The sequence below is a fragment of the Rhinopithecus roxellana genome, chromosome 20 (assembly GCF_007565055.1).
Source record: "Rhinopithecus roxellana isolate Shanxi Qingling chromosome 20, ASM756505v1, whole genome shotgun sequence".
Classification (NCBI taxonomy): domain Eukaryota; kingdom Metazoa; phylum Chordata; class Mammalia; order Primates; family Cercopithecidae; genus Rhinopithecus; species Rhinopithecus roxellana.
Genome location: NC_044568.1, coordinates 70,259,285 through 70,391,985, shown reverse-complemented (window position 1 = coordinate 70,391,985; position 132,701 = coordinate 70,259,285). Strand labels below are relative to the sequence as shown.

The window sequence follows — 132,701 nt, the reverse complement described above, 5'->3', positions numbered from 1 at the left end:
GCTCGGCTCTCTAAGACCCTGAGCCCCCCTCCCTCCTTTCCTTGCCTTTTGTCGCCCTCCTGCAGGCAAGGCCTCTGCTAATGCTGCTTTTTCTCTCCTGTAGCCATCCATGGGAGGGAGCTGTGAGACGGCCTGGCAGGACTGGCTCTCACACCCCACAGAGTGAGAAGCTCACCCTGCGCAGGAACATCCTGGGGCAGCAGGCTCAGCACATTTTACATTTTGAATATGAACAAAGTAAACTTCAGGGTAAAGAAAAAACACAAAAATTTGCTGAGCACACAATGATTGAGTGTCTGTGGTATACGTGATGCTTTGCCAGAACCAGTCTTCAAACCTCAGGGTTCTGGGTCCTTGGAGGCCCAGCTACAACCCCAACTCACCCAAGCACCCTCCACCCCCATCACGTACCCCTCACCAGGGCTTCCCAGCTTGGGCCATCTCAGACCACTTGGACTTCCTCCCGAGGCCTCCAGCCCCTCAGGCCTCACACCCTGAGCCCCTCAACCTGGAAACCAGCCACTGGCCTGTACACTATGGGGGCCCCTGAGGTTTCTACCTCCTGCTACCCTTGGCCTGAAAGGGGTCGGTGGGACCCTGCCCTGGGCCTCTGGGAGGCTGTACCCTTGCTTCTGCCTCATCCTGTTCTCCAGGGCCCTGTCCCTTTCTTGCTGGGCCCTCCCAGAATGCCCCCCACCCCCAGTCACTGCCCTCACTGGCCTAAGTCACCTCCTCCAGGAAGCCTTCCAGACTGATGGCTCCCAGGCACTGAGCATCCCCCAACCTTGCTGAGAATGGTGGATGCCCACCATGGGCCCTCGGAAGCCAGAGAACCCTGGGCCTCCCTGCAGGGGCCGCCACAGAGTTTTCCTGCCACTGCAATTTCACCCAGGTCAATCCCTTTCCTGCTTGTGTTTCCCAAGAATAACTGTGGAACATGCTGGAAATGCAACATCCTGAGATAGGGAGAACAGCCTGAAGCAGCGAGGGCCTAGTTCCTGTCGCTCCAAGGGAAGGGAACATCATGAGTTAGAGAGTGGCCCCCGAAGAAGAAAGCGAGGCAAAAATCCCTGTAAGTAGAGCTCACCTGGGCCAAGGTGAAGACAACCACTGGGGAGACTCAGAATTGGAATATGAGCTCCCTTCAGCCTTTGTAACAGGCGTTTCTTTGAGACGGAGTCTCCCTCTGTCTCCCAGGCTGCACTACAATGGTGGGATCTGGGCTCACTGCAACCTCCACCTCCCAGGTTCAAGCGATTCTCCTGTCTCAGCCTCCTGAGTAGCTGGGATTACAGGCTCACACCAGCATGTCTGGCTAATTTTTTTGTATTTTTAGTAGAGACGGGGTTTCACCGTGTTGGCCAGGCTGGTCTGGAATTCCTGACTTCAAGTAATCTGCCTGCCTCAGCCTCCCAAGGTGCTACGATTACAGGCGTGAGCCACCATGCCTGGCTACAAGCAGGCTTTTAAAGGCAAGCGGGCCAGGTGCAATGGCTCGTATCTGTAGTCCCAGCATTTCGGGAGGCTGAAGCAGGTGTATCATTTGAGCTCAGGAGTTTGAGACCAGCCTGGCCAACATGGTGAAACCCCATGTCTACCAAAAATACAAAAAATTAGCTGGGCATGGTGGTGCATGCCTGTAGACCCAGCTACTCAGGAGGATGAGGCAGGAGGATCACTTGGGCCTGGGAGGCAGAGGTTGCAGTGAGCCAAGATCACACCACTGCACTCCAGCCTGGGCAACAGAGCAAGACGCCATCTCAAAAAAAAAAAAAAAAAAAAAACAAAAAAACGTTTATTTGAAAAAATTTAAAAAATAAAAAAGTTTATTTGAGGCCAGGTGTGGTGGCTCGGACCTGTAATCCTAGCACTTTGGAAGGCTGACGTGAGAGGATCACTTGAGCTTCAGAGTTTGGGATCAGCGTGGGCAACATAGTGAGACCTCAACTCTATTTATTAAAAATTTTAAAGAAAGAAAAAAAGTTTATTTGAGCATTTATTGCTCAGTGAACCTTCCTATCACAAGACTGTGGGTGACTGGCACTCCCCGGGAAAGCCAGGGGGACAGTTATCAAGCCTTTGCAGAAGCAAACCCAGGAAGACAACTCGCCAGTTAGAGTGGAAAGTCTCTCGTTAGGGCTGGGGGTTTCAGGCTGGTGCCATTTCTGGATTAAATGTGAGGTTCCCATAGGGCAAGGTTTCTTCATGGAGAAATTGAAGGACCGGAGCCACCCCAGCCCAATGGCTTCCCAAAGAGAATTTTTACAAACAACGTTGTCCTTCCAGTCAGCCTATCCGTGATGAGAGATTGGCCAAAACATAGGCATGAGCGCCACTCTCTCACCATCATGGGTGGGCGGTAGTTGTCTCATTCAGGGACTTGAGGTCACAGCGTGAGGCTCTTTTAGGAGAGATTTCTTTAGTTGTTCATCTCATTGTGGTTTCTTCTTTTTTTGAGACAGAATTTTGCTTTTGTTGCCCAGGCTGGAGTGCAATGGCACAATCTCAGCTCACCGCAACCTCCGCCTCCAGGATTCAAGCGATTCTCCTGCCTCAGCCTCCTGAGTAGTTGGGAATATAGGCATGTGCCACCAGGACCAGCTAATTTTTGTATTTTTAGTAGAGACGGGGTTTCACCATGTTGGTCAGGCTGGTCTCGAACTCCTCACCTCATGATCTGCCCACCTTAGCCTCCCAAAGTGCTGTGATTACAGGCGTGAGCCACCATGCCCGGCCTCATTGTGGTTCTAATCACACGCGATTTTGGCTCACTGCAACCTCCGCCTCCTGGGTTCCAGCAATTCTCCTGTCCCAGACTCCTGAGTAGCTGGGATTATAGGCACTCGCCACCACACTTGGCTACTAGTTTCTTTATTTTTAGTAGAGATGGGGTTTCTCTTTGTTAGCCAGAATGGTCTTGAACTCCTGACCTCAGGTGACCCGCCCCCCTTGGCCTCCCAAAGTCCTGGGATTACAGGCGTGAGTCACTGCACCCAGCCAAGAAACAACTTTTGAAAGTAGATGTTATCAACTGCTTTTAGAAAAGGATCCAAATATGGCCAGGTGTGGTAATCTCAGCACTTTGGGAGGCTGAGGTGGGCACATCACATGAGGTCAGAGAGTTCGAGACCAGCCTGGCCAACATGGGAAAACCCTATCTCTACTACAAATACAAAAATTAGCCTGGTGTGGTGTGGTGCACACCTGTAATCCCAGCTGTTTAAGAGGCTGAGGCATGAGAATCTCTTAAACTCGGGAGGCGGAGATTGCAGTGAGTCGAGATTGCACCACTGCACTCCGTCTAGCCTGGGTGACAGAGTGAGATTTTGCCTCGAAAAATAAATAAATAGGGTTGCACGGTGGCTCACACCTGTAATCCCAGCACTTAGGGAGGCTGAGGCGGTGGATCTCGAGGTCAGGAATTCAAGACCAGCCTGGTCAAGATGGTGAAACCGTCTCTAAAAAAAATACAAAAATTAGCCAGGCGTGGTGGCACATGCTTGTAATCCCAGTTACTCGGGAGGCTGAAGCAGAGAATTGCTTGAACCCGGGAAATGGGTTGCAGTGAGCAGACATCTGGCCACTGCACTCCAGCCTGGGCAACAGAGTGAGACTCCATTTCATAAATAAATAAATAAATAAATGGGAGAAAACCAACTTCTAGTTTTACACCAATGTACTTTTGACAATAGGGCTCTTCTATAAAACTGTTATAATAAATTCATTCAGTTGTAGCCAGTTTGACAAAACATAAGCTCCTCATTTAAATTTACTCTTTCATGACCTTCTACAATTTTTTTTTTTTTTCAGATGGAGTCTTGCTCTGTTGCTCAGGCTAGAGTGCAGTGGCTCAATCTCGGCTCACCGCAACTTACGTCTCCCGGGTTCAAGCAATTCTCCTGCCTCAGCCTCCCAAGTAGCTGGGATTACAGGCATCTGCCACCACGCCCAGCTAATTTTTGTATTTTTAGTAGAAATGGGGTTTCACTATGTTAGCCAGGCTGGTCTCAAACTCCTGACCTCCTGATGTGCCCGCCTCGGCCTCCCAAAGTGCTGGGATTACAGGCATGAGCCACTGCGCCCAGACATTTTTTTTTTTTTTTAATTAAGAGACAGGGTGTCATTCTGCCACCCGGGCTGGATTACAGTGCTGCGGTCATAACTCACTACATTATGGTATGGAACTCCTAGGCTCAAGCGACTCTCCCACTTTAGCCTGTAGAGTAGCTGAGACTATAGGTGCATGCCACCACACCTGGCTGTTTTTTCATTTTTTAATTTTTGTAGAGACAGGGTCTCACTCTTTTGCCCAGGCTGGTCTCAAACTCCTGACTTCAAATGATACTCCCACCTCTGCCTCCCAAAGTGCTGGGATTATAGACATGAGCCACCATGGTCAGCCAACTTTCTCATATCCATTTAATTTGTCTTGTACTTTTTCCTCTTTCCTAATGTGTAATAGTCACTCTATGTTAGGACAAAAATGATTATCCTTCTTTAATCAAAATTCATCAATGCAACTTCCTTTATAAAACATGCCTTCCCTTGCATACAGAGTTGCTTTCCCTGTTATTTCTATGTGTGTGTGTATATATATGTATATATGTATGTATATGTATGTGTGTATATATGTGTGTGTATATATATGTGTGTATATATATATATTTTTTGGAGATGGAGTTTTGCTCTTGTCCAGGCTGGAGTGCAGTGGCGCCATCTTGGCTCACCACAACCTCCGCCTTCCAGGTTTAAAAGATTCTCCTGCCTCGGCCTCCTGAGTAGCTGGGATTACATGCATGTGCCACCATGCCCGGCTAATTTTGTACTTTTAGTAGAAACGAGGTTTCTCCATGTTGATCAGGCTGGTCTTGAACTCCTGACGTCAGGTGATCCGGCCCACCTCATCCTCCCAGAGTGCTGGGATTACAGGCATGAGCTTAATAAACATCTAATAATCCTGGCTTATTTCTAGATGTTTTAATTACATATATTGATTAGAATTTTTAACTCTTACTAACCTTAATTTCTTTTCTTTTCTATTTTTTTTTTTAGAAACAGAGTCTCACTCTGTTGCCAGGGTGGAGTGCTGTGGCATGATCTCAGCTCAGTGCAACCTCTGCCTCCCAGGTTCAAGCGATTCTCCTGCTTCAGCCTCCCAAGTAGCTGGGACTACAGGCACGCACCACCATGCCCAGCTAATTTTTGTATTTTTAGTAGAGACAGGGTTTCACCATGTTGGCCAGGATGGTCTTGATCTCTTGACCTCATGATCCACCTTCCTTAGCCTCCCAAAGTGCTGGGATTACAGATGTGAGCCACCACACCTGGCCTGTAACTTTAATTTCCAGTGAAAACCAGTAAGCATTGTGAAGTGTTTTTTGTTTGCTTGTTTGGTTGATTGGTTGGTTTTCTTTTGAGACAGTCTTTTTTTTTTTCTAGACGGAGTCTCACTGTCACCCAGACTGGAGTGCAGTGATAAGATCTCAGCTCACCGCACCTCCGCCTCCCAGGTTCAAGCAATTCTCCTGCCTTAGCTTCCCCAGTAACTGGGATTACAGGTGCGTGCCACCATGTCTGGCTAATTTTTGTATTTTTGGTAGAGATGTGGTTTCACCATGTTGGCCAGGCTGGTCTTGAACTCCTAACCTTGTGATTCACCCACCTGGATCTCCCAAAGTACTGGGATTACAGGCATGAGCCACTGTACCTGGCCATGAAGTGTTTTATGTTAGCTTTTTGCAGATGAACTCCAACTCATAATAGAATTTTTCATCTCTTTAATTACCAGGGCCAAATATATTTAGCTTTGCTAAACTCTATAAAAATAAGACACCAGAGTATATATGTTTTAAATTTATGTTCAGCAATTAGTGCTTCAGTAACTTGACTTACTGTGAAATGACTCAGACATTTAATGAATATCTATTAGTTAACTTAATATAACATACCTTTAAGATTTCAATTTGGCTGGGCATGGTGGCTCACACCTGTAATCCCAGCACTTTGGGAGGCCCAGGTGGGTGGATCACCTGAGGTCAAAATTTCGAGACCATCCTCAACATGGAGAAACTCCATCTCTACTAAAAATACAAAATTAGCTGGGCGTGGTGGTGCATGCCAGTAATCCCAGCTACTCGAGAGGCTGAGGCAGGAGAATTGCTTGAACTTGGGAGTCAGAGGTTGCGGTGAGCCGAGATCGCGCCATTGTACTCCAGCCTGGGCAGCAAGAGTGAAACTCCGTCTCAAAAAAAAAAAAAAAAAAAAGATTTCAATTTACCAAAAAGTGTTTTGTTTTTATTTTTATTTATTTGTTTATGTATTTATTTCTGAGATGGAGTGTTACTTTGTCACCCAGGGTGGAGTGCAGTTGAGTGATCTAGGCTCACCAAAACCTCTGCCTCCCAGGTTCAAGTGATTCTCCTGTCTCAGCCTCCGCAGTAACTGAGACTACAGGCGTGCGCTATCACGTGCGGCTAATTTTTGTACTTTTAGTAGAGACGGGGTTTCGCCGTGTTGGCCAGGCTAGTCTGAAACTCCTGACCTCAGCTGATCCGCTGGCCTCAGCCTCCCCAAGTGTTGGGATTATGGGTGTGAGTCACTGCACCTGGCAAAAATATATATATATTTTTTTGAGACGGAGTTTCACTCTTGTTGCCCAGGCTGGAGTGCAATGGCACGATCTTGGCTCACCGCACGCAACCTCCACCTCCCAGGTTCAAGCAATTCTCCTGCCTCAGCCTCCCTAGTAGCTGGGATTATAGGCATGTGCCACCACGCCCAGCTAATTTTGTATTTTTAGTAGAGAAGGGGTTTCTCCATGTTGGTCAGGCTGATCTTGAACTCCCGACCTCAGGTGATCCGCCCGCCTCGGCCTCCCAAAGTGCTGGGATTACAGGCGTGAGCCACCACGCCTGGCGCAAAAATGTTTTTAAACTACTTTTATGTAGACATACTTTGTAAAATATAACTATTTTGAAAGGTGTATTTATAAAGGTTTTTTTTTTTTTTTTTTTTTTTTTTTTTTTTTTTTTTTTTTTGAGACAGGGTCTTACTCTGTCACCCAGGCTGGAGTGCAGTGGCACAGTCATGGTTTACTGCCACTTCAACATCCCGCGCTCAAGCAGTCCTCACACCTCAGCCTCCCAAGTAGCTAGGACACAGATGCACACCACCACACCCAGTTAATTTCATCATTTGCAAAGACTGGATCTTGCTATGTTGCCCAGGCTGGTCTTGGACTTCTGGGTTCAGGTGATCCTCCTGCCTCAGCCTCCAAAAGTGCTGGGATTATAGGCATGAACCACCACAACTGGCCCTATTTATAAACCTTTATTTCGTTCACATTTACCTGATTCACTTGTTCTTCATAATTTTGCATGGATTGCCCAGGAAAAATTTCATGAGACATTAACCAAAGGTAGCCATTTGATGGATTTCAGGAACTGCCACCCCATATCACCCAAAGATATGATGCTTTGGTACACTGATTATTTCTCGCTAAAAGCACTTGGAAAAATAACAGATGCAGAGAGAGGCTTTCTCTGCCTAAAATCACATCCTCCATAGGAATTCAGTCTCCTGCCCAACACCATCAACTAACGCTATTTTATTTTTTTTTGATACATCAGGCAAGTTTCAAAAATATCACAGAAGCAGAGTAATTTAAAAGTTACCCATGATTCTTCCCAAAGTGTTTTTGGCTTACCTTCCATGACTCATGCACCAAATGATTCATTTTACTGCTTTTTTTTTTCTTTTTTTTTTTGAGACATCTCATTCTGTTGCCCAGGCTGGAGTGTAGTGTCGTGATCTAAGCTCACTGCAACCTCTGCCGCCTGGGTTCAAGCAATTCTTCTGCCTCAGCCTCCCGAGTAGCTGGGATTACAGGTGCCTGCTACCACCCCTGGCTAATTTTTGTAGTCTTAGTAGAGACAGGGTTTCACCATCTTGGTCAGGCTGGTCTTGAACTCCTGACCTCATGATCCACCTGTCTCGACCTCCCAAAGTGCTGGGATTACAGGCGTGAGCCACCACGCCCGGCATTTACTGCTCATTTTTTTACTCTTAGGTTGGATTTATGGTTGAATAGTCATAAACATCTAGCAGAGACAGCACAAACCTGTCTCACCCCAACCTAGGAAAAACTAGCAATTCTGAAAACACTCCTATTTTTATTTCACCAACAATTTTAAAACTGTATTGACCAGAGATCTCCTTCATGTGAACTTAGAAAAAAACTCCACATTTTGGATTAGTTTCAACATTTCTGTGCATTTTCAGAGTGACTTATAAGAGTGCTCATTTACCCCCAAGCCAGTTTGAATACAAGTCCCTTAAAGGACTGTATAAATTGGTTTAGTAACGCCATCCAAAAATATCATGTAAATTAACATATAAACATACATACATTCACAGAAAGACACTCAAACATGCAGACGGAAGCTGACAAACGCTGATTCAGGAATTACTTATTAGGAGAAATCCAAAGGTCATTCTAGGCTGTTGGTTGCCCTGACATTGCTATCACTCTGCAAGACTGTCCATTTAGAAGCATTTTTGTTTTGTATCTTGTGCTAAGTTCCTTTGAAACTGTTCAGCTAACATAGATGAGTCTGTAGCTTCCCTCCCTATCTTTTCTCTTTCTTTTATGTGTCTACTAACGTGCAGGCAGAGTTCATTTGCAAAGAGAGCAGCGAGGGCTGACTGAATTGACCCAAATGCTGGAAGAAAAGTGAAATCTCCAAGAGGGCTTTGACATCAGTTACGGGTTCATCCTTCTTTCATCTGCAGGTCTGGTTCACTGAGCAGTCAGCACAGGTAGGAAACAGTAGAAACTGCCTTCAAAAGTTTGCCATTTTTGGCCAGGCGTGGTGGCTCACACCTGTAATCTCAGCACTTTGGGAGGCCGAGGCGGGCAGATTACTTGAGGTCAGGAGTTTGAGACCAGCCCAGACGATATGAGGAAACACCATCTCTACTAAAAATACAAAATTAGTGGGGCGTGGTGGCTGGTGCCTGTAATCCCAGCTACTTGAGAGACTGAGGCAGGAGAATCACTTGAACAAGGGAGGCGGAGGTTGCAGTGAGCCCAGATCACACCATTGCACTCCAGCCTGGGCGATGGAGTGAGACTGTGTCTCAAAAGAAAAAAAAAAGTTTGCCATTTTTGGGGCTTTTTTCTGGTCTATAAATTGACCATATGGTGTCTCATGACTACAGATATTATCACTTGATCTTAGCCAAAAGGCCGAGAAGCGATGACTACAGATATTATCTTCAGAAGTGATACTTCTGAAGTGCCTCGTACGTCCATCTTGGAGCATCTCCAGATTCTATGAACATGTGTTTATATTACTAAATTCATGATATAACCCTTTAACAAATAGGGCAGATGAAGCATTCCTATGCCATGCAGGATACCCTTCACTATGGCTGTGACCTCAAGATTTTGACCAAGGCACAGGGTGTTTAAAAAGCCCACTTTGGCCAGGCGTCATGGCTCATGCTGTCAATCCCAGCTTTGGGAGGCCAAGGCAGGAGGATTGCTTAAGATTAGGAGTTCAGGACCACCCTGGACAACATAGTGAGACCAACTTTACAAAAAAAATAAAAAAATTAGCTGGATGTGGTGGTGCATGCCTGTAGTCTCAGCTACTGAAGAGGCTGGGAGATTGAGGCTGCAGTGAGCCATGATTGTGCTGCTGCACTTGAGCCTGGGTGACAGAGCAAGACACTGTCTCAGTCAGTCAATCAATAGCAGACCTGATTGATCTGAAGGCCTAACTTTTATAAAAACTTATCTAAGAGCAAGTGCTGTGGCTCATGTTTGTAATCCCGGCACTTTGGGAGGCCAAGGCAGCATAATTACTTGAACCCGGGAGTTCCAGATCAGCCCGGGCAACATAGGGAGACCCTGTCTCTACAAAAAATTTAAAAATTAGCCAGGAGCCGGGCACGGTGGCTCAAGCCTGTAATCCCAGCACTTTGGGAGGCCGAGACGGGCGGATCACGAGGTCAGGAGATCGAGACCATCCTGGCTAATACGGTGAAACCCCGTCTCTACTTAAAAATACAAAAAACTAGCCGGGCGACGAGGCGGGCGCCTGTAGTCCCAGCTACTCCGGAGGCTGAGGCAGGAGAATGGCGTAAACCCGGGAGGCGGAGCTTGCAGTGAGCTGAGATCCGGCCGCTGCACTTCAGCCTGGGTGGCAGAGCTAGACTCCGTCTCAAAAAAAAAAAAAAAAAAAAATTAGCCAGGCATGGTGGCAGATGTCTGTAGTCCCAGCTATTTGGGAAGCTGAAGCAAGAGAATCTCTTGAACCCAGGAGTTAGAGACTGCAGTGAGCTATGATCATGTGACTGCCCTCCACCATTGGCAACAAAGTAAAACGCCAACAAAACTTACCTAGTGATTTCTTCCCCTCAGTGTGGGCAGGTAAGCAAGCAAAAAAGGAGATGCAGAGTAACAGAGAAGGAAAGACAATTAGAATCCCCTACCTGCCAATCAAAACTACAACCTTTGTTTCTGAAGTGTTTGGGATCACTTTGTGTGTGTGTGTCCCATCAATGAGCAATTTGGTTTGAGTTAAAACATCCCTATTTTGGGCCGGGCGTGGTGGCTCAAGCCTGTAATCCCAGCACTTTGGGAGGCCGAGACGGGCGGATCACAAGGTCAGGAGATCGAGACCATCCTGACTAACATGGTGAAACCCCGTCTCTACTAAAAATACAAAAAAAACTAGCCGGGCGAGGTGGTGGGCGCCTGTAGTCCCAGCTACTCGGGAGGCTGCGGCAGGAGTATTGGCATAAACCCGGGAGGCGGAGCTTGCAGTGAGCTGAGATCCGGCCACTGCACTCCAGTCCGGGTGACAGAGCGAGACTCCGCCTCAAAAAAAAAAAAAAATCCCTATTTTGGTCACCAAGTGCCAAGACCAGCTTGGTCGGGGAGACCCTAACCCAGCGACGTTAGAGTAATCAAAGACACACACACAGAAATATAGAGGTGTGAAGTGGGAAATCGGGGGTCTCACAGCCTTCAGAGCTGAGAGCCCCAACAGAGATTTACCCTCATATTTGTTAACAGCAAGCCAGTCATTAGCATTGTTTCTGTAGATATTAGATTAACTAAAAGTATCCCTTATGGGAAACAAAGGAACAGGCTGAAATGAAAGGATGGGTTTGGCTCGGTATCTGCAGCAGGAACATGTCCTTAAGGCACAGCTCACTCATGCTATTGTTTGTGGTTTAAGAACACCTTTAAGCGGTTTTCCGCGCTGGGTGGGCCAGGTGTTCCTTGCCCTCATTCCTGAAAACCCACAACCTTCCAGCGTGGGCGTCATGGCCATCATGAACATGTCATAGTGCTGCAGAGATTTTGTTTATGGCCAGTTTTGGGGCCAGTTTATGGCCAGATTTTGGGGGACCTGTTCCCGACAACCAAGGTTCTAAATTATTTCTGGTAAGGTTTACTAATTCCACTAGAAAGATTCAGTTTCCAAGATGGAGACCCAGACTCTCTGGATTGATTGATTGATTGATTGATTTTTTTGAGACAGAGTCTCACTCGGTCACACAGGCTGGAGTGCAGTGGTGCAATCACATCTCACTGCAACCTCGACCTCCCCAGACTCAAGCATTCCTCCCACCTCAGCCTCCTGGGTTGCTGGTACTATAGATGCACACCACCATACCCAACCTGTTTTTTTTTTTTTGAGAAAGAGTTTTGCTCTTGTTGTCCAGGCTGGATTGCAATGGTGCGATCTCGGGTCACCGCAGCCTCTGCCTCCCAGGTTCAAGCAATTCTCCTGCCTCAGCCTCCCAAGTAACTGGGATTATAGGCAAGTGCCACCACACCCACCTAATTTTGTATTTTTAGTAGAGATGGGGTTTCACCATGTTAGTCAGGCTGCTCTTGAACCCCCTGTCCTCAAGTGATCTGCCTGCCTCAGGCTCCCAAAGTGCTGGGATTACAGGTGTGAGCCACTGCACCGGGCCTCTTTTTCTGCATTTTTTTTTTTTTTTTTTTTTTGAGACAGTTTCACTCATCACCCAGGCTGGAGTGCAATGGTGCCACCTTGGCTCACTGCAACGTCAGCCTCCCAAGTTCAAGAGATTCTCCTGCCTCAGCCTTCCAAGTAGCTAGGATTAGAGGCATGCGCCACCATGCCTGGCTAATTTTGTACTTTTAGTAGAGATGGGGTTTCACGGTGTTGGTCAGGCTAGTCTCGAACTCCTGACCTCAGGTGATCTGCCCGCCTCGGCCTCCCAAAGTGCTGGGATTATAGGCGTGAGCCACTGCACCCAGCCTCTTTTTCTGTTCTTTGTTTTTGTTTTTTGAAGCAGAGTTTCACTCGTCGCCCAGGCTGGAGTGCAATGGCGTGATCTCGGCTCACTGAAACCTCCGCCTCCCAGGTTCAAGCGGTTCTCTGCCTAAGCCTCCAGAGTAGTTAGGATTATAGGCGCCCACCAGCACATCCGGCTAATTTTTGTATTTTTAGTAGACAGGTTTTCACCATGTTGGCCAGGCTGGTCTCAAACTCCTGGCCTCAGGTGGTATGCCCCCCTCAGCCTTGCGGTCTTTCAAAGTGCTGGGATTACAGGCGTAAGCCACTGCAGCCAGCCTTTTTCTGTATTTTTTAGAGACAGGGTTTCACCATGCTGCCCAAGCTGATGTGGATTTCAATAAACCATTATTTTCTGTCGTCCTGGAAACTTTTTTTTTGAGACAGTGTCTTGTTCTGTCACCCAGGCTGGAGTGCAGTGGCACAATCTCGGCTCACTGCAAGCTCCGCCTCCCAGGTACAAATGATTCTCATGCCTCAGCCTCCCAAGTAGCTGGGGGTACAGGCATGCACCACCACACTTGACTAATTTTGTATTTTTAGTAGAGATGGGGTTTCACCATGTTGGCCAGGGTGGTCTCAAACTCCTGACTTCAAGTGATCTGCCCACCTCGGCCTCCCAAAGTGCTGGGATTACAGGTATGAGCTACCACGTCCCCAGCCTCCTGGAAACTTTTTAACCAAAGGTGTTTAACCCTAGTTAAGTTTCTGTATGCCTCAGAAACAAGAAACCTTTCTACAGGACAGAGTCTCGTTTATGTCATGATTTTCAAACCCAGTCCAAGTTTTAAAATGTTTAAATAAACTCAGAGATATCAACACAAATTATTAAGTTCATGTATCCAAGTGGGCTTTCCTGGTATGGCCTCCAAATGCATCGTGAGAAGCAGTGAACAAAAAGGGCTCAGTGAGGTATCTGCACTTGTTTGCTCATTGCTCCTGGAGGCCGGTATTGGGTGCACTCCTGTGGCTCCCACTTCAGACACCTGAGCTGATAAAAGAAAACCTTACAAATTTGGCAGGCACAATGGTGCTCACCTGTACTCTCAGCTATTCAGGAGGCAGAGGCAAGAGGATCATTTGAGCTCAGGAGTTTGAATTTAGCCTTGGTAATGTAGTAAGACGCTATCTCTAAAAAGAAAGAAAGAGGCCGGGAGTGGTGGCTGATGCCTGTAATCCCAGCACTTTGGGAGGCCGAGATGGGCAGATCACAAGGTCAAGAGATCAAGACCGGCCGGGCGCGGTGGCTCAAGCCTGTAATCCCAGCACTTTGGGAGGCCGAGACAGGCGGATCACGAGGTCACGAGATCGAGACCATCCTGGCTAACACGGTGAAACCCCGTCTCTACTAAAAAATACAAAAAAACTAGCCGGGCGAGGTGGCGGGTGCCTGTAGTCCCAGCTACTCCGGAGGCTGAGGCAGGAGAATAGCGTGAATCTGGGAGGCGGAGCTTTCAGTGAACTGAGATCCGGCCACTGCGCTCCAGCCTGGGCGACAGAGCCAGACTCCATCTCAAAAAAAAAAAGAAAAAAAAAAAAGAGATCGAGACCATCCTGGCCAGTATGATGAAACCCCATCTCTACTAAAAATACAAAAAATTAACCAGGGTGGTGCTGTGTGCCTGTAGTCCCAGCTACTCAGGAGTCTGAGGCAGGAAAATTGCTTGAACCCAGGAGGCAGAGGTTATGGTGAGCCAGGATTATACCACTGCACTCCAGGCTGGCGACAGAGCAAGACTTCATTTAAAAAAAGAAAGAAAGAAAGAAGGAAAGAAGGAAGGAAGGAAAGAAATAAAGAGAAAGACTTAGGCACATTTATGTTTTCAAGAGTTTATTTCATGGTGAGACCCTGTCTCTACCAAAAAATGTAAAAATTAGCTGGGCACAGTGGCGTGCACCTGTAGTCCCAGCTACTCAGGAGGCTGAGGCAAGAGAATCGCTTGAACCTGGTAGGCAGAGGTTGCAGTGACCTCAAATTGTACCAGTGCACACTAGCCTGAGCAACTCAAAAAAAAAAAAAAAAAAAAAAAGAGAGTTTCTTTCTTTGACCTCTCAGTGATTTATGGCTCAGGGTAGCACCACAACTTAAGTGGCTAGCACTCCACTGGGAGGGCAAAGAAGGAACACTTGTACAAGTATTTACAGAAGCAAAACAGAGCAATTTGATTGGCTGAAGTGAGTATTTCTTAGTTAGAGGTTGACTAGAGCAGTTTTTCGTTTCAACTTACTGTTTATATTGGGCTTTGGTTTGTTCATGAAGCAATTTAAAGTGCCAGAGCCACCCCAGTCGAATGGCCTCACAATGAGATTTTTCTAAACAAGGCCATATGTTTTAAACACATTTTTTTAGTATTAAGCAACATTGACTCCCTCTGAAAAATCAGAGCATAATCAGGACATTTCAGCATTTCTTGTATTAATCTCTCTCTGTCTCTCTGACAGAGTCTCACTCTGTCACCAGGCTGGAGTGCAGTGGTGCAGTCTTGGCTCACTGCAATTCTTCTGCCTCGGCCTCTCCAGTAGCTGGAATTACAGGCACCCACCACCACACCTGGCTAATTTTTGTATTTTTATTTATTTATTTATTTATTTTTGAGATGGAGTCTCGCTCTGTCACCCAGGCTGGAGTATAGTGGCCGGATCTCAGCTCACTGCAAGCTCCGCCTCCCGGGTTTACGCCATTCTCCTGCCTCAGCCTCCGGAGTAGCTGGGACTACAGGCGCCCGCCACCTCGCCCGGCTAGTTTTTTGTATTTTTTTTAGTAGAGACGGGGTTTTACCATGTTGGCCATGGCTGGTCTCAAACTCTAGACCTCAGGTGATCCGCCTACCACAGCCTCCCAAAGGGCTAGGATTTCAGGCATGAGCCACCGCACCCAGCTGCACTAACCTTTTAGATTCCAGTTTTGTCCCTCCTCTCTGGAAAGCACCTCGGGATGAGTAACTGCCCTGTCTCCTGGGAGTATAAATAACAGGCCACCCAAATGAGGACAAGCAGGGGCTGTTTATTCAGGGCTTGCTACAGCAACTTGTGCTTATTGCTATAGCAATAAGTATAGCACCAGTACTTGAATTCTACAGAACTCAAAGACAGGCAGAGAAGCAAGAAACTTCACAGAGGAAAAAAGGGAGGGCTCAGTTATATCCTGAGGCCACAGCTCCCTAGAAGCAGGGTTCCCTATGTGATTGGTTTGGGGAACACATTTGGCTTTCTCTGGTTGGTCTCAAGTTGGAAGTGGAGAGAAAAATAGGGAAGCTAGCTGGGCACGGTGGCTCACACTTGTAATCCCAGCAGTTTGGGAAGCCTAGCAGGGTAGTTCGCTTGAGCTGAGGAGTTTGAGACCAGCCTGGACAACATGGTGAAACCCCATCTCTACCAAAAATACAAAAAATTAGCCGGGCATGGTGGTGCGTGCCTATGGTCCCAGCTACTTGGGAGGCTGAGGTAGGAGGATCGCTTGAGCTCAGGGAGGCAGAGGCTGCAGTGAGCCAAGATGGTGCCACACTCCAACCTGGGTGACAGAATGAGATCCCATCTCATTAAAAAAAAAAAAAAAAAAAAAGGCCAGGTGCAGTGGCTTACACCTGTAATCCCAGGACTTTAGGAGTTGGAGGTAGGCAGATCATGAAGTCAGGAGATAGAGACTATCCTGGCCAACATGGTGAAACCCCGTCTCTACCAACAATACAAAAATTAGCTGGACATGGTGGTGTGCGCCTGGAGCTACTGGAGAGGCTGAAACAGGACAATCGCTTGAACCTGGGAGGCAGAGGTTGCAGTGAGCTGAGATCGAGCCACAGCCTGGCAACAGAGCTAGACTCCTTCTCAAAAAAAAAAAAAAAAAAGAGAAGAAAAGAAAAGGTCAAGCATGGTGCCTCACGCCTGTAATCCCAGCACTTTGGGAGGCCAGGGTGGGTGGATCACCTGAGGTCAGAAGTTCAAGACCAGCCTGGTCAACATGGTGAAACCCCGTCTCCACTAAATACATAAAAATTAGCCAGGTGTGGTGGTGGGCGCCTGTAATCCCAGCTACTTAGGAGGCTGAGGTAGGAGAATCGCTTGAACCCGGGAGGCAGAGGTTGCAGTAAGCCGAGATCGTGCCATTGAGCTCCAGCCTGGGCAACAAGAGTGAAACTTCATTCCAAAAAAGAAAAGAAAAATAGGGACACCACAGTCATCCACCCACTCCTGACTTCCTGACTGTTCTGAGCCAGTAACTGCAGAGGCTGGGGTTCGGCTGCCTAGGCTGATGATCTCAGAGATTGAGTCAGAATTCTCTTGCAGGCCGAGCATGGTGCCTCACGTCTGGATCCGTTTTGGGAGGTTAATGGGGAAGGACCACTTGAGCCCAGGAGTTTGAGACCAGCCTGGCTTAACATAGTGAGACTGTCTCCCTCTCTCTCTCTTTTTTTTTTTTAGACAGAGTCTCACTCCCTTCACCCAGGCTGGTGTGCAGTGGTGCCATCAAGGCTCGCTGCAGCCCCAACTTCCTGGGTTCAGGTGATCTCAGACTCCTGAGTTACTGCGACTACAGGTGTGCGCCACTATGCCTGGCTAATTTTTTGTATTTTTAGTGGAGACACAGTTTCACCATGTTGCCCAGGTTGGAAGACTGTCTCTTAGAAGAAAAAAAAAAAAAAATCCGGTGGTCTGACCGCTGTCCGTTTATAGATTTGGTCTTTTCCAGACGACGGCCCTCCTTGTTCCTTTGCCTTCCCTCCCATCCAATCATAACAGTGGACATTAACTGGTGTCTTGATGTCCAAGCCCCTTCCCTTGCCTGCTGCCGTCTGCCCAGTGGCCAGGACAGGCCCACGCACATGGCAGGGCTCACAGGGACTGGTGGGTAAAGCAGGAACCAGATGACCTCCAAGGAGAGACGGCTGCTAACTCACCTCCAGGCTCTGCCCCAGCAGCCAGGGCTGCCTGGCTTTCTAGAACACTTGACTCTGCAGCAGCAATCATCTGAAAGCCTGAAAAGGAGAAGAAACATGGCCAGGCACGGTGGCTCACACCTGTAATTTCTGCACTTTGGGCGGCCAAGGCAGGAGGATCGCTTGAGCTCAGGAGTTTGAGACCAGCCTGGGCAATATAGGGAGACCCCATCTCTACAGAAAATTTAAAAATTAGCCAGGAATGGGGGTGCATACCTGTAGTACCAGCTACTCCAGAGACTGAGGTGGGAGGACTGCTTGAGCCCGGGAGGTTGAGGCTGCAGTGAGCCATAGTGGTGCCACTGCACTCCAGCCTGGGTGACAGAGCAAGACCCTATCTCAATAAAAAAGAAGGAAGGAGAGAAGGGAAGGGGAAGCAGAAGGAAAGTTAGGTTCAAACTATATTTATCCCATGATTGAAACCAAAGACTTTAGGAATGAGTGTGCCTGGGCTTTGTGCCTTGGTAATTTGATTCTGAGCTGACATCCACTGAAATAAACATTCCTTCCTCACCTATAAAGGCCAGGACTTTTTCAACACTTAAAACATCTGACTGAAGGCCGGGCGCGGTGGCTCAAGCCTGTAATCCCAGCACTTTGGGAGGCCGAGACGGGTGGATCATGAGGTCAGGAGATCGAGACAATCCTGGCTAATACGGTGAAACCCCGTCTCTACTAAAAAATACAAAAAACTAGCCGGGCGACGAGGCGGGCGCCTGTAGTCCCAGCTACTCGGGAGGCTGAGACAGGAGAATGGTGTGAACCCGGGAGGCGGAGCTTGCAGTGAGCTGAGAGCCGGCCACTGTACTCCAGCCTGGGCAGCAGAGCAAGACTCCGTCTCAAAAAAAAAAAAAATCTGACTGATAAAAGACAATGGAGCCACAGAATGAGGAAAGTATCAATATAAAATACACCAGTGAATGTTTTCAACAGTGTAACAATTAGCTTAATAATTGACATGCAGTTTAAACAAGTAGTAATTTTAGTGTAAAAAGGTTAGCAAAATATGAGAAAATACACGTCTAGAGTCAAGAAGCAAAAGATATTTTAGGGCCAGGCACTGTGGCTCATGCTTGTAATCCCAGCACTTTGCGAGGCCGAGGCGGGTGGATCATTTGAGGTCATTCTGGCCAACATGGTGAAACGCTGTCTCTGCTAAAAATACTAAAATTAGCCAGATGTGGTGGTGCATGCCAGTAATCCCAGCTACTCGAGAGGCTGAGGCAGGAGAATCACTTGAACCCCGGGAGGTGGAGGTTACAGTGAGCCGAGATCACACCACTGCACTCCAGTCTAGGCGACAGAGCGAGATTCCGTCTCAAAACAAAAAAGACATCTTAGTTTTACTTTCTGGTATTTAAGATGAATTATGTGGAAAAAGTGAAATTACTGATGTTCAAACCATTTTTGAGGGGCAATTTTAATAGATCTGCCACTGTCTTGACCATTCCTTTCTTCTTTTTAAATTGAGATTTAATTCACATGCCATAAAATTGACCATTTTATTTTATTTTGAGACAGGGTCTCATTCTGTCACCCAGGCTGGAGTGCAGTGGTGTGATCTCAGCTCACTGCAGCTTCGACCTCTCTGGCTCAAGCGATCCTCCCGCCTCAGCCTCCTGAGTAGCTGGGACGACAGGCGCATGCCACCACACCCACTCTATTTTTAGTAGAGATGAGGTCTCGATATGTTGCCCAGGATAATCTCAGACTCCTGATCTCAAGTGATCCTCCTACCTCAAGCCTTCCAAAGTACTAGGATTACAGGCATGGGTCACTGAGCCCAGCCAGAAAATTGACCATTTTAAAGTGTACAATTCCATGGCTTTTGGTCTGTTCACAAGGTTGGGCATCGATAATCATTAATTTCAAAATTTTTTCATCACCCCTAAAAAGAAAACTAGTACCCAGCAGCAGTCACTTCCCCAAGCCCCTGGCAACCACTGATCCACCTTCTGTCTCTGAATTTGCCTGTTCCAGACATTTCACATAAATGAACTCACGTAGCCTCTTGTGTGTGGCTTCTCTCACTTGGCATCATGTTTCAAGGTTCATGCACGTCGTAGCATGTATTGTATTTCCATTGCAGGGATAAATAGACCACGTTTCATTTGTTCATCATTTAAATGATTAAATGGACATTTGCATCACTTCATATTTGTTTCACTGTCATAATTCAAAAATCCATGTGGCTAAATCCCTGTCACTTGTGGAATCCAAAGCAGTCAAATTGCCATGAAACCACCAAGTTGAAGGGATCAACAGGAACCCACCCACCACGTGGGTGCCTTCAGCAGCCTGCACCCCGGCAAAGCTAAGGTGTTTAGATTAAGAAATGCAGGAGGGCCGGTCGCTGTGGCCCACGCATGTAATCCCAGCACTTTGGGAGGCCAAAGCAGGCGGATCTCTTGAGGTCAGGGGTTCAAAAACAGCCTGGCCAACATGCTGAAACACCATCTCTACTAAAAATACAAAAAAATTAGCGGGACGTGGTGGTGCACACCAGTAATCGGTAGGCTACTCAGGAGGCTGAGGCAGGAGAATCGCTTGAACCCAGGAGGTAGAGGTTGCAGTGAGCCGAGATTGCGCCACTGCACTCCAGCCTGGGCGACGGACAGACTCCATCTGGAAAAAAAAAGAAAAAGAAAAAAGGGAGAGGGGTGTACAGACAAACAAAAGGCTGCCCTCTCCTGTGCATGCAATCTCTGCAGTTTTCCTTGGGCTGCACAGAGCGCTGGGCAGGGCCTCATCCGGGTCAGAGCTGGAACGTGGGGACATTCTGGCCGATGCTCCTGGCGGCCAGGAGAGGGCGCGCGCGGACTCAGCGGTCGCCCGACTGCCTCCCCAGGATCTAGGCCCTGCAGGCCGCCGGGAGTGCGGTTCTGCTCCGCATCCTCAGTCCCTTCTCAGAATGGGGAGAACTTGCTGATAAATTTTTTAAACACAAAAGACCGTTATCAACTGTATAAACAAACACACTTATGATGATCTGTGTCCCCCAATATTCATGTGTTGAAACTTTTTTTTTTGAGACGAAGTCTGGCTCTGTCGCCCAAGGTGGAGTGCAGTGGCCGGATCTCAGCTCACTGCAAGCTCCGCCTCCCGGGTTTACGCCATTCTCCTGCCTCAGCCTCCCGAGTAGCTGGGACTACAGGCGCACGCCACCTCCCCCGGCCCATTTTTTTTTGAGATGGAGTCTCGCGGAGGCCAGGGGATCATTTGACGTCAAAAGTTCAAGACCGCCGGGCGCGGTGGCTCAAGCCTGTAATCCCAGCACTTTGGGAGGCCGAGACGGGCGGATCACAAGGTCAGGAGATCGAGACCATCCTGGCGAACACAGTGAAACCCCGTCTCTACTAAAAATACAAAAAACTAGCCGGGTGACGAGGTGGGCGCCTGTAGTCCCAGCTACTTGGAAGGCTGAGGCAGGAGAATGGCGGGAACCCGGGAGGCGGAGCTTGCAGTGAGCTGAGATCTGGCCACTGCACTCCAGCCTGGGCGACAGAGCAAGACTCCGCCTCAAAAAAAAAAAAAAAAAAAAAAAAAAAAAAAAAAAAAAAAGTTCAAGACCGGCCGGGCGCCAGCCTGGGCAACATGGCGAAACCCCGTCTCTACTAAAAATACATAAATTTAGCCAGGCATGGTGGCGGACACCTGTAATCCCAGCTACTCAGCAGGGTGAGGCAGGAGAATTGCTTGAACCCGGAAGGCAGAGGTTGCAGTGAGCCGAGATAACGCCATTGCACTCCAGCCTGAGCAACAGAATGAGACTTTGTCTCAAAAAAAAAAAAAAAAAAGTTTGAAAACTTGTATTTGGCCAGGGGCGGTGGCTCACGCCTGTAATCCCAGCACTTTGGGAGGCCGAGGTGGGCAGATCACGAGGTCAGGAGATCGAACATGGTGAAACCCTGTCTCTACTAAACACACAAAAAATTAGCTGGGCGTGGTGGCGGGTGACTGTAGTCCCAGCTACTCCGGAGGCTGAGGCAGGAGAATGGCGTGAATCCGGGAGCCGGAGCTTGCAGTGAGCTGAGATGGTGCCACTGCACTCCAGCCTGGACAACAGAGTGAGACTCCATCTCAAAAAAAAAAAAAAGAAAGAAAACTTGTATTTGACACCATTCATTTCACAACCTCCCACTACTTCAAGACTTTTTCAGTGAGATTGGTGGCAAAGAGAATGAATGTTGTATTTTTATATTACATAATAAAATATGTCAACATTCATAAGATGTGCATTATTCAATGAACCAATATTTTCTGAAAAGTCAGTGCATGATGTTATGAGACTACACGTGGGTACAAGATCCTTCCAAAGTGCTAAAAGACCAATGGATTATTATTATTATTATTTTGAATCAGGGTCTCACTTTGTCACCCAGGCTGGAGTGCAGGGCGCAATCTTGGCTCACTGCTGCCTCAAACTCCTGGGCTCAAGGGATCCTCCCACCTCAGCCTCCCGAGTAGCTGGGAATAGAGGCATGCACCACTGCACCTGACTAATTTTCTTTTTTTCTTTTTTTTTTTTTTTGAGATGGAGTCTTGTTCTGTGGCCCAGGCTGGAATGCAATAGCATGATCTTGGCTCACTGCAAACTCTGCCTTCCGGGTTCAAGTGATTCTCATGCCTCAACCTCCTGAGTAGCTGGGATTACAGGCACGTGCCGCCATGCCTGGCTAATTTTTGTATTTTTGGTAGAAACGGAGTTTCACCACATTGGTCAGGCTGGTCTCAAACTCCTGACCTTGTGATCCACCCGCCTCAGCCTCCCGAAGTGCTGGGAATGCAGGTGTGAGACACTGCACCCGACCGCACCCGACTAATTTTTAGATATTTTGTAGAGATGAGTTTTTGCTGTGTTGTCCAGGCTGGTCTCAAACTTCTGAACTCAAGCAATCCACCCTCCTTAACCTCCCAAAGTACTGGGATTATAGGCATAAGCCACCTCTCCCGGCTGACCAATGGATTTTAATGTAATCGAATACAAAAAAATGTACTGATGCCACTTTAGATTCCACACTGCAACTAACCTTTATGAACCACCACTTAAGGCCGGGCGCGGTGGCTCATGCCTGTAATCCCAGCACTTTGGGAGGCTGAGGCGGGCAGATCATGAGGTCAGCAGATCGAGACCATCCTGGCTAACACAGTGAAACCCCGTGTCTACTAAAAAATACAAAAAATTAGCCGGGCGTGATGGCTGGCGCCTGTAGTCCCAGCTACTTGGGAGGCTGAGACAGGAGAGTGGCGTGAACCCAGGAGGCAGAGCTTGCAGTGAGTGGAGATCGCGCCACTGCATTCCAGCCTGGGTGACAGAGCAAGACTCCGTCTCAAAAAAAAAAAAAAAAAAAAAGAACCACCACTTGAGTTTTGATGTAGTATCAAGGAAGAATATCCACAATTATCTGAAAAGGCTATTAAAATATTCCTCCCTTTTCCAAGTATTTATCTGTGTGGGCTGGATTTTTTTTGTGTGTTCAACATGAACAACATATCACAGAAGAGTGAATGCAGAGGCAGCTATGACGATGCAGCTGTAGTCTCTTAAGCCAGACACTAAAGTGATTTTTTTTTTTTTTTTTTTTTTGAGACAGAGTCTTGTCCTGTCGCCCAGGCTGGAGTGCAGTGACGTGATCTCAGCTCACTGCAACCTCTGCCTCCCGCGTTCAAGCGATTCTCCTGCCTCAGCCTCTTGAGTAGCTGGGATTACAGACTCATGCCACTACGCCCAGCTAATTTTTGTATTTTTAGTAGAGACGGGGTTTCACCGTGTTGGCCAGGTCTTGAACTCCTGACCTCATGATCTGCCCACCTTGGCCTCCTAAAGTGCTGGGATTACAGGTGTGAGCCACCGCACCTGGCCAGTGATTTTTATTATTTATTTATTTACTTGAGACAGAGTCTTGCTCTGTCACCTAGGCTGGAGTGCAGTGGCACGCTCTTGGCTCACTGCAACCTCCGCCTTGTGGGCTCAAGCAATTATCATGCCTCAGCTTCCCGAGTAGCTGGGATTATAGGTGCACACTGCCACGTCTGCCTAATTTTTGTATTTTTGATAGAGACGGGGTTTCACCATGTTGGCCAGGCTGGTCTCAAACTCATGACCTCAGGTGATCCATCTGCCTTGGCCTCCTAAAATGCTTAGATTACAGGCGTGAGCCACCGCTCCTAACCACTAAAGTGATTTTTAAAACTGTAAATACTGCCAGTCACTGTTTCCTTTGGTTTGAAGATATAGGTATGCAGTGGGTTAATTACTGCTATTTTTAACAAATCCGTTTTTAAATTTATCAGTTTAAGTTTTTTGTTTTCCAAGACAGAGTCTTACTCTGTCGCCCAGGCTGAAGTGCAGTGGTGCAATCTTGGCTTACTGCAACCTTCCACTGCCACCCCCCACCGGGATTTAAGCAATTCTCCTGCCTCAGCCTCTGGAGTAGCTGGGATTACAAGTACACGCCACCATATGCAGCTAATTTTTTTGTATTTTTGGTAGAGATGGGGTTTCACCACGTTGGCCAGGCTAGTCTCGAACTCCTGACCTCATGATCTGCCTGCTTCAGCCTCCCAAAGTGTTGGGATTACAGGCGTGATCCACCGCACCCAGCCATCTTTTTTTTTTTTTTTTCCCTCACTCTGTTGCCCAGGCTGGAATGCAGTGGCATGATTTTGTCTCATTGCAACCTCTGCTTCCCGGGTTCTGCTTCAGCCTCCCAGGTAGCTGGGATTACAGTCGCCCACGACCACGCCCTGCTAACTTGTATTTTTAGTAGAAATCGGTTTTCACCATGTTGGCCAGGCTGGTCTCCAGCTCCTGACCTTAGGTAATCCACCTGCCTTGGCCTCTCAAAGTGGTGGGATTACAGGCATGAGCCACTGCACCCAGCCTAAATTTCTGTATAGTAAATACTGATAGATGTAATCCACATAACTAAAATTTCTCTGAGCTCCTCAATAACTAACAGTGTAATGATGGTGGCAGGAGGCAGACAAATCCCCAGGCAGACAGAGACAGATCCCATCCCTGGTGAAACCAGCCTTCAAACCAAAGACATTTTAAAAGCATGAAAACCAAGCTACAAGTCTCTGATAAATCCACGGACCAGACTGAGAAACTCTTTTCCTGTGTGGTCCACTTTCCTCTGACTTATCCCCACCCTTCACCTATTTTACATTCACCTACCCTTCCCTAACTGTTTTTTCACACTGTCATGCCCAATTTTGAGTGCCTTTTTACCCTTTTTTGCATACTCAGAAACCAATCAGCATGTACTCCCCCATTCTGAGCCAATAAAAGCCCCGGACTCAGCCTCACTTGGGGTCTACACACCCTGGCGGGGGGAAATAACCGACTTGAGAGGGTCCCCTCTCTGCTGGGAGCTGTTTGTCTCGCAATAAAACTCTTCACCCTGCTCACCCACTGGCTGTCAGCATAACCTCATCCTTCTTGGATGTGGGACATGAACTCCGGAGGGCCTACCGCTGGTAGGAAAAACGCTGTAACACTGTAATTCTCCACCTACTCCCAGAACCCACCCAGGCAAGAGGAAATAGCAGTGGGCTGGGCCAGCCCTGAAGCTGAGGACCCAAGGGGGCAACAGGATTGAAAGACATGTAACACAAACAGCCAAATGGGTGGGGTGTCTCTTGCACCGAGCCCAGGCCAAGGGAGGCCTGAGCAGTGGTGCTGCTGGCCACGGAGGTCTCTGGCTGGCTAAGCAGCACTGAAGAATCCTGTGTCATAACGGGTTCTGAGACCAAACAGCTTGAGAATTGCTGGACTAAGGAATATAAATTTTAAAACCAAGACTTGGCCGGGCGCGGTGGCTCAAGCCTGTAATCCCAGCACTTTGGGAGGCCGAGACGGGCGGATCACGAGGTCAGGAGATCGAGACCATCCTGGCTAACACTGTGAAACCCCGTCTCTACTAAAAAATACAAAAACTAGCCGGGCGAGGTGGCGGGCGCCTGTAGTCCCAGCTACTCGGGAGGCTGAGGCAGGAGAATGGTGTGAACCCGGGAGGCGGAGTTTGCAGTGAGCTGAGATCCAGCCACTGCATTCCAGCCTGGGCAACAGAGTGAGACTCCGTCTCAAAAAAAAATAAAAAATAAATAAATAAATGAATAAAACCAAGACTTGCTGGGTACGGTGGCTCATGCCTGTAATCCCAACACTTTGGGAGGCCGAGGTGGGTGGATCACAAGGTCAGGTGTTCAAGACCAACCTGTACAACACAGTGAAACCCCGTCTCTACTCAAAATACAAAAAAAATTAGCCAGGGTTAGTGGCGGGCACCTGTAATCCCAGCTACTTGGGAGGCTGAGGCAGGAGAATCGCTTGAACCCGGGAGATGGAGGTTGCAGTGAGGTGAGACCACACCACTGCACTCCAGCCTGGGCGACAAGAGGGAAACTCCGTTTCAAACAAAAACAAAAACAAAAAACAACCAAGACTCTTATCAGCCCACATGACAATACTCTGTGAATTGTCACAATGGCTCTAGGAGGTGGGTGCCTTATCACCCCCGTTTACCAGGTGAAGACACTGAGGCACAGAGAGGGGATGTAATTGCTCAGTCACACAGCTGGCAATTGACACAGCAGGAACTTGAACCCAAGCATCTGACCCCAAGTTTGTGCACTTCCTTGGGGACAATTTGGCTACACGTTTAAAAAGCTTTTAAAAATATTTGCCTCGGCCGGGCGTGGTGGCTCAAGCCTGTAATCCCAGCACTTTGGGAGGCTGAGACTGGCGGATCACGAGGTCAGGAGATCGAGACCATCCTGGCTAACACGGTGAAACCCTGTCTCTACTAAAAAATACAAAAAATCAGCCGGGCGTGGTGGTGGGCGCCTGTAGTCCCAGTCACTTAGGAGGCTGAGGCAGGAGAATGGTGTAAACCCGGGAGGCAGAGGTTGCAGTGAGCTGAGATCCGGCCACTGCACTCCAGCCTGGGCGACAGAGCAAGACTCCGTCTCAAAAAAAAAAAAAAAAAAAAAAAAAAAATTGCCTCCTTTGACCTCTTTCAAGACTCTCAAGAAATCTTTGGCTGGGCACAGTGGCTCACGCCTGTAATCCCAGCACTTTGGGAGGCTGAGGCAGGTGGATCACAAGGTCAGGAGTTCAAGACCAGTCCAGCCAAGATGGTAAAACCCCATCTCTACTAAAAATACAAAGAAAATTAGCTGGGCACAGTGGCAGGCACCTGTAATCCCAGCTACTCGGGAGGCTGAGGCAGGAGAACCGCTTGAACCCAGGAGGCAGAGGTTGCAGTGAGCTGAGATCGTGCCACTGCACTCCAGTCTTGGCAACAGGGCAAGACTCTGTCTCAAAAAAAAAAAAAAAAAAAAATTGACTTCTCACCAGGCAAGGTGGCTCACATGTCTAATCCCAGCACTTTGGGAGGCTGAGGTGGGCGGATCACCTGAGGTCAGGAGTTTGATACCAGCCTGGCCAACATGGTGAAATCCCATCTCTACAAAAATATAAAAATTGGCCGGGCGCGGTGGCTCAAGCCTGTAATCCCAGCACTTTGGGAGGCCGAGGTGGGTGGATCACAAGGTCAGGAGATCAAGACCCTCCTGGCTAACACGGTGAAACCCCGTCTCTACTAAAAAATACAAAAAAGTAGCCGGGCGAGGTGGCGGGCGCCTGTAGTCCCAGCTACTCGGAGGCTGAGGCGGGAGAATGGCGGGAACCCGGGAGGCGGAGCTTGCAGTGAGCCGAGATCGCGCCACTGCACTCCAGCCTGGGCGACACAGCGAGACTCTGTCTCAAAAAAAAAAAAAAAAAAAAAAAAAAAAATATGTATATATATATATATATATATATATATATAAAAATTAGGCATGATCACCGGTGCCTGTAATCCCAGCTACTCAGGAGGCTGAGGCGGGAAAATCGCTTGAACCCGGGAGGCAGTAGTAGTCGCAATAAGTAGAGATCACGACACTACACTCCAGCCTGGGCGACAGAGCAGGACTCTATCTCAAAAAAAAAAAAAAAAAGATAAGAAAAGAAAGAAACTTTGACATTATAGATTCATATACAAAGACATGTATAAGTCATCAAGTTAAAAACAACCAGTAGGCCGGGCGCGGTGGCTCAAGCCTGTAATCCCAGCACTTTGGGAGGCCGAGACGGGCGGATCACGAGGTCAGGAGATCGAGACCATCCCGGCGAACACGGTGAAACCCCGTCTCTACTAAAAAAATACAAAAAACTAGCCGGGCGAGGTGGCGGGCGCCTGTAGTCCCAGCTACTCGGGAGGCTGAGGCAGGAGAATGGCGTAAACCCGGGAGGCAGAGCTTGCAGTGGGCTGAGATCCGGCCACTGCACTCCAGCCTGGGCGACAGAGTGAGACTCCGTCTCAAAAAAAAAAAAAAAAAACCAACCAGTAGTCTGTGAATGATTAATAGATAACAGCAAATAAATGAACAAAGGTGGCTGGGCGCGGTGGCTCACGCCTGTAATTTCAGCACTTTGGGAGGCCGAGGCGGGTGCATTACCTGAGGTCAGGAGTTTGATACCAGCCTGGCCAACATGGCGAAACCCGTCTCTACCAAAAGCACAAAAATTAGCCGGGCATGGTGGCAGGCGCCTGTAATCCCGGCTACTCAGTAGGCTGAGGCATGAGAATTGCTTGAACCCGGGAAGCAGAGGTTGCAGTGAGCCGAGATCAGGACACTGCAGTCCAGTCTAGGCGACAGAGCGCAATTCCCGTTTCTAAAAAAAAAAAAAAAAAAAAAAAAAAAGTGCACAAGACAATGTCCAGGGAGATAGGATAGTGGGATGGGGGCAGCGGGAGCCTTGGTAGCGGAGTTCAGGGTGGGATTCAGAGACCTGCAGAGCCAGGGCCGGGAGAGGCAGGGCAGAGGACGGCCGTGCAGCGCCGCTGGCACTCGAACGTGAGAAGGCGGAAGGTGCGGGAGGCCCCAGAGGACCTCGACCAGGACCCTGGAGCCCTGGCGCGGTGGCACATTCAGCGGCCGCTTTAGAGCGAGGGGGGCGGGGGACGGGACGAGGAGCCAGGCTTGGGGGGGCCAAGGGGGCGGGCGGAGTGGGGGCGACCCTGCGGGCCTGGGAGAGCCGCGGTGAGCCTAGGGGGCCGTGCCGGGGCCGCTCTGGCGGCTGCAGCCAAGTGTCCCAGGAAAGCAGCGCCCAGGGCCCCGCATCTCCCTGTGCCCGGAGCCAGCCCAGTCCCACCGCACTGGGTGGCTGGAAGATGGCGAGTGTCCCGAGCACCCCTTGGGCCGGGTGAACGTGGTTGGGCATGGAGAGGGCGGGGCCCGTGGGCACGGGTGGGCCCAATGGGCCAGGGCTGAACCAATAACGAGAAAGGATGAATGGACAGGGGCCGAACTACAGAGCGAGGGCGGGACTAATGGGTGAGGGCTAGACCAATGGGCAGGGGCTAAACTAATAGAGGAAGGCAGGACCAATGGCGCGGAGGAGGCTGCTGCGTCGTCAAGGACGCAGAGATGAAAGCAAGGCGGTGGCTTCCATGAGCCTAAAGACCTTCCCTCCTCATGCTCGGTATCGCGACGGGGGAGAGCAAAACCTTTTAAAAAAAGCTCCAGTTTCCCTCGCAGGGAGCCGGAGTCAAATACGTGAGGAAGCCCGGGGGTCGCAGTGAAGCCCACCCACTGGTGCTGGGAGAACCCCGCCCGGGACCCGGATCCAGGCCGCAGGTCCTCCGAGGCTCCGCCCCTGACGATGACACCCATTCCCGGGTCTCCCCGCCCCCTTACTGAATTTTGGCCCCGCCTCCTCCCTCCGATTGGCTGGACGTCCAGCTATACACCTCACGGGCAAGACCCGGAGGAGCTAAGACAAGGCCGCTGTGACCTTGCTGCGCATGCGCCTTCAGTGACCCCGGCTTAAGGTGACGGCGCGAGCTGAGGCGGGGACCCTTGGCGCGGAGGCTGAGGGACCCGCCGCGGCGCTGTCGCCGGAGAGGGAGGGCACCGCTGCCGTCGGTGAGGACGGGCCCCGGCGGGCGGGGAGGGTCGCGCGTCCTCGACGTGGACGCGTCCCTGGCCTGGCTCTCCCTGGGGTCCCCAGGGTTGCGGGTGCTGAGGAGGGGTCCGCGTCCCGGCGCTCAGGCCGCCTCCTGTGGGGTCTCCCGCGATTCCCTCCTTGCCTCTCGCCCTTCCTCCCCCACCCTCCCGTCCCCTGGCCAGAGCCTCAACACCCCCACATGAAGGAGCTCCGCACTCGCCCGCCGGCCCCTGGCGGTGTCCGCGGCGCCCAGCGCTGCCTTCCTGGCGCCCCCCAACCCCTCCGGCCCCGTCCCCCGCTTGCAGCTCTGGAGGTCCCTGCAGGGACGGCAGCTATTTGGAGGCGTGAGATACTGGGGCGGGGGAGATACTTGGGACCTCGGGGTGTGGGTATTCTTGGGAGAGGAGAGAGCCGGGAAGCTGGGACCATTTGGGCGCAGCACAGCCCGCGTTTGATGCCGATTGCATCGGGTAAAGGAGGAGTAAAAGAAAGATTCTGAGCCCTGGTGATTAGGGGAAGGAGCTGCCACGACTGAAATTCCCATCGTCGGGAAGGTCTGCACTGCACACCATAGAGTAGCAGTTCTTGGCCTTCTTGGGGCGGGGGTCACGGCTGGTTTTTAAAATCCCCCTGTAAGGATGTGTACTGCAGACCTTAGTGTCCCGTCATCCTGTCAGGGGGTCAATCACAGCCCCCCACCGTGGACTGCGTGGAGCAGTGATTATTGGGGAGCGGCTGTCCATATCGCCTGGGAACTTTTGCAATGACTTCACCCTTGCCTATCAGCTATTAACATCCCCTGATAAATTCACCATGTTTCCGTTACGCGGATGAAACCTGCCGGGAGGGCAAGGGATTTGTCCTCTGGCTGAGGATGCCGGTGGTAGTGGACATTGATGTTTCTCTCCCTTTCGTATGAAGATGATTCTGTGGGTCCACCATGAGGCACCAGGCAGGGGTCCTGTCTTCCAGAACCTCATCAGTAAGGGACTGAAACTTGTATTAGTTTCCTGTTGCTGTCCTAATAAGTATGGTGGCTTAAAGCAACTCAGGTCGGGTGTGGTGCCTCACGCCTGTAATCCCAGCACTTTGGAAGGCCGAGGCGGGCAGATCGCAAGGTCAGGAGATGTAGACCATTCTGACTAACACGGTGAAACCCCGTCTCTACTAAAAAAAAATACAAGGCCAGGCGCGGTGGCTCAAGCCTGTAATCCCAGCACTTTGGGAGGCCAAGGCGGGTGGATCACGAGGTCAGGAGTTCGAGACCAGCCTGCCCAACATAGTGAAACCCCATCGCTCTAAAAATACAAAAATTGCCGGGCGTGGTGGTGGGCGCCTGTAATCCCAGCTACTCCGGAGGCTGAGGCAGAATAATCACTTGAATCCGGGAGGCAGAGGTTGCACCACTGCACTCCAGCCTGGGCGGCAGAGAGACTCCATCTCAAAACAAACAAACAAACAAAAAATTAGCCAGGGCCGGGCGCGGTGACTCACTCCTGTAATCCCAACACTTTGGGAGGCTGAGGAGGGCGGATCACCTGAAGTTGGCAGTTCGAGACCAGCCTGACCAACATGGAAAAACCCTGTCTCTGCAAAAAATACAAAATTAGCCAGGCATGGTGGCGCATGCCTGTAATCCCAGCTACTCAGGAGGCTGAGGCGTGAGAATGGCTTGAACCCCGGAGGCAGAGGTTGCAGTGACCCAAGGTTGCACCATTGCACTCCAGCCTGGGCAACAAGAGCGAAACTCCGTCTCAAAAAAAAAAAAGAAAAGAAAAAAGGGGTAATTCTTAGGGATAGTGACGTTGTAGAACTGCTGTTCATATGTTAATAGACTCAGTTTACTTTTTTTCTGAATATTTAAAAACTTTATTGAGATAATTCACATACTGTGCAATTTACCCATTTAAAGTATACAGTTTGGCCGGGTGCGGTGGCTCACGCCTGTAATCCCAGCACTTTGGGAGGCCGAGGCTGGCGGATCACGAGGTCAGGAGATCAAGACCATCCTGGCTAACACGGTCAAACCCCGTCTCTACTAAAAATACAAAAAATTAGCTGGGCGTGGTGGCAGGCGCCTGTAGTCCCAGCTACTCGGGAGGCTGAGTTAGGAGAATGGCGTGAACCCGGGAGGCAGAGCTTGCAGTGAGCTGAGATCCAGCCACTGCACTCCAACTTGGGCGACAGAGCGAGACTCTGTCTCAAAAAAAAAAAAAAAAAAAAGTATACAGTTCGGTGGCTTTAGTGTGATCACAAAGTTGTGCACCCTCATGAAAATTCCTTTTAGGACATTTTCATCACCCCAGAAAGCACACCCCACCAGCAGTCACTCCTCATTCTCCTCTTGCCCACTCCAACCCCGAGATAACCACAAATCTACTTTCTCTGTCCACAGATTTTCCTACTCTGTAGATTCTTTAGACTCTAAGTAATTTCATGTAAATGGAATCATATAATACGTGGTCTTTTGGGTCTGGCTTCTTTTACCCAGCATAATTTCTTCAAGGTTCATTCATGTTGTAGCATAGATTTTTTTTACTGCCAAATAATATTCCATTTTATACATGCACCACATTGTACTTATTCATTCATCCATTGATTGACATTTGGGCTGTTTCCACGTTTTGGCTTTCATGAATAATGCAACTATGAACATTCATGTACACATTTTTGTGTGGGCATGTGTTTTAATTTCTTCCCGGCATATACCTAGTAGTGGAATTGCTGGGTAATAGGGTAACCCTACATGTAACCTTTTGAGGAACTGCCAGGCTGGTGTCCAAAAATGGTTGCACCATTTTACATTCCCCTCAGCAGTGTATGAGGGTTCCAGTTTCTCCTCATCCTCACCAACTTGCTATTGTCTGTTTTTTTGTGTATTTTATCATGTCCATCCTAGTGGTGTGAAGTGGTATCTCATTGTGGTTTTGATTTGCATTTCCCTGTGACTAATGATGTTGAGCATCTTCTCATATATTAGCCGTTTATATATCTTCTTTAGAGAAAGGCCTATTTGGAGCCTTTGCCCATTTTTATTATTATTGTTATTATTTTTGAGACGGAGTCTCACTTTGTTGCCCAGGTTGCAGTGCAGTACAGTGCAGTGGCATGATCTCGGCTCACTGAAACCGCCGCCTCCCGGGTTCACGCATTTCTCGTGCCGCGCAGCCTCCTGAGTAGCTGGGATTACAGGCATGTGCCACCATGCCAAGCTAATTTTTGTATTTTTAGTAGAGACAGGGTTTCACTATGTTGTCTAGGCTGATCTCAAACTCCTGACCTCAGGTGATCCTCCTGCCTCAGACTCCCTAAGTGCTGGGATTACAGGTATGAGCCACTGTGCCCTGCCCCTTTGCCCTTTTTTTTTTTTTTTTTTTTTTTTTTTGAGGCGAATTTCGCTCTTGTTGTCCAGGCTGGAGTGCAATGGCGCAATCTCAGCTTACTGCAACCTCCGCCTCCCAGGTTCAAGTAATTCTCCCCTCTCACCTCTTGAATAGCTGGGATTACAGGCATGTGCCACCATGCCTGGCTAATTTTGTATTTTTAGTAGACACAGGGTTTCTCCATCTTGGTCAGGCTGGTCTCGAATCCCAACCTCAGGTGATCCGCCCGCCTCAGCCTCTCAAAGTTCTGGGATTATAGGTGTGAGCCACCATGCCTGGCCGTCCATTTTTAAGTTGTTTGTTTGTTTGTTTGCTTGTTTATTACTGAGTTGTAAGAGTTCTTTATAAATTCCAGATACAAGTCCCTTATCATATATATGATTTGCAAACTTTTTTTTCCATTCTATGGGTTAACTCTTAACTTTCAAAAGTTTTTTTTTTTTTTTGAGACGGAGTCTCGCTTTGTCGCCCAGGCTGGAGTGCAGTGGCACCATCTCGGCTCACTGCAAGCTCTGCTCCCGGGTTCACACCATTCTCCTGCCTCAGCCTCCCGAGTAGCTGGGACTACAGGTGCCTGCCACCGTGCCGGGCTAATTTTTTGTGTTTTTAGTAGAGATGGGGTTTCACCGTGTTAGCCAAGATGGTCTCGATCTCCTGACCTCATGATCCACCCACCTCGGCCTCCCAAAGTGCTGGGATTACAGGCGTGAGCCACCGCGCCGGGCCAACTTTCAAAATTTGTTGGCTAAAACACAAAACTCTTAAACTTTGGTGAAGTCCAGTTTATTTCTTCATTGGTTGTGCCTTTCATTATATTGAAGAAAGCTTTACCTAATCCAAGGTTATGAGAATTTAGTTTTTCTTTTAAAGAAGAGTTTTATTACTGTAGCTCTTATAATAAACTATAATTTTTTGTTTTTTGTTTTTTCATTGTTGTTTTGAGACAGGTTTCACTGTGTTACCCAACCTTGAGTGCAGTGGTGCAATCTTGGCTCACTGCAACCTTATGATGGTTTTTCTGTGATAAGATAGTTAATATGTTGGGTCATATTAATGCAGCTAGCTACTTACCTTTAAAAAAAACTTTTTATTTTGGAATTATTTTAACTTTATAGATAAGTCTCAGAGGCAGTACAGAGTTCCCATAGATCCTCCCCATCCCCAGCTTCCCCTCATGTTAACATCTCATGTAATAAAATATTGTTGGTACAAAACTACAGAGCAGGGCACAGTGGCTCACACCTGTAATACAGAATTTTGGGAGGCCAAAGTGGGCAGATCACTTGAAGTCAGGAGTTTGAAACCAGTCTGTCCAACATAGTGAAACCCTGTCCCTACTAAAAATACAAAAATTAGCCGGTCGTGGTGGTGCGTACCTGTAATCCCAGCTACTCAGGAAGTTGAGGAGGGAGGATCACTTTGAGCCCAGGCGTGTGAGGCTACAGTGAGCCGTGGTTGTATCACTGCACTCCAAGCAATACACTAAGACCCTGTCTCTCAGAAAAAGAAAAAAGAAAACTAACCTATAGACTTTATTTGGATTTCATCAGTGTTTTCATTGATGCCCTTTTTTTGTTTGGGGGTCTAATCTGGGATCTGATCCCACATTCGTTTTTGTGTGTGCTTGTGTGTTTTTGTTTTTTTTTGAGATGCAGTCTTGCTCTGTTGCCCAGGCTGGAGTGCAGTGGTGAGATCTTGCCTCACTGCAACCTCTGCCTCCCAGGTTCAAAAGGTTCTCCTGTGTCTGCCTCCTAAGTAGCTGGGATTACTAGGTGTGCAGCACCACGCCTGACTAATTTTTTTTTTTTTTTTTTTTTTTTTTTTTTGAGACGGTGTTTTGCTCTTGTTGCCCAGGCTGTAGTGCAGTGGCACAATCTCGGCTCACTGCAACCTCCGCCTTCCGATTTCAAGCGATTCTCCTGCCTCAGCCTTCTGAGTAGCTGGTATTACAGGCGCCTGCCACCACGCCTGGCTAATTTTTTTTTGTGTTTTTAGTAGAGATGAGGTTTCACCATGTTGGCCAGGTTGTCTTGAACTCCTGACCTTGTGATCTGCCCGCCTCAGCCTCCCAAAGTGCTGGGATTACAGTCGTGAGCCACCGCTCCCAGTCACACCTGACTAATTTTTATATTTTTAGTGGAGACAGAGTTTCTCCATGTTAGCCAGGCTGATCTTGAACTCTTGACCTCAAGTAATCCACCCACCTCCACCCCCCAGAGTTCTGGAATTACAAAATGTGAGCCACCTCGCCCAGCCCAGATTGTCATCTTTGGAAATGAGGCACTAAACCCAGCCGACAATCAAGGGAGGGGATTTAAGCTCCACTTCCTAAGGGGGAAGTGTCTGCACATACCGTTTAGAACTTCTCTTAAGGCAGTGGCTCAAGCCTGTAATCCCAGCACTTTGGGAGGCCGAGACAGGCAGATCACAAGGTCAGGAGATTGAGACCATCCTGGCTAACACGGTGAAACCCCGTCTCTACTAAAAAAAATACAAAAAACTAGCCAGGCACGGTAGCGGGCGCCTGTAGTCCCAGCTACTTGAGAGGCTGAGGCAGGAGAATGGCGTGAACCCAGGAGGCGGAGCTTGCAGTGAGCTGAGGTCCGGCCACTGCACTCCATCCTTGGGCGACAGAGCGAGACTCTGTCTCAAAAAAAAAAAAAAAAAAAGCCTCCTAAGGAAGATTTGTCCCTTCTTCAACGGTTATTTATATCAGCTTGGACTCATGGATATTTATTTTATTATCTGGGTTATAATCCCAACCACTGGCTTCCAAGGCAGGGCCTCAGCTCTGAGGATCAGTTTTCTTTGTAACTGGCATTTCTGACTTCAAGCATCTGCTGCCCAAGGCCATTGGCTCTGGACCAGGCCTCCATCTCCCCAGGGACAGAGTAGAGTGATGGGGATACTGGGAAGGGAGATTGTTGGGTGGCAGTAATAGAGGTCAGGGTTGACATAATTTTTCCTGACTCAGGTCCCAGGTCAAGGACCAAGGACGTGGCTCTGGACAGGTCACTTCTGTGCTAGGTGCAGGCAGGAGGACCAGAGTGGCAGGGTTTTCTCTCTCTCTTTTATTTTATTTAATTAATTAATTTATTTTTTTATAGTGACGAGGTCTCGCTATGTTGCCAGGCTGGTCTCGAACTCCTGGGCTTAAGTGATCCTCCCGCCTTGCTCATGCTTCTGACTGGCCAGCTACGATCTCAGGTTGCTATGACCCCTTCCTTGGGTTAAATCATTTGCTAGAGTGGCTCGAAGAACTCAAGGAAACAGTGCCAGGCACGGTGGCTCATGCCTGTAATCCCAGCACTTTGGGAGGCTGAGGCAGGTGGATCACTTGAGGTTGGGAGTTTGAGACCAGCCTGGCCAATATGGTAAAAACCCAACTCAACTAAAAATACAAAAGTTAGCTTGGTGTAGTGGCTGACGCTTGTAATCCCAGCTACTCGGGAGGCTGAGGCAGGAGAATTGCTTGAACCTGGGAAGTGGAGGTTGCGGTAAGCTGAGATTGCTCCATTGCACTCCAGCCTGGGTGACAAGAACGAGACTCCATCTCAAAAAAACAAACTTTTTTTTTTTTTTTTTGAGACGGAATCTCGCTCTGTCGCCCAGGCTGGAGTGCAGTGGCCAGATCTCAGCTCACTGCAAGCTCTGCCTCCCGGGTTTACGCCATTCTCCTGCCTCAGCCTCCCGAGTAGCTGAGACTACAGGCGCCCACCACCTCGCCTGGCTAGTGTTTTTTTTTTTAGTAGAGACGGGGTTTCACTGTGTTAGCTACGATGGACTCGATCTCCTGACCTTGTGATCCGCCCGTCTTGGCCTCCCAAAGTGCTGGGATTACAGGCTTGAGCCACCGCACCCGGCCCAAAAAACAAACTATTTACAGGCCAGGTGTGGTAGCTCACGCCTGTAATCTCAGCACTTTGGGAGGCCGAGGCAGGTGGATCACCTGAGGTCAGGAGTTCGAGACCAGCTTGGCCAACATGGTGAAACCCCATCTCTACTAAAAATACAAAAAATTAGCTGGGCATGGTGGTGTGCACCAGTAATCCCAGCTACTTGGGAGACTTAGACAGAAGAATATCTTGAACCCAGGAGGCAGAAGTTGCAGTGAGCCAAGATCACAACACTGCACTCCAGACTGGGAGACAGAACAAGACTCCATCTCAAAAAAAAAAAAAACTTATTTACGTTTACCATTTTATTATAAAGTATAAAGGACACAGATGAAAATATAAATGCAGCCAGGCACGGAGGCTGAGGCAGGTGGATCACGAGTTCAAGAGATCAAGACCATCCTGGCCAACATGGTGAAACCCCATCTCTACTAAAAATATAAAAATTAGGTGGGTGTGGTGGCGCACACCTGTAATCCCAGCTACGTGGGAGGCTGTGGCAGGAGGATCACTTGAACCCAGGAGATGGAGGTTGCAGTGAGCCGAGATTGCACCACTGCACTCCAGCCTGGCGACAGAGCAAGATTCTGTCTCATAAAATGAAATAACTAAAATACATATATATTTAAATATATATTATATATGTCATATATACATATATATTATGTATATAAATGCAGCAGCATGTGTGGGAGGGGCTCAGTTTCCATTCCCATCCCACTCCCAACTCCCACACACCCCTCCAAGGACTCCATGTGTTCCTGGAAGCTCTGGGAACCCTCTCCTTTTGGGTTTTTATGGAGGCTTCATTACATAGGCATGATTGATTGAACCATAGGCCATTGGTGAACAACTTAACCTTCAGGCCCTCTCCCCTTCCTGGAGGTTGGAAGTGGGGCTGAAAGTCCCAACCCTGTAACCCTGCCTTGGTCTTTTGGGTGACCAGCCCCACTGAAGCAGCCCGGGGGCTACCAGCCATCAGTCAGTACCTAAGCATACAAAAAGACATCATTTTGCAGATTCCAGGAATTTTAGGAATTACATACTAGGAGAGAGGGTCACAGACCAAATATATATTTCACAATATGAAAGAACACAATTTACGTATTTCAGGATTCCCTTCTTGTTACAGCTTAATGAGATTTTTTTATTTTCCTGACTTTTCTCTTTGGTTAATTAGTAGTTTAGGTCTGTCTTGTTCCTTTACTATGGGATTTGAATTTGAGATGGGGCTGACGGCCCTTTTTTCTGGGGGGTGGGGGGGAACAGAGTCTCGCTCTGTCGCCCAGGCTGGAGTGCAGTGGCGTGATCTCGGCTCACTGCAAGCTCCGCCTCCTGGATTCACGCCATCCTCCTGTTTCATCCTCCTGAGTAGCTGGGACTACAGGCGTCGCCACCAAGCCCGGCTAATTTTTTGTATTTTTAGTAGAGACAGGGTTTCACCGTGTTAGCCATGATGGTCTAGATCTCCCGACCTTGTGATATGCCCACCTCGGACTCCCAAAGTGCTGGGGCATTACAGGCGTGAACCGCCGCACCCGGCCTCTTTGGGGCCCTTTTCTGCAGCTTAGAGTTGGCCTGGCTGCAGGGCTGGGCCTATGTATGGAATGGCAAGGAGGTGCCTCTGGTTCCAAATATTAGGTTGGTGAAAATTAATTGCGGTTTTGTCATTGAAAGCAATGGCAAAACCGCAATTACTTTTGCACTAACCTAATATAAGGAGGCATGCAGTCTGGGGGTCAGAGTGAGTGTGGAGGTCTCGGGGAAGGGCCGCCGGCCTGGAGCAGGCTGCTAGGTCTGGGTGCCTGCCAGCCTTGCGGGGACGAACTGCTGTATCTTGCAGGAATTTACACGCTGGGTATGCAAGAGGCTGCATGTTTTTCGGACACTAGGAGAGCTGCGGTCGCACAGCCTACACGGCGGGAGGCGCTAGAGGACCCGGGGTGGACTCGGACGTGGGGTCAGGGATCCTGGCATTTATTCCTGTCCGGACCTCCAGTTCATGCTGCGGAGCGTGGCAGGCATGGGGAGATCGGCCGCCAGAGGGACGTGCGCCGGAGCCAATCAGCGTGTGAAGCAGGGCGCTATGTGGTTGGGGCCTCCGGTAACCTGTTTCCGCCCCGGAGTGGCTGGCCGGGTCATTGCCACCGCGGGTTCCCAGGGCTCCCCAGGTCTCTGGCATCCTCACATAGCCCTGTGAGTCAGATGAGCAGAGTCGGAAGGGCCGCACGGGAGGAACAGGGGTTGGCTTGTCCGGAGGCGGATGGATAACGCGACCCCGATCCCTGCGGTACTCTACAGTCATGTGACTTGCTGCCTGGCGCATTTCTTCGAGTGCGCACCCCCTCCAGAAGGTGCCCCTGGAGTGGGGGCTTCACATCTGCTTTTGTTTAGTGGTCAGAGGACTACAGAGGGGAGCTCTCAGGACAAGGCCCGCAACCCCCTCCTCCAGCCCTGCATCCTCAGGCGCCTCTCATGGACAGTAGGGTCCTAGAAAACGCCAGGGTGCTGGGCATGGACCCCTCAGACCAGACGCATTGGGAGGGGTCCAAGGAGACCATGAGAACCTCAAGACCAGGTTGGGGAATTGGCCCCGAGGGAAAAGTGGGCATCCCTGGGCCTTGTCCTGCCTGGGTCCTGGCCAGGGGGCTAGGTGGCTGCCCAGGCTGCAGTCTTGTGTCTAGGCTAAAACTGTAGGCTGGGAAAGTCCCCATCATCGGCCCACCACCCAATCGCCCCCCAAAAGACAGAAAGGCCACCCCACACTGGTGCTACAGCACCTCAGGACCGGGTCTCCAGGCCAACCAGAGCCCGGCGCTTGCCCCTACAAGGTGATAACCCATCCTTTCTGCTTCTCCAGGCCAGAAGCCAAGGAGCGTGACTGTGGGATCCACGACATCACATCGCTGTCCCCACTGAGCCAGGGCAGCGCCAACACCAGCTCAGACAAGGTTGGTGTGAGAACCAGCGGGTCGGGGAGACTGTAGGCCTCCAGACGGGGTTGCAACTGGATCTGGTTGTCCCACCTTCCAGGGCCAGCTGCAGTGCTGTGGTCTGCAAAGTGCTGGCAGGTGCCTGGCCCATGCTCCCTGTGACAACACAAACTGAGCTCATGTCCCCAAAGTGCTTAGCTCTGATGCTTGGTGCCCAGGGACACCGGTGTCAGTTAACATGGATGAAGTACATCAGATGCTGTGTGGTCATGGGCTCTGAGTCCACTCTAGCTCTGCCACTCTGGCTGTGAGGATCACCCTAGCATGCCTCAGTGTCCTCAATTGTGACTGGGTCCATAAGCACAGCCTGTTGTCATAACAGGGGTGGGAGGGGGGACTGGAAACAGTCCACAGGGTGGAAACCCTTTGTGCTCAGCACGTGGGAGGCCCATCGGTAGTGGCTGAGCTCTTAGTCCGTTAGTCACTCTGATGGCCCCTTGTGGAGAGTGTTTACTGCGCACATTTTCCAGATGGGGAAAGTGGGGTTAGATGGGGGTGACATACCCAAGGCTGCCAGGAGAGGAACTGGCAGAACAGAAGCCTAGTTCCATCAGGGCCCCCGCCAGCCTTGGCTCCAGCGAGCAGTGAGGCAGCCCCATCTGCCCACCTCCCTCCCAGAGCCGCGTCTGGAACCCCCCAAGGGCTTTCTCCACTGACGGAAATTTGCATCCTTCCTTAGGACGGAACCGCTGGACTCCAGGTTGCTTGCCTGGGAGTAGGAGAAATCCACCTGCTGGGGGCTGAGCGTGGCCTGAGGGACAGGCCCTGGGTCCAGGGATGCCCCTGCCTGAGCCCAGCGAGCAGGAGGGCGAGAGTGTGAAGGCCGGCCAGGAGCCATCCCCCGAGCCAGGCACAGAAGTCGTCCCGGCAGCCCCCAGGAAGCCCAGAAAGTTCTCCAAACTGGTCCTGCTCACAGCCTCCAAAGACAGCACCAAGGTGGCGGGGGCCAAACGCAAGGGCGTGCACTGTGTCATGTCCTTGGGGGTGCCCGGCCCCGCCACCCTTGCCAAGGCCCTCCTCCAGATCCACCCCGAGGCCCAGCGAGCCATTGAGGCAGCCCCTCAAGAGCCTGAGCAGAAACGCAGGAGGCAGGACCCAGGTGAGGCTCCACAGCGGCCCCCCAGGACAGCTTGGCACCTCCCAGGGTGGCCCCCACAGCCATGCTGGCTCCATCAGGCCCTTCTCCCTGTCGTGCAGGTCCTCGTTCCCTGACTTTGACCACGTGTGGGGAGCAGTGGCACAGGGGTTAGGGCACAGGCCTGGGCATCCCCCAACCTCCAACCCTGCCTCTGAGTGGTCTTGCCTCTCTGCGTCTGTTCCCCACTCTGGAATGCGCTGCCCACTGACTCCTTCACGCGGGAGCATCTGAGGGTGTGGTGGGGCCCACAGGCAGCTGCTGGCAGCTTCAAGGTCTTGGCTTGCAGCTGCTCAGTGAGGGTCTCTAAGGCCAGGAGCTTGATGGGTCACCTTTCTATATGTTCTAGAAAGCTCCTGTTGTCTCACTCACTGTTCAGTCACTTAGCAACATCCACTGAACAGCAGCTGTGTGCAGGCTGGGCTCTGGAGACTTGAGGCATGCAGGATGAGACCCCTCAGCAGACCAAGGCGGTGACCTCAGCCTGGCTCTCCGGGACTGCCCCTGCCCTTCTTACCTCCTCTGCCCAAGCAATCACCCCCCGACAAGCCTCCAGGGAGAAAGAGCTCGGGGCTCACAGGTCCCGTGGGGGAGTGGGGCTGGGGGTGTGGCCCTAGCTGCTGCAGGCTGGCTGGAGGTGATGGGTCAGGTTCATTCCCTCTGCTTTACTGTGGGAGTGATGCGATGGATGGAGGCACTGAGCGTCTTCAGTCCCTGCTTCCACTCCCCAGGGCCCTTGGCTCTGCCCCTGCTGTGTAGTAGACCTTTCTGTCATCTAGACTTGGATACAGCCAGGTGGGGCATGGTAGCAGAGATGGGATGAGAGCAGGGCTGCCCCTTTCCCTGCACCCAGCTCTCCCTGAGGTGGCCCAGGCCCTGCCCCGCTGTCCCTTGCAGGAGGACAGGTCCCCTCCTGGCCCCACAGCAGGTCCTCAGGTCCACAGGTCCTGCCTCTGGGGTCTACCAGGGCAGGCAGTGGTGGGGGCAGGGCCCTAGGCAGCAGAGGAAATGGTCTGGGTACACCTTTTGAGCTGGAAGTTCCAGAGAGATAGGGCAGGGGGCTGCCCAGTGGGTGGGAAGAAGATGAGTTGGGGTTTCTTCCCGACTAGGAGTGTGTTCTGCCATCCCCTGAGAAGAAGAAAAGTCGTAGCAGGTGGCCTTGGCTTGTGACCTCTGAACAGGTGGCCCCTGGGGTCAGCCAGGATACTCAGACTGGCAGCCCATTGTAAGAAAAAGGGGTGCTCTTAGGGTTCCTTCAGTTTGCTGGCAGTGCAGGGACCCTGTCTCACTAATGAAAATTGAGGGGTGAGTGGCCTGAGGTCACAGAGGGTCACAGCCCCATAGCCTCCCCGGGGCTGAGACCCCAGAATGCCTGAGATGGTGGTGTCCAAAGCCACAGGCTTGGAGCTCTCAGGGAACCTAATGGACCCCTCGGCCTCCATTCCTTTGCTGGAGTTTCAGTCCTGGTGTGAGCAGTACTATGGAACTCAGAGGGACCCCGTCCTCCCAGAGCTGGTGGGAGTGCCTGGCTCTCACTGCGAAGCCCCCACCATCCAGTCCTGGATGACACAGAGAGCCTCTGTGTGTCTCCCTGGCTTCTCCCGCCAACCTTGGGCAGAGGGTGCAGTCCCCACAGCCTGTGGGAGGCAGGGCTCAGAGGAGTGAAGTCACCACCCTGAGGCTACCAGGAGGTCCCTGCAGAGAGCAGAGGGGGTTGGAGTTTGGCTCAGGGTCTGTTAGCTCTGTGGAATGAGACCATCTCAAGGTCCTCTCAGCCCCTTTGAGACTCCTGCTTACTGCTGGGATCCATCTAGGCCCTTTGTGAGAATTGGAACACAGCTATCTCCTCCAGATGAAAGGCAGAGCAGGGCTTCATCAGGCCCCAGGGGTCCCGCCGGCAGTCACCCTCGAGCATCGACCACCCCTACCTGCCAACTCCTCCGTCCTTCCATCCCCGCCCTAGCTCCAGCAGAGGCGATGGCTGCGGCTTCCCAGTGCTCAGCACAAACTTGGCCTCGCGTTTCCTGGAAATGATTTTAGCAGCTTTTGTGGCCCTGGGCTGGTGGCCTTGGGAGCAGTATCCCTGAGTGGCAGTCACTTCTCAGTCAGGCAGAGGCTTCTGGCCCTGGAACATCCACTGGTTGGGGTGAGAGTGAGGCCTGATAGACCCCCAACACCCAAGCTCAGCCCTCCCTTCTCCATTGACACCAGCCTGATCAACCCTCTTCTCTTGCAGGCGCAGACAGAACAGAAGACAGTGGATTAGCAGCGGGGCCTCCTGAGGCTGCTGGGGAGAACTCCGCCCCCTGCCCTGTGGCACCTGGCAAGTCCCTGTAACCTTGACAACAGTGCATCCTCCCAGGCCACCAATCCAGCCATAGGCTCTTCTCTGTCCGCAGGGCTTCTGGGGCCCAATCGGTGAATCTTTGCGTTCAACATTGTGTAATTTCTTTCTTTCTTTTCTTTTTAGAACAAGTATAAGTTACTTTTGTAAGCAGAAAAGTACTTTCAAACAAGAATAAAATAAGCTGTTTGCTAGACCCCATAATGGGCAGGTTTTAAATATTCCAGTCTTCTAGGTCCTTTGAGGCTCAGCTCTGATGCCACCACCCCTGGGTCTCCCCACCCCAGCCCTTACCGGGCCTTTCCAGAGTGCCCCTTAATCACTGCCCTCCCTGACCCAAGTCTCGCTTCCTCCATGAAGGCTCCCAGACTGACAGCTCCCAGGCACTAAGGGAGCTCAGCCTTGCTGAGAATGGTAGCTCCAGGATTCTGCTGAGGGAGAGGTAGGCCTGCAGCTCATGGGTGGGTTCAGGGAGGAAACTGACAAAAGCACATGCGGCCTGCCTGTCATGTTCTTTTCAGGGGGTTTGTGGACTGAGGGAACCGGAGTTCCTGCCCTGGCCCCCTGGGTGCCACCCCTGCTGGAGGGGAGATGAAGGAAGCACAGCCACCCTACTTGAGCTCTCAAGTCAGCGAGCCTCCGAGAGGCTTCCCATGCAGTCCTTATTCTTTCAAAACTGCCTCTGGGCTCAAGGCAATGTTAGGGTTTTGTTTGTTTGTTTGTTTTGAGGTGGAATTTTCACTCTTGTCGCTCAGGCTGGAGTGCAGTGGCACAATCTGGACTCACTGCAACCACCACTTCCCGGGTTCAAGCGATTCTCTTGACTCAGCCTCCCGAGTAGCTGGGATTACAGGCGCCCGCCACCATGCCTGGCTAATTTTTATATATTTAGTAGAGATGGGTTTTCACCATGTTGGCCAGGCTGGTCGTGAACTCCTGACCTCAGGTAATCTGCCTACCTCAGCCTCCCAAAGTGCTGGGATTACAGGCATGAGCCACCATGCCAGGCCCTGATTCTGTATTCAAATGGCTTCTGTGTTCTCCACCATGCTTTCTCCTTTCCCAAGTGTTTCTTTTGTTTGTTTGTTTTGTTTTGTTTTTTGAGATGGGGTCTCACTCTGTTGCCAAGGCTGGAGTGCAGCCGTGCGATCTCGGCTCACTGCAACTGCCGCCTCCCAGGTTCAAGCGATTCTCCTGCTTCAGCCTCCCAAGTAGCTGGGATCACAGGTGCGCACCACCATGCCTGGCTAAGTTTTTGTATTTTTAGTAGAGATGGGGTTTCACCATGTTAGCCAGGCTGGTCTGGAACTCTTGACCTCAAGTAATTTGCCCGCCTCGGCCTCCCAAAGTGCTGGGATTACAGGTGTGAGCCACTGCTGGAGGCCTGTTCCCAAGTACTCTTGGCTATCTGTTCTTGTCAGATGTTAAGGACGCCTGAGGATGTCAGGGCAGGACGTGTCGGGTGCAACCTCAAGAAGTGGGAGTGAGGAAGAGGAGGCTGGGGTGGGTCAGAGGGCAGGGTGACTGTGGGGCGCCCCTGCCCTGTACTCGGTGTGGCACCATCGGGCCCCTCCTGCTGTTGCCTGGGAAGCCTTACCTGGCAGTGAGAGGTGACTGTGCAGCAGCAGGGCCAGGAGCGGGGGAGCATTTTTGGTGCCCCCTTAAGTGGAGTTGGGGGAACAGCAAGGGTGCACCTGGGCCTGAGTCTTTCAGTGGCGTTGGCAGTCGGCCAGGAGGGAGATGTATACTAGGGAGCTGGAGCCTGCACACTGGGCCTGGCCACACCACTGTTTTCCTCACCCTCTGGTTTTGTTTTTAAACATTTGGAGCATAAAAGTTGCAGGAGCACGCAGGGCATACTGCATAGCCCCCTGGCTCTCCTTCCCTCTCTCTCTCCTCTTTTTTCTCTCTCCCTCCCTCTGTCTCTCCTCCACACACTTCTCTTTTGCCAAACCATTTGGAGAATGCAGGCAGCAGACTCCAAAACCATTCTGCCTCTGCCTCTGAGCACAACCTTCCCAGTCATAGCCATGTTAACGTGAGTCTGCCTGAGAGGATCACCGCTGGTTCCATGACATCACCCAGCGTCATCCACATGACATCCCAGTGAGCAGTGAGGACAAAAATGGCCAGGTTAGGACCCCATGTTGCCTTTTTTTGCCACCCATATCCTGGAGCCCCTCTCCTTCTGTTCTTTATTATTTTTTTATTTTTTTGAGACAGGGACCGGGATCTGCTCTGTTGCCCAGGCTGGAGTGCAGCAGACCTTCCAGGCTCAAGCAATCATCCTCCCACCTCAGCCTCCTGAGCAGCTGAGACTACAGGCAGGCTTGGCTACTTTTTTGAGTTTTTGAGGATATGGGGTCTCGCTGTGTTGGCCAGGCTGGTCTCAAACTCTTGGGCTCAAGCGATCTTCCCATCTCGGCCTGCCAAAGTGCTGGGATTACAGGTGCAAGCCCGGTGCCCTGGGATATATGACAGAGGCCAACCCAGTGGGGACCAGCCTGGGCAACATAGTGAGACCCTGACTCTACAAAACAAATACAAAAATTAGCCAGGTGTGGTGGTGTGTGCCTGTAGTCCCAGCTACTGGGGAAGCTGAGCCAGGAGGATCACCTGAGCTCACCTACAATGCAGCTACTCAAGAGGCTGAGGCTGGAGGATCGCTTGAGCCCAGGAAGTCAAGGCTGCAGTGAGCCATGATGGCACCACTGAGCTCCAGCTTGGGTGACATGGTGAGACCCCGTCTAAAAAAATGTATATAAAGTGGATTTTTGGAGCAGGGGATTGCAGTAAGAGCTTACTCAGTTCACTCCACGCATTGACCTGGTATTGCAGTAGCTCCAAGAACGGTGCACCCCTCCCATATGTGTGGTTGCTGAGTGTAGATGTCATTAATTTTAATTTTAAAAGAGAGAAAAATTACAAATTACCTCCAGTAATTCCACTACTTAGAGGTAAATTTTTAAAAAATATATGTGTGTGTGTGTGTATATATATATAAACATTTTTTTTTTTTTTAGCTAGAGTTTCACTCTTGTTGCCCAGGCTGGAGTGCAGTGGTGCGATCTTGGCTCACGGCAACCTCTGCCTTCTGGGTCCAAGTGATTGTCCTGCCTGAGTCTCTCAAGTACATACATGCGTGCACCACCACACCCGGCTAATTTTGCATTTTTAGTAGAGACAGGGTTTCTCCATGTTGGTCAGGCTGGTCTCGAACTCCCGACCTCAGGTGATCCGCCTGCCTCAGCCTCCCAAAGTGCTAAGATTACAGGCATGAGCCACTGTGCCCGGCCAGAAAATATATATTTTTTCAATTTTTCTATTTTCAGAAAATCAAGGTGATGCCACACTTGTTGTTGAGACAGTCTCGCTCTGTCGCCCAGGCTGGAGTGCAGTGGGGAGATCTCAGCTCACTGCAACCTCTGCCTCCCGGGTTCAAGTGATTCTCCTGCCTCAGCCTCCCGAGTAACTGAGACTACAGGGGCACGCCACCATGCCTGGGTAATTTTTGTGTTTTTAGTAGAGACGGGGTTTCGCCATGTTGGCCAGGCTGGTCTTGAACTCCTGACCTCAAGTGATCTGCCCGCCTCGACCACCCAAAGTGCTGGGATTACAGGTATGAGCCACCACGCCCGACCCACACATTTTTTCATAATGAGTTACAAATGTCTTCCCTCGTATGAATGCTGCACATCCTTTTTGCTGCTTGATGCCCACTGCAGGGATGCGTGAAATCCACCAGCTCCTATGGCCAGACACATCCCAGTTGCTTCCAGGTTGTAAGCAATCCTGAAATAGCCTTGTTATGTTCCTAGGACAGAGTTCTAGAAGTGAGATTGCTGCACTGGAAGGATGCAAGTTACATTCAACCCACGGCCTGTGAATGCCGAACTCTCCGGCAATTTGTCAACACCCGGTTTTATCATCAAGAAGAAAACAGTAATAACGCATCCTCCGCTTGGCCCTTGCGTGCACAGCCTCTGCGCTTTTCACCTCGAGGTCTCATTTTCCTTGGACAGCAGTGAGCGCCGGGCAGGGCCTCATCCGGGTTCAGGGCCGAACGTGGAGACATTCTGGCCGATGCTCCTGGCGGCCAGGGGAGGATGCGCGCGGACTCAGCGGCCGCCCAGCAGCCTCCCCAGGACCCAGGCAGTGCCGGCAGCCAAGACTGCCGTTCCTCCCCGCAGCCTCCGTCCCGCTCAGCCCACTCGCCTGACCCCCACCCGGGCTCCTTAAGGCCCAGACACCGGCTCTAAGGTGCCTTCTGCAGGGATAGGAGGTGGGCGACTGGGAGGGATGGAGGGGACCTGTGTGTTGACACTGCGGGTGGCAGCCATTGGAGAATTACCACGGGGTCCACACTGTCGCGGCCCAGGGCACAAGCCGCAGCCCCTCCTCCCGTCCCGCCTCCGCCGAAAGGCGCCCGACTCGGACACACGGCGTCCCCGTGCTCGACACCAGGAAAGGCATCTTGGACGATTTTGGTCCCTGAAGGTCCCAGTGCGGAGGGCAGGGAGAGAGGGAGCGGTGTGATGCAGGGGGATACAGAACGCGGAGGACAACTGGGGGCTGGGGAGGCGGGGACGAAGAGCGCGCGGAAGAGCCGAGGTTCCGGAATTGGGGGGCGCGGATTTGAGAGGAACCGCAGGGGATGTGGACAGACTCAGGGAAGGAAGGGCTCCCAGAGAGGACGCGGGCGGCTGCAGGACACAAGAGGTGCGGGACGCAGGAGGCCGTGGGTCGTGCGGGAGCCCAGGGCACCTCGACATGGACCTGCCAGACCTGGGGCTCTTCCAGCGGCTGCTTTAGAGCGAGAGGAGGCGGGCAGGCCGTGAGGCGGGGGCGCGGGGTCTCCCAGGGTGGAGCAGCGGCCTCCGTGAGCCAGCCGATGACGCGCAGCCAGAGGGAGGCTCGGGTGGGGAGAAGGGTGTGGGCGGATCGGGACGACCCCGGGATGATAGGAGAACCGCAGTGAGCCCAGGGAGCGGTGCTGGGGCCGCTCTGGCCGCCGCCGCCAAGCATCACAGGAAAACAGCAACCAGGACCCCGCGGCTTCTAGCGCTTGGAGTCAATCCGGTACCGCACCGCGTTGCTGGAGAATGCCAAGTGTATTCTTATTGCTGGAGAATGGCGCACGGTGGGCCAGGGAGGGGCAGTGGGGAGGGCGGGGCCCGTGGGTGGGGGTGGGACCAATGGGCGGGGACCGAATCAATGGGCAAGGGGTGAGCCTATGGTGCAGGGCCTGGACCAATGGGAGAGTGCTGGACATCAATGGATGGGGGCTGAACCAATGGGCGGGGTGGGGCCAAAGGGGGGTTGAGCCAATAGAAGAGAGCGGAACCAATGGGTGTAGGGCGGGGCTGAACCAATGGGCGGGGCTGGACCAATGGGAAAAGGAAGCTTTCACCTCGTGGAGTGCTCAGGGGATGAAGGGAGTATTTCCTTTGTCCAGCTTCTACTTTGACATAATTTCTCACCTACAGAAAAGTTGCAAGAATCCCAAAAGGAGGCTGACTGGGGTGTCTCACGTCTGTTTCCCAGTGCTTCGGGAGGCCAAGGCGAGAGAATGGCTTGAGCTCAGGAGTTTGAGACCAGCCTGGGGAATAGGGAGACTACGTCTCTAGTAAAAATTGAAATTAAAATTAAGACCGGGTGGGGTGGCTTACGCCTGTAATCTCAGTACTTTGGGAGGCCAAGGCGGGCGGATCACTTGAGGTCGGAAGTTCAAGAACAGCCTGACCAACATGGAGAAACCCCGTCTCTGCTAAAAATACAAAACTAGCCGGGCATGGTGGCGCATGCCTGTAATCCCAGCAACTCGGGAGGCTGAGGCAGGAGAATCGCTTGAATCCAGGAGGCGGAGGTTGCAGTGAGCCGAGATCACGCCATTGCACTCCAGCCTAGGCAAGAAGAGCGAAACTTCGTCTCACAAAAAATAAAAAATAAAAATAAATAAATAAATAAATTAGCCGTGGCGGTGGTGCACACCTGTAATCCCAGCTACTTGGGAGCCTAAGGCGGAAGAATCGCTTGAACCCGGAGGCAGAGTTTGCAGTGTGCCGAGATCGCACCATTGCCCTCCAGCCTGGGCAACAAAGCGAGACTCCGCCTCAAAATAATTACAATAATAATAATTGCAGTGGTCTCAATGATGTAAAATTAAAGGTAGTGATTCATTTTCACAAAGATTGACAAGAAAGATGACAACTGGAAACTCAAGAGGCCCAGAGGTGGCAAAAGAATATTGAAAAGGAGTAACAGGCAGATCGCAGTGGTTCATGCCTTGTAATCCTAGCACTTTGGGAGGTCGAGGCAGGTGGATCACCTGAGGTCAGGAGACCATCCTGGCCAACGTGGTGAAACCCCATCTCTACTAAAAATACAAAAATTAGCTGGGCGTGGTGGCACGTACCTTTAAGCCCAGCTACTTGGGAGGCTGAGCCAGGATAATTGCTTGAACCAGGGAGTCGGAGGTTGCAGTGAGCCGAGATCGCACCACTGCACTCCAGCCTGATGACAGAGCAAGATTCTATTAAAAAAAAAAAAAAACTTTGGGAGGCCAAGACGGGCGGATCACGAGGTCAGGAGTTCGAGACCATCCTGGCTAATACAGTGAAACCCCGTCTCTACTTAAAAATACAAAAAACTAGCCGGGCGACGAGGCGGGCGCCTGTAGTCCCAGCTACTCCGGAGGCTGAGGCAGGAGAATGGCGTAAACCCGGGAGGCGGAGCTTGCAGTGAGCTGAGATCCGGCCACTGCACTCCAGCCTGGGTGGCAGAGCAAGACTCCGTCTCAAAAAAAAAAAAAAAAAAGGCCGGGCGCGGTGGCTCAAGCCTGTAATCCCAGCACTTTGGGAGGCCGAGACGGGCGGATCACGAGGTCTGGAGATCGAGACCATCCTGGCTAACACGGTGAAACCCCGTCTCTACTAAAAAATACAAAAAAACTAGCCGGGCGAGGTGACGGGCGCCTGTAGTCCCAGCTACTCGGGAGGCTGAGGCAGGAGAATGGCATAAACCCGGGAGGCAGAGCTTGCAGTGAGCTGAGATCCGGCCACTGCACTCCAGCCTGGGCGACAGAGCGAGACTCCGTCTCAAAAAAAAAAAAAAGAAGAACAAAGTTGGAGGACTCACACTCTCGGATTTCAAAACTTACAAAGCAACAACAATCAAGACAGTGTGGTACTAGCATAATAATAGATACATCTGGCCTGACACGGTGGCTCACGCCTATGATACCAGCACTTTGGGAAGCCAAGCGGGCAGATCACTTGAGGTCAGGAGTTCGAGAGCAGCCTGCCCAACATGAAACCCCGTCTCTATTAAAAATACAAAAATTAGCCGGGCGTGATGGTGTGCAGCTGTAATCCCAGCTACCGGGGAGGGTGAGGCAGGAAAATCCGGGAGGCAGAGGTTGCAGTGAGCCGAGATCCCGCCACTGCACTCCAGCCTGGGCGACAGAGCAAGACTCTGACTCAAAAAGTAAATAATAATAATAATAATAGATACATGGCAGGGCGTGGTGGCTCACGCCTGTAATCCCAGCACTTTGGGAGGCCCAGAGGGCAGATCATCTGAGGTCAGGAGTTCGAGACCAGCCTGGCCAACATGGCGAAACCCTGTCTTTACTAAAAATACAAAAATTTAGCTGGGCCTGGTGGCGGGTGCCTGTAATCCCAGCTACTTGGGATGCTGGGGCAGGAGAATCACTTGAACCCAGGAGGTGGAGATTGCAGTGAGCCAAGATCGTACCATTGCACTCTAACCTGGGCAAGAAGAGCAAGACTTCGTTTCTAAATAAATAATAGATACATCAATGGAATAGAATCAAGAACCTAGAAACAAACCACATTTATGATCAATTGGTTGTCAACAAGGGTGCCAAAGGTAGGGCGCACTTGCTAGCACTTTGGGAGGCTGCGGTGGGTGAATAACTTGAGCCTAGGAGTGTAACACCAGCCTGGGCAGGATAAAGAAACCCCGTTTCTACAAAAAAATACAAAAATTAGCAGGGTGCTGTGTTGTGTACCTGTAGTGCCAGCTACTTTGGAGGCTGAGGCAAGAGGATCAATGGAACCCAAGAGTTTGATTGAGGCTGCAGTGAACTGTGATCTCACCACTGCCCTCCAACCTGGACGACAGAGGGAGATTCTGTCTCAAAAACAAAACAAAGAAACAAAAACAGCATCCCGGCCAGGCATGGCGGCTCATGCCTGTAATCCCAGCACTTTGGAAGACCAAGTCGGGCAGATCACCTGAGGTCAGGAGTTCGAGACCAGCCTGGACAACATGGTTGAACCCCGTCTCTCCTAAAAATACAAAAATCAGCCAGGCATGGTGGCGCAGGCATGTAGTCCCAGCTACTGGGGAAGCTGAGGCAGGAGAATCGCTTGAACCTGGAAAGCAAAAGTTGCAGTTAGCCGACATAGCACCATTGTACTCCAGCCTGGGTGTGGCAGTCACACTCCTCTCAAAAAAAGCTGGGCGTAGTGGCAAGTGCCTGTAATCCCAGTTGCACAGGAGACTGAGGCAGGAGAATCGCTTGAACCCGGGAGGTGGAGGTTGTAGTGAGCTGAGATTATGCCACCGCACTCCAGCCTGGGCGACAGAGCAAGACTCCATCTCAAGAAGAAAAAAAAAAAGTAATTAAGTTCTGCTACTTTTTTTTTTTTTTTTTTAAACAGGGTCTTGCTCAGTCGCCCAGCCTGGAGTGCAGTAGCATGAGCGCAGCTCACTGCATCCTCAAACTCCGAAGCTCAAGTGATCCTTCCACCTCAGCCTCCTGAGTAGCTAGGACTACAGCACATCACCACATCCAGTTAATTTTTTCTTGTTCCTCTTTTTTTTTTTTTTTTTTTTTTTCTGTAGAGAAAGAGTCTCACTATGTTGCCTAGGCTGGTCTCAAACTCCTGGTCTCAAACAATGCTCCTGTCTCAGCTTCCCAAGTTGCTGGGATTACAAGCACGAGTCATTGTACCTGGCCAACATGGATGAACTTTGAAGGTGCTATGCTAAGGCTAGGTGAAAGAAGTCAATCACAAGAGACCACATATTTGTTGCATGATTTCATTTATACGAAATACGCAGAATACGCAAATCTATAAAGACAAAAAATAGATCATATTACTTAGGGCTGGGGTGATTAGCAAATTGGAGGGTGATGGCTAAAGGTTTCTTCTTGGAGTGATCAATGGTTTTAAAACTGACTATGGTGCTGCTTGCACAACTCTGTGATTATACTAAATATCATTTAAGTGTACACTTTAAATGGGAGAAATGTATGGTATGTGAATTATATTTCAATAAAGCTCTTACTTAAAAAAAAAAACAACAGTAAACTGATTGTTAACATAGTTTTATGGGAAACTACAATATTTTTCCAAAGAAATTTAGAGAGAACAGTGACATAGTTTTTACATTTTTGCAAATATCTTTGTTGCTGGCTTAAAAGAAGACTACTGGCTGTCATACCTGCTTCTACATTCAATGTGTTACATCACACGTCATGCAGCCTTTGTAATACTATGTAATATTTTTCTGCTTTTTGATTTTTTTTTTTTTGACACAGTCTCACTGTCGCCCAGGCTGGAGTGCAGTGGCGCCATCTCAGCTCACTGCAACCTCCGCCTCCCGGCTTCAAGTGATTCTCGTGCCTCAGCCTCCCGAGTAGCTGGGATTACAGGCGCCTGCCAACACACCCGGCTAATGTTTGTATTTTTAGTAGAAACGGGGTTTCACCATGTTGACCAGGCTGCTCTTGAACTACTGACCTCAGGTGATCCACCCGCCTCGGCCTCCCAAAGTGCTGGGATTACAGGCGTGAGCCACCGCCCCCGGCCCAGGTTTTTTTGTTGTTGTTGGCTTTCTGATGTAAGAAAGAACTGTCCCTTCTCCCCCATTGACTTATTTCCTTCGGTTTGGACTCGTATCTTAGTCAAGGTTATAATCCGTTGCTATCGCTGTTTATTTGAATATCACACTGGCTCCACTCTGGGGTAGGGTCACTGGGGGGGTCGATGAGATGCATGAGAATCGCCTTTCCACGGGCTCAGGAAACTGACAGACCCAAGGGTGCATCTCATCAAGCGCTCCGCTTCCTGCGGGCAGCCTCAGATCCTGGGGACCGTCCTGGGGTCTCAATTAAGCGCCCCCTACTCCAGCCCCTTTATGCCAAGAGCGTCCCCTCCAGCACCGCCATCCTAGCTCCGCCCCTGGACGCCGCCGTCAAATCTCGGGATGGCCCCGCCTTTTCAGTGAGTTATGTCCCCGCCCCCATGCGCTGATAGGTCAGGCCTGCGGCTCGGCGACGCGCAGGGAAGACCCGGAGGAGCGGGTTTACCTGAGGAACGGGCCGTGCGTTCTTGCTGCGCATGCTCGGAAGGAGCCCGCCTGGGCGTTCCGCAAGGCCGGCTCCCCGGCGGGGTCGCGCGCGCGGTCACGGGGCTCGCTCCTGAGGGGCAGGTCGGGGCTGGGAGCGGGCGCCGGGGTCGGGGTGGCGGCGACTGCCTGGGCCGCGAGGTCGACCCCCGCTGCTGCAGCGGCAGAGGCTGAGGGACCCGCCGCGGCGCTGTCGCCGGAGAGGGAGGGCCCCGCTGCCGTCGGTGAGGACGGGCCCCTGCGGGCCGGGAGAGTCCCGCGTCCCCGGCGTGGACGCGCCCCCGGCCCGGCTCTCCCAGGGGTCCCGAGGGCTGCGGGTGCTGGGGAGGGGTCTGCGTCTCGGCGCTCAGCCGCCTCCTGTGGGGTGTCCAGCGATTCCCTTCTTGCTCCTCGTCCCTCCTTCCTCACCCCACCCCCGTCCCCTGGCCTAAGCCCGACACCCCCACATCAAGGACCCCAGCACTCGCCCTCCGTTCCCTGGCGGTGTCCGCCCCGCCCAGCACTGCCTTCCTGAACCCGCAGCACCAGCCCCGTCCCACGGTTGCAGCTCGGGCGGTCCCAGTGACCTTGCACTTTTGCGGGTCTGGACGCACCCCGCTCCGGCTTCTGACTCTATAGATCTGCGGTGACGGCTTTCGAACTTTGCTGACCCACAGCCGACACTGAGAAATGCCTTTTACGCGTGTACTCTGCGCCTGTGGGTCTGGATGACTGAAGCACAAGTTTAAAGGGAGACGCTTGTTTAAGCTCACATGACGCAGCTGGATCTGTTCGGATTCAATTCCGTTCCATTTTCTTCCACCCGGTTCCAAAAGGCCGCGGCTAACCCATGGAGCCTGCACATAACGGGTCTGACGTAGTTGAAACCCTCGCTCTAAATCCTGCCCGTTGTTCCCTTTATTCCTTGTACTGGGAGGAAATTGAACTTCCATAGTCAGATAATCATGTGCAAACTCCAATTCCAAAGAAACGGCTTATTTTTATTTTCATATTTCTGCTTTCCAGGGCCAATATGATTTCCAGGGCTTGATCTAGATTTTCTCGTGTGATTCTATCATGTTTCTCTTGTTCCTCTCCCAAATGCTACTGGCGGGACGTGTGGAAGGAACAAGGCTGAGGTTGGGGCTACATTGCGGAGCGTTTATGACACCCACCTGATGATGCACTAAAGCTGGAGATGGAGATGATTTCACTCGGGAGAGACAGTCTGAAAGTTAAGCTTTAGGAAGAGTGGCCTGTCAGCACCCTATATGGAGAATTGGAGTGGCTGCTTGCCACAGCTGGCAAGATCGTTCAGAGGCTTTGGCTTGGGCTAAAGAGGTTGATGATGTCCTGAGGTGGTGGGAATGGAAAGGAGAGGGAAGATAGGTATATCAGCCATAAAGGGAGAGAGATTTGAGGACGGATTAAGCTATGGGAAGGAGTAAATAAACTTAGCTAAGATTATGACGGAGGGTGATTGGGGAATACCCGGCTGGGGGGGGGTCTCATTGGCCAAGCTCTCCCTTTCTGTGCCCTCTGATTTCTAAGTTGCTTTGGAGCTGTGGCTTTCGGGCAATTTTGCACCCCAGGAAACATTCTGCAATGTTGATGGTCACAATGTGTGGTAGGGCATGACACTAGGATCTGGCAGGTAGGGACTGGGGATGCTGCTGAACACCCCACGCTGAACAGTACAGCCTCCCACAGCCTAATCATCCGGCCCAAAATGCCGACAGTGCTGAGATTGTGAAGCTCATTTTGAGTAAATTTTACTTATCTGGGCATCTCTGCCACCTTCATCCTCTCCAGGAGGAAGGTCTGTGTGCACCCACTGAGTGTGTGCTATCACCATAGGGGTTCATGTCCAAGGAAAGTGCACCTCCAATGCTCATGGCTCAGTTGTGGGTAGGTGGGAGGTGGGTAGACATTGGAGTCATCTAGGAGCGCTTTTTTTTTTTTAATTTTGTAGAAATGGTGTGTGGAGGGGTGGTCTCGAAATCCTGGTCTCAAACAATTCTCTCACCTGAGCCTTTCAAACCACTGAGATGACAGGTGTGAGCCACCTTGCCACCAGCCCATTCAGAAGCTTTTTAAACAAAGCGCCTTCCCCCTTCCCACTCCTATCCCTCAGCACCCCTGCTGCACCTGGATACAGAATGCCTTGTTCTTGTGTAACACTCGACAGTTCATGGAATAATTTCGCTTGCGGTATTTCATTTGCCACTTTTCTTTCTTCACAGGTGAAACCAGCCCAGAGAAGTTACGGGATTTCCCCCGGGGTCTCCTGCCCAGCAAGCCAGCGCCGTGACCCAGGTGTGGGAGATGATGGTGGCGTCTCTCACTCACGTGTAAAGGTAATTCTGTTGTTCCTTCAGCTGCCAACAGAGGCTTCTGGTTTTCCAGCCTTACTGATTAGAGTTTGGACCTGTTGGTGTCTGAGAGACACCTGACAGTTGCTGACATGTGACCCTTAGGTCTACACTGAGCCCTTGGGGCCACCGGCAGGACCACAGTGTCCCAGCAGGCCATCTGGCATTGCACACAAATTGCTCCGCACCCACATTTCTGGGAGATGGGGAAAGAGGATGAGAGTGATACACCGTAAACTGAGACTTTGGAGCTTTCCGTGCACATCTGCCGGCCCGTGCTCCATTCGCTTAAGAAATCTGTACTGAGTGCGGCCAGGCATGGTGGTTCACATCTGTAATCCCAGCACTTTGGGAGGCTAAGGTGGGCAGATCACCAGAGGTCAGGAGTTTGAGACCAGTCTGGCTAACATGGTGAAACCCTGTCTCTACTAAAAATACAAAAAATGTAGTTGGGCGTGGTGGTGGGTGCCTGTAATCCCAGCTACGCAGGAGCCTGAGGAGCAGAATTGCTTGAACTCAGAAAGCAGAGGTTGCAGTGAGCCGAGATCGAGCCACTTCACTCCAGCCTGGGTGACAGAGTGAGACTGTATAAAAAAAAAAAAAATTTGTACTGAATGAAGATTGAACATCACAAAAGAAACACATTAGGGCCCCTGTATCTACCGCAAAACAACGAGTATCCACTATAAAAAAAAATAAAATGCACTTACAGTAACAAAAGTTTCATAAAATATACTCATTTTTTGTTACATGCACTGAAAATTTCTTTTTTTTTTTTTTTTCCTGAGACAGAGTCTCATTTTGTTGCCTAGGCTGGAGTGCAGTGGTACGATCTTGGCTCACTGCAACCTCCATCTCCCAGGTAGGTTCAATCAATTCTGCCTCAGCCTCCTGAGCAGCTGGGATTACAGGCACGCACCACGCCCAGCTAATTTTTTTGTATTTTTAGTAGAGATAGGGTTTCACCATGTTGGCCAGGCTAGTCTCGAACTCCCGAGCTCCAGCTTACTGGCTCTTTAACAATAAGTGAAATCTTTAACATGTGTTTGTTTTATATGAGTATAAAAGAGTTTTATTTCCTTTGTTTTGGTCTAGGGCACTGTTTTTCAAACTGCTTAGTCATTGGTATTAAAATCATTAGGTTCCAGTCAGCAATTTTTAAAATTACATGGGCTGATTGTGGTGGCTCACGCTTGTAATCCCAGCACTTTGAGAAGCCAAGGTGGGCAGATCACGGGAGGCACAGGCAAGAGAATGACTTGAGCCCAGAAATTGGAGGTTGCAGTGAGCTGAGATCTAGCCACTGCTCTCCAGCCTGGGAGACAGAAGAAGACTTTGTGATGGGGAAAAAAAAAAAAAGAGAGAGAATCCAAAGAATAATCTGGAAGATTCTAGATCAGGAATGTTGAAGTGAATGTGCAAACGGAGGCAAAACTGGCCTCTTCCACAATGGGGGAATTTATTTACATGTCTGTATTTATTTTATTTATTTGTTGAGACAGAGTCTTGCTCTGTTGCCCAGTGCAGTGCAGTGGCGCGATCTCAGCTCACTGCAAGCTCTGCCTCCCAAGGTCACGCCATTCTCCTGCCTCAGCCTCCCAAGTAGCTGGGACTACAGGTGTCCACCACCATGGCCGGCTAATTTTTTTGTATTTGTAGTAGAGACGGGGTTTCACCGTGTTCACCAAGATGGTCTCGATCTCCTGACCTCGGGATCTGCCCACTTTGGCCCCCCAAAGTGTTGGGATTACAGGTGTGAGCCACTGCGCCTGGCCGTATTTATTTAAATAGAAAAAGAGAGGCCGGGCGTGGTGGCTCAACCCTGTAATCCCAGCACTTTGGGAGGCCGAGATGGGCGCATCACGAGGTCAGGAGATCGAGACCATCCTGGCTAACATGGTGAAACCCCCGTCTCTAGTAAAAACTACAAAAAACTAGCCGGGCGAGGTGGCGGCGCCTGTAGTCCCAGCTACTCAGGAGGCTGAGGCAGTAGAATGGCGTGAACCCGGGAGGCGGAGCTTGCAGTGAGCTGAGATCCGGCCACAGCACTCCAGCCTGGGTGACAGAGGGAGACTCCGTCTCAAAAAAAAAAAAAAAGAAAAAGAAAAGGAGAAGCCAGGCCTGGTGGCTCACACCTGTAGTCTCAGCACTTTAGGAGGTCGAGGTGGGAGGATCGCTTGAGCCTGGGTGTTTGAGTCTGTAGTGAGCCATGATTGCACCACTGCACTCCCGCCTGGGCAACAGAGCTAGACCCTGTCTCCTATATACTAGAATTACTTTGCATTTTTCTCAGCTGTTCAAAATTTACAGAGTTGTACAAATAGCTCAAAGAGGAGAATAAGATAATCTGGAAAGATGTGTTCTAAACAATGTGTCATTTTCCACTGAAGCACACATTTTTCTTTTGATCTCATAATCAAGGAAATTTTTTTTTTTTTTTTTTTTTGGAGACGGAGTCTCACTCTGTCACCTAAGCTGGAGTGTGGTTGTGTGATCTTAGCTCACTGCAACCTCCGCCTCCCGGGTTCAAGCAATTCTCCTGCCTCAGCCTCCCAAGTAGTTGGGATTACAGGCACACACCACCACACTCAGCTAATTTTTGTATTTTTTTTTTTTAGTTCTAATTTTTGTATTTTTAGTGGAGAAGGGGTTTCACCAAGTTAGCCAGGCTGGTCTCAAACTCCTGACCTCAAGTGATCCTCCTGCCTCAGCCTCCCAAAGTCCTGGGATTATGTGAGCCACTGTGCCTGGCCAAGGAAACGTATTTTTGATTATAAGGCTGATCTCATTAGATTTGGCCTGATTATGTAGTACTCATTTACCAGATAAGCCCACCTGAGTTTGCCTTGCTGGAAGTCTCCATAAGGAACCTTAGACTTTTGAAAGTCTGTTGTTTCGGCCAGGTGCCGTGGCTCACACCTGTAATCTCAGCATTTTGGGAGGCGAAGACGGGCCAGTCACTTGAGGTCAGAAGTTCGAGACCAGCCTGGCCAACATGGTGAAACCTCGTCTCTACTAAAAACAAAAATTAGCTGGGCGTGGTGGTGCGTGCCTGTAATCCCAGCTACTCAGGAGGCTGAGGCAGGAGAATTACTTAACCTGGGAGGTGGAGGTTGCAGTGAGCTGAGATCATGCCACTGTACTCCAGCCTGGGCAACAGAGTGGGACTCCATCTCAAAATGAGAAAAGAGGCTGGGCGCGGTGGCTCACGCCTGTAATCCCAGCACTTTGGGAGGCCAAGGCGGGCAGATCACGAGGTCAGGAGATCGAGACCATCCTGGCTAACGTGGTGAAACCCCATCTCTACTAACAAAATACAAAACATTAGCCAGACGTTGTGGCGGGCGCCTGTAGTCCCAGCTACTGGAGAGGCTGAGGCAGGAGAATGACGTGAACCCGGGAGGCGGAGCTTGCAGTGAGCCAAGGTCGTGCCACTGCACTGCAGTCTGGGGGACAGAGCAAGACTCTGTCTCAAAAAAATAAATAAATAATCTGTTGTTTGATGTCCTGAGACACAGAAGGCAAGCCGAAGATGCCTTCTCCATGAGATTTTACCTGTAGTACTTAAAATTTGGGCAAATTCCTCTCTTCTTAAGGTTCCCCACAATACCCCTGAGATTCCTGAAACTTGTTAAATTGCTGATACTTTCAAAAAAGAGGAAATCAGCCAGGCGTGGTGGCTCACGCCTGTAATCGCAGCACTTTGGGAGGCTGAGATGGGTGGATCATGAGGTCGGGAGTTCGAGACCAGCCTGGACAACATGGTGAAACCCTGTCTCTACTGAAAAAATACAAAAATTAGCCAGGCGTGGTAGCGCACACCTGTAATCCCAGCTACTTGGGAAGCTGAGGCAGGAGAATCGCTTGAAACCAGAAAGTGGAGGTTGCAGTGAGCTGAGATCATGCCACTGCATTCCAGCCTGGGTGAAAGAGTGAAACTCTGTCTCAAAAAAAAGAAAAAAAAAAAGAAAAAGGAAAAAAGGAAGCCATGACTTTCCCAATGATACAAAGTAAGCATGTTAAAATTTTTTTTTTTTTTTTGCAACAGAGTTTGGCTCTTGTTACCCAGACTGGAGTGCAGTGGTGGGATCTCCACTCACTGTAACTTCTACCTCCCGGGTACAAGCGATTTTTCTCCCTCAGCCTCCTGAGTAGCTGGGGTTATAGGCATGTGCCACCATGCCCAGCTAGTTTTTTTTTTTTTCTTTTTTTTTTTTTTTTTTGGAAACAGAGTCTCGTTCTGTTGCCCAGGTTGGAGTGCAGTGGCATGATCTCTGCTCACTGCAGCCTCGGCCTCCCGAGTAGCAGGGATTACAAGCGCCCACCACCACGCCCAGCTAATGTTTTTGTATTTTTAGTAGAGACGGGGTTTCACCACGTTGGCCAGGCTGGTCTTGAACTTCTGACCTCGTGATCCACCTGCCTTGGCCTCCCAAAGTGCTGGGATTACAGGTGTGAGCCACCGCACCCGGCTAGTTTTTGTTTTTTCAGTAGAGATGGGGTTTTGCCATATTGGCCTGACTGGTCTCCAGCTCCTGGCCTCAGGTGATCCACCTGCCTCGGCCTTCCAAAGTGCAAGGATTACATGTCCAAATTTTTTTTTTTTTGAGACGGAGTTCCACTTTTGTTGCCCAGGCTGAAGTGAAATGGTGGGATCTCGGCTTACTGCAACCTCTGTCTCACAGGTACAAGCGATTCTCCTGCCTCAGCCTCCCGAGTAGCCGGGATTACAGGCACTCACCACGACGCCCAGCTAATTTTGTATTTTTAGTAGAGACAGGGTTTTGCCATGTTAGTCAGGCTGGTCTCGAACTCCTGACCTCAGGTGATCCACCCACCTCAGCCTCCCAAAGTGCTGGGATTACAGGTGTGAGCCACCGTGCCCGGCCGTTAACGATTTTATGCAACATTAATGAGGAAACCTGTATGATATTAAAGATTAAATGAGATGATGTAGATAAAATACTTGAGGTGTTTTAGTGCCCAGGACAAAGCAAACCTCATGCGTGTCTTAGGCTCGTCACTTTAGCCACAATCTTCTTTTTCTCGAGGGCATCTATTCTAGTGTTTGTCAAAGTCTGGTTCATAGTCTATCAGTATCAGGAGTATTTGCTAAAAATCTGGATTCTTGTTCTTCCCTCTTCCCCGATCCTCTTCCCACCCCCCAAAATCTGGAGTCTTTTTTCCTTTCCCCCCCGGCGAGACGGAGTCTCACTCTGTCGCCCAGGCTGGAGTGCAGTGGCGCGATCTTGGCCCACTGCAACCTCCACTTCCCGGGTTCAAGCAATTCTCCCTGCCTCACCCTCTGGAGTAGCTGGGATTACAGGTGCCCACCCCCATGCCCAGCTAATTTTTGTATTTTTTTTTTAGAAGAGATGGGGTTTTGCCATGTTGGCCAAACTTGTCTTGAACTCTTGACCTCAAGTGATCCACCCACCTCGGCCTCCCAAAGTGCTGGAATTAGAGGCATGTGCCACCATGCCTGGCCTTGGATTCTTCTTGAATCCCTCTCTAGAACCTCAGCGAGAATTATAGATGTGAAATCCTGGAATCTACATTTTTATCAAATGTTCCACGTAATTCTTATATAGACTAGAATTATACGTAAAAATAATTGAAATAAAAGCTTCATGGACCAGTCGTGGTGAGATCTTGGCTCACTGTAGCCTCAACCTCCCCGGCTCAAGCAATCCTCCCATCTCAGCCTCCTGAGTAGCTGGACCGCAGGCACCCGCCATCATGCCAGACTTTTTGTCGAGACAGTGTCTCACAGTGTTGCCCAAGTTGGTCTCAAACTCCTGGCCTCAAGAGATCCTCCTGCCTCACCGTCCCAAAATGCTAGGATTACAGGCATGAGCCATCACACCTAGCCCCTACAATAGGGATTTTAATATCCTCAGTTTAATTAATTCCTCTGTTCTACTTGATATTACTCTTTTTTTTTTTTTTTTTTTTTTTTTTGAGACGGAGTCTTGCTCTGTCACCCAGGCTGGAGTGCGGTGGCCAGATCTCAGCTCACTGCAAGCTCCGCCCCGGGTTCACGCCATTCTCCTGCCTCAGCCTCCCGAGTAGCTAGGACTACAGGCGCCCGCCACCTCGCCCGGCTAGTTTTTTTTTTTTGTATTTTTTAGTAGAGACGGGGTTTCACCGTATTAGCCAGGATGGTCTCGATCTCCTGACCTCGTGATCCGCCCGTCTCGGCCTCCCAAAGTGCTGGGATTACAGGCTTGAGCCACCACGCCCGGCCTACTTGATATTACTCTTGATCCTCCTGCATAACATTAAATTACTCCTCAGGAGATGCGGCCTATCTTGAACGTGTTTAATATTTTCCCACTGTAAAAAGAGTTTGTGCACATGGGAAACCGTTTTGAGAACAAGAAATTCAAGAAAAAAATCAATATTCTTACTACTTTTAACATTCTGATATCTCTCTTAATAGTTATTTAACTTTTTTTGGTTTTTGTTTTTGAGACGGAGTTTCTCTCTTGTTGCCCAGGCTGGAGTGCAATAGTGCAATCTCGGCTTACCCCAAACTCTACCTCCTGGCTTCTAGTGATTCTCCTGCCTCAGCGTCCTGAGTAGCTGGGATTACAGGCATGCACCACCATACCCAGCTAATTTTTGTATTTTTAGTAGAGACAGGGTTTCTCCATGTTGGTCAGGTGGGTCTCAAAGTCCTGACCTCAGGTGATCCTCCTGCCTCGGCCTCCCAAAGTGCTGGGATTAGAGGCGTGAGCCACCGTGCCTGGCCTTAAATGTTTTTAAGTTATAAACATGTAAAATAAAATTCACCAATGAATAACAAATATGATCAGAGTAGAAAGGAAATAAGAAGGACCAGTGGATTGAGGGCTAGAAGGTAGTGTCTTCTCTAAGTAATATGTTGGTCTTTTTTGAAGAAAAAAAAAAAAACTTGTTTAGAAAGATAATCTTTACTGAATTTGTTAATTGGATTTTGCTTTCTTTTTTCTTTCTTTCTTTTTTTTTTTTTTTTTGAGGCATTCTCCCTCTTTTGCCCAGGCTGGAGTGCAGTGGCATGATCTCGGTTCACTGCAACCTCCAACTTCCTGGTTTAAGCGATTCTTCTGCCTCAGCCTCCCAAATAGCTGGGATTACAGGCACACACCACCACTCCTGACTAATTTTTTGTGTTTTAGTAGATGTTAGCCAGGATGGTCTCGATCTCTTGACCTTGTGATCCACCTGCCTCGGCCTCCCAAAGTGCTGGGATTACAGGTGTGAGCCACTGCGCCCAGCCGCTGTAACTCTTACGTATGTGTATATATTTATTCATTTGTTTTAATTTTTTTTTTCTTTTTTTTTTTTTTTTTGAGACGGAGTATCGCTGTCTCCCAGGCTGGAGTGCAGTGGTGTGGTCTCTGCTCTTTGCAACCTCTGCCCCCTGGGTTCAAGCGATTCTCCTGCCTCAGCCTCCCGAGTAGCTGGGACCACAGGCACCCGCCACCATGCCCAGCTAATTTTTGTATTTTTAGTAGAGACTGGGTTTCACCATGTTGGCTGGGATGGTCTCGATCTCTTGACCTCGTGATCCGCCCACCTCGGCCTCCCAAAGTGCTGGGATGACAGGCGTGAGCCACCGCGCCCCGTCTTTTTTTTGTTTCTTGAGATGGGGTGTTGTGATGTTGCCTCGGTTGGCTTCAAACTCCTGGGCTCAAGCAATTTTCCTGAGGCAACCTCCCAAGTAGCTGGGACTACAGACACGCACCACCATGCCCAGTTCTAAGTAATACTTTTTGTAAATACAACATTTTGGAAATCCTCTTGAATTTTTTTTCCAACTTGGAAAAATTTCCAAATTCTTGTTTGAAAACATTGCCACCTGTGTGACTTTACCACGGCAATAGGAACATTTCAGGAGCAACACCACCATCTTGTGGCCATGTCGAGTATTGCTGCTGAGGATTTAAATTTGCGCTTTGCCATTAAGGGTGGTTCTGCCTCATGTAATGGTCCTGTAGAAAGATTCCAGGTGGCCCCGGGTGGGGGCTTCCTACTCTCGAGAGGGATACAGTAGCAGACATGATTGAACGCAGTGTGTGCTACAGAAAAGGAAGTGTGTTAAAGGCATTAATTCAACAATGGAAGTAGTTGTGCATTTGAGTGGCAGGATTGGGATAATTTAGTATTATAGTCTTAACATTCTGAAATGGTTTCTATATATTTTTAGAGTATGATATTAGAAGTTAGAAAATTTCACAACATATAGTGCAAGCCACCCCTTCTTTGATGAGTAAACCAAACCCAAGAACAAGAAGCTTCTGCTGTTCAGTAGAGCGCCTGTAATCCCAGCATTTTGAGAGGCAGGTAGGTAACTAGAGGCCAGGAGTTCGAGACCAGCCTGGCCAAAATGAGGAAACCCCGTCTCTACTAAAAATACACAACAAAATTTAGCCATGTGTGGTTGCGGGTGCCTATAATCCCAGCTACTCAGGAGGCTGAGGCTTAAGAATCGCTTGACCCCAGGAGGCGGAGGTTGCAGTGAGCTAAGATCGCACCACTGCACTCCAGCCTGGGTGACAGACTCTGTCTTAAAAAAAAAAAAAAAAAAAGCTTTTTCACCACTTGACCCTTGGGATGTGAGTCATTCCGACCATTGTTTTTTTGTTTGCTTTGTTGTTGTTGTTGTTGTTGTTTGAGATGGAGTTTTGCCCTTGTTGCCCAGGCTGGAGTGCAATGGTGCGATCTCCTGCCTCAGCCTCCCAAGTAGCTGGGGTTACAGGCATGCGCCACCACGCCCAGCTAATTTTGTATTTTTAGTAGAGACCAGGTTTCTCCGTGTTGGTCAGGCTGGACTCAAACTCCCGACCTCTGGTGATCTGCCCACCTTCGCCTCCCAAAGTGCTAGGATTACAGGCGTAAGCCACCATGCCCGGCCCTGTTTTTTTTTTTTTGTTTTGTTTTGTTTGTTTTTTTTTTTTTTTTTGAGACAGCCTCTCTCTGTCGCCCGGGCTGGAGTGCAGGGGCGCCATCTCAGTTCACTGCAACCTCTGCCCCTGGGTTCAAGCGATTCTTCTGTCTTAGCCTTCCGAGTAGCTGGGACTACAGGCACCCGCCACCATGCCCAGCTAATTTTTGTATTTTTAGTAGTGATGAGGTTTCGCCATATTGGCCAGGCAGGTCTCGAACTCCTGACGTCATGATCCATCTGCCTCAGCCTCCCAAAGTGCTGGAATTACAGGCGTGAGGCACTGTGCCCAGCCAGGCTGCTTTTCAATAACCTTGCTGAGATATAACTTACATACCATACCATACAATTTTTCCATCCGAAGTCTACAATTCACTGCTTTTAATATATTCAGAAAGTTGTACAAGCATCACTACCATCAGTGTTAGGACTTTGATGAGTAAACCAAACTCAAGAACAAGAAGCTTCTGCTGTTCAGTAGAGCGCCTGTAATCCCAGCATTTTGAGAGGCAGGTAGGTAACTAGAGGCCAGGAGTCCTGCTCTGTCTCCCAGGCTGGAGTGCAGTGACGCGATCTCGGCTCACTGCAAGCTCCACCTCCTGGGTTCAGGCCATTGTCCTGCCTCAGCCTCCCGAGTAGCTGGGACTACAGGCGCCCGCCACCACGCCCGGCTAATTTTCTGTATTTTTAGTAGAGACGGGGTTTCAACTGTGTTAGCCACGATGGTCTCCATCTCCTGACCTTGTGATCCGCCCGCCTCAGCCTCCCAAGGTGCTGGGATTACAGGCGTGAGCCACCGCGCCCGGCCAATTTTAGGACATTTTTATCACCCTAGAAAGGAACCCCACACCCCTCAGCCATCACTCTCAATCTCTCGGTCCCTCCCAACCCTAAGCATCTATCCATCAGCTTTCTGTCTCCATAGATTGGCCCATTCTGGACACTTCATGTCAGTGCGTGTAACGTGTATCAGAACTTCATTTCTTTTTAATTTGCTGAGTAATATCCCACTGTTTGAATAGACTACATTTTGGGTTGTATCGCCTCACACAGAGGACTCTCTTCCCTGAAGGCCAGCCCCAGGTTGGAGCAAGTGTGTGTGAGGGAGATTGTGACTGGTGGAATGACCAAGCTGGTCCCACCTGCACGGTGGCCTCAGAGGAGGGTGATGTCAGTAGAGCTGGGGGGCAGCCCGAAGGCGGCCAAGGTGAGAAGGAAGCGGGGCACTGCAAATTTGGGTGGTTGAGGGAGGGAGGAGTTTTTGTCAGATCTCCTGTGTCCTAAAAAGAATAACCTAAGTACCTTGACAAGCCCAGTGGAAATAAAAGAGCAGAGGTGCAATAGCTCTGGAGACAGGGAAGCAGAACAGGGAGGGGTGCATCGGGGAGCTGGTAGAGACGCTTCTAAAGCCAGAGGGAGGACGGATGCTCCCTTTCCCTGGACAGGGAAGAGGATGAGAAGAGCTTATAGAGGCATCCATCCTGTGCTTGGGAGGCTGAGGTGGGAGGATCGCTTGAGCCCAGGAGTTCAAGACCAACCTGGAAACATAGCAAGACCCTGTTGCTACCAAATTTTTTTTTTAAATTTAATTTAAAAAACCAGGCTGGGGCCGGGCGCGGTGGCTCAAGCCTGTAATCCCAGCACTTTGGGAGGCCGAGACGGGCGGATCACGAGGTCAGGAGATCGAGACCATCCTGGCTAACACGGTGAAACCCCATCTCTACTAAAAACTACAAAAAACTAGCCGGGCGAGGTGGCGGGCGCCTGTAGTCCCAGCTACTTGGGAGGCTGAGGCAGGAGAATGGCGTAAACCCGGGGGGCGGAGCTTGCAGTGAGCTGAGATCTGGCCACTGTACTCCAGCCTGGGCGGCAGAGCCAGACTCCATCTCAAAAAAAAAAAAAAAAAAAAAACCCAGGCTGGGCAACATGGTAAAACCCCATCTCTACAAAGAATACAAAAATTAGCCAGGCATGGTAGTGTGCGCCAGTAGTCCCAGCTACTCTGGACGTGGAGGTAGGAAGATGGCTTGAATCTGGGAGGCAGAGGCTGCAGTGATGGCGCCACCACACTCCAGTTTGGGCCATAGTGAAATCCTGCCACTAAAATAAAAAGCAAAAGGTATCCATTCTGGCTGGGCGTGGTGGCTCACACCTGTAATCCCAGCACTTTGGGAGGCCAAGGTGGGCAGATCATGAGGTTAGAAGTTCGAGACCAGACTGGCCAATATGGTGAAACCCCATCTCTACTAAAAAATACAAAAATTAGCTGGGCGTGGTGACACTCGTATGTAGTCCCAGCTACTCAGGAGGCTGAGGCAGGAGAATCGCTTGAACCCGGGAGGCAGAGGTTGCAATGAACTGAGATGGTGCCACTGCACTCCCGCCTGGGCGACTGGGCAACAGAGTTAAAAAAAAAAAAAAAAAAAAATCCATCCTAAATGGGTACATTTTGAATCAGATAAAAATCATATGATTCTGAATCATAGAGGGATAACTTTAGTTACTAGAAAATCTACCTTGTATGGAGAACCTTGTTCACTGATAACGTTAGGGAAATGGGGTGTTTTGCGTATAGTTTGTTACAGATGGCTCGTGTGTGTGGTAAAATATACATGACGTAAAATGTACCATATTGGTCACTCATGTAAATTGCATCCTACAAGCCTTGGTCTTTGTGAGCAGCTGCTGTCACTGAGCTCGATGTAGAAGTGTTCAGGTCAGTGGCGTACATTCATTGTGCAGCCGTCACCACTGTTCGTCTCCAGAACCTTTTCATCTTCCCCAACTGCTGCTTTGTCCTCGTGAAACATTCACTCCTCATTCCCCGGCCCCTGGCACCCCCATTCTATTTTCTGTCCCCATGAGTTTGACCGCAATGGGGACCTCATGCAAGTAGAATTAGACAGTGTTTGTCCCCTTGTGGCTGGCATGTCATATGTTGCAGTTTTTTTTTAATGGTGAAAAGATATACATATATTTAGAATTAGCTGGCTAGACTCCGTTTAGATTATCTCAATTTTGTTGGCAACACCCAAAGCAACGTAATCAGGAGCCAGTTGAACACATGCCTTCTCTCCATCAGGCCGAATCGGGGTGTTGCCCGTGGCCACATCCATGTCCCAGAGCTGCTTCACAGCCTGTGTGATCTAGCACTTGTGAACTTTAACATCCACAGTGAACACAGTGTGTTGTTATCTTCTGTCTTCTTCACGGCGGACTCAGTGGTCAGTGGAAAATTGATCGCAGAGTGGTCAAGCTTGTTTCTCCCAGGGGCGCTCTTCCGGGGGTATCTGGGCTGCCTCTGGAGTCGCATTGTCTTGGGCTGCCAGAAGGGGGATGATCTTGTCTTTGTGGCTGTGGACACCTTTCAACCCTGCCTTCTTGGTCTTTAAAGCCTTCACGTTGACTTTGGCTTTACGAGGGGCAGAGCTTCCTTCTTTGCTTTTGGCGCCATCTTGTGAAAAGACTGCTTTGTTTTTATTTTTATTTTTGAGATGGAGTCTCGCTCTGTTGCCCAGCCTGGAGTGCCAGGGGTGTGATCTCTGCTCACTGCAACCTCCGCCTTCTGGTTCAAGTGATTCTCCTGCCTCAGCCTCTCGAGTAACTGGGATTAGAGGTGCCCACCACCACACCCGGCTAATTTTTGTATTTTTAGTAGAGACGGGCTTCTCCATGTTGGCCAGGCTGGTCTTGAACTTCTGACCTCAGGTGATCTGCCCACCTCGGTCTCCCAAAGTGCTGGGATTACAGGGGTGAGCCACCACGCCTGGCCAATGCAGATGTTTTAAAATGCATAATTCTCCTTTGCTGTCCCTTCTACTTCATATTTTTGTTTCCTTTGTTACTAGCCCTTTATATGCACCTATCTGGGGGATGTGGCATTTGTGTAGCGTAGCATGGCATTTGAGCTCACAAATGGTTTTATGTCAGATATTTCATAACCGTTTGTATTATTCCATCTATCAAAAAGCCAGAATTGGCCGGGTGTAGTGGCTCACATCTGTAACCCCCGCACTTTGGGAGGCTGAGGCTGGTGGATCACTTGAGGTCACGAGTTCGAGACCAGCGTGGCCAACATGGTGAAACCCCATGTCTACCAAAAAATACAAAAATTAGCCAAGCATGTTGGCGGGCACCTGTAATCGCAGCTACTTGGGAGTCTGAGGCAGCAGAATAGCTTAAAACCCAGGAGGTGGAGGTTGCAGTGAGCTGAGATGGTGCTACTGCACTTAGCCTGGGCAACAGAGCGAGACCCTGTCTCAAAAAAGTAAAAAGCTGGAACCCACTAGAGTCACTTGCCAAGCGTATCTGCTATTATTGTGTAGCATACGACCTATGATCTTACTGGCTTAAAATAATAGGAGTTCCTCGGTGATCAGGTTCTGTGGGGTCCCCAGGTTCCTTCATGTCTGCAGGCAGTTAAGAGACTGCTGGGCTGGAGGGTACAAGGTGGTCTCCCCAAATGTGGCGGTGCCCTGCACATGGCCTCTCCTACAGCTGCCTTCCCTGCAGACTCAGGGCCCTGGCCCCTGAAGTGTGGGAACGTGTACCCTGCGCTCCTGCCACACTGTTGGTCAGGCAAGCCCCCCCAGGCCAGTCAAGGTTCAGGCAGGTGGAGACAAAGCCCGGTTGCCAAGGGGCCTGTGGACTTTAATGGGCGGAGTGGTGCTGGGTCAGCATCTAACACCCAAGAGCTTAGAAAGGGCAAGAGTGGGGAGGGGTCTTCAACCTTCCACAAGCCGGTGGCCAAGGCCTTTCCTTGTATTGGAACTTTTTCCAGATCTGTTGAAGCACGTGGGTCTTGGAAGCCCTGTAAACAGAAGTGGGAAGTGTTCGCCCGAGGATTACGCTGTGTCCTGTCACCTCCCCTGACTCGGGTACAGCTCCCTGGGAATGTGGGGTTTTCCTTGTCAGGCCAAGCTTGAGGCAGTCCCCACCTTCACTCTGCCGGCCTGGGACGCGGCCCCTGCCTGCCTGTGCCCCCCACTCCCGCGGCGCTGCTGCATCCTGCAGGACCGGCTGGCGGCGTGAACAGTGTGCGAGTGAGTCACTGTGCCGGCCTGCATAGTCTGGGATGCCTCGGTCAAGAGCGGCCTGGCGTCCCCATGCCTCGCCCTGGCTGGGAGGGAGGCCGGGAAGCACAGCAGTTCTCAGGGAGGTGCCTGACCTCCCGGGGAACAACGGGGACTTTCTCCAGAGGGCGGGGGCTTCGCGGGACCTGGGCTGGGGGGACCCGGGGAGGGTGCAGGGTCAGGGAACCGCCACGTCCATCGTCCATCCATTCCCATACATCCCCGTTCATCCTGTCCTGCCTCGTCCTGCCCTCATTCTCATCCTTCCCGGTTTAGCCTCATCCGGTCCCACCCAGTGCCATTCATCCCCATTCATCCCCAGAGCTCAGAGCGAGGGAGCGGGAGGGGCGGGTTGCCGGTAGAGGGACTTGCCCTGAGGCCAATCAGCGCGGGCGGGCGGGCGGGGAGGGGGCGGGGCTTCCCGCCGTAACCCTTTCCTTTCCTGCCTGGGAGCGGTTCTGCTCAGGAGACGCCTGCGAGGTCAGCTGGGGTTGCCCCCCAGTCCGCTGCACCTCGTGTCACCCTGTGGGGAGGGATGAGCAGGCCCAGAAGGATGGCATGGAGGAACAGGCTGGGCCGGGGCTGGGGGAGATGTGGTGGGATTGGCCCTCCTGGTACCTGTGATTTCCTGGGGACGGAGACTTAATGGAGTTAAGGAGCCACTCCCCTCTATGTTGTCCCTGGAACCGACCAGGCCTTCCAGAGTGGAATGTGGGGCCCCAGGCCAGGAAACTTTGGAGCAAAGTGGGAGACCCGTGGGAATTGGAACTGCAACATGTGAGGTGGGGGTGAGGACACTAAAATTGTCAGGGACTGCAGTCTTAATTCGAGGCTGAGGTGGGAAAGACCCCACCATCTGCCCACACTCGGTTGCCCCAAAAAGCCCACCCCACACCACGACTGCCACTGACTGCCCCCAGGCCCCCACTCCAGCCCTGCCCGGTTCCTCATTATCTGTCCTTTCTGCCTCTCCAGGCTGGAACCCATGGTGACCTCGGGGTTCAGTTAGAGCCGCTGCAGAAAATCTAATTATGCTATTTCGAACAATAGAAGAATTCTGCCCATGGTTTCCAGAACAAGGAAATTTAGATCTAAAAGATTGGGAAAAAATTGGCAAAGAATTAAAACAAGCAAATAGGAAAGGTAAAATAACCCCACTTATAGTATGGAATGATTGGGCTATTATTAAAGCAGCTTTAGAACCGTTTCAAACAGGAGAAGACAGCATTTCAGTTTCTGATGCCTCTGAAAGCTGTGTAATAGATTGTGAAGAAGAGGCAGGGACAGAATTCGAGAAAGGAATGGAAAGTTCACATTGTAAATATGCAGCAGAGTCTGTAATGACTTGGTGAAAGCAAAATGTTGACTTAAACAAGTAAGGGTGATTTGCCTCAGGGCCTGGGAAAAAAAACCAGGAACCACCTGCCCATCTTTTAATTCAATTAGACAAGGCTCTAAAGAGCCCTATCCTGGCAAGATTCCAAGATACCGCTCAAAAATCTATTACAGATGATAATGCCTAAAAAGTTATTGTAAAATTAATGACCTATAAAAATGCAAATCCGGAATGTCAATTGGCCATAAAGCCATGTTGACTACAATCAATTACAGGAGGTAATATATCCTGAATCATCAAAATTGGGGGGAAAGCTCCAGAATCACTGGAGCCATCAGAGTCTAAACCACGATGGCCAGCTCTTCCTCCCGTGGTTCAGATGCCTGTAACATTACAACCTCAAATTCAGGTTAGACAAGTACAAACCCCAAGAGAAAATCAAGTAGAAAAGGATAGAGTCTCTATCTCAGCAAAGCCAATCCAGACGCGGTATCCACAATATCAGCCAGTAGAAAATAAAAACCACTGCTAGCTTATGAATACTGGCAGTCAGCCGAGCTTCAGTATTGGCCGCCTCCAGAGCTTCAATACAGACCTCAAGCGGTGTGTCCCACGCCAAACAGCACGGCATCATCCAAGCAACCCACGGCGGTGGTGGTTTATCCATCAGCACCACAGGGCGCGGCGCTGTATCCTCAGCCGCCCACTATGAGACTGAATCCACCAGCACCACCTAGTGGACACGGTAGCACACTGCATGCGGTCTTTGATGAAGTTAGAAAACGGAGATCTTGAGGCATGGCAGTTCCTGGTAATTTTACAATCGGTACTGGCCGGGAAAGGGGCTCCAGCAGGAGCACCTGCGGTGGCTAATGCTAGATATGAACTTTTCACCATGAAAATGTTAAAAGACATGAAGGAAGGAGTTAAACAATATGGACCCACCTCCCTTTATATGAGAGCATTATGAGATTCCATTGCTCAGCAGGAGTTGATGTAATTACAGAATAGGTGAAGGCTTGTAATAGGACTGGAGGAGCCATGCATAAAGGCTATGCTAATGGCTCAAGCAATGACTGGAGTCACTTTAGGAGGACAAGTTAGAACATTTGGGGGAAAATGTTATAATTGTGGGCAAATTGGTCATCTAAAAAAGAATTGCCCGGCTAGCTCAGTAGAGTATGCGACTCTTAATCTCAGGGTCGTGGGTTCGTGCCCCACATTGGGCGCCAGGTGAAGGAGGCCTGCCCCTCCACACTTGTGAGTATTTCTCATCAGGTGGAGATGAGAGACTGAGAAAAGAAATAAGATACAGAGACAAAGTATAGAGAAAGAACAGTGGGCCCAGGAGATGGGCATTCAACGTGCGAGGACCCACACCAGCACTGGTCTCTGAGTTCCCTCAGTATTTATGGATCACTATTTTTACTGTCTTGGTGAGGGGAGTGTGGCGGGGCAACAGGATGATGGTGGGGAGAAGGTCAGCAGGGAAACATGTGAGCAAAGGAATCTGTATCATGAATAAGTTCAAGGAAAGGTACTGTGTCTGGATGCGCACCTAGGCCAGATTTATGTTTCGCTTTACACGAACATCCCAGTGTAGCAAAGAGTAACAGAGCAGTATTACGGCCAGCATATCTCGCTTCCAGCCACAGGGCGGTTTTCTCCTATATCAGAATAGAACGAATGGTCGGCTTTACACCGAGACATTCCATTCCCAGGGATGAGCAGGAGACAGAAACGTTCCTTTTATCTCAACTGCAAAGAAGTCTCCCTCTTTCACTATTCCTCCTCAGCACAGACCCTTCACAGGTGTTGGGCTGGGGGAATGTAAAGTCTTTCTTTTCCCACTAGGCCATATCTCAGGCTGTCTCAGTGCGGGGAAACCTTGGACAATACGTAGGCTTTCTTGGGCAGAGGTTCCTGCGGCTTTCCACAGAGCATTGTGTCCCTGGTTAATCGAGAATGGAGAATGATGATGACTTTTACCAGGCACACTGCCTGCAAACTGCAAACATATTGTTAACAAGGCACATCCTGCACAGCCCTAAATCCCTTAAACCTTGATTCAATACAGCACATGTTTCTGTAAGCCCAGGGTTGGGGTTAAAGTTACAGATTAATGGCATCTAAAAGCAGAACAATTTTTCTTAGTACAGATCAAAATGGAGTTTCTGTCTTCCTTTTCTGCATAGACACAGTAACAATCTGATCCCTCTTTTCCCCACACAAAAAGCCCCACCCCACACCATGACTGCCACTGACTACCCCCAGGACCCTGCCCCAGCCCTGCCCGGTTCCACATTATCTGCCCTTTCTGCCTCTCCAGACTGGAACCCGTGGTGACCTCGGGATTCTCCAGACACCACCGCAGCCCCGTCCCCGACCAGCCGAGGCAGCAGCAGCAACATCTTGGGCACAAGGTGGCTGCCACATTGGGGCCCTGGTATCTCCCGAAGCACGGGTGACCTGGGACCTCCCGGACAGGATAGGGACTGGGTCTTCCTGAGCCCAGAAAGGGCCTTCTGCCTCCCAGGCCAAGATGCAGCACTGTCCTCTGGAAGGGCTCTGTGTACCAGGCCCACGCTTCGGAGACAGGTGCCCGGCGTCCTGGTGAAGCGCGTGGTTTCCAAAAAGGTCCTAGCAAGTCCCTGGGCATCTGAGCAGAAACGGGTCTCAGCTTTCCGCCTCCCACAGTTGTCTGTGCCTCACTGTCCTCATCTATAACTGGGTCAATAAGAATGTCCTGCCATCATAATGTGGGGGCTGGAGGGGGGACTGGAAATGCAGGTGGAAACCCTTCTTCTATGCTCAGCATGTGGGAGGCCCATCGGTAGTGGCTGAGCTCTTAGTCCGTTAGTCACTCTGATGGCCCCTTGTGGAGAGTGTTTACTGTGCACATTTTCCAGATGGGGAAAGTGGGGTTAGATGGGGGTGACATACCCAAGGCTGCCAGGAGAGGAACTGGCAGAACAGAAGCCTAGTTCCATCAGGGCCCCCGCCAGCCTTGGCCCCAGCGAGCAGTGAGGCAGCCCCATCTGCCCACCTCCCTCCCAGAGCCGCATCTAGAGCCCCCCAAGGGCTTCCTCCACTGACGGGATTTTGCTTCTTTCATTAGGACGGAACCGCTGGACTCCAGGTTCCTTGCTGGGGGCTGAGTGTGGCCTGAGGGACAGGCCCTGGGTCCCGGGATGCCCTTGCCCGAGCCCAGCGAGCAGGAGGGAGAGAGCATGAAGGCTGGCCAGGAGCCGTGCCCCGAGCCAGCTACGGACGTCGTCCCGGCAGCCCCCAGGAAGTTCTCCAAACTGGTCCTGCTCACAGCCTCCAACCAAGATGAGGATGGGGTGGGCTCCAAGCCCCAGGAAGTGCACTGCGTCCTTTCCCTGGAGATGGCTGGCCCTGCCACCCTTGCCAGCACCTTGCAGATCCTGCCAGTTGAGGAGCAGGGAAGGGTGGTCCAGCCAGCCCTGCAGATGCCTGAACAGAAGTGCAGCAAGCTGGACACAGGTGAAGTGTGGCCTGCTGCCCTTGCCCAGCCACCCTGTGGGTTCCAGTGCTCACAACAGGCCCTGCACACCCCACTTCTAGCACAGTGTCTTGTCCTTGCTCCCAGCTGAGCCTCCTGGTCTCTGATGCTGAGCCTGTCCCAGGCTGGTGTGATGACCACACTCAGGTAGCAGGGCCTCCTGGAGCTCATGGGAGCTGCAGTGATGTGCAGAATTCCTTCAGCTCCCTAAAAACATCCACTGCTACCCCCAAAATAAAAACCAGCCCTGAGAGTCTGGGCTTCTTGCTTGGGAGCAGGAGAAGGCACCTGCCACACTCAGGACCCCCACGTCCTCCCTGGCTCTCCTCTGTGCCTGCGACCTGGAGCTTGGCTCTAGGTTAGCTAACCCAGCCCTCCCCTTCCCCCAGCAGCCCCTCAGTCCCTGGAGTTCCTGAGGACACCATTCGGGGGCCGCCTCCTGGTGCTGGAGTCCTTCCTGTACAAGCAGGAGAAGGCTGTGGGGGACAAGGTGTACTGGAAGTGCCGCCAGCATGCTGAGCTGGGCTGCCGGGGCCGGGCCATCACCCGAGGCCTGCGGGCCACAGTGATGCGGGGCCACTGCCACGTGCCCGATGAGCAAGGCCTGGAGGCCCGGCGCCAGAGAGAGAAGCTGCCCAGCCTGGCCCTGCCAGAGGGCTTAGGAGAGCCCCAGGGTCCTGAGGGCCCTGGAGGCCCAGTGGAGGAGCCACTGGAGGGGGTGGGCCCGTGGCAGTGCCCTGAGGAGCCAGGGCCAGAGCCCACTCCTGGGCTGGTGCTGAGCAAGCCAGCCCCGGAGGATGAGGGACCCCGAGCCCTGTCACTGCTGAGCCTGCCGCCCAAGAAGCGTTCGATCCTGGGGCTGGGTGAGTACAGTCCACCCCCTGCCATGTCCACTTGGGACAGGGGGTCCAAGGGCCCTTCCTGAGCCCAGATAGAAATGCGGGGGTACCACGAGGTCTTTAAAATGTGCTTGAAGCTAAAATGACTTCTAAAAATATAAATGTGGCCGGCGCAGTGGCTCATGCCTGTAATCCCAGCACTTTGGGAGGCCAAGGCGGATGGATCATGAGGTCAGGAGTTCGAGACCAGCCTGATCAACATGGTGAAACCCTGTCTCTACTAAAAATACCAAACTTAGCTGGGTGTGGTGGTGCACGCCTGTAATCCCAGCTACTCAGGAGGCTGAGGCAGGAGACTTACTTGGACTCGGGAGGCAGAGGTTGCGGTGAGCCCAGATCGCTCCACTGCACTCCAGCCTGGGCGACAGAGCCAGACTCCATCCTAAAAAAAAATTTATGTATGTATATAAAAATGTGACTGGGTGCAGTGGCTCACGCCTGTAATCTTAGCACTTTGGGAGGCCCAGGCAGGTGGATCACCTGAGGTCAGGAATTCGAGACCAGCCTGACCAACATGGTCCACCATGACCACCTCTACTAAAAATAAAAAATTAGCCAGGCGTGGTGGCAGATGCCTGTAATCCCAGCTATTCGGGATGCTGAGGCAAGAGAATCGGTTGGACCCGAGAGGCAGAGGTTGCAGTGAGCCAAGATTGTGCCACTGCACTCCAGACTAGGCGACAGAGCAAGACTCCGTCTCAGAAAAAAAAAAGAAAAAATAGATATATGTAAATGTGGGCTGGGCACAGTGGTCATGCCTATAATCCTAGCACTTTGGGAGGCTGGGGGCAGGAGGATTGCTTGAGCCCAGGAGTTCAAGACCAGCCTGGCCAATACAGTGAGACCCCATATGTACAAAAAATCAGCCAGCTGTCGTGGTGCACCTGTGGTCCCAGCCACTTGTGAGACTGAGGTGGGAGGATCACTTAAGCCAGGGAGATTGAGGCTGCAGTGAGCCAGAATCACACCACTGCCCTCCAGCCTGGACAAGAGAGTGAGACCCTGTCTCAAAAAAAAAAAAATCAGAATTTTATCTGGTTCTTGGGCGATTCTGGTGTCCATTAAGTTCAGGAAAAACACCAAAACACCTAGGCCGGGTGCAGTGGCTCACGCCTGTAATCCCAGCACTTTGGGAGGCTGAGGTGGGCATATCACGAGGTGAGGAGATTGAGACCATCCTGGCTAACACGGTGAAATCCCGTCCCTACTAAAAAATATAAAAAAATTAACCGGGCGTGGTGGCGGGCGCCTGTAGTCCCAGCTACTCGGGAGGCTGAGGCAGGAGAATGGTGTGAACCCGGGAGGCAGAGCTTGCAGTGAGCCAAGATCGTACCACTGCACTCCAGCCTGGGGGACAGAGTGAGACTGTCTCAAGAAAAAAAAAAAAAGAAATTAACCGAGCATGGTGGCGGGCGCCTGTAATCCTAGTTACTTGGGAGGCCAAGGCAGACGAATCGCTTGAACCCGGGAGGCAGAGGTTACAGTGAGCCAAGATCACACCATTGTACTCCAGCCTAGGTGGCGGCGCGAGACTCTGTCTCAAAAAAAAAAAAAAAAAAAAAAAAGTGTCTGGTGGGAGGGTCTTGGGTTTTGGGTCATAGGTTCAAATTCCAGCCCCGCCTGATGGTAGCTCTGTAGCCTTAGAAAATTGACCTCATTTCTGGAGTTTCAGGAGTTTTATCTTAAGCTGGCTGTGATAACCTGGATTGTTGTGTAAATTGCACATTTGGGGCTTAGCAAGTTGCAAATGGGAGTTCTGGCTGTTTTATTACCAGTAATTAGGAGATGGGCTTGGGTTCAAGGAGGCCAGGTGCCTCCTGACACAGCTTTAAGGACCTGAGGTGGCCCCTGCCCTGGGCACCTGGGGCAGGAAGGGAGGGCCAGGGAACAGGGAGCCTTATTTTTCACTGTGATCTTTTGGAGCCATTTGAGTGTATTATAACTTGTGTGTTTTATTCAAAAATGGGTAGATTATTTAAACAAACCCTAAAAAAATATGTATGAGCAGGAGTGACAGACAACAGAGGCCACTGAGTCTGAGTCCAGGTTGGCCCCTCCAGGTGTGATCTTGATGCAACATTGAACAGGCCTGAGCTGGGGCGGCCTCACTGGCTGCTAGGAGAGGAATGAGACTCCCCTCTGGGTTGCTTGGTGTAGGGGTTCCGTGGGAATGGGCTTGGGGGCTCTGGCATATCTGGCTCAGGAAGCCAGGGTAACTTTCAGCCTTAAAGGAGAAAGGCCCATGTCAGCCCCCAGAGTCTGCAGTGGCTGCCCCTCCTGGGCTCCTCCCCACCCCTGGTGGCTGTGACCACTTGGGTCCCTCCTCCAGGACAGGCCCAGCCCCTCGAGTTCCTGAGGACATGCTACGGGGGCAGCTTCCTGGTACACGAGTCGTTCCTCTACAAGCGGGAGAAGGCTGTCGGGGACAAGGTGTATTGGACCTGCCGGGACCACGCACTGCACAGCTGCCGGAGCCGGGCCATCACCCAGGGACAGCGGGTGACCGTGATGCGTGGCCACTGCCACCCGCCCGATATGGAGGGCCTGGAAGCCCGGCGGCAGCAGGAGAAGGCCATGGAGACACTGCAGGCTGGGCAGGACGGCCCTGGGAGCCAAGTGGACACGCTGCTCCGAGGTGTGGATAGTCTGCTGTACCACAGGGGTCCTGGTCCCCTGACTCTCACCAGGCCCCGGCCCAGAAAGCGAGCGAAGGTCGAAGACCAGGAGATGCCAACCCAGCCGCAAGCCCCGGAAGGATCCCCGGACGAGGACCAGGACATGGATGCAGACCCTGGTGAGCCGCCTTCCTCTGGGGTTCGCTGGCCCTGCCTTGACTCTTTGGCCATCAGAGGCCCAGGGAGGGAAGGGAGCCGGATCAGGCCTGCCCAGCCCCTGCCTCCTCCCCTAACTGCCTCCCGAACCTCCCCAGGAGGCCCTGAGTTCCTGAAGACGCCCCTGGGGGGCAGCTTCCTCGTGTACGAGTCCTTCCTCTACCGGCGGGAGAAGGCAGCCGGGGAGAAGGTGTATTGGACCTGCCGAGACCAGGCCCGCATGGGCTGCCGCAGCCGCGCCATCACCCAGGGCCGACGGGTGACTGTGATGCGTGGCCACTGCCACCCACCCGACCTGGGGGGCCTGGAGGCCCTGAGGCAGCGGGAGAAACGCCCCAACATGGCACAGCGGGGGAGCCCAGGTACCTGGGGTTGGGCGGGGAGCTGGGCCCCAGGAAGCAGGCAGGAGCCCCACACTGTCTTTCCCTCTCCACCCTGCGGGTCCCGCTGGCAAACGTCCTCTTCCCTTCTGTGAACGTCCTAGAAGGAGCCGTGGCCCTGGCCTCCTCCTCCTCCTCTTCCCCCAGTGCTGCTTTCAATGGGCCCTACCTTCCTGCTCAGCCCGACCTGCCCCACAGCGGCAGCCGCAGGGATAGACCTCCCTGCCCTCCTCTTCCTCCATTTGTCTTAAGAGTTAATAGTATTAATAGAGGGCGTTGACTGCACATGGTCAGTCTCGTTGCTATGGTGTGAGCCTGTCTTAAGGTCTGAGCAGTTAAGGATTGAGGAGGTGATATTTACACGCAATCAGTTTCTCCTCTCGGCCAGCGGTTCCATAGACACCCATAATGTCCTGAAACGCTGGCCTGAGGAGGGTCACGGCTGTCTCCATCTTTATCCACACAGTCGGCCCCCCGCAGCACCTGGTGTTTTGACTTCATGACCACAGTGGCGTACACGTCCCCATCCCGTCTGGCTGAGGAGCCATTTCTGCACGGCCTCCACCACTCACGTGCTCTTCATGGCCCTGAGGCGCTGGCCTCTCTTTCCAATGGCTCTTCTCCATCCTGCAGCTTTTGGGTTAGCTGAGTTGCCTCGTGGCCCTAAAGTTCTCTCAGACTTGAGAGCTGTGGCTTTTTTTGTTCCATCTCCAGGGAGACGGTGCTACACGGTAACACAGCTGCCCCTGCCTCGTCCTCACCCCCGCTTCTGCCCGACAAATAACTGCTCTGAGCAATTTTTATTTTTTATTTTTTTGAGACAGAGTCTCCCTCTGTCGCCCAGGCTGGAGTGCAGTGGCACCATCTTGGCTCACTGAAAGCTCCACCTCCCGGGTTCATGCCATTCTCCAGCCTCAGCTTCCCAAGTAGCTGGGAGTACAGGAGCCCGCCACTGCGCCCAGCTAAAGTTTTGTTTTTTGTTGTTTTTTTTGTATTTTTAGTAGAGATGGGGTTTCACCGTGTTAGCCAGGATGATCTCGATCTCCTGACCTCGTGATCCACCCGCCTCGGCCTCCCAAAGTGCTGGGATTACGGGCGTGAGCCCCCGCGCCCGGCCTCTAAGCAATTGTTTCTTAGGGTCTTGGCTGCCCCATTCCCTAAAATGTGCCTCCACTACTGTTAATCAGTTTTTCCATTTCTTTGTCAGCTACTCAGTGCACTTCTTGCACAGGTGTTTTGTGTGTGTGACGGAGTCTCGCTCTGTCACCCAGGCTGGAGTGCAGTGGTGCAATCTTGGCTCACTGCAACCTCTGCCTCCCAGGATCAAGCGATTCTCCTGCCTCAGCCTCCTGAGTAGCTGGGATTATAGGTGCCCACCACCTCACCCAGCTATTTTTGTATTTTTATTCAAGACAGGGTTTCACCATGTTGGCCAGGCTGGTCTCAAACTCTGACCTCAGGTGATCCGCCTGCCTCGGCCTCCCAAAGCGCTGGGATTACTGGTGTGAACCACTGCACCCGGCCACATTTGGTTTTCCATTAGCCTAGAAACCTGCTCGCGGCTGACGGGGGGGTGCTCTGTGGTCCCATCTTCTGACACAGCTGTCCTCTGTGCAGCGGCAGCTGCTGCGTTTGTTTGCCTGGGTTTGTGTGTCCAGGTCGACCCCACCTGGATCCGATCATCCACAACCCCAGGTTGCTGGAGCTGCCAGGGAGCTTCGTGCCAGTGCAGCCTGACCTGGCAACAGAGGCTGGGCCCAGCTGTCCCTCGAGGTTCACTGTGCCAACTCTCTGCTTCTGGGCCTGCCTTTCTCTTTCTTGGTTTTCTTCATGGTGTTGTGGTTTGGAGAAGTCCCAGGAGGTGGCACGCTGAGGCCTTGCATGTGTGAAATGTCTGTAGCCTCCCTCCGCCGGAGGGGCAGCCTGGTCTCCGTGGTGTCACAGGTGCAGAGCCTGCCCTTGAACTGCAGCTTTTGTGTGACTGATCCTGTGTGTGCAATCGGCTTTACTTAAGGTTTTAGGGTCTCTGCTCCCTCCCAGCTGCACCGGGCTGTGCTGGGGGCACGAGGGGCCTTTTTAGGCCTCGGGCTTGTGGCCTTCGTGGTGGGGTCATCCTCTCGTGCTCTCTGTTAACTTCCCCATCATTGTCCCTTTCTGTTGCTCCTGTTAATCAGATGTTGATCCTCCCAGATGAGGGGTCGGTCTTTTTTTTTGAGACAGTTTCACTCTTGTTGCCCAGGCTGGAGTATAGTGGTGTAGTCTTGGCTCACTGCAATGTCCGTCTCCCAGGTTCAAGTGATTTTCCTGTCTCAGCCTTCTGAGTAGCTGGGATTACAGGCACACGCCACCACACCCAGCTAATTTTTTGTATTTTTTTAGTAGGGATGGTGTTTCACCATGTTGGTCAGGCTGGTCTTGAACGCCTGACCAGGTGATCTGCCCGCCTCGGCCTCCCAAAGTGCTGGGATTACAGGCGTGAGCCACTGTGTCCAGCCCCTTGCTGGACGTTTTCATCCATGTGGAAGGGGATGAAGCATGTCCCATGGTCACACCACCCCCTCCTGTGGTCTGGGGTCCCCACCTTCCTCCTGACCTGTTCTGTGTTGCGGTCCCCAGGCTTCTGTGCTGCTGTACCCTGCAGGGTCCTCCTGCCTCCTGAGCCTCCCCATTCCACATGGCCCCTGCCCAGCCCTCTCCATCCCTCTTGAAGGTGGTTCCACAGCCAGACACCCCCGCTCTGGCCTCTCCTCTAGGGCTTGCTACCCACCCCCATCCCCTGCTTCCACTGCCACCTGATGTGCCCATGACGCCCCAGGCTACCTCCCCACCTCTGTGGCCCCTGAGCCTGCACAGAGGAAAGGGTATTCTCTGGACAAGGCACTGCCACCCCACAGGGTCCTCCCTCTCACCACATCCAGGACAGTGGAGGCTGCTCCTGCCTCTTCCTCACAGTCCTCGGGTCACCTCTCCACCTGCCCAACTCTTGGCGGCCACCCCTCTCAGCCCCATCCAGCTCCCGAGCAGCTTTATCCCCTGAGGGCCCTGGGTCATTCCTTTGACCCATCAGGCACAGTGCACCCTGCATTCGAGCCTGGGTGGGCTCTGGGGACGGACGCATGACGCAGCAGACACTTGCCTCCCTAAAGGCATTGCAGCATGGGACGCTTGGCCTCCACCTGCAGGGGCCTCACCTGCTCAGTCCCCAGCCTCAGGAGAAGGGACCCCAGCAGCTGGAGCCCCAGCGGAGTTGGGGGGATGGTAGCATGTGTGTCCTGGGCTCCGGGGCCACCTCACTGTGAGGAGGGGGGGTGTGGGCATCGCGGGAGGTCTCACCTCGGGGCCATGCTGATCTTGGCTCTGAGAGCTGGTGTCCTCTGCTCCTCCCCTCCCATTTCTCAACAGGAGGCCCGGAGTTCCTGAAGACGCCCCTTGGGGGCAGCTTCCTCGTGTACGAGTCCTTCCTCTACCGGCGGGAGAAGGCAGCCGGGGAGAAGGTGTATTGGACCTGCCGGGACCAGGCCCGCATGGGCTGCCGCAGCCGCGCCATCACCCAGGGCCGGCGGGTCATGGTCATGCGCAGGCACTGCCACCCGCCCGACCTGGGTGGCCTGGAGGCCCTGCGGCAGCGGGAGCACTTCCCCAACCTGGCACAGTGGGACAGTCCAGGTATGTGCAGAGGGCGCTGGGCCAGGTGACCGTGGTCTCCCGGGACCCACATGCCACATGCTGGCTGCAGGCTGCCCGTGGGCTGCCGTGTGTGTTGCGCGTGGGGGTCTGGCAGCCTGGGCCATAAACTCCCCAAGGGCCAGAGGCTCCATCTGCGGGCTCCGAGCTCCTGCAGCTGGTCCTCAGGGCAGCAGGGACTGGCTGTCGGGGGTAGGAACCCACTCAGCTCTCTCAAGAAAGGGGGTGGCAGCCACGGGTGGCATTGGCAGGCGCAGAGAGTGCTTGGAATCTGCTGACGGGCCATACGGTGGATCCCGGACACTCTTAGTCTACCCCCCACACCACCCACACAGCTTCTAGTCTCGTGGGGTTCCCTCCAGTCACCACCACATCATGTGACCTTTCAGTTCAGCTTGTTAAAAGTCAGAGGCCAGCTGGCTGCCAGCTGGCTGAGGGGTAGGTGGACAGGGAGCCAGGAGGCCCTGGGGCCCAGTTCAGAATGGCTCATCCCCTGCCCTGGGAGATGCCCCTGCAAGCATGAGGTCTGAGGGCTTGGGAGAGTCCTTCGGGAGTGTTTAGGGTCTAGTGGTTGCCAGGCCACCTGCCCAGGCATCACCAGAGCCCTTGGAAAGGGCCAGCCAGCATGGAAGTCGGGGCTGGAGGGCCTGAGCTTCAGGCTCCAGGGCCCAGAGGGGAGGAGGGCAGTGTCCACCATGGGGCCTGCTAGGGGATTGCAGATTCCTGGTGGGGCCTGGCTTGGGGGACAAATTAGACACCCAGGCCCCTGTGGCCCCACTCACAGTGTCACTTTCCCTTTCAGAACCCCTCCGACCCCTAGAGTTCCTGAGGACTTCCCTGGGGGGCAGGTTCCTGGTGCACGAGTCCTTCCTCTACAGGAAGGAGAAGGCGGCCGGGGAGAAGGTGTACTGGATGTGCCGGGACCAGGCTCGGCTGGGCTGCCGCAGCCGCGCCATCACCCAGGGCCACCGCGTCATGGTCATGCGCAGTCACTGCCACCAGCCCGACCTGGCAGGCCTGGAAGCCTTGAGGCAAAAGGAGCGGCTCCCCAGCAAGGCCCAGCAGGAGGACCCAGGTACAGACAGGGTGTGGGGCAGCGGCAGGGGTGTGGGTATCCTCATCTCTGCCAGCTCAGAACTGATGCCCCAGGCCAGGCACCCACTGAGGAGACTTTGCCTTTGTGCACACACCAATTATTCACATCAACAGAATGTCAAACCAGTCTTTTTTTTTTTTTTTGAATTGGAGTTTTGCTCTTGTTGCCCAGGCTGGAGTGCAGTGGAGTGATCTCGGCTCACTGCAACCTCCGCCTCCTGGGTTCAAGGGATTCTCCTGCCTCAGCCACCCCAGTAGCTGGGATTACAGGCACACGCCACCACACCCGGCCAAAACCAATCTTTAGAAAGCATTGTGTCTCTCACTGTCATTCATGTGAATATTAAGGGCCATGCTCTACAAAACAGTAACAAATCCAAGTTGGCCAGGCACAGTGACTCATGCCTGTAATCCCAGCACTTTGGGAGGCTGAGGCAGGTGGATCACCTGAGGTCAGGAGTTGGAGACCAGCCTCATCACCATGGAGAAACCCCATCTCCACTAAAAATACAAAATTAGCCAGGCGTGGTGGCACATGCCTGTAATCCCAGCTGCTTGGGAGGCAGAAGAAATGCTTGAACCTGGGATGCGGAGGCTATGTTGAGCCAAGATCGCACCACTGCACTCCAGTCTGGGCAACAAGAGTGAAACTCCATCTCAAAAAAAAAAAAAAAGAAGAAAACAGCCTGTCTAACATGGTGAAACCTTGTCTCTAAAAAAAGCGTATAAATCAGCTGGGCGTAGTGGTGCATGCTTGTGGTCTGAGCTCCTCAGAAAAGGGGAGGGTCACTCGAGCCCGGGAGGTTGAGGCTGCAGTGAGCCATGCACTGCAATCCAGCCTGTGTGACAGAATAAGACCCCAAATTTACAAAAAATTTTTTTGAAGAAAGGGCTTCTTTGAGAAAGCCACTAAATGAGCTTAAACAAAAAGTTGTGCTGGAGGCCTGGCCTCTCATCTTTGATGTCTAGTTGACCCCCAGTACTCTCCATGACAGCAGCTGAAGATCGACTCTTAGGGGCTCCAGTAGCTCATGTTACCATGGAAGGTAATTGATGCGTTGAATTCCCACCGGTTGTCTTTCTCCTCACACCCTTGAGGGCATCGTTAACAAGGTGTGCGTCCTTGGTTCTGTCAGCTTCAACAAGAGAAGAATTATTATTTTTTTTTGAGACGGAGTCTTGCTCTGTTGCCCAGGCTGGAGTGCAGTGGCGCAATCTCGGCTCACTGCAAGCTCTGCCTCCTGGGTTCACACCATTCTCCTGCATCAGCCTCCTGAGTAGCTGGGACTACAGGCACCAGCCACCTCGCCCGGCTAATTTTTTGTATTTTTAGTAGAGATGGGGTTTCACTATGTTAAGACAGGATGGTCTCGATCTCCTGACCTCATGATCCACCCACCTCGGCCTCCCAAAGTGCTGGGATTACAGGCGTGAGCCACTGCGCCCAGTCAAGAGAAGAACTATTAATTCATGTTTTCAATTTTTTTTCCCCAGAAAAGATTCAAGTTCAGCTGTGTTTCAAGACGTGTCCTCCTGAAAGCCAGCCGATGTATGGGTAATTGTATTAGTTATCTAATGGTGCGTGACCAATTACGGCAAAACGCAGTGGGCTTAAAACAACAAATATTTGCTGTCTCAGCTTTTGTGGGTCAACATCATGGGAGTGGTTGGGCTGGGTGGTTCTGACTCCTGAGGTTGAAGAGAATTTGTCAGCCAGGGTGGCATGAAGGCCCAAGTGAGGCTGGAGGCCTGTTCCCAGGTTCTTCTCAAACACAGCCAGGCTGTAAAGTAAGAGTCCTTTTTTTTTTGGGAGATAGAGTCTCTCTGTTGCCCAGGCTGGAGTACAGTGGCATGATCTCAGCTCACTGCAAACTCTACCCTCCGGGTTCAAGCAATTCTCCTGCCTTAGCCCCCTGAATAACTGGGATTACAGGCATGTACCACCACGCCCAGCTAATTTTTGTATTTTTAGTAGAGATAGGGTTTCATCATGGTGGCCAGGCTGAGTCTCAAACTCCTGACCTCAAATGATCTGCCTGTCTCGGGTCTCCCAAGTGCTGGGATTACAGGCAAGAGCCATTGCGCCCAGCCTTGTTATTGATTTGGAATTACATCCCACTGTGGTCAAAGAACATACTTTGTATGATTTCTTTCCTTTCAGGGCTGGACGCAGTGGCTCATACCTGTAATCCCAGCACTTTGGGAGGCCAAGGCAGGTGAATCATTTGAGGTCAGGAGTTCGAGACCAGCCTGGCCAACATGGTGAAACCCCGTCTGTACTAAAAATACAAAAATTAGCCAGGGGTGGTGGTACATGCCTGTAATCCCAGCTATTTGGGAGGCAGAAGTTGCAGTGAGCCAAGATTGTACCACTGCACTCCAGCCTGAGTAACAAAAACCAAATCAAAAAGCAGAAAAATTTGGGAAACTCATAAATATGTAGAAATTAACACACTCATAAGAAACCAGTGAGTGAGACTGGGCACGGTGGCTCATGCCTGTAATCTCAACACTGTGGGAGGCAGAGGCAGGAGGATCACTTGAGCCCAGGAGTTTGAAATCAGTTGGGGCAACAAAGCATGACGCTGTGTGTAATTTTAAACAAACAGTGAGCCAAAGAAGATAATTATAAAATACTTAGAAATAAATGAAAATGGAGACACAACATAACAAAACTTACGGGATGCACTGAAAGTCATGCTTAGAGGGAAATCTGTAGTGAAAACCACTTCTATTAAAAAGGAAGGCTGGGCGCTGTGGCTCAAGCCTGTAATCCCAGCACTTTGGGAGGCTGAGACGGGTGGATCACGAGGTGAGGAGATCGAGACCATCTTGGCTAACGTGGTGAAACCCCGTCTCTACTAAAAAATACAAAAAACTAGCCGGGCGAGGTGGCGGGCGCCTGTAGTTCCAGCTACTCGGGAGGCTGAGTCAGGAGAATGGCGTAAACCCGGGAGGCGGAGCTTGCAGTGAGCTGAGATCCGGCCATTGCACTCCAGCCTGGGCCGCAGAGCGAGACTCCGTCTCAAAAAAAAAAAAAAAAAAAAAAGGAAGAAGCCGGCCAGGCGCGGTGGCTCACCCCTGTAATCCCAGCACTTTGGGAGGCCAAGGCGGGCAGATCACGAGGTTAGGAGATCAAGACCATCCTGGCTAACACGGTGAAACCTCGTCTCCACTAAAAAATACAAAAAGGAAAAAAAATTAGCCAGGCATGGTGGTGGGTGCCTGTAGTCCCAGCTACTCCAGAGGCTGAGGCAGGAGAATGGCGTGAACCCAGGAGGCGGAGCTTGCGGGGAGCCAGCCGAGATTGCGCCACTGCACTCCAGCCTGGGTGACAGAGCTAGACTCCATCTCAAAAAAAAAAAAAAGAAGCCTGGGCAACATGGTGAGACCTTGTCTCTACCAAAAAATCAGCCAGACATGGTAGCATTGCTGGGAGGATCACTTGAACCTGGGAGGTCGAGGCTGCAGTGAAGTGTGATCATACCACTGCACTCCAGCCTGGGAGGCAGAGCAAGATCCCATCTCTAAATGAATAAACAGAGCCAAGCACAGTGGCTCACACCTGTAATCCTAGCATTTTGGGTGGCTAGGGTGGGAGAATCGCTTGAGCCCAGGAGTTCCATACTAGCATGGGCAAGACCTCATCTCCACAAAAAATATAAAAAACAACTAAAAGACCAGGTGTGGTGGCTCACACCTGTAATCCCAGCATTTTGGGAGGCCTAGGCAGGTGGATCACAAGGCCAGGAGTTCGAGAACAGCCTGACCAACATAGTGAAACCCCACCTCTACTAAAAATACAAAAATTAGCCAGGCATGGTGGCAGGTGCCTGTAGCAGGAGAATCGCTTGAACCCGGGAGGTGGAGGTTGCAGTGAGCCAAGATTGCAACACTGCACGCCAGCCTGGGCAACAGAGCAAGACTCGTCTCAAAAAAATAAATAAATAAAATAAAAGAACTAAGAAGGAAGGAAATAAATAGTAAATAAAACCAAAAGTTGGTTCTGTATAAGGATCAATAAAATTGACAAATATTTAGCTCTACCTAAAGAACAAAAAAATTGAAGAGCAAGAAATCAGGAATACAGATGAGACCTTACTATGGACCTCATTCTGACAGTCTCACTCTGACACCCAGGCTGGAGTGCAGTGGCACCATCTCAGCTCACTGCAACCTCACCCTCCTGAGTAGCTGGGACTACACGCACGCACCACCACGCCTGGCTAATTTTTCTATTTTTAGTAGAAACGGGGTTTTGTCATGTTGTGCAGGCTGGTCTCCAACTCCTGGGCTTAATCAATCCATCTGCCTTGGCCTCCCAAAGTGCTGGAATTACAAGCATGAGCCACAATGCCTGGCCCCAGCTCATTCTGTAAGACCAGTATCACCCTGATACCAAAACCAAGCAGAGAATCACAAAGAGAAAACCACAGCCCAGTATTTCTCCAGAACATAGAATACCAGCAAAGAGAATCCAGCAACATAAAAAAGGATTATATACCACGACTCAGTAAGATTTATCCCAGAAATGCATTAACATGAAAAACCAATGAATGTAACACAGTATCTGTACAGATCAGCCTTAACACAGCAGGCCCGAGAATGCTGACCTAAGAACAGCCTGTGTGCTAGGTTCACCCTGGGCTGGCATCTGGGAACTTTTTTTTTTTTTTTTTTTTTTGAGATGGAGCATCGCTCTGTCGCCCAGGCTGGACTGTAGTGGTGTGATCTCCACTCACTGCAAGATCACAGTGAGTGATCAGCCTCCCGAGTAGCTGGGATTACAGGTGCACACCACCACACCCAGCTAATTTTTATATTTTTAGTGGAGATGGGTTTTCGCCATGTTGGCTAGGCTGGTCACGGACTCCTAACCTCACGTGATCTGCCTGCCTCGAACTCCTGAAGTGCTGGGATTATAGGCGTGAGCCACCATGCCCAGCTGGCATCTGGGAACTTGACCGGTAAAGAGTTCCTGCATGAATACAATGCTATCCCCAAATAACAATTGCTCACTCTTTTCTGTACAAATCATGTGATATTTGCTGAACACTTTTCTTCTGAGCCTGCAATTTCGGTGACCATATTCAGTCACCCAGGCACAATGAACCTACATGACCAACCCCCAGAAAAACCCTGGCCTCCTAGGCTCAGGCAGGCTTCCCTGGTACAGACCACTTTGCACATGTCACAGCTCGAGGCTAGAGGATTCAGCACATTCTGCAGGACTCCGGGAGAGAGGACCCCAGGGGAGGGGGCTCGGGGGGAGAGCACTCGGGGGGCTTGTACCTGGTGTCCTCCGGCCCTCACCCCAAGTGCATTTTCCTGTTGCTAATTCCACGTCGCATCTTTTCACCATAGTAAATCTCGGCCACGAGCATGATGATGGTAGACCAAGTCCCTTGAGTCCTTCGAGCGCAGTCACCAAGCCTAGTGTGTGGCGGGGATGCCTGCACACCAGATCACTAGAGAAAAGGACAAAAACCATGTGGTCACGGAATAGACACAAAACATGTGACAACGTCCATCACCCTTTCATGATAAAAACATTCAACAAACTAGGAATAAAAGGAGCTTCTTCAACCTGATCAAGAGCATCTGTAAAAACCCCAAAAGCAGGCCAGGCACGGGGTCTCACACCTGTCATCCCAGCACTTTGGGAGGCCAAGGTGGGCAGATCACCTGAGGTCAGGAGTTCGAGACCAGCCTGGCCAACATAGTGAAACTCTGTCTCTACTAAAAATACAAAAAATTAGCTGGACGTGATGGCAGGCACCTGTAGTCCCAGCTACTCGGGAGGCTGAGGCAGGAGAATCCCTTGAACCCGGGAGACAGAGGTTGCAGTGAGCCAAGATCACGACACTGCACTCCAGCTTGGGGGACAGAGCAAGTCCCCTTCCCCCCGCCAAAAAAAAAACAACAAACACAAAGACTAGCCTGGACAACATAGTGAGATGCCGTTTCTACAAAAAATTTTAAAATTAGCTATGTGTGGTGTTGCATGCCCAGCCACTTGGAAGGCTGAGATGGAAGGGTCACCTGAGCCTGGGAGGCTGAGGCTGCAGTGAGCTGTGATCACGCAGCTACACTCCAGCCTTGGGGACAGAAAGAGAACCTGTCTCTTTTTCTTTTTTTTTTTTTTTTGAGACAGAGTCTTGCTCTGTCGCCGGGGCTGAAGTGCAGTGGGCGGATCTCAGCTCACTGCAAGCTCCGCCTCCCGGGTTTACGCCATTCTCCTGCCTCAGCCTCCGGAGTAGCTGGGACTACAGGCGCCCCGCCACCGCGCCCGGCTAGTTTTTTGTATTCTTTTTTTTTTTTTTTTTTTTTTTTTTTTTTTTGAGGCGGAGTCTCGCTCTGTCGCCCGGGCTGGAGTGCAGTGGCCGGACCTCAGCTCACTGCAAGCTCTGCCTCCCGAGTTTATGCCATTCTCCTGCCTCAGCCTCCCGAGTAGCTGGGACTACAGGCGCCCGCCACCTCGCCCGGCTAGTTTTTGTATTTTTAGTAGAGACGGGGTTTCACCGTGTTAGCCAGGATGGTCTCGATCTCCTGACCTCGTGATCCGCCTGTCTCGGCCTCCCAAAGTGCTGGGATTACAGGCTTGAGCCACCGCGCCCAGCCGTTTTTAGTATTCTTTAGTAGAGACGGGGTTTCACCGTGTTAGCCAGGATGGTCTCGATCTCCTGACCTCGGGATCCGCCCGTCTCAGCCTCCCAAAGTGCTGGGATTACAGGCTTGAGCCACCACGCCCAGCTGAACCTGTCTCAAAAATAAAAGTAGAGCATGGCGGCTCACGCCTGTGATCCGCCATGCACTTTGGGAGGCTGAGGCAGGCGGATCACCTGAGGTCAGGAATTCGAGACCAGCCTGGGAAACATGGAGAAACCCCATCTCTACTAAAAATGCAATAGCTAGGCGTGGTGGCATGCACCTGTAATCCCAGCTACTCGGGAGGCTGAGGCAGGAGAATCGCTTAAACCTGGCAGGTGGAGGCAGTGAGCTGAAATTGTGCCATTGCACTCCAGCCTGGGCAATAAGAGCGAAACTCCATCTCAAAAAAGATCACATACAATTATGTATACTATGTAATATTTGATAATGATAATGACTTACTAGATTATGTATTTACTATACTTTTTATCATTACTTTAGAATATACTCCTATTTGGCCGGGTGCGGTGGCTCGAGCCTGTAATCCCAGCACTTTGGGAGGCCTAGACGGGCGGATCATGAGGTCAGGAGATTGAGACCATCCTGGCTAACACAGTGAAACCCCGTCTCTACTAAAAATACAAAAAACTAGCCGGGCGAGGTGGCGGGCGCCTGTAGTCCCAGCTACTCGAGAGGCTGAGACAGGAGAATGGCGTAAACCCGGGAGGCAGAGCCTGCAGTGAGCTGAGATCCGGCCACTGCACTCCAGCCTGTGCAACAGAAAGAGACTCTGTCTCAAAAAAAAAAAAAAAAAGAGAGGTAAAAAAGTGATTAAAAAAAAAAAAGAATATACTCCTATTTAAAAAGTCAACTAGGCCGGGCGCGGTGGCTCAAGCCTGTAATCCCAGCACTTTGGGAGGCCGAGACGGGCGGATCACGAGGTCAGGAGATCGAGACCATCCTGGCTAACACGGTGAAACCCCGTCTCTACTAAAAATACAAAAACTAGCCGGGCGAGGTGGCGGGCGCCTGTAGTCCCAGCTACTCGGGAGGCTGAGGCAGGAGAATGGCGTAAACCCGGGAGGCGGAGCTTGCAGTGAGCTGAGATCGGGCCACTGCACTCCAGCCCGGGCGACAGAGCGAGACTCCGCCTCAAAAAAAAAAAAAAAAAAAAAAAAAAAAAAAAGTCAACTATAGGTCAGCCACGGCGTAGGCTCACACCTGTAATCCCAGCACTTTGGGAGGCCAAGGCAGGCAGATCACCTGAGGTCAGGAGTTCGAGACCAGCTTGGGAAACATGGTGAAACCCCGTCTCTACTAAAAATACAAAAATTAGCCAGGCGTGGTGGCAGGCACCTGTAATCCCAGCTACTTGGGAGGCTGAGGCATGAGAATCACTTGAACCTGGGAGGTGGAGGTTGCAGTGAGCTGAGATTGTGCCACTGCACTCCAGCCTAGGCAACAGAGTGAGACTCTGTCTCAAAAAAAAAAAAAACAGTTAACTGTAAAACGGCCTCAGGCAGGTCCTTCAGGACTTTTTGGAGGTATCCGAAAAAGGCACTGTCGTCATAGGAGATGACAGCTCTAAGTGTTACTGCCCCTGAAGACCTTCCAGTGGGACAAGATGTGGAGGTGGAAGATGGTGACATGATGACCCTGACCCTGTGCAAGCCTAGGCTAGTGTGTGTCTTAGTTTTTAAACAAAAAAAATTAAAATCCTTGGCTGGGCACAGTGGCTTATACCTGTAATCCCAGCACCTTGGGAGGCTGAGGTGGGTGGATCACTTGAGGTCAGGAACTCAAGACCAGCCTGGCCACCATGATGAAACTCCATCTCTACTACTAAAAATACAAAAATTAGCCAGGCACAGTGGCTCACACCTGTAATCCTAGCACTTTGGGAGGCCAAGGGAGGCAGATCATAAGGTCAGGAGATCAAGACCACCCTGGCCAACATGGTGAAATCCCCATCTCTACTAAAAATACAAAAATTAGCTGGGCAGGCCGGGCGCGGTGGCTCAAGCCTGTAATCCCAGCACTTTGGGAGGCCGAGACGGGCGGATCACGAGGTCAGGAGATCGAGACCATCCTGGCTAACATGGTGAAACCCCGTCTCTACTAAAAAAAAATACAAAAATCTAGCCGGGCGAGGTGGTGGGCGCCTGTAGTCCCAGCTACTCGGGAGGCTGAGGCAGGAGAATGGCGTAAACCTGGGAGGCGGAGCTTGCAGTGAGCTGAGATCCGGCCACTGCACTCCAGCCCGGGCGACAGAGCGAGACTCCGTCTCAAAAAAAAAAAAAAAAAAAAAAAAAAAAAAAAAAAAAAAAAAAAATTAGCTGGGCATGGTGGCGGGTGCCTGTAATCCCAGCTACTTGGGAGGCTGAGGCAGGAGAATGGCTTGAACCAGAGAATCGGAGGTTGCATTGAGCCGACATTCACGCCACTGAGCTCCAGCCTGGTGAGAGCGAGACTCCATCTCCAAAAAAAAGTCGGGCATGGTAGCACACACCTGTAATCCCAGCTACTTGGGAGGCTGAGGCTGCAGTGCACTGAGATAGCGCCACTGCACTTCAGCCTGGAAGACTCCATCTCAAAGAAAAAAAACTGTCTCAAAAAATTGAAGTCCAACTTAAAGAAAATTTTAAAATCCTGAAAAATAAAAACTTACAGAATGAGGTTCTAAAGAAAATATTTTTGTGCTGCTGTACAATGTATTTGTGTTTTAAACCAAGCGTTATTACAAAAGAAGCCACAAGTTTAAACATCAAGTCACATTGAGCTTAGGTCCATTCATTACCAAAGAACATTTTAAAATGAGCATAACAGGCCGGGTGTGGTGGCTCACGCCTGTCATCCCAGCACTTTGGGAGGCTGAGACAGGCGGATCACGAGGTCAGGAGATCAAGACCATCCTGGTTAACACGGTAAAACGCCGTCTCTACTAAAAATACAAAAAAATTAGCCGGGCATCGTGGTGGGCACCTGTAGTCCCAGCTACTTGGGAGGCTGAGGAAGGAGAATGGCGTGAACCCAGGAGGCGGAGCTTGCAGTGAGCCAAGATCGCGCCACTGCACCCAGAATGGGCGACAGAGCGAGACTCCTTCTCAAAAAAAAAAAAAAAACATGAGCATAGCCTGAGTGTTGAGTGTCGTGCACTAAGTCTGCAGCATACACAGTAATGCTTTAGGCCTCCACATTCACTCATCCACAACAACTTCCTCCCCACAAGCTCCATTTGTAATACATGTCCTGTATAGGTGGACCGTACCTTTTTTTTTTTTTTGAGGTGGAGTCTTACTCTATCTCCAGGCTGGAGTGCAGTGGTACAATCTCAGCTCACTGCAGCCTCCGCCTCCCAGGTTCAAGTGATTCTCCTGCCTCAACGTCCCGAGTAGCTGGGATTACTGGCACACCGCAGTGCACCTGGCTAATTTTTGTATTTTTAGTAGAAATGGGGTTTGACTATCTTGGCCAGGCTGGTCTTGAACTCCTGGCCTCAAGTGATCCAGCCACCTCAGCCTCCCAAAGTGCTAGGATTACATGCGGGAGCCACCGCACCCAGTCAGTTTTCTTTTTTTTGAGACAGTCTTGCTCTGACACCCAGGCTGGAGTGCAGGGGTATGATCTCAGCTCACCACAACCTCCACATCCTGGATTCGAGCAATTCTTCTGCCTCAGCCTCCTGAGTAGCTGGGATTACAGGCACGCGCCACCACGCCCGGCTAATTGTTTTGTACTTTTAGTGGAGACAGAGTTTCACTCGACCTCAGGTGATCCACCCACCTCGGCCTCCCATAGTGTTGGGATTACAGGAGTGAGTCACTGTGCCTGGCCCAGAATTCGTACAATGAAAAGACAACCCAATTAACAAATGGCCAAAGGACCTGAATAAACAGTTTCCTACAGAAGATTTGATTTCTGCGATGAATTCAAAGATATTCAGATGGTCAATAGGGATAAAGATTCTCAACATCATCAGTCTCAGGGAAATGCACATCAAGACCACTGTGAAATACCACTTCACACCCACTGCGATGGCTATTTAAAAAGACAGCCAACAAGTGTTGATGAGGACGTGGAGAAACTGGAACCCTCATACTTGCTTGCTGACAACGCAAAATGGTGCAGCCACTTTGGAAAACGCTCTGGGAGTTCTTAATGTTCAACGTAGAGTCACCGTATGACCCAGCAGTTCCACTCCTAGGTGTGCGCCCAGGAGAACTGAACACACATGTCCACACAAAAATATACACAAATGTCCATGTCAGCATTATTTCTAATAGGCAAAAATTGAAAGCTCAAAATGTCCATCAATGAAATACAGTCGATTTATACAATGAAATATTGTCCATAAAAAGGAGCGAAGTACTGATGCATGCTACAATGAGGATGCTTGAAAGCTCAAAATGTCCATCAATGAAATACAGTCGATTTATACGATGAAATATTGTCCATAAGAAGGAGCGAAGTACTGATGCATGCTACAATGAGGATGCACCTTGAAAACACCACCTTCAATGAAAGAAGCCGGTCCCGGCCGGGCGCGGTGGCTCAAGCCTGTAATCCCAGCACTTTGGGAGGCCGAGGCGGGTGGCTCACGAGGTCAGGAGATCGAGACCCTCCTGGCTAACACGGTGAAACCCCGTCTCTACTAAAAATACAAAAAAAAAAACTAGCCGGGCGCGGTGGCGGGCGCCTGTAGTCCCAGCTACTCGGAGGCTGAGGCGGGAGAATGGCGGGAACCAGGGAGGCGGAGCTTGCAGTGAGCCGAGATTGCGCCACTGCACTCCAGCCTGGGCGACACAGCGAGACTCCGTCTCAAAAAAAAAAAGAAAGAAGCCGGTCCTAAAGCACACAGCGTATACGTAATTCTGTTCATGTGAAGTGCCCAGGATAGGCACATTTAGAGAGACAAAGATTAGTGGCTGCCTGGGGCAAGGGAAGTTGAGGAGGGACACTAAGGATTTGAGATTTCTTTTGGTGGGGGGTGAAATGTTCTAAATGTGATGGCAGTGATGGTTGCACGACTCTGAATTGTACACTTAATGGCTTTTATATGTGAATTATAGCTCAGTAGCGCTCTGAAACAAAAATCCATGTGGGGGTGGGGAGGGATAGTATTAGGAGATATACCTAATGTAAATGACAAGTTAATGGGTGCAGCACATCAACATGGCACATGTATACATATGTAACAAACCTGCACGTTGTACACCTGTACCCTAGAACATAAAGTATAAACAAAAATCCCAACCAGGTACAGTGGCTCACGCCTGTAATCCCAGCACTTTGGGAGGCTGAGGCAGTCAGATCATCTGAGGTCAGGAGTTTGAGACCAGCCTGGCTAACATGGTGAAACCCCATCTCTACTAAAAATACAAAAAATTACCCGGGTGTGGTGGCGGGCGCCTGTAATCCTAGCTACTCGTGAGGCTGAGGCAGGAGAATCACTTGAACCTGGGAGGCAGAAGTTGCAGTGAGCAGAGATCGCGCCATTGCACTCCAGCTTGGGGCAACAAGAGCGAAACTCCATCTCAAAAAAAAAAAAAAATTCCCTTACAGTACTAAAAGAGAACGTGATCACATGAGTTCAGGAGTTCAAGACAAGCTTGAGCAACACAGGGAGAACCCCATCTCTACAAAAAAAAAATTTTTGTTTAATTAGCCAGACATGGTGGCATGCACCTGTGGTCCCAGCTACTTAGGAGGCTGAGGTGGGAGGATCACTTGAGCCCAGGAGGTCGAGGCTGCAGTAAGCTGTGATGGCACCACTGCACTCCAGCCTGGGTGGCAGAGTGAAACCGTATCTTAAAAAAGAAAATTATTAAAGGAGAACTTTGTGTTTCTTGATGAAGAACCTTGAAGAGGCTCGGTGTGATGCCCCTGTGACTTCCAGGGCAGGAATTGCAACTTTTTGGAAGTGTTGGGGGTTCTTCCCCAAACATGCTGGTGTAGGAAGCAGGGAATGCCCCCAAGTGTGTGTCACGGAGCAACCTCATGTTGTAAAGGAATCGATACAGATGGATGGATGTGTGTGTAAAATTGATCAGCCAGGTGAGGTAGCTCATGCCTGTAATCCCAGCCCTTTGGTAGATGGGCGGATCACCTGACATCAGGAGATCGAGACCATCCTGGCCAACATGGTGAAACCCCGTCTCTAATAAAATACAAAAAAAAAAATTAGCCGGGCGTGGTGGCATGTGCCTGTAATCCCAGCTACTCAGGAAGCTGAGTCAGGAGAATCACTTGAACCCAGGAGGCAGAGGTTGCAGTGAGCTGAGATCACACCACTGCTCTCCAGCCTGACAAGAGTGAGACTCCATCTTTAAAAAAAAATTATCTAGCTGGCCAGGCATGGTGGCTCACGCCTGTAGTGCCAGCACTTTGGGAGGCCAGGGTGGGCGGATCACTTGAGGTCAGGAGTTCGAGACCAGCCTGGCCAACATGGCAAGATCCCATCTCTACTAAAAATACAAACAACTAGCTGGGCTTGGTGGTAGGTGCCTGTAATCCCAGATACTAGGAAGGCTGAGGTGGGAGAATTGCTTGAACCTGGGAGGCCGAGGTTGCAGTGAGCCGAGATCACACCACTGCACTCCAGCCTGGGGGACAGAGCAAGACTCTATCTCACAAATAAGTGATCTAGCCTGTGGTATCCTCAGGAAAAAGGATTCCAGGAATCCTGAACTTTCTATCTATTTCCACCATATTTTGATGTGTGTAAAGAACATGTGTCTCTTTGTAATTAGGGACATCAAAGACGTCAGACTGGACGGCGAGTCCCAGTGAGGTGATACAGGCAGAGGAGCTCTGAGCCGCCCACCCGAGGTGGCTTCCCATCCACACGGGCACTTCCCAGACAGTTCGGTTTGCTTGGCAGAAACTTCTTTTCATTCTTCCGAAGCATCGATGGTCTTCGCGTCTCCTGGGAGGAATTCTTGGATGGTGTCCTTGTGTCGGTGGAGAACAGTGCTCAGAGCTGGCACTTGCAGACTCGGGTGTCGTGGGGCAGGGCGGTGGCGCCTTCCTGACTTTTGAAGGTCGTGACATAGTTGCTTGGACACAGACGCCCCTGCTCTCCCGCCACAGCACCCCTGGGTTTGCAGAGGCCTTCCCAGGGCTTTCCACCTGGCGAGGCCGCGCTCTGCTCAGCAACGTGAATGCCTGGGCAGCAGAGGCGCCTCCCCTTCTGTCAGGCAGCTTCACAGAGCGCGGCCTCGCCAGTCAGAGGGAGCAGTCTGGAGAAGCAAGATGACCCCACCGGGACTGCAGAGCCTCCTGCTTACTAACAAGGACCCGTCCTCAGCCACGAGGTCCCTCACTCCCACCCTGTAATTGTGGGGGGAGTGCCAGCAATAGGTCTGTCCCCTGGCAAGTTGGCCACCGAGCCCACCATCCACTGCAAGGCTGTGACAGCCCGGGCACCCCCGCTTCTCCTCTGCTTGTACAGTTCCCCCAATAAATCCTATTTTCCATCTCACTGTGTGGAGCTGGTGCTTGTTCACATCCCCCTTGCAGCAACAATTGGCCACCGTGAAGTCACACCCCATGATTTCTCCATGCCAGTGCCCAGCAGGAGACTGCCCCACCATGCCTGGGTAGTTATGGTCACCTGGCCCAGATGTAACCTGGACCAAGAGCGGATGGGGACACCTGGAGTTGGGGCCTCTGGAGAGACTGCTGAGGGGCCAGCTGCAGCCCGTGGTCTCTCCCAGGCCCGATGTGGCAGGTCATGTGCTGAAAGAAGCGGGATGCTCTGCTCTGGCCATTAGCCTGAGTTCCCCCAGACTCACTTGCATAAGCCTGGGCAAGTGGCACCCTTGGGCCAAGGGCAGACTTGCCCACCTGTCCATCCTTTGCCGATGGCAGAGGACACAGGACACAGTGGCTGCTCTTCGGGCGGTGTTCGTGGCCCTGAAGCATCCTGCCCTGAGGCTGATCGAACTGCCCCCAGCTGGACTCAGGGCCAAGGCTACAGATCCAGTACTCCAATCCCGACTCCCACTGTGTGGTGCAAACATGCACGCCCACAGGAGGCAGCCATGCCCAAGGAAGGCATCTGCTGAAAGACGGTCCAGCTCATGCCGCCACCAGCTGGACCTCTGGTCAGGCTCCCCTGCAGAGGGGGAAGCTACACACGTGCCCAAGATACAAGAGAAACGCCCAGGTCACAACAGCCTGAGTCACTGCAGCCTCTGCTACCTGCCAAGCCTGCGCCCTCTGCACCTGTGGGCTGGTTGCCTCTGTGATGGGGCCTCCATGGCCAGCATCTTCCTGCCATGGTCACATGATGCCATGCCCTGTCACCTTGGCTGGGCTCTGGGCACCCCTAAGTGGGTATGAGGCGACTCAGAGGAAGGATATCAGCTTCTCTTCCCTTTTGGACATTTGCATCATTGACCAGGCTGGCCCACTCTTCCTCTGCCTCGCGTCTGCTTGGACCTTAGAGGACAGATGGCAGCCCACGTTGCTGGGCTGAGACTCCAATGTACGTGAATTTGGATGATGCTGTTGCCTTGGGCAGGTTCACAGCCACCAACCTGAACCCTGGTGGCCGCTCAGCCATGACAAGGACCTGACAGCCACTAAGTGAGCTTCAGAGCCTTCCTGTGGAAAGTTCCAGAGCCACCAGATGTCCCCTGCCCAGTCACTGTCACAGAGTTAAAGCGTGCTGGCTGCGGAGTGTGCAGCCCAGCAGCGGCTCAAGTGGGGCAGCTCCTGCTTCCAGCCCTGGCTGTGCTGGTGCTTTGCCCACAAACCCTGCTGTGTGCCATCTGCACCACGTGGTGTGTGCCGGTGCCCTTTGACGTGACAGTGCCAAAAACGTCTCGTGAAATTTAAAATAAATTCCCAAGGCATCAGAAAGGTATCAACAAAGAACTCTAAGTTTGAAAATGGGGGTGGGGGCAGTGGCCAGCTCTGGGAGCTCCTGACACCCCGGGCCCTGACCCACAGTTGTCAGGTGGGCCCCATCCCCCCGTGGTCCCAGCCTAGCCTCCTGTCCCACCTCCTCTGCCAAGACAGAGTGGCACAGGACCCCTGCCACTAAGGCCAGCAGGTGTGTCTCTGAGCTGGCTGTGGGCACTGACTGCCCTCCCAGATCCCCTCCAATGCCAGCTCCTCTGGTTTCCCCTCCCAGCCCCCTTCGTGAGCCCAACCTTGGAGTGGGGGTTGGTGATTTGGGAGCTGGACCTCAGCCCGCTTCTGCTCTGCCACGTTTGGGGTTCACGGTTTGTCGGTCAGCCCTCCCTTCTGCAAATGACACCTGGGCGTCGTGTCCAGCTGCCTCCTGGGCCCTGCCCAGCATCTCCCGTGAGCACCAGCAATGCAGGCGGCAGAGGGGACTGTCCCCCGCCCTCTTTCCTGAGGGAGGAAATCACGGATGAGTGACAGTCATCCTCGATGCCCTGCCTGTCCTGCGTCCCTTCAGTCATCAGGGGCTGCCATCTGCCTGCTTGGTCTTTTTTTTTTTTTAAAGATGGAGTCTTGCTCTCGCCCAGGCTGCAGTGCAATGGCGCGATCTCGGCTCACTGCAACCTCCACCTTCCTGGTTCAAGCGATTCACCTGCCTCAGCCTCCTGAGTAGTTGGGCTACAGGCGGCTGTCACCACGCCCGGCTAATTTTTGTATTTTTAGTAGAGACGGGGTTTCTCCATGTTGACCAGGAAAGTCTTGATCTCTTGAACTCGTGATCCATCCGCCTCGGCCTCCCAAAGTGCCAGCCCATCAGTGGCTTTTAATAAGTTCACAGGGTTGTGCATCTATCACAACTATCTCATTCCAGAACATTTTCATCACCCTGAAAAGCAGCCCTTCCCCATTGGCCGTCCCTCTCCTCTGCCTGTTTTTTTTTTTTTCTTGAGACAATCTCACTCTGCTGCTCAGGATGGAGTTCAGTGGTGTGATCTTGGCTCACTGCAACCTCCACCTTCTGGGTTCAACCCGTTCTGTTGCCTCAGCCACCTGAATAACTGGGATTACAGGTATGCGCTGCCACACCCAGCTAATTTTTGTACTTTTAGAAGAGGCAGGGTTTCAAAATGTTGGCCAGGCTGGTCTTGAACTTCTGGGCTCAAGCAATCAGCTCCCCTCAACCTCCCAAAGTGCTGGGATGACAGGTGTGAGCCACACGCTCGGCCCCTCTGCCTGTTTCCTTCCCTAGTGTGCTAAGGGGCTGATGGGCCCCTTCCTCTAGAGTGTAACGCTGAGGATCTGGAGAATCCGGGGAAGGCACTAGGACAGCAAAGGAGACCCTTTCATGGGTCCCTGTATTCATAAACATTCCCATCCCTCAGCCCCTGACTCATGCAGGGCCCAGCCGCTGGCAGGTGTGACCACAGCAGTCTCCAAGCCTGTCTCCCTGCCACTGTTCCTCTGCAAAACCTGGCCCCATCATAGCTCAGTGAGAACAGGGCACTTCCTCAGTGCACATCCCAGCACACACACCAGCCCAGGCACACTTTCCCTGGCCTCCTTTTTGAAACAGTGTCACTCTGTCAGCCAGGCTGGAGTGCAGTGATGCGGCCTTGGCTCACTGCAGCCTCCAACTCCTGGGCTCAAGTGATCTTCCCACCTCAGCCTCCCAAAGAGCTGGGACCACAGGTGTGCACCACCACAACCAGTTAGTTTTTTAACTTTTTTTTTTTTTTTTTTTTTGAGACAGAGTTTCACTCTTGTTGCCCAGGCTGGAGTGTGGTGGTGCGATCTCGGCTAACTGCAACCTTCAACTCCCAGGTTAAAGCGATTTTCCTGCCTCAACCTCCCAAGTAGATGGGATTACAGGCATGTGCCACCACCCCGGGCTAATTTTTTTTTTTTTTTTTTTTTCCATAGAGACAGGGTTTCACCATGTTGGTCAGGCTAGTCTCGAACTCCTGACCTCAGGTGATCCGCCCGCCTCAGCCTCACAAAGTGCTGGGATTAAAGGCATGAGCCATGGTCTAATTTTAAATTTTTTGTGGAGACAGTCTCTCTGTGTTGCCCAGGCTGGTTTCTTTTTTCTTTTCTTTTTTTTTTTGAGACGGAGTCTCGCTCTGTCACCCAGGCTGGAGTGCAGTGGCCGGATCTCAGCTCACTGCAAGCTCTGCCTCCCAGGTTTACACCATTCTCCTGCCTCAGCCTCCCGAGTAGCTGGGACTACAGGCGTCGCCGCGTCACCCGGCTAGTTTTTTGTAGTTTTTAGTAGAGACGGGGTTTCACCGTGTTAGCCAGGATGCTCTCGATCTCCTGACCTCATGATCCGCCCATCTCGGCCTCCCAAAGTGCTGGGATTACAGGCTTGAGCCACCGTGCCCGGCCTCCAGGCTGGTTTCAAACTCCTGAACTCGAGAGATGGATCCACCTGCCTCAGCCTCCCAAAGTGGTGGGATTACAGGTGTGAGCCACTGCTCCTGGCTCTAAAAATGCAAATTGAAGCACACAACACCTGCCTCGGGTGTACTCACCCTGTTTTTCGCATCAGGTGTGACTACCTGGTTCAAGGACTAGAAGCCAGACGTACCCAAGGGGGTTCTCTAGAGCCCAAGGGGACGACAGTCCCTGGCCTCAGGCTGCTAGCACCAGCCACGGTTGCCTCCAGATACGCGTTCCACTGGCCCTCCACCTGCCTCCAACCACCTGCTCTGCTTCCCGACCTGCGTGGCCAACAGAAGACATCCAGCTGCCCAGGAAGGAGACCAATCACCCTGTTCCCATTCGGAAGCCCCAGGGGAATAGGCCCAGCTGGGGGCACTTAACCATAGTCAGGGCCACTTTGTGCACACCGCCTACCAGGCCCCTGATGAGGAGGGCGTTGGGCCTGAGCAGGCTGTCATTGCAGCCTTTGGGGGTCTACACCCTGCCTAATGAGCCTCGCCCCTCACCACCCTCCACCCTGCCAACCCCTCCCCACTCCAGCACACAACTGCTACAGAACAAATCACTAGAAATTTATCATCTGGAAACACCCACTTACCTCATGGCTTCTGTGTGGCAGGAGTCCGGGGAAGGGACTGCTGAACCTTTGCCCAGGGTCTCACAGGCTGCACTCAAGGTGTCAGCTAGGGCTGGGATCTCAACCGAGGCCCGAGGTCCTCTCCTGAGCGTGTGTCGTTGTGTGCAGAATCTATTTCTTGCAGCTGTGGAGCCGATGGTCACATGCTTCTTTGGCATCAGGAGGGGGCGTCTCTGCAGTTTCTAGCCTCTTAAAGGCTGCACCTGAGCTGGCCAGGCTTAGCCAGATCAACCTCCCTTTTAATTAACTCCAAGTCACCTGATTAGAAACTCCACTTACACCTGCAGCAATCCCTTCACTGCACCACCACAGGAGAGGCAAAAAGAAAAACAGGAAAAAGTCCCTCCACCGGTGCCACAGAACAATCTGATCACAGGAGAGGTGGCCCATACTCTAGGGAGGGGGTCACAGAGCAGAGAGACTCCGAGGGGGAATCTCAGGGCCACGTCAGAATCCCGCTGGCCACAGCTCCCAGCCCACCCCTCACTAACCACCAATCCCCTCCCTGACCTGGGAGGAGCACCACACAGGGAAGGGGTGTTGGGGGCCTGCCTGTGGAAGTGCCCTGGCTTGGAGGGACCCCACTGGGCTGTGCCTCTGCCAGCCGTGTGGTTCCAGACAAGTCCCTGTGGGCCCCACTCTCCCCGGTACTGCCCAGTCTAAGGCAGGAAGCCTTGGGGGCTGTGTGGGGTGCCCAAGTGGCCCTTACTGGGGTCCTGAGAAGAGGATTGCCTGGACCTCACAGATCTGCTAGGGGTGGGGGGTCGTGGGAAGGCCCCCCTGGGGGGCAGGCCGGGGACCAAGCCATGCCCCCTGCGAGGCCTGAGGACAGCATGGCATGCCAGGACCCAGGGACCCCACCTGCTCGATGCTGCCCAGCCCTCTCCTCACCTGCTCCGGCCCCCAGCAGCCCCTGGGCTAGCCTTTGGGGTGCCCATCCACCCCTGCAGGGGAGGGCGCCGCCCAGCGGGGACGAGCGGCCTCTGCTACCTCCCTCGGTGTTTCCCGGAAGGAGCCCAAGCCCCAGGCTGTGGACGGGCCGCTTCTGCCCAGTCCCTCCCTCCTCCCCGCCTGACACCTGTGCGGCCGGATCAGGAGCCCCACCTGTGTCTACACCACCCTCCCTTCCTGGATTCACTGTCACTCAGGCTACAGGAACAGTTGTTCTGAGCACTTGTTATGTTTGAGGCAAATACTCCTCCCTTCTATGAAGCAGTGTGGGCTGGGGGTCCTCCTTCTATCCAAAGCTGAGGGCCCTTCTAGTGCCCCTCAGGCCCTCGGGGGGGGATGGCAGGGTAGGCAGCTAGGAGGGACTGGGCCCCGCTGAGGGGGCTTCCAGTCACCCCTCATTCAGACTGGGTGGAGACCAGCTGCGGCCTTCCTGGGGAGAGGGCACCCCCAGTCCTGCCAGCGAGCTTTCACCGGGCCTGCAGGCCTGGGGCAGGGGGAGCCGGTGGGCAGGGGGAGCCACTGAAAGTCCAGGGGGTGGGCACCGCTTTTTAGGCAGCAGCAGGTCAAAGTCAGGAGGGTGAGGGTGGCCAGGACTCTGACGACAGTGAGGGTCCCCGGGAAATGCGAAGCCCCGCACCTGCCATGGTGCTGGGGGAGGAGCCCGTGGAGGAAGGAGTGGGCGGGGTGGGGGCAGGTGGCTTACCTCCTTGATCCTCCTTCCAGGAACCAGGTCATGGTCATCCTCGTTTGTTGGGAAGGGCCGAACTGGCTCTGCTCACCCCCACACCAGCTCAGACCAGCTAAGGCTCCTCGTCTCTCACCTTCCAGGGGTCCCGTGCCCCCACACCCCACTCAGACCGTGCCCCATTGACCAGGCCTGGCCTGCCTGTGGACAGCCTCCCTCCCCAGGGTGCTCTCTCGATGGAAAGTGAAGCCTCAACCTGAGCGGGAAAGAACAGGAAGAAAGGGCTTGGCTCACCCATCCCCAGCCCCTGGAGCTGCCCGTGTGGACCCCTCCCTGCCCCTGCACAAGAACACAGTGACCTATTCGGACAGATAGAGAGACAGACAGACTCCTGCGTTCAGACAGAGCCCCAGCCCAGCCAGGGCAGGGCAGCTTCCAGCAACTCATGCAGACTTTTTGGAGGCCGAGGCCGCTAGCTCCCCAGAAGCCATTCTGAGCCGTCTGGCCTGGGGCCCAGAAGTCAGCCAGCCCTGGGCACTCCCAGACCCTGCCAGCCTTGGGGTCCTTATCTGAGAAGGGTGGGTCCTGCAGACCAAGCCACTGGGGTGAGGGCCAGTCATCCAGCATCCCCATGGGAAAACCCCTCCAAATCCACACAGGAGTTCCATGGCTGAGCTGAGCTCTGAGTTTCCAAATCAGGGCCCCTTCCTGGCTCTGCCCATGCTGGTGACCAGAGCATCTAGGACAAGCCGGCAGCAGGTGACCCCATCCCACCAAAATAAGCCTGACTTTGGGCATCTCGCCCCCTTCTGTGTCCCACCCTCACCTGTTCCCCAGGTGGTAGGAGAGACACAGAGGAACCAGGCAGCTCAGGAGGCAATGGCGGGTGGGGCAGACAGCAGGCTGGAGGTGGAGGGGTGGAGATCAAGGAAGGCTTATCAGAGGAGGCAGCTCTGAGCTCCGAGGCACGAATTGACCAAGTGAAGATGCAGGCGAGAAGCACATCAGGCCGAGGGAACCGCAGTACAGCAGCCCAGAAGGCAGAAAGGACCGGACCTGGGGAACCAGGAGGAGATCATGCTGGCGTGTGGGGGATGCGGTGGGGGTGAGGTCAGGGAGGGAGGCATGAGCCAGTCCAGGCAGCACCTTGAAGTGTTCTGAGAGCTTCCAGAGCATTATTATTATTATTTTTTTCTTCCTTGCTCCCTCACTCAGGCTGGAGGGCAGTGGCGCAATCTTGGCTCACTGCAACTTCCGCCTCCCAGGGTCAAGTGATTCTTTTGCTTCAGCCTCCCAAGTAGATGGGATTACAGGCGCGTGTCACCACGTCCAGCTAATTTTCGTATTTTTAGTAGAGATGGGATTTCTCCATGTTGTTCAGGCTGGTCTCGAACTCCTGAACTCAAGTGATTCACCCACCTCGGCCTCCCAAAATGCTGGAGTTACAGGCGTGAGCCACTGAGCCTGGTCAGTTTCCAGAGGATTCTTATCAGACCAGCGACACAATCTGATTTAAAGTTTAATGACTCTCTAGTCACTTATCTGACAGTTCAGTGTTTAATTACCTGAGAAAACACTGGTTGCTGGTGAGGATGGCAGAGGGTGCGAGTGAGGAGTTAGACATCAATAGGGTGTTCAAGGGTGTCCCAGCACTTTGGGAGGCCGAGGCAGGCGGATGACCTGAGGTCAGGAGTTTGAGACCAGCCTGGCCAACACGGCAAAACCCCGACTCTACTAAAAATACAAAAACCAGCCAGGTGTGTTGGCAGGTGCCTGTGATTCCAGCTACTTGGGAGGCTGAGGCAGGAGACTCACTTGAACCCGGGAGGCGGAGGTTGCAGTGAGCCGAGATGGCGCCACTGCACTTCAGCCCGGGTGGCAGAGCGCAAAAATATATAAATAAATAAATAAAATTTACATGTTGAGGCCGGGTGTGGTGGCTCATGCCTGTAATCCCAGCACTTTGGGAAGCTGAGGCGGCCGGATCACTTGAGCCCAGGAGTTCAAGATCAGCCTGGGCAACATAGCGAAACCCCATTTAAAATTTAAAAAATAGGGGCCGGGTGCAGTGGTTCAAGCCTGTAATCCCAGCACTTTGGGAGGACAAGGTGGGTAGTTCACAAGATCAGGAGTTTGAGACCACCCTGCCCAACATAGTGAAACCCCGTCTCTACTAAAACTACAAAAAATTAGCTGGGTGTGGTGGTGGATGCCTGTAATCCCAGCTACTTTGCAGGCTGAGGCAGGAGAATCGCTTGAACCCGGGAGGCAGAGGTTGCAGTGAGCCCAGATGACACCACTACACTCCAGCCCGGGCCATAGTGCAAGACTCCGTCTCAAAAATACATAAATAAATAAAATAAAATAAAATAAAAAAATAAGGCCGGGTGCAGTGGCTCACACCTGTAACCCCAGCACTCTGGGAGGCTGAGGTGGGTGGATCAACTGAGGTCAGGAATTTGAGACCAGCCTGGCTAATATGGTGAAACCCCGTCTCTACTAAAAATACAAAACAGTAGCTGGGTGTGGTGGTAGACGCCCGTAATTCCAGCTACTTGGGAGGCTGAGGCAGGAGAATCTCTTGAACCCAAGAGGTAGAGGTTGCAGTGAGCAGAGATCGTGCCATTGCACTCCAGACTGGCCAACAAGAGTGAAACTCTAGCTCAAAAATAAATAAATAAATAAGCTGGCCAGGTGCGGTGGCTCATACCTATAATCCCAGCACTTTGGGAGGCCAAGGCAGGTGGATCACTAGGTCAGGAGTTCAAGACCAGCCTGGTCAAGATGGTGAAACCCTGTCTCTACTAAAAATAAAAAAATTAGCTGGCTGTGGTGGCACATGCCTGTAATCCCAGCCACTCGGGAGGCTGAGGCAGAGAAGTGTTTGAACCTGGGAAGCGGAGGTTGCAAGGCTGCAGTGAGCCAAGATCATGCCACTGCATTCCAGCCTGGGCGATAGAGCGATTCTACATCTCAGAAAAAAAAAAAACAGCTGAATGTGGCAGCACGCCCCTGTGGTCCCGACTACTTGGGAGGCTGAGGTGGAAGAATCGCTTGAGGCCAGGGGACTGAGGCTGCAGTGAGCCATGATGGCACTACTGCATTCCAGCCTGGGCAACAGAGCAAGACCCCATCTCAAAAAAATCATAATAATAATAAAAGAAATAAAAGGTGACGGGGGTAGGAGTGGAATTTGGACACAGCTGCACGCAGGAAGAACGCCATGTGCAGATGAAGGCACTTAGAGTGAGGCTTCCACAACCAAGGAAGGCAACACAGAAGAAAAGAGTGGGATGGGCAAGGGAGGAGGGACTGGGCCGGGTGCTGTACACAGCAAGCTCCCAGTCTTGGTGGCTTAACCTACAGATGTTTGTTTTTCAGTCATTCAGAGATTTGTGCCAAGACTTCTGTTTGGCAGGCACCTTCCACCAGGTCACTCAAGGATCCAGCTCCTTCCATCCTCCCCTACGTATCCTCTCCGCTCAGTTGGTGAATGGCGAAGAGAGAAGCTGAGGCTGTGGCAGGCCAGACCTGGCAGGGACTTTCCAGGGATCTTGTAACTGTTCTAGCCGGGTGTGGTGGCTCACACCTGTCATCCTAGCACTTTGGGAGGCCAAGGTGGTAGATCACTTGAGCTCAGGAGTTCCAGACCATCCTGGGTAACATAGGTAAAGTATGTCTCTATTTATTTATTTGTTTGTTTATTTTTATTTTTATTTATTCGAGATGCAGTTTCGCTCTCGTCACCTAGGTTGGAATGCAGTGGCGCCATTTCGGCTCACTGCAACCTCTGCCTGCTGGGTTCAAAATATTCTCCTGCCTCAGCCTCCCGAGTAGCTGGGATTACAGGTGCCCACCACCGTATACAGCTGTTTGTATTTTTAGTAGACACCGGATTTCACCATGTTGGCCAGGCTGGTCTCAAACTCCTGACCTCATGATCTGTCCACCTCGGCCTCCCAAAGTGCTGGGATTACAGACATGAGCCACTGCACCCGGCCAAGAACCTCCCTCCCTCCCTCCCTCCCTCCTTTCCTTCTTTCTTTCCTTCCTTTCATCTTTGAGACGCAGTTGCCCAGGCTGGAGTGCAATGGCACAATCTTGGCTCACCATAACCTCTGCCTCCCGGGTTCAATTAATTCTCATGCCTCAGCCTCTTGAGTAGCTGGGATTACAGGTGCGTGCCACCAGGACTGGCTAATTTTGTATTTTTTTTTTTTTTTTTTTTTTTTGAGACGGAGTCTCGCTCTGTCACCCAAGCTGGAGTGCAGTGGCCGGATCTCAGCTCACTGCAAGCTCCGCCACCCGGGTTCACGCCATTCTCCTGCCTCAGCCTCCCGAGTAGCTGGGACTACAGGCGCCCACCACCTCGCCCGGCTAGTTTTTTTATGTATTTTTTAGTAGAGACGGGGTTTCACCGTGTTAGCCAGGATGGTCTCGATCTCCTGACCTTGTGATCCGCCCGCCTCGGCCTCCCAAAGTGCTGGGATTACAGGCTTGAGCCACCGCGCCCGGCCTAATTTTGTATTTTTAGTAGAGATGGGGTTTCTCCATGTTGGTCAGGCTGGTCTCGAACTCCCGACCTTAGATGATCTGCCTGCCTCAGCCTCCCAAAGTGCTGGGATTACAAGCGTGAGCCACCATGCCCGGCCCAAGAACCACATTTGTAACAAGCTCCCCAGTAATAATGGTGCTGGTCCAGGGACCAAACTTTGAGTACTGAGAGGTGTCACTCCTGCTGTTACCCTTCTAGCCACACCTCATGTAGGGGAAGTGGGGAAATGAGTCCAGTGTTTGTGCAGGAGCTGGAGGAACCGGGATCAGTAAACACAGGTAGGGGGTGCAGCTAGGAAGCAGGCAGGAGGAACACAGCTGTCCCAGGAAGGGGGACAGGGCGAAGTATCATTGCTGCTGATAGGTGAGGTCACAACTAGGACTTGCGGCCCCTCAGCAGGGGCCTCTTTCTGAACTCCTGGGAAGGCCCCGAAAGATCCCGCGGGGCTGCTCTCAGGGGCTCAGAGGGGCCCAAGAACCTCTATCCCACTCATTCTTCATCCAGCTGTCACCCAGGAGAGGTGGCCCACTGACCCACTGCCCTCCTGAAGACAGAGCGTGGAGGTGAGGCCCAGCCTGGTTCATCTCTCCCAGGGCCTCCCCAGCCTCCAGGGGGACTCCCTGCCCACAGATTTCTGGAGCCTCCTTTTGCCTTGGTGGCCCTGATGTGCATCTGCCATGAGGAGTGGGCCCCAGAGGGAACACTGTCCCCACCAGAGAGGTGAGAAAAAGGAAGGAAGGGCCAGGCACGGTGGCTCACACCTGTAATCCCAGCACTATGGGAGTCTGAAGGGGTCGGATCACCTGAAGTCAGGAGTTCCAGACCAACCTGGCCAACAGGGCAAAACCCCGTCTTGAGGTTGCAACGAGCCAAGATGGCGCCATTGCACTCCAGCCTGGGCAACAAGCAAGAGACTCTGTCTAAAAAAAAAACAGGCTGGGCGCGGTGGCTCAAGCCTGTAATCCCAGCACTTTTGGAGGCCGAGACGGGCGGATCACGAGGTCAGGAGATCGAGACCATCCTGGCTAACACGGTGAAACCCCATCTCTACTAAAAATACAAAAAACTAGCCGGGCGAGGTGGCGGCGCCTGTAGTCCCAGCTACTCGGGAGGCTGAGGCAGGAGAATGGCGTGAACCCGGGAGGCGGAGCTTGCAGTGAGCTGAGATTCGGCCACTGCACTCCAGCCTGGGTGACAGAGCGAGACTCCGTCTCAAAAAAAAAAAAAAAAAAAAAAAAAAAAAAAAAAAAAAAAACACACAAAACAAAAAGAAAACCGTCTCTACTAAAAATACAAAAATAGCCAGGCATAGTGGCGCCCACCTGTAATCCCAGCACTTTCGTAGGCCGAGGGGGGCAGATCACCTGAGGTCAGGAGTTCAAGACCAGCCTGGCCAACATGACAAAAGCCCGTCTCTACTAAAAATACCAAAATTAGTCAGGTGTGGTGGCACCCGCCTGCAATCCCAGCTATTCGGGAGGCTGACGCAGGAGAATCGCTTGAACCCAGGAAGCAGAGGTTGCAGTGAGCCAAGATCCCGCCACTGCACTCCAGCCTGGGCAACAGAACAAGACTCCGTCTCAAAAAAAAAGAAAAGAAAAGAAAAGAAAAAAAGCAAGAAGACCAAGGGCAGCCAAGCAGCAACAGGTGGAACCCAGGCGTCCTGACTGCACCGGGTCTGGCCCAGACCCAGAGCTCCGAGCAGGAAAGGGCTGGGCTCAAACACCCCCACCCTGCATTGCCTTAAGAAGGGCAGGGCTGGGCCGGGCGCGGTGGCTCACGCCTGTAATCCCAGCACTTTGGGAGGCCGAGGCGGGCGGATCACGAGGTCAAGAGATCGAGACCATCCTGGCTAACACGGTGAAACCCTGTCTCTACTAAAAATACAAAAAGTTAGCCAGGCTATGTGGCGGGCACCTGTAGTCCCAGCTACTCGGGAGGCTGAGGCAGGAGAATAGCGTGTACCTGGGAGGCGGAGCTTGCAGTGAGTCGAGATCACACCACTGCACTCCAGCCTGAGCGACAGAGCGAGACTCCGTCTCAAAAAAAAAAAAAAAAAAAAAAGAAGGGCAGGGCTGCTGAGCCTGCTCCTCCCCTTCCTGGGGGGCTTACTGGTGGGGCAAAGTGGCCTGGTCCCTCCTCTTACCCAGGTCCCCCAACTTCTCACTTTCTCCCAACTTGGGCAGGGCAAAACCTGTGTTCCATGTTCCATAGGAGAGAAAGGCCAGGCTGGCCCCTGGGTTGCTTCTACACCTACCTCTTTGGCTCCTTTCTCTCTGTCGCCCCCATGTGGCCAATGTGCACCTGCGCAACTGCTTCCCTCAGAGATGACAAGCCAAGCCTGTCAGGCCCTAGGGACCCCAGGCTGACCCCTGCCCTGGTCTGGCCTCAGTCTCCCTGTCTGTGAAATGGGCTGCTGGAGATCCTGCTTTGAAGGTGTCACCTGGCGGCAAGGATATTCGAGGGGTGAGGAGCCCCTCAGAGCAGGCATGAGAGTATCTCTGTGTACCCAGAGGTCCCTGAAGAATCAGAGACCCTGGAAGCCAGATGGAGGTGTCAGTCAGCGCCCAGAACCTGGATCAGACCAAGCGGAGTTTGAAGCCCAGTTCCAACATTTAATAGCTGGTGACGTCCACGAGTGACCAGTTACCACCTCTGTGCCCCATCTGCAGAATGGGGACATGAAGTTGTCCCCCCTCGCAGAGTGTCAGGAGGGCAGACATGCTGCTGCTTGCAGAGTCCTGAGTGCCAAATGCTTGGGAAGTGGTGTGGGGGTGGGCTTCTTAGTTCTGGAAGTTTCCATGAGTGACCTGAGACTGGAGTTTGCTGCAGGGATACTCCACCCCACTCCATCTCAGTGTCCCAGCCTCAGCACTGAGCACCCCCTTCCTCTCACCCACTGCCCCCTCTGGAGGAGACAGGCCTGGGCCAACTGAACCGGGTGTCACAGTGCCAGGGACAAAGGGACAGATTATTTAGACCCTGCTCTCTCGAGGGAAGGGGCCGATTCTTCCACCAGCGTCCCAACCCCTTTCCCCACACAGAGTCCTTAATTGTCCCTGTCCCCACCTTGCCCCATCATCAGAGGGTGAAGCTCCCCACGCACCACCATGACCAGGCCTGCCCCTAGGACACCCTCTGTGGACTGGAGCCTGGGAGGACTTCACTCAGCCCCCTCCAAGAGAGACCAGGCAGACAGGTGGTCTTGGCTGCTCCCTCCTCAGGAAGTGCAGTTGGGTTCGAGGAAGTCAATGGGTGCTGGAGGACTCCAGCTCAGGGCTCAGTGAGCCGGACCAGCCTGGCCGCTGAGAGAGCTCCCGGAGGAGGCGACCGGGACCCTGGCTTAGAGTCTCAGCAAGCCAAGCTCCTTCAAATGCCCCCACCTTGGCTCCACACCCCTCCTCCAGAGCGCACTCGCGTGAGGCGCTAGCTGGAAGATCCCTGGGGGTCCCAGGACCGCAGCGGGTGCCCGGGCCTGGCAGAACTTCCCTGAATCCCATCTTGCTTCTCCGTCCGCAGCGGGGCAGAGAGGGTGTGGGGGCTGCAGGGCGGGGACAGGTCGGCCTGGGCTCAACAGCTTAGCGAGGGCCTAGTGCGGGCTGGGCAGGCTGGACTGAGGGGCGAAGGGGTCTGGGCGGGGCGGGGCCGCTCTGGGCGCCCGGCCCCCACCAGTTCCTTCCCCCGGCCCCCGCCTCTGCCCTCCCACGCACCTGCGCTGGCCTCCCCCCAAGCCCTGGGGGCAGCGGGCGGGTGGCGCTGGGAGATCAGAGGACTCAGAGGAGTCGGGCCCAGGGGGAGGGGGCGGGGAATTTCCCCCCACGCCTGCCTGGGCCTGCTCCCCTCCCCCTTCTCCGCCAGGTGGGGGGCGCCGCTGGGGGAATTCCACTGCAGTGCGAAGGCTCGGGAGAGTCTGGGCTAGGGGTCCCAGGGAAAGGCGGGGGGCGGGGAGGAGGGGACAGACTGGGACCTGGGGCACAGCTGCCTTTCTCCCCAGACACCAGCTGCCCCTGCCTATCCCGGACTGAGCGTCCACGACTCCCGCCTGTCTCGTGGGCGCGGGGGCAGGGAGTGGCGCTTCCTCCTTCAGGCCAGCGACATCTGGACCAGGGGCGGGAGGGGCGTGCGGATCCGAAGAAAAGTGTGCGCGTGAGCACCTGGCAATGAATGGGTGAGAGTGCGAACGCATGCGTGCACTGGAAGGAGGGCGCTTGTAACTCTGACATTCCGGGGTATCCTGGGGCGCGTGCGGCCACGGGTGGGGGTTCTGTATCTCCCATTTTAAGGGCCTTCCGTCCGCTTGCCTCGCCTGTCCCCCTCCACACCCTCCCACTTGAACCGGCACCGACCTGAGAGAGAGGGGGCGGGGAGGCGCGGGACGCCTGGGGTCTGGGGAACGGGCGTGGGAGGCGTCTGGACCTGCTGCCTCCGCTCCAGTCCTGGGCGGGGCTTCCCGGCCTCCCACGTGGGGAGGGAGAGACCCAAGGGGAGGGACCCAAGGAGGGATGCGAGGGGGGCAGGAGTCAGCGTGTTGGAGACCTGGGCGAGGGAGACGCCGAGAGCCAGGCGCAGTGAGAGGGGGCGGGTGTAGAGGCCGAGGCACCGCCCAGAGCTCGCTGAGACAGAGACTGAGAACGCCCCCGGCCAGATCCCCCCCCGGAGAGACCCGGGTAGGGACAGGGGCAGAGAGACGCCTCCAGGGGCAGAGGCCGTGGGAGGCAAAGACCCCCAGGAGAGATTTACCCACCCCAGACGGAGAGCGCGGCTCAGTCGGACGAGGGCAGACTGTCAGAGGACAACGCCCCCCAGGTCGCCTGGGAGACCCCGGAACGACCCCGGGGGCAGCCCGGGCCGTGTCCGGGCGAGGGTGACCTATCCTTGGTTGGGGGCGATGGGGACACAGGCCCTGCAGGGCTTCCTCTTTCTCCTCTTCCTCCCACTGCTGCAGCCGCCAGGAGCCCGGGCTGGGAGCCTGCACAGTCCAGGTAAGTACGGGCACGGCTGACGGGCCGTGTTCACCACCCTCTCCTCGGCCTCCGCCCCCAGGGCCAGACCCCCGAGGCTGGGGAGGGTGACAGAGCAGGTGGCCGGAGCAGCCGAGCAGCCCGAGGGTTCCCGCAGGGGCTGGTGCGGGGACGCTGGCTGGAGACACAGGCGGGAGGTGGCGTAGGGGCGCGAGGATGCCCGGCGTGGGTCCGGACTTCCCCAGGCCCCGCCTTTGCCGTGCAGGCCTGTCCGAGTGTTTCCAGGTGAATGGGGCTGACTACCGCGGCCACCAGAACCGCACTGGCCCGCGCGGGGCGGGCCGCCCGTGCCTCTTCTGGGACCAGACGCAGCAACACAGCTACAGCAGCGCCAGCGACCCCCAGGGCCGCTGGGGGCTGGGCGCGCACAACTTCTGCCGGTGAGGGGCGGGGCCTGCGCTGGGGGCGAGGCTGGGCTCGCCATTGCGGGGATGGCCCAAGGCGGGGCCTCTGTGCGGGCGGTGTGGAGGTCTGCGGTGGACCGGTAACGCAGCCGCCCGAAGAACCTGGGGGCGGAGCCAGAACGAGGGGCGGGGCGGGGCGGGGCGGGGGGCGCGGAACTCTGGCGCAAAAGGGGTCCTCCTCAGGTGCACAATTTCTGCAGAGCCTCATTTCAGGGCCAGGAGAGAAATGGACCGGGGTACTCAAAGGACCCGTATGGGCGAGACCTGGTGGGGGGGGTTCCCTGGAGTGAGGGGACCGGCTCTTGTCACACAACTTATTTTGGGGTTCAGAGCCACAGCTGCGGTCTGAGGCAGGATGGACCGAGCAGGAGGAGAGCTGCAAAGCTCTTCTGCTTTTAAGCGGGGTTGGAGGCCAGGCGCGGTGGCCAAGCCTGTAATCTCAGAACTTTAGGAGGCCAAGGCGGACGGATCATCTCAGGTCAGGAGTTCGAGACCAGTCTAGCTACCATGGTGAAACCCTATTTATACTAAAATTACAAACAATTAGCCGGGCGTGGTGGCAGGCGCCTGTAATCCCAGCTACTCAGGAGGCTGAGGCAGGAGAATCGCTTGAACCCGGGAGGTGGAGCTTGCAGTGAGCAGAGATCACGCCACTGCACTCCAGCCTGGGTGACAGAGCAAGACTTGGTCTCAAAAAAAAAAAAAAAAAAAAGGTGGGGTTTGAGGGATGGAAGTGGCTGAGGCCCATGCCCGGTGGGGGTGAAGACTACAGATGGCCTCAAAGTTCTCATATATGGAGTCAAGTCTAGCAACAGCTGAAGCCTAAAAACAGCTCTCAAGGCCCCTTTAAAGATTCCCGCTGTCCACTCGGAAGTCGACGGTCCAGTTCCTTCATCAGGCAGAGCTCTGCGTGGACAAAACTGGAATTTGTGGGTGGACAGCAGGGAGCACAGCCGCTTACAGGCACAGAGGCTTGAAGGCCACTTGGAGTATAGGCCGCGCGGCCAGACCTGGGTTTGCTATTCTTGGGGTGGTGGGACCCCCACCACCTCCTTCCCACCCGCAGTAACCCAGACGGTGACGTGCAGCCGTGGTGCTACGTGGCTGAGACAGAGGAGGGCATCTACTGGCGCTATTGCGACATCCCCACCTGTCACAGTGAGTGGCGCAGCTGGACAGAGGTGGGAAGGAGGGTTGTTTTTGGAGTCATGGAAGTCTGACTCTCCCCCCTCAGTGCCAGGCTACCTGGGATGCTTTGTGGACTCAGGGGCACCCCCAGCCCTCAGCGGCCCCAGCGGCACCTCCACGAAGCTCACGGTCCAGGTGTGCCTTCGCTTCTGCCGCATGAAGGGGTACCAGGTACTGCTCACGGGCCCAGACCAGTGACCCCTGACCTGGACCTAAAGACCCCACTCAACTCCCATCACTCAGTTGCCAAACCCAGACACCGGTTTCTGAACCTCCAGCCCGATTCCCACCCCGACCCCAGGCCCCACCACTTAACCCTTACCCCAGCCCCTGCCCTGGGGTCACCCAGACTGTGCTCCCAGCTGGCGGGCGTGGAGGCTGGTTACGCCTGCTTCTGTGGCTCTGAAAGCGACCTGGCCCGGGGACGCCTGGCCCCCGCCACCGACTGTGATCAGATCTGTTTCGGCCACCCCGGACAGCTGTGTGGCGGAGATGGGCGGCTGGGCGTCTATGAAGGTGAGGAGTGGGCGGGGACCAGTGGGGCCTGGAAGGGCAGGGGAGCCGCCGTGTCGTGGACCTCAGGGTGCTGACTGCCGGCTCCGACCTCAGTGTCCGTGGGCTCCTGCCAGGGGAACTGGACGGCGCCTCAGGGCGTCATCTACTCCCCGGACTTCCCGGACGAGTACGGGCCGGACCGGAACTGCAGCTGGGCCCTGGGCCCGCCGGGCGCCGCGCTGGAGCTCACCTTCCGCCTCTTCGAGCTGGCCGACCCCCGCGACCGGCTGGAGCTGCGCGACGCAGCTTCGGGCAGCCTGCTCCGCGCCTTCGATGGCGCCCGCCCACCGCCTCCCGGGCCGCTGCGCCTGGGCACTGCCGCGCTGCTGCTCACTTTCCGAAGCGACGCGCGGGGCCACGCGCAAGGCTTCGCGCTCACCTACCGCGGTGAGCCCCGGCCCGGCGCGCCCTGCCCGCTGTTCCCACCCCGCTCTCCCCACCCCGCCTCACGCCCCTCTCCGCAGGGCTGCAGGACGCCGCCGAGGACCCAGCGGCCCCCGAGGGCTCGGCCCAGACCCCCGCGGCGCCCCTCAACGGGGCCAACGTGAGCTGCAGCCCCAGGCCTGGGGCTCCGCAGGCTGCGATGGGGGGTGAGGCGGGCGCGCGGGACGGGAGGGAGTCAGGGAGCCGCCCTCTCAAGCCCATCCTCACCGCAGCCGTGTGCCCGCAGCCCGGGTCTTCTCGACGGTGACGGCTGTCTCGGTGCTGCTGCTGCTGCTCCTGGGGCTGCTGCGTCCGCTGCGCCGACGGTGCGGGGCGCTGGGGCAAGGCCTGAGGGCGGACCTGTGGTGGGGAGCCGGGGCCCCAGAAGGGAACGGAGCTAGGAAGGAACTCCTGGGATCTTAAGGGAGCGAGGCTTTGGGTCCACACACAGGATCGCGCGCGGGATCGCAGGTAGAGCAGGACGCTGCAGCGGGATTGGTCTGGCTCGGCTGATGTCTGCTCCCTCTCTAGGAGCTGTCTGCTGGCTCCGGGAAAAGGGTCCCCGGCGCTGGGGCCTTCCAGGGGCCCCAGGAGAAGCTGGGCTGTGTGGTACCGACAGCCCCGAGGGGTGCCCCTGCCCTGCTCCCCCGGGGACCCCCAGGTTGAGGGTTCTGCCGCGGGCTACCGGCCTCTGAGTGCCTCCAGCCAGAGCTCCCTGCGCTCGCTCATCTCCGCTCTCTGACTCTGGACCCCCAGGGTCCGCTGGACTCGCCACCAGCGAGATACTGAGATGCTGTGCTGCGCCGCACCCTACCTCGGCCTTGCGCCTGTTTAGGGGCAGCTTGGCCTCTGGTCATCTTGGGGAGACCGGAAGTCGGACAGGAAACATCTGGTGCTATTATCTGGGACTTGCCCTTACCGTGGGGGTCCAGATGGTCCAGACCAAAGGGCAAGAGAAATCCAGTCCCCTCTCCATGGACCTTTATGTGGGGGTGGTCTCTGGTTTTAGAGGTCTTTGAACCCCTCTGGGGGTGATCTTAGACTGCTGTCCTCAGTGAGAGGTCACAGGTCAATAAAATCGGTCAAAAAGACCCCCATGGAATTTGAATAAAGGTTCTACTTTGGTCCGGGCCTCGAAAGTTCTTCCGCGGTGGGAGGAGCATGTTAATGACCATATCGGCGCCGAGGGTTGCGTGTGTCCATGCAAATTAAGGGCGTTGCACGCAGACTTTGGTGGAGCTGCCTAGAATGCAGAGAAGGACCTGGAACGCAGACAGATGGGTGGATGGGTGGAGTCCTGTAGAAGGCGGGGGCTCCAGGGGAGTAGGATCGTGGGCAGCGTTATGCTGAAGAAGGGGTGCCTTCCTGGTCCCTGCTCAGGGTGGACGGGGCGGAGGCCAACTTTGCTCCCTTGACCTCCAGCCTTACATCTTTTCTGTTTCCTGTCTGTCCTGGGCAGGGCCCCGCAAGGATGCGCCTTGTGGGCGATAACTGGGAACGAGTTGGGCCGAGCCCACGCTCCGAGAAGCCTGGTGCGAAGGGCAGGGCCTCTCCGGACAGCTGCGGGCGCGTGAGCCACGCCTTCAAAGGCCTGGGTACCGGGGAGCGCCTTGCTGCACTCCGGAGCAGTCCGGCCGGCGGAGAGATCACTCTGGAGTGGGGGCGCACCGAATCTAGGCCGGACCCAGGCCGGACCCGTCCGGCAGCACCTTGGACAGAGCCCGATCTGCAGGGTGGGGCTGGGTGGCGGGACTGTGCCCTCGAGGGTGGGTGCCCAAAGGTGCGGAGACCTGGGTGTCATGCGGAAAGCCCGGATGCACAGTTCTGAGGGACACGAGGTGCCAGGGTCACTCTAGCGGAGCTCTCAGGACCCGGAACGTCGGGTCGCAAGCCCCCAGCCACCCCATGCAAACGGGACTGGGATCGCGCAAACTATGCTAGGAGGCGAGGCCTGGGCAACCTCGGGGCGGAGCCTCCCCGCCGGCCGCGCCCATTGGCTCTCGCTGCGACGACGTCAGGAGCCCCGCGCGCGAAACGCTGGCCGGCCGGCGGGGACTAGGAGCCTGGGCGGAGCCTGGCGTCCCCTCCCGCGTCCGGCCGCGCCCGTCCTCCCGGCTGCAGAGACTACCGGCCACCGGTGCCGCCGCGAGCAGTCCCTGCGGCGCGTCCGCCTCGGCGGAGCCGACCGCAGTGCGCTCAGGCGTCCGGTGCGTCCCCAGCCTCCACCCCGGCGCGGGGGCGTCGGACTCGCGCGTGCGCAGCGCGGGAGGGGCGCGGACTGGGACCCCCTAGCCAGCGCGTGCGCCGATCGAGCGCAGGGCGGCGGGTGGGCGCCGGGCTCCTGGCAGTGATGGGCCTCCCCGCGCTGCGGCCCCACTGAGGAGGCGGCTCGGGGACAGGAGGAGCACGGGCTGCCCGCGCGGTGCGGACCATGGCGTTCCTGGCCGGGCCGCGCCTGCTGGACTGGGCCAGCTCGCCGCCGCACCTGCAGTTCAATAAGTTCGTGCTGACCGGGTACCGGCCCGCCAGCAGCGGCTCAGGCTGCCTGCGCAGCCTCTTCTACCTGCACAACGAACTGGGCAACATCTACACGCACGGTGAGCCGCGTCCCGCAACGCGCTTCCCACACCCGCGGCCGCCCTGCCCGCGTTGGGCCGGTGGTTTTGAGGCCGAGGAGGGCCCCAGCGCCCAAGTCCTGGGCTACCCCGGCCCTGGCACGGCCAGTAGCCGCGGTGACAAAGCTGCCATTGTCCCGGGCCGCGCTGCCAGCTTCCGCTTTCCCGGCGGGTGGGGGCCGGGTCAGGAAAGCGAAGCAGAGTGGGGTCTGAGCCTGCTTAATCCCTCTGAGCCCCAGGGGTAGGGAGCTTGGTGTCCAGCCTCTGTAATCCCAGCGCCCTGGGCACCCTCTCCTGCCAGCACCCAGCCGGGAGATGGTGTTGACTGCGGTGAAGAGGGCCCAGGAGGAGCCTCCCAGCGCAGCCATCCTGACGCCCCCGTCCCAAGCAGCTCTGTCTTGGGGCTCCGCCTGGTGGCGGCTCCTTCTTCCCCCAACAGGCGCCCGGCCCCTCCTCCGCACCCCGCGGAGCTCTGCTGACATAGCCCTGCCCGTCCTTGAGCTGCCCCAGGCAGGCAAGGGACCATGAGCGGCCGGGCCTGGGCTGGGTGCCTTCCCCGAGTTTTTGCCAGGCCACATCCCACAAGAGTGGGCAGCATTCGGAGCTCCATTTGGCTCCCAGGAGGCCAGAGCTAGAGGTCGGCAGGGAGGGGTGGAGACCCCCCAGAAAGGGCTAGGCTGGAATGAAACTCCCCAGGGAGAGGCCTGGAGAGCTGGGATGAGCCCCTCTCAGCCCCCTTCCCTTCATTCTGGACTTGTCTTCCCCTGCCTGGTCTCACCCCTTTTTGGAAAATAAAAAGGCCCAGTGCCTCTATTTGTCTGGACACTTACGGAGAGGGGAGGACTTGGGTTGGGAAGAGCAAGCTAAGTGGCCCCGGGCTGGCATCACTGCTCATGTGTCCTCTTCACAACTCAGCTTGAGGTTTCACTGCCTTAGGCTTCTCCTGTAACCTCCTGCTTGTGTGGGGAGAGCAGTGTGAGAGTGGGACTGCGCAGGCTTGTCCTCTGCCATTGCTTACTTGCTGGGCTCACCTGGGGCCTGTTGCTCAGCCCCTCCAAGTCTGTTTCATCACCTGCAAAGTGGGGATCATGGTCTCTGCTTCCCAGACCAGGAGCCATGATAAGTAACCAGTGCCAAAAACCTTTTGCCCAGGGCCTGCCTCTGGCCAAGACCAGGTGGCCAGCTGGATGACAGCATTACCTGGACCTGTCTTGCTCTGCCCTGTGTTGTGTCTGGACTGTGGTCCCCTTGAGGATGTGACTGAAGCTATCTGGTAGATGACTGTCTCCCTCCCTAGGGCTGGCCCTGCTGGGCTTCCTCGTGTTGGTGCCAATGACCATGCCCTGGGGTCAGCTGGGCAAGGATGGCTGGCTGGGAGGCACACACTGCGTGGCCTGCCTGGCACCCCCCGCAGGCTCCGTGCTCTATCACCTCTTTATGTGCCACCAAGGGGGCAGCGCTGTGTACACCCGGCTCCTCGCCCTGGACATGTGTGGGGTCTGCCTTGTCAACACCCTTGGTGAGTCAGGGCCCAAGGGATGGGAGCTGGAGCCACTGGTGGGGGAGGCATGGGACACGCATATAAGCCATGGGTAGGGAAGGGTGGGCGGACCCTCACACTGACATGCCCTCTCCTGTTCTCTCCTCTGTGCAGGGGCCCTGCCCATCATCCATTGCACCCTGGCCTGTAGGCCCTGGCTGCGCCCGGCTGCCCTGGTGGGCTACACCGTGTTGTCGGGTCTGGCCGGCTGGCGTGCCCTCACCGCCCCCTCCACTAGTGCTCGGCTCCGGGCATTTGGTTGGCAGGCTGCTGCCCGCCTGCTGGTATTCGGGGCCCGGGGAGTGGGGCTGGGCTCAGGGGCTCCAGGCTCCCTGCCTTGCTACCTTCGCATGGACGCACTGGCGCTGCTTGGGGGGCTGGTGAACGTAGCCCGCCTGCCCGAGCGCTGGGGACCCGGCCGCTTCGACTACTGGGGCAATTCCCACCAGATCATGCACCTGCTGAGCGTGGGCTCCATCCTGCAGCTGCATGCCGGCGTTGTGCCCGACCTACTCTGGGCTGCCCACCACGCCTGTCCCCGGGACTGAGCTGCCATGCCAGCCTGCCCACAGCAGCCTCCAGGTGTTCCTACCAACTTGTCTGCAAGGGGCTAGCTCCCTGGATACTTCCAGCTCACGAGACGTCTCGGCAGAAGCCCTGTTCACCCATTCTTCCCTGTGGAGGGAAGAGTGCCGTGGCACTCCAACTTCCTTCCCTGCCTTTTCCCTCCAAGCTCCTGTTTTACTGTGTCAGCTGGAAGGAAGTCTTTCCCTCTTGGGACCTCTTTACCCTCTGTGACCTGTGGGGTTGGACCAGAGGGACTCTGGGGTCATGCCTTGCTCTGAGAGTTCAAGTCCTGCCAGGCCGCCAGCCCGGAGCCCTCACCCCATCCTGCTTCTCCCACCAGGCCTCTGGCCAGCCCATTGGGCCCAGACTTCCTGACCTCCATCTTTATGCCCTGCATACCAGCCCTCCCAGCAGCCACAAGCTTGCCTGCCCTGGCTCCCTCCGCCCAGAGACTATGGAGTAAGGCATTCAGGGCAAAAGGACCAAGGGGGCATGGACCCTTCTCGTACCAGCTGGCCACAGGCACAAGGGCCGCAGCTGCTGCTTCTAGGAAACTGGCACATGGAGCTCAGTGGCCTCGGATCCTGGGACCTCTGGGCCGTGCCTGCCCTCCACCTTGAGTGCCATACTCCAACAGCTCCAGGTGCCCACCAGGGATGTGCCCGCTCAGGAAACCTCTTTGTTCCACACAGCATGGGGCTTCAGCTGCTGGCCCAAGGCTAGGAGCGCTGGGTTCTACAGCAGGGCTCAGCCTCAGGGGCCTAAGACCCTAGATGACATCAATAAGGGGACAGGAAGGGCCATGTATGCCACATGAGCAAGCTTGGGTGCTCCCAAGGTTCAAATACTTTTTATTGGACATGGCCATGGGAGTTCCCGAGGGGCCCCAGCTTTCAAGGGCGATGGGAAGGACACAGGATAAAAGGTTAAAAGTGCAGAGGCAGAGCATGGGGCTCAGGTTGGGTCTAGGGTGTCCTCAAACAGGCTGAGGAGGTTCCGAGGCTCAAAGGAGGGGAAGGAGCCCCGAGGAGGCTCTGAATCGATGTCACTTAGGTCCAGGGCATCCCTGGGAGTAGGGAGGAGACAGTAGTGACACTCAGGATCCAAAAGCCAGCCCTGCCCACCCCAGCCCATGGATCTGCTTACCTGGGTATGCACCTGCTCCGGGGGGTGGAGGTGCTCCCCACAGTCCGGGCCAGGACAGCCTCAGGGGAGAGTGAGGGCCTGCAGGAGGGCGGGCAAGACAAACAGGGTGTCCAGGGCTATGGAGTGCGGGATGAAACCAGCTCCGTCCCTACACAGGGTCCAGGCTCCCGCCTGACAAACAGGCAGGAAGCCACAGTCAGGGACAATAAAAACTTGGTGCACTCTGAAAGCAGCACTTGGACAGCCTTCAAAGTCCTTCCATCTGGCTGCACTCCAAGGCCCCCTCTGTCCTTTTCGGAACACATGGACTTGACTGAGGCAGATCTGAAGTAAACTTTTAGTGAATGTAAGCCTTCCTGGAACTTCTTGTTCGCTATCAAGTGCCCCTGAGGGAGGAGGTGATGTGTTTGTCAGGAAGGGGCTAACTGTGGAGTCCCCAAGAGCTGTCTGCCCCGAGTGTGTGGTTTCCTAATTACAGCCTCTCAGTCAGCTACCAGGCCCCAGGGACCAAGGACTTGTTCCTGGGGCAGCGCTCCCCAGACTCTAGAGGCTTTCTCTTCCCAGAGAAGGGACAATGTTTTGTCCCTGGGCACTGGCAGCCTCCACTGGTGTCGGGGATGCACGGCCGGCCACTCCCTGGGGTGCCGGTGCCCTAATGTGAAGCCATGCCCTGAACAGCCAGTCCACACGCCCAGCTGCATTAAGCCCGGCCGGGCCGCACCCCACCAGTCTTGGTTCCCTTCCCCAGAGTGTGATGGGGACCGGGTTTGTGGGAGTGGTCCCCCTTCACCACGAACCTCCATGGAGCCCCAGTGATATCCCCCTCCTTCCTCCCAGCCCCCCATACCCTGCACTCAAACCCACCCTAAGCTGTCGTCATCCCAGTTACTGGAGAGACTGCTGTCCAGGAGCAAGCTGCAGGGTGGTGAGCCAGGCGGGGTGGCTGGCGGGCCTGGGGGCTGTAGCCAGCTGGCAGGGTGAGCCAGCCCATGCCAGAGCCAGCAGAGCAGGGCAAGCAGGGCCTGTGGGGGAGAGGAGCTCAGGATGTGGGCAGGCAGACTCTGGGGCTGGGGGCAGGGCAGGCAGCCGCCACTGTCAGGAGCTTACCTGCCACAAGGCCCACCCTCGGCTCAGGGCCTCCGCTGCCATGCACCACAGCACACCCCAGGCCCGCGGCTGCCTCAACATAGGCAGTGCCAGCAGGGCCTCGGCCGTGGCCCGCAGCTTGGGGTCTGGCTCCAGCATCATGACAAGGACAGAACGCAGCTCGGAAGACAGACCTGCCCATGAAGAAGGGCCACATCAGGGTCCCAGAATGCCGACTGCACCCTGAGTCCAGCAGTGCCTCCATGGCCAGCCACTGTCTCCCCAGGAGCCCATGGCAGCACCCCCTCCCGCCCTCACCCACTCACCGGCAGTGAACTCGGGGGGCAGGTAGCCCTGGCGCAGCTGCTGCCAGCCCTCCCCACCATGGGGCAGCTCCATGTTGCATGCCACTTCCAGGATGGTGAGGCCCAGACTGGCAGGGACAGGATGGGGACAGAAGGGGGCAGGGTTGGCCCTGGGACACAGACCCAGTCCCGGGCTGCCTCTTGGAGGTGGGTGGGAGAGGGATGCTACCTTCCTTCATCAGTCAAGGAAGGGTGGAAGCAGGGGGAAGGGAGGCCCCAGCAGGGCTGATCATGAACCCTGGGCAGGATGGGGACATCATGGAATATGGGCCCTGTGCCCAGGGAACCCACGTGCCACAGTGGTGAGTCCGCCCAGTGCCCTGATGGACAGACACCAGTTACTGCTGACAGGTATGACCATCCTGATGATCAGGGCAGTGGTTACCAGTGTGGACACTGGAACCCAGTGCCTGGGGCCAGTCTCAGCTGTGCCACCTGCTAGCAGTGGGTTCCGGCAAGGCCCTTAACCTGGCTGTAAATGGAGTGACAAGTGTTTCTCCTGTAGAGCTGTGAGGAGGCGGCAGGTTACATGAAGTGGCTCTGGAGGGTTCGAGGCTCACAGGCAGCCTGACCAGAGAGCCTCTGCACTGGAGAGCAGGGACAGCATCTCAGCCTCGTGGGTCTGAGGCCGGGTGTCCTGGGCTAGGGTGGAGCTTCCCTCCTGAGGAACGGAGCTTCCGTCCCAGGAAGGGCCTCCCATAGCCTGCCAAACACCTGGCATGCCCTGGTCCCCACCTGAACACATCCGCTGCTGTCCCATAGGAGCCCTGCAGCAGCTCAGGGGCCATGTAGCGGGGGTCTCCCTCCTGGACCTCGCCAGCTCCTGCTGTACCCAGCTCCACCAGCAGTCCGAAGTCACCCAGCTTGCAGCGGCCCCGGGGCCCCAGGAAGATGTTGGCAGGCTTGACATCAAGGTGCACCAGGCCCTGGCTGTGCAGGTGGGCCAGGGCAAGCAGCATATCCCGCAGGTAGCCCCAGACCTGGGCCTCAGGCAGGCTGGCGCCCCAGGCCTCACAGTGCTGCTGCAGGCTGGGCCCGCACAGCTCCGTCTGCAGGTACAGGATGCCGCCCTCCTCCCAGGCCTGCTCCAGCCTCACGCAGCATGGGTGCTGCCCCACCTTCTCGTGGCTGCCCACCTCGGCCAGCTTGCGGGCCCGGTCCTTGGGGCCCCGGAATGGTGACATGGAACGCTTTACCGCATAAAGCCGCCCGTCCTCCTTGGAGCGCACCTGGAAGGGAGGTGGTACCCACACGCACGGTGGGGGTGAGCCACAAGTGGCACAATCAGGTAGGGGGACAACCTGACAGACCCCATTAAGGGTTCACACACGGGGGACAGTAGTATAGCTGGTATCTGTCTCAGACCCCTGCCCTGGGCAACAGCAAAACCAGACAAACCTCCATCCCTGAGGCTGGGTCTGTGGAGACCCAGCGATGAAGGACCCAGGGCCAACCTGCACGGACCCCAGGGGACCTCTTGGATGTGTCAGAAGGTGGAAAAAGCAGCTGCAGAGCAACACAGGCAGCACAGGCTGTGATGTGAAAAGGGGGCTCCCCGTGAGAAAGCTGACCTGGGGGGCCAATGTTGTTTGTACTTAACAAAATTGTCTTCATATAGGACTCGTACAAGGGAAAACTATTCTTTAAAAGAAAATATAAATGACTGGAAACTGTGTTGAAGAAAACAAGGTGGCAGGCAGGGGGTAACTCAGAGCCTGCCAGCCTGGGGAGGGCTGGCCAGGCACTGCACTCAGGGCTGGTGCCAGGGGCCAGGCAGACTCGCCAAGGACCCTGCACAGCTGGCGCCAGGGCCTGAGGAGATGGCACAGGGGCTGCCGCAGCACGTGCCAGGCTCTGGACAAGGGGCCAGTGTGCACAGAGCAGCCCCTGGAGGGGCCAGCATTGGGGGGTGATGGGAGCAGCCAAGTCAAATGTGGAGGGAGCCTGTGAGCCCAGCAGGGACAGGATGTAGGGAATGGAAGGGGATCAGGCTACCCAGGACCCTATCCCGCCACAGGAGGGGCAGAGACACAAAGGAGGTCCCCTAGATGGGCCTGGAAGGTGTTCCCTCACTCACCTTGAAGACCTCTCCGTAGGAGCCATGGCCCAGGCGGCTGAGCCTCTGGAAGCTCTGCTGGAAGAAGGACTCTGGCCGGCTTGGGTCATACCCAGGGCTCTGCAGAGTCTCTGAGACCTTGCCCCGGAATGACACGCGCCGGGGCTGCAGCTGGTGCCAGCCTGGGGTCCGAGGAGGGAAGAGGCGGCTGATGGGGATGCTGCCCTTGGCAGGGGGCGGAGGTGGGAGGCTCCGGCTGAACCCCCTGGGCCTCTTGAGGGAGAATCCAGGTTCTGCATGGCGGAAGTAGGCCGGGACTGGGATGGGGGTGCCACTCAGGGGTGGCGGGGTGCCCTCCGTGGGCATGGGCATGGCCAGCGCAGGAGGCCCTGGGGGCAGAGATAGAGGCTGAGTACACGGCAGTGTGTCCACTCTGATACCACCTGGCCTCGTGGTCCCAAAAAGGCCACAGAAGAGAGCTGTGTCTACACCACACACTTACTCTACTTCAAACGGCCATGGGGGCAATACGCACCTACCAAGAAAAGGCAGAGGACAGACTCACACTCACCTGCCCACTGGGCTGTTGTATTTTAGAGACGATAGAAACATAAGAGGAAAACCATGGGGCCTTTGTTCTTGAGGGTCTTGTGGTCGGGTAAAGGTTAAGACCAAGGCAGTTTGGGGTCAGACAGGCTGCGCCTGCATCCCTGCCCTTGTCATGGTCAACTCTTTGACCCTAAACTACACAACCTCTTCCAAGACCACACAGGCCCACGATCCCTTATCTCCAGTGAAAACCCAGAGTCCCTCAAGGGTCTTTCTTTTTCATATCTGTCATGCCAAAACCCAGCTAGTGGTGTCCACTTCCAGAACGGCAGTGTGCACAGCTCCATGGACACCTCCCCCAGTGAAACAGCACAACTGGTGACGATTATTCAAAAGCAAGCACTGAAAGCCTCTGGGCATGGTGCCCAGGGCACACAGCAAACAAAAGTTTACACAAGAAAACCTGCCAAGGCCTGGGAATAACAGCAAGCCTGTTGGTACCTGAGCCATGACACTCCTGCCCTCCCACCTCCAGCACCCCTCACCGCCCGGCTAGCACTGCGGGCAGGTGTGGCCAAGAAGAAGGGCTCCCTCTCCCCCAGCTCCCTGTCAAGGGTTAGGGTGTTTGCCCAGGAGAGCCAGGTTCTCAGCACTTCTCAACCCTCCAAGCTCCACATGGCAGAAGCTAAATTCCAGCTGAGTGTGGCAGACAGGCCGGGGGCTCCCTTCTTCCACCTGCCCCTACACACAGAATAGAGGCTGTATCTCAGGCCCGGCAGGTTGGGAACGTGGAGGCCCAGCTGATTTGTAGGAAGGAGGTTCCACACTGGGAGAGGGAAACCAAGAAGGCCAGAGGCTCCTGCGTGACCCAGCGACCTGCTCCTAAAGCAACAGCAGTGCTCAGAGAGGTGCACTGCTGTCCTGCCCCCAGTTTCACAGCACGGCTCAGACAGAGATTTAGCCTAGGGTTAGACATAGGTCATAAACAGAGTTCTAGGCCAGGCATGGTGGCTCATGCCTGTAATCCCAGCACTTTGGGAGGCCAAGGCAGGTGGATCGCTTGAGGTCAGGAGTTCAAGACCAGCCTGGCCAACATGGTGAAACCCGGTCTCTACTAAAAATGCAAAAATTAGCTGGGCATGGTGGCGTGCGCCTATAATCCCAGCTACTCGGCAGGCTGCGGCAGGAGAATTGCTTGAACCTGGTAGGCAGAGGTTGCAGTGAGCCAAGATTGCACCATTGCACTTCAGGCTGGGTGACAGAGCCAGACTCCATCTCAAAAACAAAAAACAAAAAACAAAAAAAACAGAGTTCTCCCCACCCACCAACCCCCTGAAAATTGGCTTGATTTGAAACAGTGTGTAGGGAAGTTCAAGTTTAAAGGGGCTGCCAAAATCAGTGGAGGTTTTGGTGGTGAGCTGTTAAGAGACTGGTACCTGTATTAGGGCAACCAGCTGAACCATAAGCCAGCTAGTTTACCACAGAGAAGTAGGGAAAGAGATAGGTAGGAAGAGTCTGCTTGCAGTCAGAACAAACCTCACTGACCTCAAAAGCCACCCTGTCAAAGGAGCTCAAAATTAATTGGATCTGGCCAGGCACAGGGGCTCATGCCTGTAATCCCAGCACTTTAGGAGGCTGAGGTGAGTAGATCACTTGAGGTCAGGAGTTCAAGACCAGCCTGGCCAACATGGTGGAACCCCATCTCTACTAAAATACAAAAATTAACCAGGTGTGGTGGTGCACGCGTGTAGTCCCAGCTACTCGGGAGGCTGAGGCAGGGGAATTGCTGGAACCTGGGAGGGAAAGATTACAGTGAGCTGAGATCGTGACACTGCACTCCAGCCTGGGCAACAGAGCGAGACTCTGTTTCAAAACAAAACAAAACAAAAATTTAATTGGATGAGCCTGTGGAACAATTTATGCCCCAAGGTATTGTTCGTTTGCTTGTTTTTGAGACAGGGTCTCACTCTGTTGCCCAGGCTGGAGTGCAAGTGGTATGATCTCGGCTCACTGCAGCCTCCAACTCCCAGGTTCAAGTAACTCTCTTGCCTCAGCCTCCTGAGTAGCTGGGAATGCAGGTGTGTGCCAACACACTAGGATAATTTATATATTTTTAGTAGAGATGTGGTTTCACCGTGTTGGTGAGGCTGGTGCACCAAAGTATTATAAAAAACAATAGAGCAGCCTGGCATAGTGGCTCACACCTGTAATCCCAGCACTTGGAGAGGCCAAGGCAGGTGGATCACAAGGTCAGGAATTCAAGACCAGCCTGGCCAAGATGGTGAAACCCCATTTCTACTAAAAAATACAAAAAAAAAAAAAAAAAAAAAATTAGCTGGGCGTGGTGGCTGGTGCCTGTAATCCCAGCTACTCCGGAGGCTGAGGAAAAGAATTGCTAATTGCTTGAATCTGGGAGGTGGAGGTTGCAGTGAGCCGAGATCATGCCACTGCACTCCAGCCTGGGCAACAGAGTGAGACTCTATCTCAAAACAAACAAACAAACAAAAAACAATAGAGCAACAAACTGGTCACTGGTGGAGCCTAATAGTTGGGTGTGATTGGGGGAAAAAAATAGAGTGGGCCCTCCTAAAACCACGCTTGTCCCAGGGTGGCTGTGCACATGCCCATGGCTGCATCCTCAGGGGAGTGACATGAGAGGCCTCACAGTGCGGGGGACATAGACTGCAATACAATAGTCCAGCCAGTCACCAACAAATAAATGATCACAGACCCTGGAGGAGGGTGGAGAGCTAGTATGCACAGTTACTACAACATATTACCAAAAATGTCCAGTTTTCACCAAAAAACTACAAGATATACAGACACAAGAGGGTATGGCCCATACACATGAAAAAACAAAACAGGCAACAGAAACTGCCCCAATGTCACTTTTTTTTTCTTGAGACAGGGTCACGCTGTATCACCCAGGCTGGAGTGCAGTGGTAGGATCTCAGCTCACTGCAACCTCTGCCTCCCACGCTCAAGGGATCCTCCCACTTTTGCCTCCTGAGTAGCTGGGACTACAGGCTTGCACCATCATGCCTGACTAATTTTTGTATATCATGTAGAGACGGGGTTTCACCGTGCTGCCCAGGCTGTTCTCAAACTCCTGGACTTGAGCGAACTGCCCAACTCAACCTCCCAAAGTGCTGGGATTACAGGGGTGAGCCACCACATCCGGTCTCCAGATGTCAGATTTAACAAAGACTTCAAAGCAGGCTGGGAGCGGTGGCTCACGCCTCTAAACCCAGCACTTTGGGAGGCCGAGGCAGGTGGATCACCTGAGGTCAAGAGTTCGAGACCAGCCTGGCCAATATGGTGAAACCCCACCTCTACTACAAATACAAAAATTAGCCGGGCGTGCTGGTGCATGCCTGTAATCCCAGCTACTCAGGAGGCTGAAGCAGGAGAATTGCTTGAACCCAGGAGACGGAGGTAGCAGTGAGCCAAGATTGTGTCATTGCACTCCAGCCTGGGCAACAGAGCGAAACTCCATCTCAAAAAAATATATATAATAATAATAATAAATAAAAATCTAAAAAGAGCAGTCTCCAGTATCTGAGGGAGTAGAGAGGTAAGGGGAGGGATGCTACCTGGGCCTGGCCGGCAGGCTGCCTTCCATCTTGCGGAGACTCTTCCTCTGACTCTAATTACCTCAGAATCCCAGACCAGGGTTTCTCCAAGTCAAGAGCCACGGTATTGGGATCTTCGAGGTCACTGTTCACAAGCACAGCCTCCAGGCCCAACCCTGGCACCCTCGGGTACCTTGACCTGTGCATCTTAACCCAGTTCTCCCACCATCCCTATGACTTACGTTCTAGCATGACTGGCCTGGCCCAACAGCCTCAGTGGTGGGATGGGGGAGGTAGGAGCAGGGGCTCCCACGTGAATCCAGGGTGTCCCTGAGCTAAGGCCAGGCAGGGGTGACCTCCGCAGCTTCCAGGGCCCTGGGCGATTGGGCCGTCTCGCCTCACCCTCTCACCAGGCCCAACACATCTGCGGGCCACCTTTCCGGGTAGACTGTTAAGTTCCTTCCAGGCAGGGCCGCGGCTGAGTTCACTCCGTGGGTGTGGGGAAACCCTGGCGAACAGAGCAGTGGATGGGCTGTCACGGGAAGGGGCTGCCACCAGGGAAGAGGGGCTGTCACCAGGGAGGGGCTGTCACTGGGGGAAGGCGTGTCACCGGGGGAGGGGCTGTCTCCGGGGGAGGGGCTGTCACGGGGGAAGGGCCGTCACGGGGAGCGCGGTGGCGCGGGGTTGATGGACAGCAGGCGGGGTCTCCGGGAGGGGCGAGTAGGGCGGGGCCGCCGCTGGGAAGGGAACCAGGAACTGGGGAGGACCAGAGGCAGGGGCTCGCGGGGGCGGGCCTGAGGGGATGCGGGCGGGCCGCCCGGGAGGCCTGAGGGGCAGAGGTAACGCCGACCGGGCGAGGCGGAGGGGAGCGGCGAGGTGGCCACGCCGCGGCCCCTCATGGCGGGATATGGACTTACCTGGGGCGGCTGGGCGGGGCGCGGGTCCGCGAGGGCCCAGATTCCGGGTCTGCGGAGGCCACGGGAGCCCTCGGGTGGCCCAGCGGGCCGGAGTCTGCCGTCGACTGCTCCGGACGCCCGGGCGGAGGACACCCCTGAGGGGGAACGGCCCGTGAACGCGCGCGGAGCTGCTCGCGCCAAAAATTCCAAACCGGCCTCGAGGCCCCTCCCCCTCCCCAGTGCAGCCCGTCAGGGGTGCCCAGGCTCCGGGGCTCCTCCCCTCGTGCTGCGTGCGCGCCGCTGCCCCGCCCCGCCCCGCCGCTCAGTGCGCAGGCGCACAGGGTCCTCTGAGCTGGCCCGGGGCGTGGGCGGCCGGGCCTCACCCGCCCTCTAGCGCTTGCCGCCTAGTCTCTGGGACGTCCACCGCACTCCAGGCCTCGCTCCCGACACCCACTGCCCTCGCTGGGCTGGTGTAGTGTTTGAGTCCATAAAAGGGACGGCTATCCCGATGCTCGGAGCAGGCATAGCCCCAGGGTTACTCCGGGTAGGACCAGGAAGTCCCTACGACCTCCTGGGTCCCGGCACCCCACTTCTCACTCCGGCCATGTTCTGAGCCAGGGTCGCAGTGGCAGGCCAGACACACAACCCCCAACTCCTAGCGCGCGGCTTCGGGAGCCAGAAAAAGCCGCCTCTTCCAGGAAGCTCTCCAGACAGGCAGGACTCTGCTTGGCCTGACCTCGCCTACCTGCAGCTTCCCTGCCAACAGGCCCCAGCCACATTTTTTTTTTTTTTTTTTTTTGAGACAGGGTCTCACTGTCACCAAGGCTGGAATGCAGTGGTGCGGTCCTCCCACCTCAGCCTGCCGAGTGTATGAGATCACAGGCCCGCGCCACCGCACTCGGCTCACATATTTTACTTTGAGACAGTGTCTCATTCTGTCGTCCAGGCTGGAGTGTAGTGGCGAGATCTCGGCTCACTACAACTTCCGCCTTCCAGGCTCAAGCGATCCTCCCACCTGAGCCTCTTGAGTGGCTGGGACCACAGGCGCGCCCCACCACACCCAACTAATTTTTGCATTTTTTTGTAGAGACAGTGTTTTACCATGTTGGCCAGGCTAGTCTCGAACTTCCGACCTCAAGCGATCCGCCCGCCTCGGCGTCCCAGAGGGCTGGGATTACACCGCGACTGGCCGCAGGATCACAGTTCACTGCAGCCTCGAGCAGCCACTTCCGGGGCAGCTCCTCCATTCTCTTAAATTTGAGACTTGCTCTCGGCTCAAATCCCTTTAGCGCCGTCCTGGCTGAACGACCTTGGGAATGTACTGAGCCTTTCTGAGCTTAGGATTAGTCTCCTCTCCTGAAAAAAACAGCTGAGGACGCTGAGATGATCCCCTAAAGTGATTAGTAGAGGCCCTCGCGGGGCAAGCCGGGCTAGGGATTGTTACTTTCCTCACCGAGGGGCTCTTTATCCGTTTAACTGGGTGGGAGGAGTCACGCTTCCGGGCAACCCTCCCCCAAACGCTGGCCTTCTCACCCACACCTCTCCTTCCGCTTTATTTTAGCTATTGTCCTAATCTCTGTCTGATGTTGTATCTTTTGTGAGTTTACTTGTTGACTACCTGCTCCTCCTAGCCCTGGCCTCCAGAACCAGGCCCCCAAACCCTTCGTGCCCCCTAGAAGTCTCTGACAGGTAATGGACTGCAAACCTTCCCACCCATTCAGTGCCTGCACCCTCTGTAAACGCTCTGTGCATGGAGCAGCCGTGTAGGGGAGGAGAGGCTGGAATCATGGCTGGGGGCGGCAGCCCACCTGCCTGCCCCTTTCCTTGTCCTTCGCATCTCTGGCAGCTGTGCTCCAGTGACTCAGGCAGGATCCTTGTTGATGACTCCAGACTGACCCCCAGGAAGCCTGGGGCACACACAGGCCCCTCCCCAGCTTCCTAGGGCTACCTGTGCCCGCCCCATCTCCCCACAGGTCCCCTTCCAACCGCCCATTTTTGAAAGTCTGATTCACAATGATAATTAAAAAAAAAAAAAAAAGGCATGGAAAGACATGCTTCCGATGTAAATTTCACTGTGTGAGGAAAGGCTGTAATATAAATATATGTAAATGGAAATAAGGAGAGGGAGCAGGTAAGTGCGTGGACTGTGGTGTAAGGGAAACTAGGACTAGCGATCCTGTCTGTCCTGGTTTCTGCATGTGTAAAATGGGGATAAAAATAAAAGTTTTCTAGCCTAGGCAACATAGCAAGGCCCTGTCTCAAGAAAGAAAAGAGAAAAGAAAGGAAAGGAAGGAAGGGAAATAAAGGAAAGGAAGAAAGGGAAAGAAAAAGAGAGAGGGAGGGAGGCAGGGAGGCAGGCAGGCCGGCCGGCCGGCCG

General features: G+C 53.4%; 5 protein-coding genes across 20 annotated transcripts; 4 read left to right on the top strand and 1 right to left on the bottom strand.

The window, feature by feature from the left end:
- The first annotated feature begins 29,095 nt into the window (after positions 1 to 29,095).
- On the top strand, positions 29,096 to 43,243 carry FLYWCH2 (FLYWCH family member 2). Of its 3 annotated transcripts, none has more exons than XM_010376105.2 (5): positions 29,119 to 29,251; positions 38,396 to 38,656; positions 39,413 to 39,503; positions 40,225 to 40,644; positions 42,917 to 43,243. In XM_010376105.2, the coding sequence occupies exons 4-5, from the start codon at positions 40,323 to 40,325 to the stop codon at positions 43,015 to 43,017; spliced, it is 423 nt and encodes a 140-aa protein (XP_010374407.1). In that variant the 5' UTR covers positions 29,119 to 29,251; positions 38,396 to 38,656; positions 39,413 to 39,503; positions 40,225 to 40,322; the 3' UTR covers positions 43,018 to 43,243. The 3 variants fall into 3 exon arrangements, with proteins under 3 accessions (XP_010374406.1, XP_010374407.1, XP_030781386.1); XM_030925526.1 differs by having other exon boundaries at positions 38,396 to 38,748; XM_010376104.2 differs by lacking the exon at positions 38,396 to 38,656 and having other exon boundaries at positions 29,096 to 29,251.
- A 10,159-nt stretch (positions 43,244 to 53,402) lies between these two features.
- On the top strand, positions 53,403 to 97,639 carry FLYWCH1 (FLYWCH-type zinc finger 1). Of its 11 annotated transcripts, XM_030925359.1 has the most exons (13): positions 53,410 to 53,628; positions 55,627 to 55,740; positions 69,465 to 69,561; positions 70,732 to 70,899; positions 73,422 to 73,515; positions 74,211 to 74,599; positions 75,008 to 75,481; positions 77,847 to 78,311; positions 78,447 to 78,710; positions 82,131 to 82,394; positions 83,215 to 83,487; positions 85,002 to 85,062; positions 96,908 to 97,639. In XM_030925359.1, exons 6-13 carry the CDS (start codon positions 74,284 to 74,286, stop codon positions 96,945 to 96,947), a joined length of 2,157 nt encoding a protein of 718 aa, XP_030781219.1. In that variant the 5' UTR covers positions 53,410 to 53,628; positions 55,627 to 55,740; positions 69,465 to 69,561; positions 70,732 to 70,899; positions 73,422 to 73,515; positions 74,211 to 74,283; the 3' UTR covers positions 96,948 to 97,639. The 11 variants fall into 11 exon arrangements, with proteins under 11 accessions (XP_030781222.1, XP_030781219.1, XP_010374404.1 ...); XM_030925362.1 differs by lacking the exon at positions 70,732 to 70,899 and having other exon boundaries at positions 53,403 to 53,488; XM_010376102.2 differs by lacking the exon at positions 70,732 to 70,899.
- Positions 97,640 to 112,913: 15,274 nt separating this feature from the next.
- KREMEN2 (kringle containing transmembrane protein 2) lies at positions 112,914 to 117,057 on the top strand. Of its 2 annotated transcripts, XM_010376097.2 has the most exons (9): positions 112,914 to 113,323; positions 113,568 to 113,742; positions 114,833 to 114,924; positions 115,001 to 115,125; positions 115,317 to 115,470; positions 115,564 to 115,896; positions 115,974 to 116,099; positions 116,180 to 116,258; positions 116,464 to 117,057. In XM_010376097.2, exons 1-9 carry the CDS (start codon positions 113,230 to 113,232, stop codon positions 116,672 to 116,674), a joined length of 1,389 nt encoding a protein of 462 aa, XP_010374399.1. In that variant the 5' UTR covers positions 112,914 to 113,229; the 3' UTR covers positions 116,675 to 117,057. The 2 variants fall into 2 exon arrangements, with proteins under 2 accessions (XP_010374399.1, XP_010374401.1); XM_010376099.2 differs by lacking the exon at positions 116,180 to 116,258 and having other exon boundaries at positions 116,464 to 116,627.
- Positions 117,058 to 117,948: 891 nt separating this feature from the next.
- PAQR4 (progestin and adipoQ receptor family member 4) lies at positions 117,949 to 122,150 on the top strand. The gene is made up of 3 exons (XM_010376091.2): positions 117,949 to 118,529; positions 119,845 to 120,066; positions 120,202 to 122,150. The coding sequence occupies exons 1-3, from the start codon at positions 118,364 to 118,366 to the stop codon at positions 120,633 to 120,635; spliced, it is 822 nt and encodes a 273-aa protein (XP_010374393.1). The 5' UTR covers positions 117,949 to 118,363; the 3' UTR covers positions 120,636 to 122,150.
- Positions 121,462 to 131,470, bottom strand: PKMYT1 (protein kinase, membrane associated tyrosine/threonine 1). 3 transcript variants are annotated; one of them, XM_030925016.1, is made up of 10 exons: positions 131,426 to 131,470; positions 130,346 to 130,479; positions 129,671 to 129,936; positions 125,329 to 125,696; positions 123,987 to 124,480; positions 123,213 to 123,319; positions 122,908 to 123,080; positions 122,665 to 122,822; positions 121,801 to 121,878; positions 121,462 to 121,720 (listed from the first exon to the last, which is right to left on the bottom strand). In XM_030925016.1, exons 3-10 carry the CDS (start codon positions 129,678 to 129,680, stop codon positions 121,609 to 121,611), a joined length of 1,500 nt encoding a protein of 499 aa, XP_030780876.1. In that variant the 5' UTR covers positions 129,681 to 129,936; positions 130,346 to 130,479; positions 131,426 to 131,470; the 3' UTR covers positions 121,462 to 121,608. The 3 variants fall into 3 exon arrangements, with proteins under 3 accessions (XP_030780876.1, XP_010374394.2, XP_010374398.2); XM_010376092.2 differs by lacking the exon at positions 131,426 to 131,470 and having other exon boundaries at positions 130,346 to 130,599; XM_010376096.2 differs by lacking the exon at positions 131,426 to 131,470 and having other exon boundaries at positions 125,329 to 125,489; positions 130,346 to 130,587.
- Between the last annotated feature and the right edge of the window lie 1,231 nt (positions 131,471 to 132,701).

Bases quoted from the DNA above. Each gene is read 5' to 3' on its own strand.
- PAQR4 (XM_010376091.2), top strand. From the start codon at position 118,364: ATGGCGTTCCTGGCCGGGCCGCGCCTGCTGGACTGGGCCAGCTCGCCG. The intron at 118,530-119,844 runs GTGAGCCGCGTC...CTCCCTCCCTAG, and splicing joins GGGCAACATCTACACGCACG to GGCTGGCCCTGCTGGGCTTC. The intron at 120,067-120,201 runs GTGAGTCAGGGC...TCCTCTGTGCAG, and splicing joins CTGCCTTGTCAACACCCTTG to GGGCCCTGCCCATCATCCAT.
- FLYWCH1 (XM_030925362.1), top strand. From the start codon at position 74,284: ATGCCCTTGCCCGAGCCCAGCGAGCAGGAGGGAGAGAGCATGAAGGCT. The intron at 82,395-83,214 runs GTATGTGCAGAG...TTTCCCTTTCAG, and splicing joins GGCACAGTGGGACAGTCCAG to AACCCCTCCGACCCCTAGAG. The intron at 83,488-85,001 runs GTACAGACAGGG...TTTTTTCCCCAG, and splicing joins GGCCCAGCAGGAGGACCCAG to AAAAGATTCAAGTTCAGCTG.
- KREMEN2 (XM_010376097.2), top strand. From the start codon at position 113,230: ATGGGGACACAGGCCCTGCAGGGCTTCCTCTTTCTCCTCTTCCTCCCA. The intron at 114,925-115,000 runs GTGAGTGGCGCA...CTCCCCCCTCAG, and splicing joins CGACATCCCCACCTGTCACA to TGCCAGGCTACCTGGGATGC. The intron at 115,471-115,563 runs GTGAGGAGTGGG...CTCCGACCTCAG, and splicing joins GCGGCTGGGCGTCTATGAAG to TGTCCGTGGGCTCCTGCCAG.
- FLYWCH2 (XM_010376104.2), top strand. From the start codon at position 40,323: ATGCCCCTGCCTGAGCCCAGCGAGCAGGAGGGCGAGAGTGTGAAGGCC. The intron at 40,645-42,916 runs GTGAGGCTCCAC...CTTCTCTTGCAG, and splicing joins ACGCAGGAGGCAGGACCCAG to GCGCAGACAGAACAGAAGAC.
- PKMYT1 (XM_030925016.1), bottom strand. The intron at 123,320-123,986 runs GTGGGGACCAGG...TGTCCCTGCCAG, and splicing joins ACAGCAGCGGATGTGTTCAG to TCTGGGCCTCACCATCCTGG. The intron at 121,879-122,664 runs GTGGGTTTGAGT...GCCCTCCTGCAG, and splicing joins TGGGATGACGACAGCTTAGG to GCCCTCACTCTCCCCTGAGG.